Source organism: Furipterus horrens, unplaced genomic scaffold (genome assembly GCF_987537825.1).
Source record: "Furipterus horrens unplaced genomic scaffold, mFurHor1.1.pri manual_scaffold_10, whole genome shotgun sequence".
Classification (NCBI taxonomy): domain Eukaryota; kingdom Metazoa; phylum Chordata; class Mammalia; order Chiroptera; family Furipteridae; genus Furipterus; species Furipterus horrens.
Window position 1 is genome coordinate 91,657,632 of NW_028327180.1, and position 144,179 is coordinate 91,801,810.

The following is a 144,179-nucleotide window of genomic DNA, read 5'->3' on the forward strand; positions in this document are numbered from 1 at the left end:
AAAGTTCAATCTTAAACCAGCAGTGGAAGAAGCCAAGAAGAAACCCAATATGTCTTGCAGAATCTACAAAGGCTCTAAAATTGGCACCATTAGGTCCTTTGGGAACAGACGTGGAAGTGAAATTAAAAACAAAAGGATTGTTTGAAAGATTGTTAAAGAAGCAGTTAAAGAATCTGGAAAATCAGTTACAGCCCTGATCCCTCCCCTACCCCATACAGCCAATGTGTACATCATCTGCGCCCCAAAGAGAAAGAGGGGCTGATTCTCCAGAGGAAACAAGATGGATTTTCTCTCTACATAGAAGAGCAAAAGGCATAGGGAAGGAGGGAGCTATTATATGGAGAAAGGGGGATTTTCCATTAGAAATCCCCTCAATGAAAGGATCCATGAAGATCACACTAGAATGGTGCCCACAGCCCAGGGCCCCGCACACACACTCAGGAGCTCCCTGGTGGCTGTTTATTGTCCCACTCTTGAAGGATCACCAACACCAGCAAAAAAGCTTCAAACATGAAAGACAGGGTTTAAAAGAAATAAAGCAACTTGGAGGAAACAGAGGTTTTGCAAGGAAAATAAAGCTTCAAACAAACTCTGCTTTAATCAAAAGATTAGACAAACTATAATATACATAAAATAAGAACAAGGTACTACTAAAAGAAGGAGGAGGAGGAGAAGTGGAGGGGAGAGGAAGGGGGAGAAAGAAAAAAAAACAACAAAAAAGAGCTGTTAGGAACAACAAATAAATATGTATTTACATATACACACGTATGTATATAGATATGTTTATATAGGAACATGTGTATGCTCTAATCAGGCCATACTCAGTGATACAACAATAGGCCTCAGTAATGACTTTCTTTATATAAATATTTGCGGCCCAGGGTTTCCCATTCCTTATGGAGTGACCTTTGAAAACTCCCCCCAATCTGCGCCTTAGAGACCTCGCCCTGCCTCACAACAACCATTTTTCTTCTTGTTGTTAGAAACAGATGGTCGAACAGGCTGTGAGTTATTCTTTCCTACTTAATGCTTTCTTAATTTTAGCAAAGTAATACATACATTCAGGTGTCTTTAAAGTGACAATCTGATGATGGGGTAGAGACTGAGCCACTTGGTTGGGGAGTCCCCAGTGGTCAGCATTTGTGGGTCCTTCTCATCTGGGGAGTAAGCCGAGCTGTAAGTATTCTGAAAGCATTTCAGAACAATAGGGACAGAGGACCTGACCATTTCAGCTGCAGACATTCAACAGCTGGACAAACCTCTCCAGTGCGACCCTCCCATTTTCTACCAGGGCAGACAAGGAGCAATTTCCAGGCCAAGGTGGGTGAGAGAGGTGATTTGGGACTTTCAATGCCCATGACAGGAAAGTTTAACAAACCTCCACTTCTCATCTTTTTGCCATGCGCATTTTTATCTCCGATTCCTAAGCCTTTCCAGACTGAGACATAATTTTTTTCCCTATTGCCCTCACCCACAGCAGACTTTAGCTTCAACTTTCCCTGTTAGCTAATTCAATTTCTACTATTTCATTTGCTTTCCGTTTCCAAAATGTTGTTCACTTCTTTCCTGGATTGTCATTTTCCCTAAAGTCTCTTTAAAAAAATTTTTTTTTAATTCATTTTGGAGGGTTTAGGACAGTGCAAAAATAAATGTGTGTGTTCAATCCTCCACAGTGAACTGGAAGTCTTTATTCAATGTTCTTAAGCTAATGTCCATGTGCCCTTGAAGGACATAATCTGTACATCTGTACTGAAAAAAGAGAAAAATTTATTATGGCCTTAAATCTCTTATTAAAGGACTCTTTATTTAGAAATCATGTGTCTTTGCTTTCCAGAATTTTATAAAACAACAGTGATCCAGATAAGACAACAGTTTTATGAATAGGTGTCACCAAAGGTTTATAATTTGTGCCCTAAGATGAATAATAAAAGCAGCAGATTCACAAACACACACATCCACGTATACATACATACACACACACTGAGCATGGTGCCTTTGTCAAAACTGTAGAAGGTTGGTAGCATCGCTGGAAATCCATCTCCATTTACTTGTCCCTGTCCATCCTCTTTGAGCCACATCAGCTCAGGAACAAAGACTTTCCAGAAAGTTGACGAATCCCACCTTCAGCAAATAGCAGATGCTGTGTGAGTAATATCTGAGAAGGGACTTGGTACTGTCTCAGATAGAAAGGAAATGGAAAAACAAAACCTTCTAATGGGTCCCTGTCTCTTAGTGTCCTTCAATTTTCATTTCAACTGAGATAAGAAAGAATTCAAACAAGACTTTCTCCAGTGAAGCAACTACCCAAAATTAGGGGCAGATTAGAGGGGCTTCCTGGATATTACTTCTGGTGTGTTAATCTTGCTCCTATCAGAATTCTTGGAGTCAGTCCATTACTGTGATATATTATTGATATATTGACCATTAAGTTTTGGAACCTTCTTCCCACTTTGCATCCTGGTTCCTGGTTCTTAATTCTGATCACTAATATCTCAAGTTCACCCATTTCCACCTCAACTGCCTGACTCACACACCTCAGGCTGCCCCTGAATTCTGATAAATCTGCAATCTCACACGGACCCCACATCCAACACCATCAACTCTATTAGCACTGATCTTCTCCCTCCTCTCCTTTTTCTGATTCATAGTTAACAAGTGTTGACTTGTTGCCAGCCATGTCTATGACAGCATCACTGTTGCTCAAAAATCTCGAAGTTCTCCTTAGTCATCATAGATACACCCACTCTACTCAGCCTACAAGCAAAGCCATGCTCAAAACATCCTTACCTACAAATTACCCAAACATAGGATACCACTCCTTCACCAGAATCTTTCCCACCAGGTAGCTTCCTAAATATCACTCTGAGGTGTCTGCTTTATGCCTGTTCACTTCTATACATTCTTAAAGATCACATGTTACATACATAGGAATTGAACAATTAAGTAAACAGATGACAAATGGTTGGAGCCAGACTTATTACTGGAGTGGAAATTTAGAGTTAAGCAAGGGAGAAAGCCAGAACTATGCATGTAGTAATGGAGGAGAGCAGGAGATATCAGTATGAACTCTGTTTAGTCTAACACAGATACAGATGGTTACATATAGAATTTTTTAGATATGTGCATACACATTAATTATCATACACATGTATATTCCTGTGCTTTGTCAGCCATGAAGGTCAAGAAGCAACAACACCCCAGCAGCAATGAGTGCACATATTATCAAGATCTTGTTTTCTAAAACTGTTCTCTAGTAAGGGAACTAGAGCTCCGTTGGGACACAACTGAGTCAAGATGGGGACAGAGATTTTAAAAAGAGAGAGAGACTATGTGTTATTCTTTCTAAGCCTCACTTAATATTTTGAATTGACTTTCATCCTTTATTTTCACACTTTTCTGCTCCTCTCAGTTTTATACTTAATTGTATACTGCCTTACATTGCTATTAACTGTTTATGATTAAATAAAAGACAAAAAGATGACTTTGATGAGAGCAAATGATGCATATAGAGAAGAAAATGGTGACTCAAGCTAGGAATTATACATATTCCCAACAAATAAAACAGAGCAATTGGGACAAAAGTAATTATTAATGTATACTGTTATAGTTATAGTTATATAAGCTTGTTATAAAAGAGGAAGATTACATTTTGGAGTTACGTCATGATTCTATAATGACTTCTCTATTTACAGCTAAAGATTTGGACATCATGAAATCAGAATAGCTTAACTTTGCATTTCCTTTTATTCTTTCTATTGGTTTCAGTAATTGCTAACTAACCCTTCCACCCACTCACCGACAGTCTTCTGGCCCCTAGGGACCTGGATTTATTTATACCATTAAAGTTATGTCATGTGGGTGTTCTGAAGCAAGAAACACCTATCTTAGATTCCAAAACTATGAGAAAAATACCCTCAGGTATGATTGTCATGTATGTCAAAAAGAATATAACTCTGAAAAATATGGGCAAAAAAACAAAAACAAAAAACCAAATAGCTTCTTTCCCCCAGGTCAGGAAAATATGTTTCTGTAATCCATATATAATTGGTTTGAATGTACTCTTTTGAAGCACCACATTATCTAATGATATGGATTATAAAATTTCCTTGGGTCAGTAAGAATGAGTTCGCTATATTTTCCAGGTAAACTCAGTACCTATAGAAGGTCACAGGAGAGTATTTCTAATGCTAAAATATCAATAACTAAAGACATAATCAAAGATAACATTCCTTTGTTGAAGAAAAAATAAGGCCTAAGTATAATATGAACATATTCACACATTCCAGGAAAAGTCGATAGAGACTCAGATCCAGGCACATCATGACAGATATTTTGGTTTACAAGAATAAAGGAAATATCCTAAAAGAACGCAGGCATAAATTTTAAAAATGATTCTATGAATAAAAATTAGGTTGGCCTAAAAGTTAACATTAAAATTATGTTTTGCAGGAAAAATCCAATGACCCAATAATTTGTTATCCAAATCACTTGTCTTAAATGTATAAAAATACAGTCAGGTACACAAGATCTCCAAAAACAAAGACACACAAAATCCTACTTGAAGATACACTCAAGCGAACTGAAAGATAAAATCAGGAATTAAATTGAGAAAGACATGAAATAACATTGACCCCCATACTTCATTTTCACCAAACGTTAGGAATCCAGTTTGATTAAGTGTTACCAACTGCATTCAAGGATGAAACCTGACCCTCTAGTGCCTTGTTCTACTCCTTGTGTGTCTCCTGTTCTTCATTCAGAAAATATATTGCTTCAGCACTCAGAAATGCAGCAAATAATGCAGGGGGAGAAATGCACTGAAATTTTACAGCAATTTATGGCAATCTACAACGAAGAGAACATTAAGCCCTTACATAATTTGCCCAACCTAATGAACTTGTTATCTCCAAAAGAATACAGAAACCACGATTCTAATACCAAGGCTTTTTTAACCTAAATAATAGGAAGGTTAGAAATATAACAGGAGATCACTGATCATCGTCTGAAGCAGAGATCATAGGGCCTAGGGTCCGTCCTCCAAATATGATCTTTACATTTCCACCTGTGCAGGGAAGTTCTATTACCAGAACTATCGAACTTCAGAAACTGGCCACAAGCATTCAGTCTGAAAGCTTGTGTTGTTATTCAACATGAGACTACCCAACATAACTGGAAAGCTTTGTACTATAGAAAATACTTCTCGTTCGTGGGGAAAACGGCATTTGTTTGCAACAGCAGTGTTCCTTCCACTGATTTTAAGGCGGAAAGATGCCACACAGATTATCCAGACAGATGTGTTCACATCATTTCCCAAGCTATTTATCAGAGTTTCATAGCAGGGGAAAATGTGTATTTAAGAAGCAAATTAGGGAGAGCAATGGGGGGCGGGGGGGAATGGGACAACTGTAATACAACAGCAATAAATTTTTAAAAAGAAGCCAATTATTCGTGTGTGGCTATTTTGTTTGGTTCTTTGTGCATACAGATGCACAGCCACATATATAACTCCCGAGATTTCTTCATTTAAAAAAATTGCTCCCTATCTGCAGTGCTTTCTCTTGCCAATCTGAGAAAGCTGTTGCCTGTGCAATGATGCTCATGCCAAGAAGGGCAGGGGTATGTACAGGAGATTGGATGTGACTTGAAACCTCTGAACAGAAGAGAGGCATCCAAGAACCTTCTTGTACTGTTCCCAGGGGCCCTACATGATGTCAGAAGGACCAATAAAGAAAGATTGGAGCTGTTCCAAGGAATGGACTGTTTTAGTAATGAAGACAATTAACCAAGGAAATCTTTTCTGCTCTAAAGCCATGACTTGGAACCCAAACATATTTTAATCTGAAACTTAATGGAAAAAATCACATGATATATCAGAAAGAGTTTAAGCTATAGAATCAGACAAAACTAAATTTAAATCCTAACACTCTACACACTGGTATACAATGTGAACAAGTTATTGAAAGTCTCTGGCCCTCTGTTTGCTCATTGGCAAATTGAGGATATAGAACCTGCCTCACAGAGTGCTTAAGAAGCTTTGAGTTAACATACGTAAACCATATGATTATTCCATAAATAGTATTAATGATATCACCAAACCAAGTTAGAGAAAGGAAGAAATTGAGAGGCTTACTACTTGAAACAAAGAATAATATCAACCAGTAAAAAATGTATTGTAAACTTACTATGTGTCTTTCAAAGTTTGGGTGTCATGGAGTAGTTATGGAGTAGTTGTGGTTTCACCACATTAATCAAATAATAAACTCCTGAGGGTCATGGACTAAACCATGAGCCCTGGAAAAGATGAAAGAAGTAACCTCTGTGGAAAGAGGGCTGAGAAGAGGGAGACAGGAGTAGAGCCTTAAAGAATGAGCAAATGAAAAACAGAGAATGCGAGGGAGGTAGGAGCAATCCGCAGAGGAAAGCTGCTGCTGCTGCTGCATGTGTGTGTGTGTGTGTGTGTGTGTAAGAGAGAGAAAAAGAGACAAGAGAGGAAGAGAGAGTGCCTGTCAAATGAACTCAAAAAGAATCCGGAGGCTTGAGCTAAAAAGAAAATGATAAAGACTTATTCAAGGGTCTTAGAGTTTGCAAACTGTGAACACATCTAAGCAAAAACCCAGAAGTATTCCAAAGAAGAAAGAAAAGGTATAATTTCTTAGTGTTAAGGATACATTCTTGAGAATGATTAGTCCTGCATTCTCTTTTTCTTTTTCTGAAGTTTTTAAATTATAGTTTATTCCCTACAGTTGTATGCAATTCAAAAAACAAATTTACTTTCAAAAACTTTACATGAGTTGTCAACAATTTCCTATCACCCTGCTGCTTACCTAGAAAGCTATATTTCTCACTTGCTGAAACACTATTTCATCTCTTCTCTAGTTTCCTTGGTCATCACACACATCCCCTCTGCTCATTCTCTTTTTTAAATATGTTTTATTGATTACACTATTAAAATTGTACCAATTATCTCCCTAGGGCCCCACCCACCCCATACTTTGTTTTGTCTGGCTTCCTTCACTCGATATTCTTTTTTTTTTTAAGTATATTTTATTGATTATGTTGTTGCAGTAGTCCCAATTTCTTTTCCCTTTGCTCCCCTCTTCCCAGTACCCCCCTTCCCTCCAGCAATCCCACCCCACTTAGTTCATGTCCATGGGTCATGCACATAAGTTCTTTGGTTTCTCCATTTCCTATGCTGTTCTTAACAACCCCCCTGCCTATTCTGTACCTACTTATTTGTACTTATTAATCCCTGCACCTTTCCCCCAATCTTCCCCTTCTCCCTCCCAACTGATAACCATCCAAATGATCTCCATATCTATGATTCTGTTTCTGTTCTGCTTGTTTACTGTTTGTTTTTTAGATTCAATTGTTGATAGTCGTGAATTATTGCCATTTTAATTTCATAGTTTTGATCTTCTTTTTCTTAAATAAGTCCCTTTGACATTTCATAGAATAATGGCTTGGTGATGATGAACTCCTTTAGCTTCACCTTGTCTGGGAAGCACTGCATCTTCCCTTCCATTCCAAATGATAGCTTTGCTGGACAGAGTAATCTAGGCTGTAGGTCCTTGCTTTTCATCATTTTGAATACTTCTTGTCTGCAGAGTTTCTATTGAGAAATCAGCTAACAATCTTAGGGGAACTCCTTTGTAGGTAAGTATCTGCTTTTCTCTTGCTGCTTTTAAGATTCTCTGTGTATCTTTAACCTTTGTATGCCACCGGTGTCCTTCAAACTGCTGCCTTGGTGCTGTATCTCAGAGGGAGAAAATCTGCATAAGTCCTAAGTCCATAGTGGACCCTTGAAGAGGAGATGCCTGAGAACCCTGCCATTTTTTCCGCTTCCCCAATCCCCACTGGTTTTTACAGCCAGAGTTATGGGAACTTATCTTCTTGGCACTGGAGCCCTGGGCTGGGGGCCCTGATGTGAGGCTGGGATCCGTTGCTCACAAGATATCCCTCCCAATTTTTATCCATCACATGTGGGTGTGGGAATGCCCATTATGTGTCTCCATGTCTTCGCATCTCTATATCTCCGACCCTCATACCCACCTGGGTGAATGTGACTTCTTTAATTCCATAGTTGTCAGACTTCCATACAGCTCAATTTTCAGACAGCTCTGGGTGACAGTTGTTTTGTAGTTTAGTTGTAATTTCTGCTGTAGTTGTGTGAGCAGGCAAGCTGTGTTTACCTACACCTCTGTCTTGACCGGAAGTCAGTCCTGCATTCTTAGCACTAAGGTTGGTCCAGGTTGGTTATCTTTCAGAGGTCAGAAAGCCCGGATGATGGATGCCAGTTGGTCGAGAAGACAGGAACCAGGATGCCTGGTCACGTGCAGTGGCCTGGATAGTAGGTGTCAGGTGGACGCATATATTAATCCTTCAGGAGGTAATCAATCAGGTGGTCTGGAAACATGAGTAGGAGGTAATCAGAAGATTATCTGGAAGTCCAGTTGTATATCCAGGCATTGACACAGGACAGGAAAGTTCACAAAAGTTTGAGTTCCTAGGCTAGTTAGAAAGAGAAGAGTATCTTTCCTCATGCCTCTACCTTCATAACGTTAATAATTTCAGCAGCTTGGTTAAAGTGACTCTATTTTTTATATTTCTTATCTTCACTCTTTCCTCAGACCTTATGTTGGGTACCCAACTGAGTGCCATACGGCATTAATTGCCTTACGTAATAATCACATTTAATCATCAAGATATCAAGATGATATCAAGATATCAAGATGATATCTCTGCAAGATATTATCTCTACTTTTATATATCCAAAAACTGAAGTCCCTAGAGGTTAGGACACAATGCATCAGTAACTGAGCCAGCATTTGAACCCAGATCTGCCCAATCCAATGGCGGGGCTTTTTCAACATTGTGATTATCAAAGTAATGAGAAACATGATCAGACTGGAGTGTCCTCTTCCTGCAGAGAAAGGAGTATTTCTATGTTAAGAGGCTTCTGTTTTGTGACAAAGTCTTAAATTTTCTTGAACCCCACGGTTGAAGTAAATGTCCCATTAGCTACTCTAAAGTATAGGAATTCAGCTCTTTTCCCCACATGCAAAATTTGCTTAGCAGATCCAAGAACCCCTAGAGAGACTACTATTCCCTTCACACCCTAAATTCCCTTCTCACCTACCTCCCAACCCCAGTAGATTCTTTCTCTTTCAAGGAGGCTGATTTCCATTGATATTCATTTCAAGTAGGGAAGGTCATGGCTTAGAACATCAGCAACGTATTGTCTAAAGAGCACAGTTTGCATCTTGCTTCCTGAGAGATCTTTAAGGATGCCTTGGCTTAGCTGACTTTTCTTCCCCTCCTGCATCCATCGAGCATCCTCCAGGGAGAAAGTCAATTTCAGATCTTCACACTGCAGAGGCTCTGGGACAGTTGATTGCAGAATGCAGATCAGCCTGTTTCTTCCCTTTTGAGATAAATGGAATCTGGGAAGAGTTTTGAAAGAAAAGTTTTTGAGCAATCCTTAGAGCCTGGATCATGCTTTGATCAGACCAAGAAGTGAGGTTCCACCCTAAAAACCAGCGTGCTCCCATGAGAAAGGGAACTTGAATCCAGCTTGATCCCCATTAAGATGGGTTATTTTACTTCCCAGATCCCCTTCAAGCTTTGCATTTGGCGTGTAAGCATTCTCAGTTTGTTTAGTCATTAAATAGTTCTCTACAAAAGCTCCTCCATGGAGGGAGGTTTGTTCTTAAAACAGTGTGTATAAGAAATGAATTACTCTGCAGTTTCCTGAGAAATCTGGAAGCATTTGAGGTATTCTTAATTACTCAGACACAAGTATCAAAGCATGCAGTGGCTCCACAGACCCTTTTCTAGTCTCTCACTCTAAGTCTCTTTTGTGCAATGTCTATATTTTACATAAAATTGTCTGGAGGAAAAAAAGGCTTTGCTTTAGGGAGCCGATGTCTCTGCTGTGACGACTGGGGAGGGTCTTGAATATTCATGCATAATCCTTTTTTAAATCACATGGAGTGAATATCACTTCTTTATCCTTTCCCCAACGTTTTCCCACTCTGACTAGAATAAGTCAGAATTTTGGGCTGGGCACCAACCAGATTACATAATTTGTGGATTTCAATGTTTAATGCATGGCCCAGTTTGAAGCTTACAGGAGCTCTTCCCTGAGTGAAATACTGGGGAGGTGGGAAGCTCTTCTGACCAGCAGCTCCACCCAGGCACTGAGTGCATGAAGACAATCCAAGAGGGGAACTACCAAAAGCCATAAGCCAAAGACTCCAGAACAAGACTAAGCCTCTAGCCTTGAAAAAACTAGGCTATGTATTGACACACATGCCAGGCCTCTGGCCAACGCTTTGCATGCATTCCCCCATTTAATCTTTGTAACTATGAGAGAGGCATCATTATCATCCATAAATGAGGAGCTTAAACATGAAGAGGTCGCACAGTAAGAAGTGGTGGAGTCAGGGTCTTCCCCAGTCTGACCTCAGAAAGTGCATTTTTTAGCCACTGTGCAATCTCATGGCTTTCAGTTATTTTTTACGCTGTAGGTTCCATAAGATCCGAACTTGGTCCATCTCATTCATTGGCATATCTCTGAAATGCTCGAACAGCGTCTGGCATATAGTAGGTGTCTAATAAATGTTTACTTATTTAATTAAATAACAAAAACATGAGTAAATGAAATTCCCAAGCTAGCTCATTCCCCTTCATCTTCAGATTTATCGGGCACAGAAAACAGGGTACTCCCAAGTTCATGACACATATGAGCAAGTCAACAGTCCTTGCCCAGCTGCTTCTCTGATGTGGACCCGGCCAATGGGCACATAAGATGGAACTATCCCCTGCCCCCACCCCCATGGATAATTTTTCTTCTCTTTCTATAATCCTGATTAGCTTCCAATGTGCAATTTCCGAACACAATTCTTTTCCAGCTTTATCCACACTCATCCACAGTCTCGCAGCGTGAGGTCCACGGGACTCCTGCTTCAGAACCACTCAGGGTGTCTGCTGGACTCCACGGGCCTGGTTCAGACCTCCTGCCTCAGCATCTCAGGGCCCAGGGATGTGGATGTGGAACCAGCTTCCCGCGTGATCACTGTACAGACTTGTGTTTGGCAAGCAATGCCACACTCACATCTCTCCCCCCACGAAGGAGGAAATCTCTCGGAGAGGAACCCCTTTCCCTCCATGCTGACCCACTTCCTCTTCCCTGATGTCTGCAGTTCCTCTCCTGCTGTGTCCCTCAGACTCTGCTCAGCTCCCCTCAGTTAATCCTCTGGCTGAACGGTGTGCCTGACTCGCCTACAGCTTCCTGCCTGCGTGCTTGCTCTGTGATCTCCTCGGTGCATTCTTGACCTTGAGCAGGACTGTCCCAGCCAGACCTGGCTCAAACTCATAGAACCCCAGGCTTATCCAACTGCTGGGCCCCACTAAGATGGCAAGAATCTGGACATCTGTGAACTCGTCAAGGTCACCTGCATGCCCCTTCTCCCAAACACTGGGATTCAGAAGAAGCATCAGGCTTACAGATGCAGATTCTAGAGCCAGACGGAATCCACTCCTTGGCTTAGCATTTACTACCTACCACCGTGGGCAAGTTACGTTTCTCCTCTGCCCTGAGTTCCTCCATTCACAGTAGTACCTTCCTCATAGGATGGCTGTGAGGGTTAAATAACACGTACAGCACTGGAATATAGCAGGTTCTCAATAGGTGTGAGTTATTGCTGTTCCTGTATTTGAGGTGAAATAAGGTATCATGAACATCCAAGGAGAGCCTTAGAGTGGGAAAAAAGGTGTCCTAAATATGAACCCTAAGAGGAACTCAGTGCAAAAGAGTTCTATCTCCCAGTCTTGCTGAATGTGCTACATAAATAAGGCCAGATTTCATGTATAACAACCTTCTTCTCCCTCAATGTCAGCAGAACATTCTCCCATTCAAATCCTTAAGTGCAGAGCCACACCCCAAAGACAACTGTGTATCTTCTGTTCATAAGAAATATATTTAGATTTTTAATGTCTTTTTGTGACTCTTTGAGTACTAAGAAAAGTTAAGAACCCTGACAAACTGGGCAAAGTGATTAATTTTCCTAGGTCTTGGTTTACCATTAAATGAGAGGGTTGAATTTAAACGACCCAGCTCTAATCTCTGGTAGTGTGTTGGGCTCCTAGGCTTTAACTAACTTCGGCTGCGCCACAGAAAATTAAGCCTCCCAACCTTCACTGCTCCCACTGCCCTGAGAGCAGGGCATGGGCCTTGATTTTTGATCACACGCCAGAAAACGTGGGGAGGAGGGTGTGGGTGCGAGAAGACAGGCAAAGAGACAGGAATGTTAAAATCGGAATGTACCTAAAGTGTTAGTTCCAAGGTGCTCAATTTTTAACAATGTGCTAGAATTTGGAGATTAGCCAAATATATCATATAACGGCAAAGGATTAAAAATAACTTAAATGTGCAGCAACAGAAGCAGGTTAAACAAACTGTAGTAGCATCAGAAATGAAGTGCTATGCAGCCTTGTAAAATATTTGGGCAGGTCTCTGCTTAGTAAGTCCTGTTAAGGAAAGAAGTCCAGGGCATATTGTTATGTGAAAAAAACAAGGTCACATCATAACACCATAAATGTAATCCCTCCCCCACCCCGTTCTCTCTCTCACTCTCTCTCAATTGCTCTCTGTCTCATACACACACTCGTGCGTGCGCACACACACACACACAAACTTACAAGTGCATAGAATACCTATGAACAAATATATTAGAAACCAGCCACTAGAGAAAGGAAGACAGAGGTAGAAAGGAAGACTGGCCTTTTTATGGCTAACCTTTTGAAACTTTAGAATTTTTAACCATATATAAGTACTATCTATTAAAAAGTTAAAAATTATCAAAGAAAAAATGAATTTGTATACATTTAACTTAAATAAAACAAGCATATGCAATTCTGCTGATTTAAATTACAGCAAAAAAAAACTTCGTTATTATAATACCTGGGACTTTCTGCAAGTCAGTACAGGAGAGGGGAGATGGATGGGGATTTACATGAAAACATGACTGGCCACGAACTGATTATTACTGAAGCTGGTGACGGGTACCAATACTTTACACTTCACATAAAGTATGCAGGCGTTCTGTCTACCTCCACAAATGACAAAAAGTTTTCCCAAGAACAGGTATTTTTAAATGGCTTCATTAAGAGTCTATAAATAAGCATGCAGGCAATTTACAGGGCTCTGAAGGAGATTAAGGTACTCACAGAATATGAACTTCGTGAGCACAGACTTAGTAAAGAAGAAAGAACGCTTTTCACTGGGATTGAGCACAAGGACCCCTGGCTCACACGCAGCCCTGAGAGTCAGGCTGGGCTGGGAGGGAGGACCTCACTGAGGCAAACTGTATCTTTGATTCCTTGATCCGGGATCTCATGCGGGAGTTCCAGACACAAGACAGGGAGCACAGAGAGTAGAAAAATATAAACAACCCCACCAGGTGAAATGATGGTGGAAGGATATAGACATTTTACAGAGTGCAGGTTATTTTCACAGGACCTATCCATATGTGAAGTCCCAGTGTCTTATAAGATGCTGTTGTTAAAATATCCACTGCAAGGACAGTTTTATAATGCATGACAGAACCTGCCTTACTGCAGCTACAAAAGAAGGTGGAATTTTCTCTCCTTGTGGCACGAAGACTGCTTGCACCAGCAATTAAAGGAGGCTAATACTGGAATTCCGTTCGTTAGCTCGGGGAGCGAAAGAAGCGTGACTGGAAAGAAGCAAAACTAACATTTGTGGGAGGGCTTGATGAGAGGATGGAAGGGGATCTTTAGCAAATGCGACCATACAACGTTTTGCATTTGGGGGGCCAGGTTTCAAAACATTTCAGAGCCTCTGTGCTCAGTCCCAGGCCCCCTACTCCTGTTCCTTCTCTGTACCCCTTCTGGCAGGATTACATCCATTCCTGGGGCCTTAATTAGCTTCTCTTTGCAGGTGACTCCAGATTATACCTCCAACCTGACCTCTCTTCTAGGTTCCTGACAGGTGTCCTACAACTACTTGCTTGGAATATCCAATTACAAGGCTCACAAGCACCTCAAAGTGAATAGATCTAAAACTGAACTGCCGATTTGGGGTCCCCATAACCTTCCCCTGCCCTCTGTCATTGACATCTGCCTAAATGGCACCATTGTGATCTACGCGGTTTTTCAAACCAAAAAAATCTAAGAGTCAGCCTTGACTTTTCGCTTATCATCAAATCCTTTTCTTTCTTTATTTTTTGTATTTTTTTAAATTTTTTTATTGTTGTTCTATTACAGTTGTCCCACTTCTCCCCCTACCACTCTTCATTGCTTCACCCCACCCCCGCTCCCACGGTCAATCCCCACCCCGCTGTTCATGTCCACGGGTCATTCATACATGACTAGATCCTTGACTAGACCCTACCCCTTCTTTCTCCCCTTCTCCCCCTCCCCCTCCCCTCTGTTCTCCTTACAACCTGTGTCTTGACTCTCTCAGCTTTGCTTCAGCTCCACTGCCACTACCCGAGTCCAGACGATGACCATCACTTGCCTGAGCTATGACAATCAACTTCTAATTGATCTCCTCCTTTTATTCTTGCCCCAATCCAATCCATTCTCCCTACAACGGTCAGCATGATCCTTTTGCAACCATAAAAAAAGAACATTTAAATCCTTTGCTTAAATCCTTTCAGGGCCTTTCCCTTCTATTTACAAAATCATCCAGACTGTTTAATGTGTGTGCAAGAGTTTCCATGCTCAGGTGGCCGCCTGTCTCTCTTCTTTCTAACCTTATTCCACCCCCCTCTCCCTCTCACTAACAACACTCTGGGCACAATAGCTTTACCCAGTTCCTCTAACACCCCAAGTTCTTTCCCACCTCCCAACCTATAAAATCACTAGTCCCACTACTTGTACATCCTTCAGTGCATCCTTTAAAAGACTAGCACCATCTTACTCTCCCAGGCTCAGCTCAGCCGTCACCTTTCCAGACAGGTTTCCTGACACGTCACCTCTAATGAGAACTTCCCTGTTAACATTCCTTTGTGGCTCCTTGTTGTTTTCCCTCATGACATTTGTCTTAAATTTTGTAAGTAGGTCCTTGTTTATTTGTCCTTGTCTAACGCATCCAGCATCCAGAAGACAAAGACTGTAACTAGTTGGTTCTTCATCACACACCAGCACCCAGCAGTGGGCTAGAATGGAGGAGGACTTCTATAATCTGTTCATAAAAATTCTGTTTACAAATGAACTTATAAATTTTAGAACTCTGTAAAGCAAAAAAATACTTGTATCTAATTCCTCAGTGGGAAAAAGAGAAAAATCTTCAACTACTTTTCATGATGATAGCACTTACCTGATATGGAGGGGGAAGGGCAGTCTGGGAGCTGTCCTATGCAGTGCAGATGGTTTTAGTATTATCTCCGGCCTTTGCCCCCCAAATGCCAGTAGCATTAGCCCCCCTCATGTGTGACAACCAAAAATGTCTCCAGCTATTGGCAAACGTCCACTGGTGAGCCAAAGTGCACCCAAATGAGAACCACTGATCTACATGATAAATACTTGAGATGTCATTTAGCCCCTCGTCCCTCAAAATAAAATATTATGTAAGGAAATTAATACATTAAGAGCTTAAGTTGCCGGTTTAAGGTTGCATATAATTAAGAGTAGAAAGAAGAGCAAGATCCAGCAAACACACCTCTGATTTAATGCTAAAGTAGACTCTTGGTTCATAAACACCTGGTTGATCTGCTTTTCTGGATATGAATATATTCAGTTTGAAAGATAACAGTAATTATATTCCCATCAAAATTAACATTAATTAATGTCAATTAACTAGAAAGACGGTTACACTGAATTTATAAAAATTCTTTGAGGCATTTTTTTCCCCCAGTTTTCAGAAAGCCTTATACCAAATGTTTGGTTTCTAACTCACATATGAGCAAGGATTTTACACAAAATTATTTAAAATGATGAACTTATATGTGTCATAGTTAGCTTTTTCCAGTAAAATCTCAGGATCACATAAACATTATAAATTTTAGTTTGTTTTTAACAAATCATACAATGTGTACCCCTACCTGACTTCGATGGGTGCTTAAAACACTCTAAACGTGAATTATATACTCACATTTTATACATCTGCTTGTCTTATCTCTTAATCAAATTCATACATTTTCTGTACCAGATGTAGCTTTGGGTTGTCCTAGAGATAAACCCAAAGTTATGTGGAGAACATAGTAAGGCATTATTAAAGCCACATCAGCAGAGAATGAGAACCCTTGTCATAGAATAATATCTATCTACCACTAATTAGTGTTTGCTGTGACACTGACGGTGTCCTTAGTGCTTTATATGCTGTATGTCACTTAGGCCTTATAATAAAATAGCCCTTTGATGTAGGGACTATTATATCCATTTCAGAGATGAAGTAGACAGAAACTACAGAACCTGTGCCCTCATAGAAAGTCAGGAGTGGGAACCCTGTCCTCTCTTGCTCCAAAGCCCAAATTATTAACAGCTATATAATATGTCCTGACTGGTGGGGCTGAGAATCAGTCCATATTGTATATCTCTTCTGGCCATTCTAGTCACGATACCTGGTCACTGTTTTTTTCTACAAAGTAACTGAGGCTTAAGAGAAACCTCGTCTCTCATCCTAGAGAAGCCACAAACTAGAAGTAATCAGAGTCAAGTAAATTATTCCCACACTTGTCATATACCTTGGATCAAATCAGGTATGACATCTAGGAAGTTGGAAAGGGATTCCATCTACACTTACTGGGCTCCCACAATTCAACCTTTAGATTTAGGCCATGTGGCAGGATGATCACTTGTCCTGATGTGCCCAGGACCTCCCGGCCTGAGCACTAAAAATCCTGCATCCGGGAAACCCTATCTATGAATATGCCTCCTCTCTCCCTTCTACCAAATCTTCCTGATGCCAGCTGCGTTTCTGCACCTTTAAATATTGCCTTTTGTTCATTTTTGGAAGAAACATTAAGACTTTATGATAAGCATTATACCAGGTGCAAAGGGCATCAAGGCAAAAATAAAACAAAAATCTCCCCAGAGGTACTGTCTGCTATGTCATCCTTTCCAACTGATATCCATCCTTTCACACGCCAGCCCAAACTAAGACGTACCACTTGCCATCCTGCTGTGTAAACAGCAGACCCCACCTGCCTGGCTCTTCTTCCTCCAGCTAGTTGTGTCCCATGGCTGTTCCACGTGGGCTAGTCTGTTCACCCACCGACTGAACTCCTCATCCAATGCTAACAAAGGCTCAGTACCTCTTTTCTGGATGTAGCCACCATTTCTTATTCCAGAAGTGAGATGTTCTGGATAACGTTAGGGAATGCGATCATTTTCTTTATAGTGCTGATGATCCTCAACCCTCGATCACTCTGAGAAGAAATGACTGTTAAGTGGTTTCCCACAAATTGATACAGACTCTCCTATGAATAAAAGCAGGATTGACCAAAAGACAGAAAAGAAGGGGAAACTGATGCTAAAAAAAAAAAAAAAAAAGCCAACTAAGAAGGAAGCTGGAAGTGGCCGAAGGCAAAGAACATGTCTCCGAAGAGCTGTCGAGTTATTGGTATGTTTTCTTGAGTTCTGGACCATAAATCCTCAAGTGAAACACTATGAAATGAAATGGTAATCAAAGGACCTCCCTTTTAAAGGATCATTGTGATTTCTCAAAACCTTGTTTTCCCATCCTTAGTGCTTTCATCTCTCTGTCCCTTTGTTCTGTGTTTGTACCCCCTCCCCCCACAAATTTGATATAGTATCTAGGTCGAATATTGAGGCCTTCTCAATACTCCCCATGTCCGCTTTTCATCAAGAATATATTCTGAATATGTTGGTAACAGTTCAGCCACTTATTACTTCAGCTACAGTGAAGAAGCCACTTCATGGTTCAGGACCCCAGTTCCTACGACATGAGTGGGATGATAATAGTCTAATAAAATAACTAACATTTATTGACTTTAGTGTCATGGAAACACAAGTAGGTCTACAGTTGTGAGTATGCAAAACACAGTTTATTTTTGTATTAGTATTTACTGTACAAACAAATATGAACCTACTTTTGCCCACCCCTGCATGTGTGTGTGTGTGTGTGTGTGTGTGTGTATCTCCATCCCTTCACGTTCTGTCTCATAACAGAACACATCTTACAAGTGAGAAAATCATTGAGTAGTCTGGACTGAGTTTATCCTGCCTTAATACATTTCTACCCAGCAATACGATGCTGATTTTCATTGTGGCATATACATACCCCCATTCTTAGTCATGTTCTAGCTGAATGAGTGAGCTACTTTTGACTTAATACAATTGATGAAGCCCACAGTCCAGGCCACAGATATGGTTCGATGGGAGGCATATGACCCAGTGCCAGTCAATGAGAGGGAGGGTGAGTGCCAGAAATCGTGAGTGTCCCAGTGGGGACACTGAAAGGTGTTCCTAACCTGGATCACATGGTGTGAGATATAAAATCATTTTGACCCTGTGAAGAAAGAACTTACAGTTGTCGGGGCCATGTATGAAGCCTCATAACAAAGCCAATGACAGGACCCCGAGTGAGCCTGATGACATTGTTTATAAATTGATCTTTACTCAAGATCAAATCTATTATAAGGAAATAGATTTTCTTTATTGTTTCTAACAGTTTAAATGAAATTTTCTGTCCTGTGCAAATACAAGAAATTTGAACCAGCTTGAGACCAAGGCCTGGCCAATCAGAGCATACCTGTCCCTCAGATTATAGGAATCGGGGTTCAAGGACAGAAAAAGAAGCCAAGGCTGGATTTCCCCAGGACTGTTTAGCCAGTTCTCTTGGAGAAAGATGCTACTTTCCTTCCCCAAGGTTACTAAGCACTCTGTCTTTGCCCTCTGCTAGGAGAGATCCTATCTCAGAAATTAGTCTCTCTTCCTAATCACATTCTTTGAATTATGAAATTCAGCAGTGCCAAATCCAGGTCTGTTATGTTTCTGCTCTTTATAACTGAAAGAATTTTCACAAGCCCCGCTATGCTAATACTTCAGTAAGTTGTTTATTACATGAGAAATCATAATTATCCCAATTTCATAGATGGGAAAACTGTGGTTCAGATAAGAAGTGACTCGTCCAAGGTCACACAGCAAGTAATTAAGAGCTCCTGAACTCAAACCTTTGCTTTTAATAATTGGATTAAGTGGCTTTTGTCAGGCTGCCTTTGCTTCGAGAAATCACCCAGAGAAAAAATCTAAGATTCTATAATGGACTTATTGACAAAAAAGGAGGAAAGAGATTGGAGGGAAGAGAAAACTCCCAGACCAACTTGAGGACCCATAAGAACAAGGGGAAAAAGGGAAGTGTGAGGGAGGGAAAGAGAGAGAGAATAGAGACTTCCAACCACCCCCCAGGGCCAGTATAAATCACCTGTCTGTGTGCTTTCAGGCACTGACTCCACCTTTTCTGAACTTACATTTCAGTTAGGGTGAGTTTACCCATCAACATATTCAGCAGGTTATTTATATCTCCCTGCTTTTCCCCCACCAGGCCAGTCAATATATCATGCTAGCTCCATCAACATTTATTCTGGGATGGATCGAAGTTCATTTTTATTTCCTATGGGAGGGGCTAGGTCCAGGTTAATTTGCATACATCAAAAGTCCAGGCGGGCAGTCCAGCTGCGGCCATGTTCTGACAGCTTTCAGGTGATTTCCTGAGGTTGTTCACAAGTCTCAGGTTCTGATTCAACATCTAAACTCCAGGGGACAAGATGACATGGGGCAGTCTAGGTGGATAATCTCACTGGCATCACTACGAAAAAAATTTCATCAAAGGTTTAACCTGCTAAATTGCTCAACCAAGTTCCTAACAGCTATGATTCTGTTTGTTACTCTCAAACTCAAGTGGTTCAGCATTATTCGTTTTCCTCTAAAACCAAGAGTGGCCACCAGGTGAACATTTACCACCTGCTTTAAAGGAATGTATAATAATACACTGGTGCCCAAGAGCGGGATCAGTAACATTCACATTCCACCGCCTGTAAACAAAGAGCAGGCAGCAGAAGGATGTCAAATGCAAGCACCCCCTAGTGTTCATTTCAACTGCTGCTGGTGGTGGTGGTGGTGGTGATAGAATCTTGAAAACAGACATTTAACCCCAAACAGGAAGAATTCCTGCTGGTATGTGGGGGCAGGAGAAACTCAACTAAAGCCCCCAAACAGTAAGTCCATCCCATTCCCTGGTGTATAGTGATGTCACGTTCCATCAGTCTTTCCCTCTTTTTCAGAATGAAGAAAAACCAGAGGAGAGTGTGTTTGGTTACACATTTTCCCTATCCTGCCCAATTATCACTGCTTAGACACTGGCCACTATTTATAGCTGGCCCTTACTTATTCATAACATTCAGATAGAGCCATCTTTTCTGGCTCAAAGAGGAGAGCACAGATTTAGTTTAAGCTATGGGACTCACCTGTGGAAACAGATACTTCCACAGAACTCTAGTGTATCAATCTGCTATTGCTGCTTTAACAACTTACTACCAACGTATTGATTTAAAACAACACAAATTTATTCTCCTAGAGTTTGCAGGTGAGACATCAAAATGAGTCTTCAGGGACTAATACCAAGCTGTTGGGAAGGCTGCTTCCTTCTAAAGGCTCCAGAAGAGAATCTGTTCCTTGCCAGCTTCTAGCAGCTCTGCAGCATGCTTGGCTCCTGGCGGTGTGACTTCATTATCTGCTACCATTGTCACACCACCTTCTGCCACCTTTGGCCTTCCTGCCTCCCTCTTGTAAGGACCGCTATGGCTACTCTTAGGGCCCAGAGGATGATCCAAGATAATCTTCCTATATCAAGATCCTTAGCTTAATCACACCCCCGAAGTTTCTTTGCAACATTTCTACCGCTCACGGGCTCTGGAAACCAGGATGGAGACATCTTTAGGAGGATCATAATTCAGCCTACCACAATAAGGAAGCCTGAACTCCCACCGCACACTTGGATAGAGGGGTAAAATCTAGAACAGAAATTTTTAAATAATCAATCAGCTCAGCAGTTACGAAACCCTAGATATCTTTCTAGATGGCGTGGAGTGGATTTGGATGAAAAACAGCCATTCATCATCATCAACAGGAACAATCTAATTAACAATGTGGTAGAATTAGGGCAGACCCAGGAAAACGAGACTTGGAATAAAAAGAAAAGGGAGTCATATTCCTAGTTCTATCACTTCTCAGCCCTTCCATGAGTTACCAAACCTCTCTAAACCTGTTATACAATCAGTGAGGTGAGCTACTTGGACTCCTCATACTGCTGTTATAAGTATATGGCATAATCCATGGAAAATATAAACACAACACATGCAATGTAGTAAGAAACCTATAAATGTTTATTTTTTGTATAATATTAATGATAATAATAACAGTAATTTCTGATTGTTAAACTTGTGAAATAATTGACTATATTGATGAGGGAGTTTTGAAATATTTTAGAGTTGCTTTTTGTTTTTTTTAAGCAAGACTAGAAAACTATTTTTCTCAAAGACTGTCATAATTTTTAGAAGCAAAAGGGATCATTTTTTGCCTGAGGTCTATCTCTAGAAAACTAAAAGAAATTATCGATCTCCAACTGGTTATGCAACCCTGTGCTCTTTAAAGCAGGAGATTAAAAAGACTAAGATGTGTTCTCCGTCCTCAGGAGCCTCACACTGTAGTTAATGTTGACAAGACATACTTATTTAAACACAGGGCAAAATAAGAGACAGTATCAAGTTCAGCCTAAATTACACAGAATGGCTTATAAATGCAATAAAATCCCAGGAGAAAAACAGATTAGTATGGACTAGAGTAGTCACGCAAGAGAACAGGCATAAACTAGAACTTGAAGAATGAGTAACATTTGGATCGCCAGGAAGAGGGACTATTGTAAGACACAGAAAATTGAATGAGCAGAGAGGAAAAGGCTGGAGGCCAAAGAGAGAGCAATCACTGTAGCCTGACAACAAGTTCATGAACATTTAAAACAAATTAATGTAAGGGCACAGGTGCTGGAAGCAAAAACAATATCTTGGGCAGTGGTTAAAAGCAGGGACTCAGAGTCAGAATGTTTTGGTTTGGATCATGTCTTCACCACTTACTGAAATAAGGTTGGTAGTATCTACCTCGGAGTGTTGCTGCAAGACTGAAGAGGATAAAAAAGGTGAAATACTTAATACCATGCGTGGTACACATTAATAATGCACTAAATGCCGTTTCTACTAGTATGTGTAATAGAAGTGGTAGTCGTGCCTAATTGCAGAATCGTAGATATTCAAACACAAGACAATAGAAATTATTTTATTCAGACCCCCTCGTTGAAGACAAAAGATAATTAACACCTGGAGAGATTCGATGACTTGTTCACTGGCTGACTCAGAATCTACTGTTCTTTCCACCACACCTTTCAGATCCAGCACTCCTACTCCAAAATAACAAGCTGTTGGAGCTCTTGCTAAATTAATGATTATTTAGGAATCCTTTTCAAAGGATTGCTGAGTGTTAGCTGCCTTCAGTAGCAGGGAAGATATGAGAAAGACACATTCTACAAATATAAGTTTTCAACCTGCAGTAACCACTCCACCAAGAGGAGGAAGCTGAACAGGGCCACGATGGGCTGAAACTCATTTGTATGGTCTTCCTCCAGTCAACTTCTCACCCCATCTTTCATGAAAAAAAAGAAAAGAAAAGAAAAATCCACTTCGGTCTCTTGGAGTTTAAACCAAGTGCATTAAAAATCTCTCTCATACATTGGAGGGAGTTTTTAATGCTCTGGAATTAGCCCTAGAAACATATGCAAGAGTAATTTCCCAAAACACTCGGTGTGATTCCTAATAAAAACATTCTAAAATGCTTCTGAGCTGGTCCAGTGCGTAAACATGTTCTTATACTGCCCCCTTCTGGTGGGTGGCCAAGAGACAGCCTGCCCAGGGGAAGAAACGCTCCATCTCTGTGGCCGTGCCCTTGATCCGGCTCTGCTGACAGGCAGCTGGAAATGGTTACGTTCGATGAGTAACCGATAGGGGTTCAAGTGAATACAACCCTGGTGCTCTGGAAGGGCAGAGAGTAGGGACAACATTACTCAGCTGCCTTTGCATCAGGCGGGAGCCCTGAAACTGGGAAGAAACTGAACTTGCTCGTTGGTTTCTGAGAAAGGGTGGCGTGAGCTTTCCTCAGATGCCCAGTTTAGCCAAATTGCAGGAGGATTTCATTAAACACAAGGTAAGCAGCCGGAACAGCCACAGGAGCTTTCTTTCTTGGTAAGACAGGAGAAGGGAAAAGCCAGTGTCTACAATACTGTGGCTAAATAGAGGTCAGTTGGTGGAATGAATCCTGGCCTGATACATCTTTCTTCGTGAAACGTTTAAAAAAAAGAGCTTGAGAGATGATACAGGCAGATACGATTCCTCTTCATCCAGATGAATCTGTTAGTTATAAAATAAACTATGCCACAATGACAACTCAAAAAATATCAGCTTAATCCCCTTAAAAAGTGTATTTCTCCCTCACATAAAATCCACAAGGCCAAGGCTCATTGCCCCTATCACCTCTATGGGAATTGCCTGTTTATTTGTTTGGGTTTCATAGCAGACTATGAGCTGTGTTTGGGTAGGAAATATGTCTGTTTGGTTCCATGTTGGATCCACAACACCTGGCACATAGGTGCTCACGGAATCTTGCAGAGTGAATAAAATAATGAAGAAATAAATGAGTAAATGAAGGAAATGAAAGACCTCTGGGCACCGTTTGGAGGAGCTCTGATTTCTTGCTCCCTCTCTGTGCTTTAGGCACAGACCACCTGGCCCCTGCCCATTACACACTGGGGTGGTGCTCCCCTGTTCTCCGAGGCCCTGGCCGTGGTGTAAGTCGTACGATCTCTTTTAAAGCTTTCCTTGGTGAGACCTTGAGCCAACAAGGGTAAGAAGGACACATTCTTAGCAATCAGGCTTTGTAACGCTCGGATTATTGAGAAGGCGTTGGGTACAGGACACAGCACTCTGGAGCCCTTAGAGACAGGCTGCGTGGGGGGCCACCTGGTCCCAGCACAAAGCAAGACGGGCCAGAAGGGCAGTGGGAGACCCAATGAGATCACAAGGAGAAACAGAGAGGGGAAGGTACTAGTCAGGAGGAAAAGGGAAGAAAATGGCACCATAGGATGTGATTACTCATCAAAACAAAACATCCGTACGCCTTACCAGCAGCAGAGAAGACCCTGAAAGGTCTTGCTACTTCCCTTTTCTTTTTTCCATCTGTGTTTCCATTTCTCACCGACCAAATACTCTTTATACTGTGACTGCCTGTCTTGAACCCCCTTCCCTAAAGATGTTATCATTTCTGCCTGTTTTTTAGCAAAGAACCTTTTAACCTCTATACATTGATGGACTCCAAGTGGGCAGCTCTGGCTTTCCATATTCCTGAAATCAGATGAGGAATCCTTTATGTATTTATTCAAAAACTTACAGATTATTAGTTTGCAACTAAAGCAAGATAGGGGCTCTGTGTGGAATCACAGAAGGTGCTGGGATAGAAAATCTCGGAACCATAAATCTCACAGTTTAATAAGAACTACCCCCAAGTACTACTGAGGTTGTCTGTGTATGAGGTTTGGGAAGAGGAGAAATTCCACAGATCGTAACCTCATTCTTTGGACTCGGAAATAGAGGATTGGCTTGCAATTTGTACTGAAACACAGAGCTATTCACCCCAAAATTTTCCTTCTTCCTGCCCCCACCCCCACCATAACCAAGCATCTCCAAGAGAAAGTGCAGTTCTTACCCCCACCTTGTGGTTGGTTGGTGACAGAAATGCAGTCACTCGGACTTAGATCTGCCTGACCTTTTGCGTACTCACGTTAGGCAACCGGGACTATTTCTGGACCGCAAAATGCTAACTGAAGAGCAGATAGATTATATAGCATGCTTTCTAAGTGGCATGTTGCTATGGTTTCTCACTGAAAGAAGAGCATTCTCTCCATGAGGTTATCTGAAATCTGCAGGATTGCACCAAAATGTTTCTGCAGAGCAACCAGCTGTCCTTGGAACACAACTCCATCTATATGACCAAATCCACTCAGTTTGGTAGGCAACGTGGTATGTTTTTGGAAGAATGTCTTCATTGAATGCAGTACAATGTACAGGTAATTTATAAGACTATAGCCGAGGCCTCTGTTGTTAAGGCACCTTTCCTGTACATTTCATTTATGTCTCTTATGCCGAAAAGTTATTGAATCTGAACCACCTAGGCAGGCAAATGGCCACGTACCACTCCTGTGCTTAGATTTCGTCCAAGGTTTCCCACGGCTCTTAAAATAAAATCCAAATCGTTGCTCTTGGCCAAACCTGAGCTATGTCTCTCCTCGCCTCACCCTACCCTTCTCCCCAATTCACACTCTCCCACACTCAGCTTCCTTTACCTCATCCAAAGCTTCCTACAAAACCCCAAGTGCCTCCCTGCATTAGGGTCTTTGCACGTGGCATTTCTTCTGCATGAAGTGCTCTTGCCCCACAGCGGACCTGCGCGTGTCTTTCAAAATCCTCCAGGTCTCACATTAAATACCACATCCTGGGATGCCCGTCACCCTGGTCTAAACTAAGTTCCCATGTAGACCCTCTGACAGGACTCTGCACTTTAATTCACAGCACACACAGAAACTGGAAATCAATTGTATATTCCTGTGATGGTGTAATATATATATCTCCTCTACTAAAATAAAGCCTTGATGACTTGGGTTATGTATTTTTGGTCTCTGCTGTGTCTCCAGCACTTACCACACCCTTGGTAGAGTTGATGTCGAATGAATGAATCAGCCCACTGACTCCAACCCCCATTTACTTAGTAATTAGGAGAAACTGAATGTCTAGATACTCACTTATCCATTGAGCGAGTATTAAAACTGAGCAAAATTCAAAGAGGTCATGCTCTCAGGTAACTTATGAATCCAGTAAGGGGGGGAAATGACAGGGAAAATAAATAGCCATATACAAATGAAACAGTAATTTTCCTGGAACGTTGCTTGTGGTCTCATGGGACCCTGATGATAATCATGGGTAATTAATGTCCACACAGGGAACACAGTTGTGCTAGACCCACCTCTGAAGGGTCTGCTGAGATAACACAACCAGGCCAGTAGTAGCACCTAGTTCATCACACACCTCCAGCCTGGATGACAGAAGCCCAGGGACTCAGTAAAAAAAAAAGGGGGGGTGGGGGGAGAGCTCACTTCAAAGGGAATTTGTGGGAATTGAGTGCTGTGACATGTGCTGCCTCTCTCTGCTCAAGCCTCGTGAAGGGTCAGCTGGAGGAGACTGGGAAACACACACCCAGAGTGTTGGAGGTGGGGGAGGGGCTCACCCCGAAGGGTAGCTGATCCAGAGGTACCTTGAAAGGACTCCTGCTTCAGGACAGAGGGAATGCTAGGGGTACATGGCCGGTGGACAGGAGGCAGCTGGGTGCGACAGCTCAGGGGGGCTGCCTTTGTTCCTCGTGGGGGACAGAAGCATCCTTACAGGTGCCCCAGGAGAGAAGGAGCCAGAAGGCTCCCCTTGTCATGAAAGAAAGCACAAGCAACCAAATTCACCAGCATAAGGCAAGTAACGGTTTGCCCTTTCTCTGTAAATTCAGGGCACACACTTGCCATGCAAGCACATGCACACACACACAATATACAGACACTCATACACGCTCTGTGCCCAACTCTAGAGGAGCCAGAGCAGCGTACGGAACAAGAGGGTCAGGTGGAGCCAGTGGAACTGAAGAGGGAACCATGGTGCCCTTTCCCGCAGGTGGACCGGAAAGAGAGGGTCAGGCCTGCGGGGAAGTGGCGGATGGAGAGAAACCTCGAAGTGGATGAGACAGTAAAGCTGTGGTTTCGATTGTACTAGAGTTCATATACCTGATCATGAGACTGTTCAAATACCTGAAAATGTGTGAGATTTGCCACCAATATCTTCTGAGTTAGGGGCGGTGATCCAAAGAGTCCGGCTGAAGGCAATGCTTGGAAAATAATGAAGCTGATCCCTGGTTATACTTCCTCAAGTCCAGTCTGTCCAATAAACCAACTACATAAAACAGAAAATAACTTTAGTCAGAGGAGTAAAAATGAAGTGCAATAGGCTATCCAAATTGGCAATCAGCTCAAACCCTTCTCTGCTTAGGAAATGATTTACTAATCAATGTTCAAGGAATAGTAGGAATAATAGAATCATATTTGTACCTATTATGTATGAAAAGTGTATCCATATTTCTCCTTTCTTCAAAAATTATTCATGAAAAAGATAAATTTCTCATCAACTCCCAAGGAAATTGTTCATTCTCTAACTACGGATCATCCAATAATTTTTATGAATGTAAAATGACAATATATTAACTCTCAATATTTTGTCCTAGTCAAAGAAGTTCAATGACAGATGTGTCTCAGTTGATCATAATCACCCTGTGTGGTTGGGAGAGAAAATATACCCCAACTTTTACAGGCAGGGTCTGTGAGACCAAATCAGGGGTCTGCAAATTATAACCCACTACCTGCTTTTTGTATGACCCAGGAGCTAAAATGGTTTTTACATTTTTAATTCATTGAAAGACTCAAAAGGAGAATAACATTTCATGACACATGAAAATAATATGAAATTCAAATTTTACCATTCATAAAATTTTATTGAAACACAGTCAATGCTCATTCATTTACATATTGTTAATATCAGCTTCCATGCTACAAAAATAAGAATGAGGAGCTGTAATGGAGATTATATTGATGGCAAAGCTTAAAATATTTACTATTTTACCACAATATTATTGACTGTATACTCCAAAAGTTTAAATGGCATCTAATTTCATATGCTTAGTTACTGCAGAAAAAATCATACCACCAGTTTGGGGGATACATTATTTCATCATATTTCCTAATAACAACAAATATTGCTAGTGTTTACATGTTTTTATTTTCCCCTTCTTCTGAGCCACCAAGTTTTCTTTTGGAAAACATAAAACTCATAAAACTTTCACTTGGAATGCCCTTCTCCCGTTCCTTGCCTGCCTTAATTCTTACAAATCCTGCAGGGCTCAGGGTCAGTACCACACCCTGAGATACCCATCACCCTAATCTAAACTGAGTTTCCTTTTATACGGGAAAGTGACAGAACCCTGCACTTCCATTTTATAGCACTCATCAGCAGAGCGCTGTGAGCTGGCTGGGACCTTCGCAATCACATAACGCAGGAGCCGGCAAATATTTACTATTGTAAATATTTATAATATTTACACAAAATTATTAAATAAAAAAATTTACCATTGTCCCCTGTAAAGGGATAATAGTAAATATTTCAGGCTTTGCAGGTCATACCATCTCTGTAGCAACCACTCACTTCTGCTACACTAGCAGGAAAGCAGCTAGTATAGACAATACCTAAATGAATGGGCATGACTGTATTCCAATGAAACTTTATTTACACAAACAGGCAACTGGCCAGATTTGGCCAGTGAGCTCCACCTTGGTGAACCCTGATGTAGTCCATACCCTCTATGAATTTTTCACCCCCTGAAACTTAATCACATAACCTGACATAGAACAGATTTACATTTGATACACTTTTTGATAAGTAAATGAATCAAGCAAGCGGAAAGGACAAAAGAGAAGAACACAGGAACACAAGCAATTGTACTTACAACCCTTTCTTTGAAAGTGTTCTAGTTAGGGAGACAAGCCCTACACATGTGAAAATATCCTGTGCTACCAAGCACTGCATGACAAGGCCATCTCAACCCAGAAGAAGGAGACATCGTGGGTAAGGTCAGATTTGAGCTAAGTATAAAAGTTTGTTGCTTGTTTGGGTTTTTTTGTTTTGTTTTGTTTGTTTTGTTTGGGTGGCAGGGGAAGGTTCGCTTTGATCAAATTTGTACAAAGAATCATTACATATGCAGAAACACTCACTAATATATGTATTAACTTTATTGGGGTAACATTGTTTAATAACTTTATATGAGTTCCAAGTGTACAATGCTCTGATACACCATCTGAGTATTGCACCATGTGCTCAGGACTGAAAATCATCATCACCGTGTACTTGACCTTTACCCTCTTCATTCTCCCCCCATCCACTTCTCCTCTGGCAACCACCATTATATTATCTGCGCTATTTTTAAAACATGACATAAGTCTTTTTGTAGAACAAGAAATCCTTGAGCGATACATATAATCATGTTTTAGTTCTAGGATTTGGATGTTTGGTTTTCTTAAGAAATGACATCTTTTAGTTTGAAGCAATAGAATACTCAGAGTAGGAATTCTTTTAGACCACTGATTTTCAAATTTTAAGTGCTCAAGAATCATCTAGGAAGTTAACAGACATTGGATTTGGACTTGTGATCATCTGACTCCAAATCCTGTGCTACGTGTTTTCTCGAAAAGTGTGAGATCCTGGTGAACTGGAATGAGCACCAGGCTGAGATCCAAGAGGTAAATATTCCTGCTTCAGCTTGACACTAAGTGAGTGGGTAGTTTTGACTATGATATTTCCTCTCTTTGGGTTTCCATTTCTTCTTCTACAAAGAGTGGTAATTGGACTACTAGATTAATAATAAAATTGCTTCCAACACCAATACACTGCAATTTAAGAGCAGCCACTTGGCATAAAAAGAGGACTAGAAAGACAATGGGAGCCATCTGGATGTAAGAATGACGAATGGCAAATGCTGTTGGAATGGATAGGCTCAGATTAGCATTTGGTGCCAATGGGGTCACACAGCACACTGCCAGGCTCCTGCAAATTGCCTGCAGCTGCACTGATCTAGGGGCCTTTTAGTGGGCAGAACCCTTACCGAATTGTTCAGAGTATTTGGTCTTGGGTTTCCCAAGGGCCCCTTTAGCCCCATAAAATCAGATGTCTTGTGATTTTGCCAACTTTGCCATTAGAAGGGGGACAAAGTTGGGTGTTTCTTTGCTTGTTTGTTTGAACTCAATTATCACTTCTTTCTGGAGAGAAAGGATGCCTTTGAAAATTCTTTCTTGAGTAGCTGATTATGGAGGATTTTCACATCAGTCAAAAAATGAAAACTATCTAACAAACTATAATGGCAGAAAAATAACTGCAGTATTCTCATAATCCACATGTCTGCTTCCACTTTTATAAACTCGTGCCTCCAATACTCATGCTCCCAGATTTTTGAAGGACTTACACTCTCCTTATTTCTACTCAGTCTTATTTAAGATTACGTACTTAAGAGCCTACAGAAGTCTCATTTTCACTCATTCCATGGCCATATTCTTCTGTTCATCCTTTGTTAACCAAATGTTTCCCAAAGTATGACTCCCAGAGGGAAGGGCTGGGGATGGCAAGTGAGCATTCCATCACAGCATACAGAGCAGAGCAAACTGTTCTAAATCTAATATGATCCATCCCCACTCATAAAAAATTGGAAAACTATCTTCACCACTGGGAATTTTTCCAGTAGCCAAATTTTGTCTCAAAGCCCTGGCATCTGCATCATGTTGTTTGACCCTCTCCCCACATCCCTGGTTCCTTAATCTTTTGAGATACCATCTCAAAAAAAAACACATGCTTATCATGTTCTCAGGAAGAAAAATCGGCTAGATCTATTTCCCTCTCCTTCCAGACCATGCCCAGAGACTTTTTCTTCATACTCTCAATGAGTTCTGTCACTGGCCTGCTGATTTACAGAAAATGGCTTGAAGCTCCATTTGCTGTTACCTGTCATAGTACAAACATATTACACAAATATTAGTGTGGTTCCATATGGCCCAGTCTCACAACAGTGTATTACTCAAAGGAAAAAAAAAAAAAAAAAGTACTTCTGATTCTGACTCTTGAAGTTATTTTTTTAAATATTTATTTAAAAAAAAACACAACTCATCCTATCACATCCCAAAATTTATCTCCCATTTCTACCCCAATTTTCATGTTAACTGCCCAAAATTGCCCTCCCCATTCCTGTATTTTCTAAAAAAAATTTTTTTTAATTATGCAGTTTTCCCATCTTCACAGACATGCCTATTTTCTCATTCCCTTCCCAAACTCCGTTTTATACCAGAACTTTTTTTTTTTTTTGCATATTGTCATTTGCAGAAACTCTGAACACTTTAGAAACAACCTCCTGCCCATCCCTCATTCATTGTTTTTTCTGATTAGTATAATTGGCAAAGGGGGAGGACATAGTGTGGACAGGAACAAAATTTGCTGGTTCAGGTAGTGAGAAAGAAAAATGTCATGAAGTTTTGCCCCTTTTGCAAATAAGTTAAAATTCTGAATGAATGCAAACAAGTGAACTGCAGCTGAATCCTGCAGTGACAATTGTCATCTCTGGAGTTCTTAGGACTTAAAAGAAATAACATGCCAGAAACAAATTAAAGGGTGCTTTTTTTTTTTTTTTTACATAATAAAAGACATGATTGAAAAGGGGTTTCACTTGAGAACTATATCTAAAAAGTGACAGCTGTGAATTTATTTAAAAGCAACAACAACTATTAAAGGGTACCAAAAACAGCTATCTGCCACAAATGCAAAAGAAGCTTATGAAGAGTGCGCTTGTAGCTCTAGGCATTATGCAGGCAAGAGAATAAAACAGAGCCCGGTACAAAGAAATTCGGTCCAACTGAAAACCGACACCAGAACGCATATGCAAAAGAGCTCCTGAACTCGGTTAAGCTTCACTGATTGCCAGCAACAGAAAAATATCCTGACTAACTTAATCAAAATAGAACATTATTATAAAAACATAATGGAATGCACAGAGTGAAGAAGAAGGTTTAAATGTGGCCATTTCTCTCCCCTGCTTTAAACCATAATTAAGATGGTTAATGTTACATATATATATATTGTGCATGTCGCGGCCCATTTCTGCCTCTCCAGCAGTTTATTTCAGCTCTCTCTCCCTTACTCTCTAAATTCTACTCACACTGACCACCTCAGTTTCTCTTCCACCGTTGTCCTCTAGCCACAGGACCTTTGCACCCCTCCTTCGACTAGTTCTCATCTACTCATCCTGCAGATGAAATGCCAAGCTTCACTTTTCAGGTGAGTTTGAGGATGGGTACATACATTAAAATCAAAATAAAACAACAAACCAAGATTATGAATTTCATCAGGAAATGAAGAAGCTTGTGGAAACAAATAATTATTGTGTACCACATGACTAATGCATGAATAATGGTTACAGACATCAGTTATATTGCTGAACACTAAATTTTCTAACCAAAATTATGATAAAACTGCATTGAATGGAAGAGGGGTCAGGACAGTGATTCATTATATAAGTGAGGGGAGGGGAAGAAGGGAAGGTGAAACAGAGCTAAACCTTCATCTTCCAAAGCAGAAAAGTCACCAAAAAGTGCCTAAAACTGAAAAATCAAGATACAACACTCAAAGCCTGTTAATCAGGATCTTGGAGACAGATACCGAAAGAAATAGAAGAGTTCGAAGTATTTGCCTCTGGAGAACTGGGCACAGGGGGAAACAGGAAATAGGGAGGTGATGTCTGTCTTTAAAATAAATCTTGAGATATTATTTCATTCCTAATGCCAAATATACATATAACTTTAATTTTTAAATGACAGTATTTTAAAAAAGCAGTAAATGGGCCAATGGGAAATTAAAATAGGATTAAAATGATGAAGACAAGAATGAGGCTAATGTATGTTGCAAAACCATGTGCATCTCCTAGAAATTCATCATCTCTAATAATGTACTTTTTGAAAGACCTTTTAGCCAAAAACCTTTTCTCAAAAACATATAAATCTCCATGATTGCAATTAGCACCTTCCTTGTGTCTAAAAAAAGTCCTTTCATTTTAAACTGTTTATTAGTGAGCTACAAGTAGACTTTCCAGAAACGGTAGGTCACCAGGACAGGATTGTCTAAAAGAATTCCTTCTCCAAAATGCATCATGAACGCTAGTGACATTTTTTTCAAGATGAAAAACGATGTTTGATGGCCTGTGTATGTTGTAAGGCAATTATTTTCATATGGAAGATAATAATAAGGTCGTGTTCTGTAGCACAGAATCTATAAGTTTGAGAATTAGGAGAACTGAGCTTCGGACCTTGTAGTCATTAGCCACATGTGGTCCTAGGTGTCTGCATGTATTGAAACATCGAAATACTCTGTCAGTGCAAAATATACAAGTGGCTACTAGAAGACTTTCTATTACATCTGTGGTTTGCATTACTTCTGTTGGACAATGCTGTTCTCATCTTAGCTCTTGCATTTAGTGGTGGTGTGGTAATGTTACGGCAAGTCACGGCCCTTCACTGGGCTTCAACTTCTTAAGTGTAAAAATGAGGGCATTAGATAGACAGATGTCCTCTAAGGCCACCAAGGAATTGTAGACCTGGAAACCCAGCAGACAGCTCCTGCAGATGGCTCACCCCGCCGTGCTGAACTTCCCTCCATGCCACCTTCAGCCCCTTCCAGACCTTTACCAAACACGGCCCTCGCCAGTCATGAATAGCCTGCGTGAAATGCTTTATGGTTATTTCATTACATCCTAATCCCTGCGTGATGAAATCAGTATCATTACCCTGTTTCCCAAAAAGGAAACCTGAAGAGGTTAGGTGGCATGGGACAGCCCCGGAGCCAGGCTTTGGAGGACCTCTGATCCACACGCCTCTGCATCCCACGCCTGAGTCAGTGTGCTCTGCTCCCCTTTACGGCAACCAAACTGTTTTTCCTTTGGAAACTACACAATAGCCCCAGCTTTTTGAGTCAGCACAACTCTCCTGTGTTGTTTCCATCCCTGGATCCCCAGCAACTGAAAAGGACAGTTAAGGGACATGATGTACCACAATATTGCAAGCTTCCATGTCCCGTGGTTTAGAATGATATTGCGCTCGAAGGTGGAATGGCTGGGCCCTTAAGAATAAATATCCCCCAAAATATACACATGCCTATTACCCACTCCAGATGAGTAACTCTGAACAGTTATTCCAACACTGTTGTCTTCATTTTCTTTGAAAATCACTTTTTATAAATTTTTTGGAGGCTATGATATGTTCCTTTGTGTGTGGCACAAATTTTTTCCTTTTGCTTATGTGTTGTTTTTGTTGTGCCAGAGAACAAAATATCAAAAGGAATAAGAGCCACCCTGAAGAGACTGCTAGTGGCCTAAAATAAATGGGATAATTTGAGCATCAAAAATAATAATAATAATAATAATAGTATCTCATTGATAGATAGCAAACATTTGAAAAGCCATACTGTAAAAACAATTCATTTATCGTCCTTGGAATTCGCCATCTCACCAACCCATACTATAAAAATTGGCAAAGGGAATAAATCAACCATTTAGCTCAACTTTCCCCCTGTAAATTCTGTTTTAGGAAAGCCAGTAGTTACTGAGAAAAAAAAAAAAAAGTCTTTTACTGAACATTTCTAGCTAATAAATGCAGAAAGAATGATAAAACTAGAGAATCACCATTTTGTAACCGCTAATAAAATAATGGGTTAGGGCAACGATCATCAATGCTAAGATCACTGTTGAAGAACTTCACAAGGAAGAAATCAGGGCGACACCATCTGGAAGTGGGACCTTCGAAATTATGTACTTCCTCATGTGTTGCAATAAAAAATAAAAACTGTTTGTTCTAAAAAGGAAGGAAAAGAAGGAGGAAGAGGAGGAGGACAACCTGAATCTAAGCAAAGCTTCCCGTGCTAACCTCCCACTACTGACAGGAAATGTAGAAGCTAGAGAAAAAGTTAAAACTCCAGAAAAAAACAATCCGCAGACATTCTGCAGAAATATTAACATGGTTTATTCAATAAGTAGATAGCATTCTTTAACAACATTTTAAAAAGAGAGACTACTATGGATTGAAAGAGTACAAAAAGCAAATGTAATGTGCACACTTTATTTGGACCCTGATTCAAACAAACTGACTAAAAAAAAGCAACACTTCTGAAATAATTTTTTAAAAAACTGAATATGGACTGGATATTAGATAAGAAATTGTAAATTTTTTTAGGTGGATAATGCATTGTGATTGTGCTAAAAAGATGCCCTTATATATTAGAGATGCAAAATAAACTAGTAACTCAAAATAGATAACATAATATTTGGGATTTGCTTTAAAGGATGAAATATACCAGCAAAAACATGACAGCCACCACAGTAGTATAAGTAATAGGACACGCGATAAAATAAGGCTAACAGAATGTTTATTATATGGAAAGTGGACGACAGGTACATGAGGACCCGTTACTGTTTTCTCTACTTCTGTATATAATAATATACGGAAATAATATTATTATTTCTATAATAAAAATAATGTAAGCTCCAACAAATTAGTAAACAAGTCTCATGAATGAAGTATTGATTGAAATGTGTTTTCGCTGCACACAGTTTGCCACCACCATAAGAGGAGGTTCTCTGTGTTTTTCTGAAGCCAAGTCCCAAAGAGGAGAACAGGGTTTTAGTCACCATTCTGGGTGACCTGGGACAACTGGGCCTCCACTCATCTCACTTTCCTTATCGGCAACTAAGGAATGACTTGATTACCAAGCTCTTTTCCAGCAATATTCTAGAACTGTTCTGCTCTACAATAGAATAATTGGATAAGAAACTGGCTTTTTAATACAATAACAATTACTTAATTATATAAATATTTATTTTTTACGTAATTTTTAAAAGATAGCTTCATTACCTATAATAGCTATATTTAATATTTGACCACAGTGATTATACCAGGTCAGATATATTTAAATAAATCAATTCAATGAACAATAAACTGATTTCCTTTGTACTTTTCCAATAAAAGGAAAACTTAGCCCATGGATGGTGTGGCTCAGTGGTTTGAGCACAGGCCAGTGAACCAAAAGGTCACCGGTTTGATTCCTGGTCAGGGCACATGCCTGGGTTATGGGCCAGGTCCCCATTTGGGGGCATGCGAGAGGCAACTGATCAATATATCTCTCACACATTGATGTTTCTCTCCCTCCCGTTCTCCCTCCCTTCTCCTCTCCCTAAAAGTAAATAAATAAAATCTTTAAAAAAAAAAAAAAAGAGAGAAACCCTAACCCCTGGAAATTCTTGCCTGCTAATAGTAATCCAGTCTTGATTGTCTGCATGGCTCAGATCACCAGATAATAGCATAACTTACTACAATGAATGGACTGGTTGCCACATCACATGGCCAAGATTCTTCAAAACAGTTATCTGATACTGTATAGACTAAGAGAGAAAAACGTAGGTTTTCTATTTGTCAAACAAGTGTGCTGATGACTTGAAGTTGACCTTGTGGATCAAATATTGCCAATTGAACGAGCCATTATATCCCCACTTTTCATACGCGCGGAGGTGAAGTGAGGCCAGCAGTTTGGGGATCGGAGTTTTCTTTTTATTTCTGTTTTTGCTTCTTCATCCTCAGTCCATTATTTCTTTCACAACTTCATTCTATACTCTTCCTATACACTTTCAATTCCTAGGAACTTTTCTAATTAGGATCAAGCAAATCACTCATTAAGAGTAATGTTTCAATACCTTTCTTTTGATAATTTCACTTAATTGAATTGCTAAAATTGCCACAGGCATAATGTGATGCTTAAACTATTTTTTATAAAGCAGATTTTCCATACCCAATGTCACTCCTCTTACTTAAGCTGATTTTAGAACTCCAAGTCACTGCTTATCAACAAGGGAAGAAATATAACTTGTAATCAGTAAAATAATTAAGTATTTGTATTGGAACATGGTAGACATAATTAACTGCCCTAATTAGGTTTAAATCTCAAATAGTTGAATGATGGCTAATTACCTTAAAAATAAAATTGCAGTTATTTACCTTTATTACTTAGCATGAATTTTTTCTTAATTGCAAATAATAAACCAACCTGTCAATAATTTACATGTTAAAAGGTGTCATATCTCAAAGAGAATAGAATTTGATGCTGCACTTTTGAAGTTTTTGAAAATATATCTGGTTTCTTGCCCTGCCTTAGGAAGACAGAAATCACACTCAGATTTAGTATTTTGAGAGTTTATGCAATTACCCTTTGTTTCATCTTTCTAAGTCCTTCCAAGGTAAAATTCTCTATTAGCTGGTAAAGTCAGAGCTCTGACTGATTTGTAATAAAGTATTCCTTTTGAATCCCTTCATGAAGTTCATATCAGGCTATAAAATCCCTACTAGATAATTTTGTATTGAAATCTTTGAAATTCCCTTGAAATAAACTTCCAAATACAAGTTATCGTTGTTTTCAAAAGCCCTGTGGGACATAACATGAAATGTTTTGTACTTTAATTGCTAAACCAGAAAAACATATATCTCAACTTCTACTAAACAACCACATGGCATACCTTCAAAGCAGCAGCATGCCATCCCAGCCCAGGTGAGTTATGCCTCTTGGGTTATCCGGCCTGGCTGTGTACAGTGGCCCTTACCTCTGGTAATTTGATGTAGTTCTAGCAATTACTCTCATTTTTATATCAAATGTAAATATTAGCCTTCAAAATGGTCTACACAGTGACAAGTAGATATGGTGGTGGTCTTAAAACAGTTAGAACTTCTTCCAGATGACAATGATCTGCCCCAAGAGTTGGTTTCTTATTTTGAAATACACAACATTGGGGAGCGAAAGAGGGCCCACAGGTGCTCTTTGAGGGCACAGAGTTGAATCCATGTTCTCCATAGAGCAAGGATAAGTGCTCAAGTGCACCCTACGAAATAAAATCAGTTATCGGCACAGTATTACTATGAATTTACACATATTTTAATAGACTTTTTAACTTGTTATTTATTTTTTGTGTGTTTAACTAAGTCTTTTTTAATGTCCCTCTTTTATTTGTCATGATTGTATCTCTTTAGGGCAAAACTGCCTTTCGGTCAATTAGTTATGTGGTAGAAAACGTTGGTGGCAAAATGCTTGCAGCAAGGATGTCTACAACAAAGATGTGAAAATACCGAGAACCATTTACCTCAGTTAAAACAAGAGAGCACTTTTTAAAATGTTAGATCAATAATACACATATATAGATGTGATAGGATAGGGAAAAAAAATAAAAAAAAACATGAAGAAGGATACACAGATAGCTGAAGCTCGAGGAACAATGAACTAACCCAAGTCTTCCTCTTCAGAAAAGAAACTGAAATGCAATGATGTTACACGAATTGCTCCAAGTCACACAGCTGACTCCAGCCAGAGCCTGAGTTACCCTCAGACTTTTTCACAAGTTTCCCAAAGCAGAGACGCATTCAGATGCGCTGCCGTTAGTCAACACAAACAGAGCACGCCTATCATTAAGAGGCCCAATTTCCCCACTCATTAGGATGCACTTACGCATCCCTTTGTTTAAAGACTTCCTGCCCTTTTCTATTCCTCCATTTGAATCACAATCTCAAATTATGGAATAAATGTTTGTTAAGATTTGGAGAAAGAGATGTGGTTAAGAAATGTGATCACACGGTGAGCCCTATGAGTGTCCTTTTGAGGGAACACATCAACAGAGACACACACACTCTAGACTCAGAGAAGGACCCTGGTGATTGATTTAACTCAAAAATGAAAACTACACCCTGGCTGGTGTGGCTCAGTAGACTGAGTGCGAGTCTGAAAGGGTCACCGGTTCGACTCCCAGTCAGGGCACATGCCTAGATTGTGGGCCAGGTCCCCAGTTGGGGACATGCAAGAGGCAACCGCACACCGATGATTCTCTCCCTCTCTTTCTCCACCCCTTCCCCTCTCTCTATAAGTAAATAAATGAATAAATAAATGATTTTTTAATGAAAACTGCATTTTTTTTTTCTTTTGCTGATGAAGGATTGAAATGAGAAAAAAGTCATACCAGGGATCTTTGAAAGTGCTGAGTGACAGCATCTGAAGTTTGTACGGGGATCTCCAAATGCTGCAATCATTCCACTTCTAGAACTGTGACGCAGATTCTCTTTCTGTGAAAGTAATAAAGACCTATCACCTAATTCTGGACTGAAGTTGACTCGCTGTGTAAACAAAGTGCAGCTACTGGTGAATAATTGCCTTGAAGAACGAATAGAGGGAGCCTTCCAGGTTTAGTCCTATAAAGTAGCACCACACAGCACTGTTGTACATATAAGACAAGGCAATGGCTCCTGGGTTAGCGAGCTCTCTTCCGGTTTGGAACTTGACTCTGTTCAACAAGCCTGCAAAGAGGAGCAACTGACAGAGAAGGGAGTTGTTATAGTACCGCGAACGCTCAGGAGACCAGGAATGTGAAGATCTAGGTTGTTTTTTTCCATGGCTGAAACATAATCAAATTCCAAAGTCCCTGGAGAACAGAAAACTTGCCAATACATTCACAAAATAAGATACAAAGGACTGATGGCGCAGCCTGGTCTTCCTTGTTTGTCAACAAAACTGCTCTCAGGCAAAAGCTGGACAGGATGGTTCCACGGCCCTCTTTCACTTACTAGCTAGTCTTAGGCAAGTCACTTAAGCTTTATGAACCTCAGCCCTCTCACCACCTCGAAAAGAAGATGGTGCTAACATTAGCTACTGTTTCTATGAGAACTAAATGCCATAATACCCCTAAAGCATGTAGCAATACGTCTGGCATACGGCAACAGTCCAAGTAATTGACAGCTATTATTTTTATTATGATCTATGGCAATGACGATGTGGCTGAAAAATAGCTTGAAGGGACTCAAGTCAGTTTACATGAGGTGAGAGACAAAGGTAAAGGTAAAAAATTAAAAAGAAAAGAGGCAACATTTTCCTTTCTTTAAGATTTTGCTAAAGGAGGATTCTAGCTTTACAATAGTAGGAAGCCAAGTACCAGTGTGTTTTCCTCATTTTCTTATAAAATTCTATCAGTCCTTGTAAGAATGAACCCTGGGTTCATTCTTAAGTAGACTAGGATTGCCAGATTTAGCAAATAAAAATACTAGACACCCAGTTAAATTTGAATTTTAGGTAAATAATGAATACGTTTAGTATGGGTATCCCATGAAATGCCTGATACATGTCTTTACTTAAAATGTATTTTTTTGTATCTGAAATTTAAATTTAACTGCACATCTTGCTTTTTATCAGGAAACCCTAAAGAACACCTGGGCTCCAGAGATCAGAAGAATCTAGATGGTGTACTTAGAGCAAGCTTCAAAGACTCCAAGTGGAGGCCTAGGGGCCAATGAAGGTATTTAAAGGAAATGAAACCATGATATTTACCTTCCGTGGCTTGAATGGGTTTCTTTTTCTTGCAATCAAAAAGGTTTCGATACCAAAACACTATCTTGTCTGCTTGAGTTTTCCTATCTTAAAAGATGACGAAATAATGTTCATAGGCTCTTGTAAAAACAAAATAAAAACTGAATGTGCAAAAGCTTTGTAAATTTGGGTTTGGGGACTTTCAGGTAAAGATGCCAGCTTGAACACATGGTCTCTCCAGAAACCCTACTAATTAATAGAAGAGAAAAGGTTTTTCTTCATGCATGAATCCCAAAAGAAAGGGAAAACTCAACCCAAAAGGAGAAAGAGAAGACAGAGCAAAAGCAACTCCTTCAAGGTGCCAGACAGCTGAGTAAAGCTGTCTTGGGCCTTCTAGACCAGATGAACTAAATATCATCAAGTAACCTCAGTCAACAACGTGTGGAAAACAACCTCCCAGCTAAGATCTATTCAAATCCTTGACCAACAAAATAATGAGACATCATGAAATATCGAGTGTTTTAAGCGATTCATTTTGGGTCATTTATTACCCAAGACTGGAGCACAGAAGGCAGAAGGGGACTGGTGTCAGTAAGACAGAGGGTGCGATGAAACACAGGTAGAGATCCATTTCTAAGGAAATCCGAGAAGACTTCACAAGGACTCTTAAACTGCTCCAAAGGGATTAAGAGAAAACGGGAAGTATTTCAGGTAGCGTATAGCATAAGCTTAAAGATCTTATCTCTTGCTGAGAGCTGCTGAGAGCCCTAGATACTAACCTGAAGTTCCCCTCAAATTATAGGAAGACACAGAGATGAACCAGCAGTAAAATCCCAGGTATAATTGGAAAGACGAGTAACTCCATTAAAAAATAGTAGCTTCAGTCCTGAAAATAAGATTGTGAGACGTGCATTACTTCCCAAGACCTTTGGAAAAAAACTGCTGCCTGCAGAAAGTTCTCCTTGCCGGTGCAAACAGAGAACCTAAACTTTTAATATCATCATTATTGCTTTTTCCTCGTACGGACTTTATTAGAAAAAGGCTGCATCTGTTGTGACTGACAGAATGCCGATGGAAACCAGCTTAAGTAACAGGACAACGTTATTGACTCAAAACACTTAAAAACTTCAGACATGAATCTGACCTTCTCCAAGAATTCAAATGATAATTTCATTCTCTCTTCCCCTCCGTGTGGTCTGCGCGGTCTCATTCTTTTCTGTCATAACGAGGCTCATCACAAGATGTTGAGGGGGCTGTAACTTTGGCTAGGACCGAGTCATCCCCGTTGAGTAAGCCCAGAGGAAAGTGAGAGCTGCTTTTCTCCAGCCCCGCCCTGCTAGTTTTGTAAATCCCAGGGAAGGTCCGTGATTGGCTCGCTTGTTCACATGCCTACCCTTTGTCCAGCCATTGTTCACCATTTGATAGGATAACATGATTGGCCAGGGCACAAAGTGGCATCCCCGACGGAACCACTGGAAATGAAGAAATAACGTCCCACAAAAGAAAGGGTAACAGTGCAAAAGTGTTGCTGGGCTGATTTAAATATATATATATGCACAGCAAATAGATATAACGACTGACTTTGCAGAATTACAATTTGAACAATAAGTCCTCATACTATTAAGGGCAGCATAATTATTCCCTCCTAATGCATTCTTTCCTTGTCCCACCTCAGTCTAGTCTGATTGGCTCTGGACCCAGAAATCATAATCCTTGCAGACCAAAACAATGTGCACATCACAAAGGAGGCCAATGAACGGACCCAGAGGCATAGCTCTCTTTTTCTGAATTCCTGACATGTGACACAGAGACAAAACACTCAAGCAAGGATGCCTGCCTCTTGAGAATGCAAAATAAAAATATAAACAACAAAAATAATAGGAAGAACGGATAACTTTTCCACTCCTGCACGGTAGATTTTATTTCCAAACTTCTCATTCCCTCTCCAAAACTGCAGTGCAGATTTTGCAAGCATGACGGGTTACATAAGTAGGATTTGTACTCTTCATGCAAACTCTGTAGCCAGCTGTCCATCCTGTTCTATTTCCAGATAGGAAAAAGGATTACTGCACAGCTTCGACCCAATGCTGGATAGATACTGATAAATTCTGACTCTCTCCTTTCAAACTAGGAAGAGGAAAATACATTTGGAAAGCTTGTTTGGCTAGACTCTCTTGATGATGACAATGGCATTTTGATCATGTTATTAGGGCTTTATAATGATATATTCAGTGTGTATATCAGGTTCTACACAGTATATTTGAGGGGTATAGGGTTAATTTCATCCTCCAAAAAGTCATATGTTCAAGTCCTAACCCTCCACCCCTCCCCCATACCTCAGAATGTCACCTGATTTGGAGAAAAGGTCTCTACAGAAGTAATCCACTCAGCATGAGATCGTTAGCATAAGCTCTAATAAAATATGACTGGCATTTTTATACAAAGGGTAAATTTGGAGGCAGACACACACAGGGATAATGCTACGTGACAATGAAGCCCATGAGCAAGGTGATGCTTTGACAAGTTAAGGAGCACCAAAGATTGCCAGAAAACTACCAGAAGCCAGGCTGGAGGCCAGGAACAGACTCTCCCTCACAGATTTGGAAGCAACCAATTCCACCAACGCCTTGATCCTGGGCTCCCAGCCTCCAGAATTGTGAGACTATAAATTTCTGTTGTTTAAGCCATACAGTTTCGGGTCTGGGAAGTCAAACCTAGAAGAATGGAAGACCTTTGGCAGACCAGGCTTAGAAACATCCAAAGAGATCCTGAACAAAAGAAGAGGCCTCTGAAAGAAAAAGGCACTAAAATCAAGTTGCCTTATTCTAGATGCTAACTACAGGCACATCTTGTGAATGAGATGGTATTAGACTCCATCCCAAAATGAATAACCTTAAAAGTGAAATCCACAAAAAGAAAAATCACGTGAGTTCCAGCTTCCGTAGTCTATCTTTACACAGAATTAGGGGAGAAATCTATTTAAAACAACCGTTTAGGACAGCATCATTTCCCTGGCATGATTATCATGTGCTTCACGTTGGCAGGAGGATTTCATTTCCAATGATATTTTCCAATTTTTTTAAAAATCCCTGCTGTTTTCTTTGTAATCCATAATTTTGTATTTTTAATTTTGATAACTCAAGTGTCTCTAAGCAGAAATAAGCTGCATATTCATGAGCCCTGATTTGCTCTAGTGATTATTTCTGAGACTCTATCTGTCAAGCTCCGAGCACTTGAGTCCTTGTTCTTGGGCAATTATATCAGATTGGCTTGGAGCTAAGGGAGTTGGGAGAACTCAGTCTTTCATTTTCTCTTTGAAGGGTTCTGTTGGTCTATTTGAGGTCAACTCTTCTTGCTCCCAAATGGGCCTGATAATTAGTTGCCTTAACACTGGCAGGAGGGATAAAAGTCTACTTAATATGTTAACTAGAGAATTGTTAACTTTTCACCAATCAGCCTTTGGTCATAGAGAGCAAAGGAGAAAAAACCAAAAGGGCAAAAAAGATACATTAAAATGAGCTGAACAAAAAGTTAGGGAAGGTGCCCTGACTGGTGCAGCTCAGTGATACAGCATCGTTCTACAAACCGAGAGGTCACTGGTTCAATTCCCAGTCGGGGCACATGCCTGGGTTGCAGGCCAAGTCCCCAGTTGTGGGGGCATGTGAGGGGCGACCAATTGATGTTTCTCTCCCTCTTTCTCCCTCCCTTTCCCTCTCTCTAAAAATGAGTAAATACAATCTTTTTTAAAAAGTTAGGGAAAGAAAATATATGTATCAACAACGCTTTGTGCATGTGAAAAATATGGATGCAGAAATAAAAAATTAAAATATAGATGACCAAAGGAAAAAATATGTACTAGTAACTAGAAAAATATCTAGAAATCATCCATCTGTCTTAAACTTGGCTTCTCTTAGTTTGGGCTTCTAAAAAACTGAAGTTCGAATATCAGCTCTGCTACTTACTAGCTAGCTGTCGAAGAGCAAAGTTCCTTAACCTCTAGGCTTTGCTTTCTTGGTGAGAACTGACGCCTTCATCTGGGAAAGGACAATCCCACTTCCCTCTAATGGCTTGTCGGGAGACTTAAACGAGATGCAATGAGAGCATATATGCAGGGTGGAGTCTAGCACAAAGTATCGTATCGTATCGGCAGCCGTCCGTCTCGAGAGACGATGGTGTAGCTTCTTAAGAGTCTATCTGCACCGCCGAGAATGGCTGTGCAGTCCGACTCGGGAGTGACACGGTATCTGTCTCCTCCGGTGTTGAATCGACATCTTGCGATGACGCTGGAGTGTCCTCTCCAGTGAAGCTGAAGCTACAGAGCCTGGGCAGGGTGATATGGAGGGTCTGCTGTTGCCCATGCAGCAGACCCCCCCCTCTCTTCGCAGCTGAAGGGTCCAAGGGAAAGACGGAGTCAATACAGCTTGGCTTCAGGTGCGCCGCAGGAGTTGCCGGTGTTGACTACAACGTCAAACCGCCTTAGGGACTCCGGCTCCGGATTTTCTGTCGGGGTTTACTCCCTTAGCCTTTCCCCTGAAGAGGTATGCCGCAAGGCAGCGGAGGTTTTTTGGAGTCAGAGTTTTCCTTCCCTGATGTGCCCTGACTGGAAGATCGAACCAGCGACACTTAGCTCGCAGGCCGACGCTCAATCCACTGAGCCAAACCAGCCAGGACAGCTAGCACAAAGTATATACTCGGTAAATGCTAGTGTCTCGCTCTTCTGGATTTCTCTTTTTTTCCCTCCTGGCCAGATATCTATTTTGCTTTTTAAGACCTCATAGCTCCTGTTAGCAACCATTCCAGACTAGAACAAGCAACCTATGTAGGTAGTACTTCCTAAAAGATAACTCTCTAGAGGTCATCTGCCCATCCGCATGCAATGGTGCTTTCCCCAGGTTAAGTTAAAAGAACACAAACTAGGATTCAAAAGTTGGCTCACCATTTACTAGATAGATGACCGTGGCTTTCCTAACCTTCAGTCTTCTCATCTGTAAAATGGGGATAAAATAACAACACCTACATTGCAGAGTACTTTTTAGAATTATAAAAGATAACATGTATGCAGGGGCCTACCATGGTAGCTGGACAAAGTAGTAGATTAACAAATAACACCTATGGCTGTTATGTCTGTTCTACTCCTCCTACCTCCCCCAGAAAATGCCAGCAAGAAGAAACAGCATATGGAGGGCCTGTGTCCCTCCTTTCTGCAATTCTGTGGCAATAGTTGCGTGGCCATATCATTCAGTTCCAGAAGCAGCTTAAATCAACAGCGAGATTCTGCCCCAAGCCTCCATTTTTCAGATGTCATGGTTGAAGCCCAGAAAACTAAAGTCACCTTCCGAAGGTCACATAACAGAGGAAATCGGAGGTTCTAAAGCCATGAGATCAAAATAATTATGTGTCTTGGGGCAACTGTTCAGCTTCCTAGAATGACTCAAATCTCCGTCTTTAAAATTTCGACCCAATAAATGATTTTTTTCTGCCTGTCAGTCAGTCTGTTTTTATGTGTATGAGAAATTTAATTTGAGATATATTTTACAAGCATACACAAAGTTACATATTTTACTCATTGATTTAGAGAATGAATCTCTACGACGGAAATAACCTTTTTCTATATAAGTTTGAGAGCAAAGACTACGCCTCAATCTTTTGATCCCTAAAAGTACTTAGTACAATGCCTCTTAATCAGTATTTATTAAATAAGTTATGGAGCAATATTTCATTGAGGGAGGGGGGCTTCCCTACTTTTATTTGGCTCCTTCTTCATAGTGCTTATTCATAAAAGACAAGAGTAGCTCTTTTCCCACCGAACCTTCCCACTTGCTGTTCCTCTGCCTGAAACGCTATCCCCGTCTTAGCAATTAGCTGGCTCATTCTTTTCCTTCACTTCCTGTCTTAAGAGCCACTTCCTCACAGAGGACATCCCAGACCATCCTTTATAAACTCCGGTTACTTATTATGTTACCTCCCTGGTAGCTTCTTTAATTGTATCCATCACAAAAAAATAAAAATAAAACAAAAAAAGTATGTCTATCGCAATCGGAATGACCAGATGGTAAGTTTTACATAAGCGATGGGAACACACTGCTTATTTGACTTGTTCTCTGCTATATGCCTAGGGCCTAGCATTGTTCCTGGCAACCAGAAAAGGCTCAACAAATATTCACTGAGAAAATAAGCAAAAGAATGCAAAACAGGGACCCAGATTGACTTTGTGATCTAGTATTAGGATTACACGAACAGACTCCTTTTTGTCTTCTGTCAGAGTTAGAAAATGTGGGCTCAGTGTATTTGGTTCACTTTCCTTTTTATTTTTTTCATCAATTAAATTTATTCCAGGGTGCAAGTTTAGCACATTGACGGATTCTGAAGACTTCACACCCAAACCTGAGGCTTCAGCTTGATCCCAGGTGACTATTAAGGCTCCCCAAATCAAGACTGGTGATTGAATTGGAGAGTTTTGTGTTTCTTTTGAACATTGAGTCCTATCTGTCATCCAGGAGATGAGCACTTTCGCATCAGGGTTTTCCCGTTCGGTTGCAGAGAAAGAGCAGGTCGATTCCCAGTCGGATGATTAAAACGGCATCCCCTCCCCCAGGCCCCAACTCTTTCTACAAGAGTGAATCAGAGCTGGCAGGTCATTACAGAAGTACAGTACCCAGCTGACAATATTGACTGAAAAGCAACTGCCTTGCTTATTTTCTGTTCACTTGATGATGGGGAACAGGCACAAAGAGAGCTTGCTGTCTTAGCTTTTATTTTTTTATTTTTTTTTTTTTTTGCTGTCTTAGCTTTTAGTCGTTCATCCTGTCAGGGCTTCACCACTACCATGTTGGTCATGTAGAGAGAACGGTCAAGCTAAAAATAAAAGCCTGGCCAGGATATTCTGAGACTATCACAAGGGCCTTATCACTCTTACATTTAGTTTCCTCCTTCACATCATATTAATGAGTCATAGGAGAATACACCCCAAATGCCTTATTAAAAATAACTTTTGCTCTATAAAGATTCTTAAAATTTTTATAAATTTTGTTGGTTAAATTATTTGGCTCTATATAGAACATTTAATTTATATCAGCAATCATCACAAATACTCGGGAATTCTTAAGAGGTGAGAATATCACTCTTAAAGAAAGTTCTCAAATTGAATGGAATTTTCTGACTAATACACTTAAGAATGATTAAAATTAACAAAGTATTGTGTTTTGTAATATTTCATTTAAAATTTATTCCATTATGAACTGACAAGGAAAATGGGGACAGACTCATAGATGGAGAGCAGATGACAGCCAGTGGTGGGGGGAGGTGAGGGGGTGCAGGGACTGAGCAAAAAGGAAAAAGGGCTCATGACCATGGACAACAGCGTGGTGATTGCTGGGGGGAGGGACTGTAAGGGGACTAAATGGCAATGGAAAAATTAAATAAAGATTAAATAAAATAAATAAAAAATTTAAAAGTATTCCATTATGATTTTTAGCTTTTTCTTACATTTGAGTCAAAGGAATTTTATCTTATTTTTTTAGACCTCAAAGAGAGCCCTTTAAAAAGCCCATACACCCTAATCTCTTAGTGGATAAATCATCCCTGCATGTGTCTAAAATTCATGCAACAGTCAGATTTAGAACTGACCGCTGTCCATAGATAATCATTCCTCTATAGTAAAACCACTGGTGGATTATCCCGAAATAATGCACAAAATCAAAATGAATAAATAATGTTCGATCTATGGGGTAGAGAAATGAATAGGCTTCTGACTCCCTTCAGAGAAAGACTAAGGGAGATATGTCTGACAGACCTAAACACAGAATCGGTCAAACTGTAGGGAGTCACAATATTTTTACCCCTGTGAGTTTATATTACATAGAGTGGACAGAGCTGCCTAAACCAAATACCCATGATCTTCACTTGGTGGCGGGCATGACTATGTTAAAATGTCTTACCCTGAGTTTACATTTCTTCTGTGTACAACTGTTTAGAAACTTCCTGTGTCCTAGACATCTTTGCAAAAGTTGTTACAACCAGTGGCAAAGAAATAGTTTGCATACTATACATTCTCATATACGCACTGAAAGGGCTTTTAGTCACTGACATTTTTTTGCGAAAGTGTACGCTGGGTGCAAATGAGAAGATAAAATAACCCAGGGCATTATACATCCATGTCTGCATTGCCTCAGAGATCAGGACGAGCATTTGTTGTCATCTGAAATGTTTTAAAATTACATTGGGGATTAGGTAATTTTCCTTTTCAGCTATCCAAGTTTTCTGAAGCTCATCCCTTGAATTGAGTGCATTAATATTAGAGTTTGCAAAATAGCAACCTTAGAAAAAGTGTATGCTCTGACCTTTCCCCTCCCGGAAGTGACATCAGCAGTGACTGCAGTTATCTAATGCCCAATCAGCTTAATGCTAACGATGACAATTAATCTTCATTGAGCATCTGTAATACACCAACACTGTGCTGAGCACTGTACATACGTCGCTTCACTTCACCTCTACAGCCACGCTCGGAGACAGGTATGATCTCCCTTCTACAGATGGGGGAACGGAGGTTCAAAAAGTAAACTATGAAAGTCTCACAGCTGGCAAACCGTGTAATTTGGGGTTCACAGCCAAGCAGTCTGACCCAAAAGGCTACCACTCTTAACCTCTAGGCTACTTCTTTTAAGTGGACAGTTTAAGTCCATTGATTATTAAACATGTACAGACAAAAGTCTACACAATAATGGAATTTATTGTTTACTAGACCAACAATCCTGACATTGCAATGATTAAAACACTACAGCCTGCACTCCCAACAACTAAACTGATTAGTTTTTACTGTCAATTATTCATTATGATTTAATTGGTAGTGAACACTGAAAACTTTTCTAAATATGGGAGGGGGGCGCCCAGGCATCCTCATATCAATGGCATCAGCCTAAAAGATGGATTCTCTAAAATCTGCAGCTTTTAATCTTCAAAGGAAATATTGATTGGCTTTTTTCTTCTCTTTTGAAAAATATATGGAAAGAGAATAAAAGAGTGAGCTACACTGAGAACATGATCAAGGAGGGGAGGATCAAGGAGAAAAGAAGAAAACTCCACTATTCTGTGCTCCTTGACTTTACATTTACAATGATATCTACGGGAATAACTTCACTTGACTTGGGTGATTTGTCAGGGAAATTGATGGTCCTAGAACGGGGCACTGGAAATATCCTTTCCCACTTGCAAAACGCTGCACTGTCTTCTTGAAGCCTTCTTTTTTTGGTCTTTATTAAACACAAGCAAGGGAATGCTCAGAAAAGGTTCGCTGGATCCATCGGAGCTCCTTATTGACCTTTTGTCTCGGCCAGTCAGGCTGCGGTGACACACACCACCAGCAGGTACCTGAGCAACCACTGAGTTCATTTCTCACCATTCTGGAGGCGGGAGGTTCAAGGTCCAGATGCCAACGTGGGCGGGTTCTGGCAAAGGCCCTCTTCCAGGTCACAGACTGCTGACTTCACACTGTGTCCTCACTCATGGGAAGGGGTGAGCTAGCTCTCTGGAGCCTCTTTAATAAAATAAATAATCTCATTCATGAGGGAGGAGCTTTGTGACCTAATCCCACCAACCTCCTCTCTCTCTCTCTCTCTCTCTCTCACACACACACACACACACATACACACGCATGCACGCACACATACACCACCACCAAAATACCCTTTATTTACTTCACAACTGCATGCACACCTCAGCTACTGAAGGGCTTTTATGATTCTAAAATGTATTCCTTTCAACATGTCCCCAGACACTATAAACAATATCAAGTATACAATATGAATAATCTATAGCCCTTATTGGATTTTAAAGGATATTTAGTTAAGAAGATGAAGTGTATTAAAATAAAAAGAGAGAGCTAACTTCTTCTGAGCATTTATATGCCAAGCCTGAGTGATTCCCATTTGTTCTCTCAGTCATCACAAGAGCCTCATGAGCAGGTATTTTTCTTTTTCATTTGCCAGTTGAGGTAACTGCAGCTTAGATACACAGAATACTGCTATTATTACTAGTAGAAATCTACATAAACATAAAGTATTTACTATGACCAAGAATTGTTCTACATAGATCAGCTTATTTACTCTATCTTCCTTTTTTACCAACGAGGAGACAGCAGCATAGAAATGCTAAATAAACTCTCCAAAGTCACCCAACTAGAAGACGGTAGAGCTAGGAGGCAAACCTCAGCACTATGACATCAAGTCCTCTTAATCACTCACAGACTCTGTCTGACCATCCCAAAACCCATGCTCACAACCACTGTGAAATTGAAAATAACGCATAAGGTCCAATGAGGCAAAAGTGTCGATCTTCCGGGTCAGAATATGAATGAAAGAAGAGGACCTAAGGACTATGGTTTATTTCAACAGATAAACTTTTCTTAGAATACTTTCTGATCTTAAGCTAGAAGTTGTACTCACAAATTATAGAGTTCAGCAGAGAAACAAGGCTCCATCCCAGTGCTGTTACACAGCTCGGTTTCCCTTCTGTAACAAAGTGACTATTAGTCTCTGACTACATAAAACGCTTCCCAACTTTGAGTGGTGTGTCCCCTAAGCTCCATGAGAGTGGAAATTAGGTCCATTTTCACTCACCATTTTGTTTAGAAAATTGAGCATACAGACTGGTACATAGTAGTCACTCAATAAATTTTTATTGGCTCTATGCTGAGAGAAAAATATCTGAACAACCAACTTAGGAGTGTTTCTGGAGCTGAGACTAGGACCAGGTGAATGAAACATCCACCTTGAGTGCAAAATTTAGGGGGGATCATAAAACTCTTTTTGCTTCAGGCACAAATATGGGCTCAGGACAATGTTGCAATGAATTCCATCTGTGTGTAAAATTTTGCTATTTTGTTCACATGGGTTATTTTGCATTTATTTTTTTCTGCACCTTGATTACACACATTCTGATTACACTCAAACTCAATGATGAGGCAATATAAGGCAAGAATATAAAGAAACGATTCAGGCTTGGATCCTATTTTTCCGAACTCACTGGAAAGTAACACATGATTTCATCTGTAAACACAAACACAGTACAAAGGAGAAAGTGCTGGATGCTGTGCTGTATAAGAAAATCACACCTAAATCTACGAGCTTTGAAGCAGAAATCAGAGATTTTAATTTCTCAATTCTAATTGAAATGATGTATTTTCTATAATAAATCTAGAACAGGCTAAAATGCCATCTCAGCAAGTAAAACCAATTAAACTTGTAATGTCATTGGCATGCGGAAAACACTTATCTTAAAGTCTTATTATAATTTCTATATTACAAAAGTTGGGGTTGTCTCTAGCTGTAATTTACTGAGATTTTAAAAAAATACTAATTTCAATGAATATTCCTCAAGGGTTTAGTGACGAGGTAAGCAACCCAGGTTCCAAACTCAGTCCTACCTTTCAGCGGGGGAGTCTTGCTAAACCTCTCTGACCCTCAGTTTTCGCCAATGTAAAGGGAGAAGTAGTGATTCGTATTTCATGGGAATGTTGTGAGAATTAAATGAAACAATTTCTACAAAGTGCCTGGCGCATGGTAGTTACCAAGGCAGTGCCCCACGGGTTTAATTAAAGCTTTGGCTCTCTGCCTCCCAGTGAACAAAGCACATTGAGTGTCATAATTAATGGAAGAAATCCAAAAAACAGTATGTCAAAACCACGTGCAAGATAGAAATGAATGAGTTGGCATCCTTACAAAATCTTAGACTCCTTTTTTTCCCTCCTGATCTTTGACTTTTCTGGCTGCTTGAAAAATGGCACAAGGCTGCCATCTAGTGGTTCAGTGAATGAAAACCAAACGTTTTGTATTTAAGAACTAGAACCCTGAATCCTTTCAAAAGCACCTGTAATAAAAAATAATAACGACAATAAAATAAACATTTTTAACACCCTCAATGTGAGACTTTATTGGCATCAAAGTGACAAACAATAAAAGTTTGGAGTAGTTCTTTCTCAATAGGCACACATTGACCATGAAAATAATCAGACCTGGTTACACAAATTTAAGTCACTTACACTTTAAGTTCAACAACAGCATGAATAAGACCTATCTATATTCTTGGCACTCAAATGCCACAGAATCGCTCTTTCTCCATAGACTTCTAGATGACCTTCAAATCCATGTCCTTTTGTGACTTTCCTTAACATATTACTTTTTTTCAACATTCATCTTTCAAACTGTCTAATCTTTACCAATTTTATAATTAGGTGGCTTCAGAGTTTTCAAAAAGAACTCACACTGATAACATCCTGACCATTGTTGGGGGGGCGATATTCCTATACAAGTTTAAGCAGCAATAGTAAGGGAACTAATTAGAACATTCTCTTTTAGTTCTGGCTTAATGCATGCAAAAACAAATCCCACTTTGCAAGAATTTACATGGAAAGCTTGGCTCACATAATCATTAGAGAGTTCACTGTTCTCTTTCAGAACTGGCCCATGTATTGCAGAATATATGTTTGCCTACCTAATGTTATTGAAAGACCTGCCTAAATATCTCCACCAGAGGTGTTCTTTATTATCTGAAGTTCCCCCTTTAACAGTCATTTCTTTAGATTTTGATGTTGCCATTTAAAATTTTGCATATTACCATTGGGAGGTATGAGATTGTATTTTCCAAAAAGAGTCACAGCACTATATCTGGTCTTCCATGCTCTTCCAGAAACTTGCAGCTTTCCACTGAGAACTGGAGCCTATTTTCCCTTCCCTTGCACTGGGCTAGACTACTTGACCAACAGAGAGCAAAAGAAGGAATGTGGTATGACTTCAGAAACTAAAATTCACACAAAACAATATGGCTTCTGCCTGCGCACGCTCCCTACCTATCTGTCTATCAAGTGCTCACCCTTGGAACCTAGCAACCATGCCGTGTGGAAGCCCAGAAGCCATGAGGAAGGTCACGTGTAAATATTGTGGCCACAGCCAGAGCTGGAGCCCTTGACAGCCACACATGTGAGTGAGTGAGTGAGCAACCCTTCAGAGAATTCCGGCTACCAGTCTCCAAGCCATTCTAGCCAACTCAGCTTAACTATATTTAGTCATTGAAGGGAATTATGCTAAGCAAAATGTCAGAGAGAAAGACAAATACCAAAAGTGGGTTTATAGTTGTTCCTATGGAAAAAGACATGCAGGTTATGATTATAATAATACTCATATAAGAATAAATTTTATTTCACATACTCACAACTGTAAACCTACTCTTGCCCACCCCTGTATTTATATATGGAATCGAGAGAACAAAATAAATAAACAAATGAAATAGAAACATATTCATAAATACCAAGAACAGATGGACAATTGTCAGAGGGAAGGGAAGTTGGGGGCTGGGTGGAAAAGGGGAAGGGAATAAGAAGTACAAATTGGTAGTTACAGAATCACAGAGTTATAGATTACAGCATAGGGAATATAGTCAATAATACTGGGGTAAGTATGCATGGGTCCAAGTAGCTATTTGAAATATCGGGGAGACCACTCTGTAAAGTACATGATTTTCTGACCACTGTGCTGTACATCTGAAATGTGCAGAATAATATTGAATATAAACCATAATTGAAAAAAAAATAATATAATTAGTCATTGAGCAGCAGCTCTTTGAAGACCTTATTTCTACAGAAAATAATGTCTAACATTTATTGAACCCTTACATGTGCTCTTTCCAAGTATTAGTGCAAATAATCCTTACAACAGCCTTTGACTTTGATGTCGTACTGCTATTATTTCCCAATCACAGTAGTCTCCCTTATCTGCAGGGGATAAGTCCCAAGACCCCCAATGGGTGCCTAAAATCATGGGTAGTACTGAGTCCTACATATACTATGTTTTTTCCTGTACATAAGTATCTTTGAGAAAGTTTCACTTATAAATTAGGTGCAGTAAGAGGCTAACAATAATAACTAATAATGAAATAGAACAATTAGAATAACACACTGTACTAAAAGTTATGTGAATGTGGTCTCTCTCTCAAAATCTCTTATTGTGCTGTGCCCACCCTTCCCTTGGGAGGATGTGAAAGGATGCAGTGCCGCAGTGCTGAGGTGACCTGGCATTAGGCTACGACCAATGGATCGGGGGTCATCGTGGCAGAAGGATGGACTATCTCCTACCCACAGATGTAACGCCTTTTCCATCTTAAGTAAGCACTTGTCACTCATTATGACCATAACTTTTGCAGTCTGAGGTGTGACGGCAAAACGAGCATTGCTTTTTTTATTTTTTTTTCCTTTCTCACAATTTCCCAAATAAAAACATTCCTTCTTACTGTAGATTTTAGCAACCTCAGCAAACATTTATTTTTTTCATTTCGTTTTAAGTGGAGAACTGTCACCTTTTCACTTAAAGGAAGACTCTTTGGCTTCTCTTCGGCATCTCCAAAGTGCCAGAACTTTGCTCTTACACCTGGGGGCCATGATGAAGCAAACTCAGGGTGAGTTGGTCACGAACTTGGCCACCCCTCCACGGCGGGTCTGATAACTAAGTGACCGACTGCGGGGAGCATCTAGGGCGTGGAGACCCCGGGTGAGGGCAGGACTCCCATCCAGGACGGCGGAGTGGGGCTGCGAGACCTCATCACACCGCTCCGCACAGGGCGCCCCTCAAAACTCCTGAACTGTTTCTTTCTGGGATTTTGCATTTGATATTTTCAGTCCCGAACTGTAACCTCAGAAAGCAAAACCGCTGGTAAGGAGCGAGGACTCAGATACAGAAGTACTGAGTCTGTGAACTAGTAACTAACATCAGAACTGCATAGCCTATCCTTTGCTCTCACGCAACCGCGGCTCGAAGTGGCTAAAAGCTCTTCCACAAGGCCAGCAGCGACCGGACATTTCTTACTTCAAAAACTGTTTCGAGGTTATTTGGCAGTATTGTTTATTACACTCAAGTATTTTAATGCTCATGCACACTGCATTTATCGTTGCATGATGTAAATACGAGGGGGGACCCCCCAAAAACTGGAATTTATTTATAAAAATTACCGTATGTATTTTCCTTACATGTTGAATCTTCGCCACCTTCAAAGTACTCTCCATTTGATGCAATACACCTGTCGAGCCGTTTTCTTCATTGCTTAAAACCGTTTTTGAACACGTCGGTTTTGATGCCTTTTAGTGCTTCCGCCATTTTTCTTTCACTTCTTCCACATCAGCAAAACATTTCCCTTTGAGGACTTTTTTCATCCAGGGAAACAAACAAAAAAAAAAGTTGCTCAGGGCGAGATCAGGTGAATAGGCATGAGGATCATATTGTTTTTGGTCAGGTGTGCTCGTTAATCACCCATCATGAAATGGGAGAACGTGGTGAGTCTTCAAAACAAATTCGCTGAAATTGAATGCAGCCTCTCACTACACCGCCAGCTGGTACACTGATACAGATGGGTTCCGAAAACACTCTGCCTAGTGGTGGAAGCCTGTACTACAAGGGGCCCTCTCTCCAGAGGATAATTCCATTTCTTCTGTATATGTATATTTCCATTAAAAAGAGAAACTTCTATAATCTGCGTTAAAGTGTTGGTTCTATTTGAGCTAAATCTATGCATGGGTGACTTCCAACAAAAACTACATATTTTAAGTCTTGAGCAAATGATGCCTCATTCCATCACGTTTTAACTACATATGGGTACAAAAGATTCATGTCTTTGTTATTCTTACATCAGTTCTGATAGAAAGCTCCTAAACTTGACAAGACAGAATATTTTAAATCAAAATGAGCCCTTTGGATAACTGGAAACTGGATATTATGAATATAAAATCAATGTAGACAATACAAACATTTACAAAGGAGTTCATGATATTTCTTTCCTTCTATTCAAAGATTTTTAAGTAGGCTAAATTTCTGCTCCTGAGTGTTGTTTTCTCCCAGTGTCACCTGTGAGTATTGGACTAGAAGCTTCTATAACAATACAGCTGACCGAATGCAAATTAACTAGTGTCATATGTGGACTTAGATTGTTCCAGTTGGTCAAATGCTTCTTTTTCCCTGCTGGCTCTTTCCTGTCATTATTTAACTCTTTTTTTTAATTTAAAATCAGGTTATATGCAAAATATCCTCATTTCTGCAGAGAATAATAACAGTATCAGAGTTGTTAGAGTACTAAATAACATCATGTGTGTTCCAGCTCAGCACATGGCCTGGCACATGGGAAATAGAACACAAATGCAAAGTTTTTTGTTTTTTGTTTTATTTTTTTTTTAATTGGCTGACCTTGGCTTTGAGCCCTGCGCTTCACAGAATTCATGGCCATTAGACTAAATTCTAGAGAGAGGGAGTACTCTCCCTAATGTCTCCCAGTGTCTTTATATAGCAGTGGTTTACCTGACAGAGTTTTGTTATTCATGGAATATAGTAAAGCTTCAATTAATTGGAAGGGGTTCCTTTATCTGAGGTAGCTAGGATCTCCCAATGGCAAGGTTACATCGTTTTTCTATGTATCCTTTTCCCTGCCTCCCTACCAACACCCAGACTATACATAATTCCATAGATTAATAAAGCCACAAAGGAGCCACTGGCAAGCAGATTTTCTTCAAATGAATACGACAGAGCAGATGCACCAGAGGAGAGTTGGAGAGATGGCAGGTGTCTGTAATAAGTAATTCCAGGAAGGATCACGAGGTAGAGGGGAAGGGCTCAGCTGAGATCCTTTTGATCCTTACTTTTCCAGCTTTCCTCACGGCTGGCCAAGCCTACATCCAAAACTTCTGAACATGTATCAGGGAGCCTGAAGAGAGGGGTGAAGTGGAAAGGCTCCAGTCTCCAGGTTGCAAACATAATCAAAGAGGAATTTCCCTATGAGTCCAGGAGGGTTTAACACACCAACACTGCTAACACCTGCTTGTTTTTGTTTGTTTGGTTTTTTGTTTGTTTGGTTTTAAATCCTCCCCCAAGGACATATTTCTTGATTTTAGAGAGAACGAAAGGGAGAAGGAGCAGGAGAAAAACATCAATGTGAGAGAGAAACATCAATCGGTTGCCTCTGGCAAGTGCCCCAACGGGGAACCAAACCCACAGCTCAGGCATGTGCCCTGACCTGCCACCTTTCAGCTTACTGGATGACACTCTAACCGACTGAGCCACACCTGCTTGTTTTAGTTTTTGTTGCTCAGAGGCATTTCTGCAGTCTACAATGTAAAGATTATGATTAAGTCCTCTTACTGCTACCTGGGATTCTTGCCCAGTCTCAAGGCCATTTTCTTTTGAGCTTTGGTCCTTGCTGCACTTAACTGTTGTTGATGGAAAAGAAAGTAGGAAGATGGCAGTTGAATATATCATCGAGCCTAGAAACTACCCTAGAAATCAGTCATTTGAAAAATCCCTCAGAAAAAATCATTACTAAATCTATACATCTTTAAAAATAAAGTCACGGTTAGTGAAGAGCTCATTTCTTTCCTTTACAAGAGTACATAATTGAGTCTTACATTTGCACATTTTGCTAATTAGGTTTTTTAAATTATTTAAATGATAGTCTATATTCAAACTTTATGGAATAAAAATTACAGCAGGGAGTGAGAGGAAAGAGAAAAGGTAAAGAATATTCATTTGACTTATGTTTAATCAATTTTTCTTCAGTGCTATTGAAACAATTATTTTCATGTATGGAATTTCAGATTTTAATACAAAGTAATAACAAAATCCTGGTGTGAAAGAAAACAATTTTATTACATAAACAATGATATATGATCTAAAGCTTCATGTGAAGATTTCAAGTATAAATAAGGTATAGAAATTAATATATGCCATTTAGATTCTTTTATTAGTGTTAAATAATTCTAGTACTCTGATTCTAGGCTGGGAATAGAAGAATGAATCTGACAATAGAGAAAACACAATCAAATGTATGTTGAAACAAGACATTTCCAGAGAAACGTTAGTAACTTGATGATTTATCAAGTACTGTGTCTGGGCACAGTGCCTATCTCTTTATGTACTTTGCATTATTTAATCCTCTCAGTAATCATATGAATAAAAACTTTTACTTTCCTTTTTTGAGAAAATGATTTTCTAGTCAGTAGCCTGCAATTTGAAAATGTCAGTTAAGCCAGTTTTATTCCAAACTCTATGCATTTATGTTGTCTGCAAGACTACATGGTCCACAAGGACAAAGACCATCCCCGCTGGCACATTTTATGTGCTCAATAGATATTAGTGGACAAGTGCATGTGTGTTTGTGTGCATGTGTGTGTGTATTTCTAATTTTGTTACTAAAAGTCAAAAGGAGAAACACATGTATTTCTAAACTCACAAATTATTGTAATAAGTACTTTTTAAATGTTTTACATTGCCCACTTATATTCAGAAGTTTATTTTCAAGGAGAACCAAGGCCACTTTCCCATGTGCAAGGCCACTTTGTCAAACTGACCTGATTATGTGGCTGACATTTTATTTTGCAGTATTAAACTTTTTCTCCCCAGTTTTCCCATCCCCTTCCCTTTCCCTTTCCTCTTGACAGCTCTGCCCCCATTTCAGGGCTTGGTTCTGTGGCATTGCCCCAGGGAAGCACATGGCAGGGCAAACAGCAGAGATGCCAGCAAGTCTTTCAGATTTGCACTTTTTCAGTGCCCGGTTAGGTACTAACTAGGAAGAGGCCATGAGAACAGAAATATTCAAGTACAATGCATGAAAATTGATAAATGACTCCTTGCTCACCAGTCCTTTTAATGTAGACCTTTCTCATTTGTGACAATTTGGGAGAGAGAGAACGGAAGGAGGGTGTTCAGAGGCTTCAGACTCATTATTTGCCCACTAACCTGGCACAGACTCATTAATTAGACATTAAGTTCATTTACAGTAAGTAAAACGAATAATATTACTTCCCACACAGATCTGTGAACTGAGATTCATAGTCACTACAATTATTTTGTCCATGTCTAGTTGACTGCACGCTTTTCATTTTTAGCCACTGAAAAACTACCAACTTTTCTATTTCCATTAGCTAACCCATCAAATTCAGAAAATCGGTATAAATGTTGCCCCACTCTGCTCTTTGACAAATTATACAAAAAGCAAAATAAGGCAAGGATCAATTGATTTTCAAAACTTACAGAGAAATCTCTGAGTTTTGTAAACTACACCACAAAAAGCCCACCACCTCTCCATCTCTAACGAAAAATCAGGCTTTCCTTCTTCCCCCCCCCACCCCACCCCCCACCTTTTTTTTTTAAATTAGCCACAGTACTTTCAGAAAGAAGGGGCAGAACCGCTCTACTAAACTGCACCGAACAAAAAGTCCCAGTACATTCTGGAATGATAATCGTGGCCAATCCGGCAGGCAGCAGACACCTTACCCGAGCCAGGGTTGGTGGGTGCAGCATTTAGTTCGCCCCCCTCTTCGTTGATGACATTTTGGAAAATTCTCCAATGAGAGGCGCTCACAGGGAAAGGGCGTGGTCTCAAGAGGCGGAGAATTTGACGCCTTCCCTCTTTGGTCCAAAGGGCCATCCATCATATGAACTACACCAATTAGCGGCGATAATGCCCCCCTTTCCCTCGGCAGGAAGGCCCCGCCCTCCAATATATTACTCGGGAGGCCCGTTCACGTCCCTTCGGCTCCGAGCTGACCCGGGGGAGGTTGGTGTCGTCTGAGCGGCACTGCAGAGACCTCCACCCAGGACAGCTCCCCCTCCCCGGGCCTCTCCCCTCTTGCCCGCGAGTCCGCTCGCCTCGTAGGCCTCTCGGATCTGATATCGTGGGCTGAGGCGAGAGCAGGCCCGGGGAGGGTGATTACAGCGAAGGGGCCGCGTTCGCAACCAAGGTGAGCTGGGGCTGCGGGGTGACCTAGGGGGGCGGGTAGGGAGAAGGGTTGGGGGCACGAGGTTGGGGTGAGTCTGGCCTGCCCCCTTTTCCTCACTTAGCTATCCCGCTGCAGTAAGCAACAAGTCCGGGCTAGTCCGGGCTAATCCGAGCCTGGAGGGGCGGGGCCGGATCCCACCTGTCTCCGATCGGAGGGGTCTGAGAGTCCGCAGGCAGGCCGCGTCCCGGGGACCAGCACGGGAGTGAGGGTCGAACCCATACAGTTAATGGCTGCGCACCCGCCCACCCCTTCAGTAGCCCAACTCTAAATATCCGCTGCGTTCCTGGCTTTCAGTTGTGTGGGGAGGGAGCGTGTGTGAGCCCAGGGCTTAATATGTTGCCCGGGACATATAAATGTGCAATATTAATAAGGAATAAAAGTGCAGGTCCCTCTTGCAGGCTAGATCAGCCTCCCGTCTCCTCTATGCGCTCCCATAACATCAATAAAGGTTCGCGATCATTGAGCGCCGTGTGCCCGGCCCTGTGCTAAACTGCATGAATCGTCTTGTTTAGTCTTCACAGCCAAAGAGACAGATATCGTTGCCTCCTTTTACAGACGTAGCAAGAAGTTTATTAATATTATCCAGTGTTGAGTAGGCACCAGCTGTGTGCGCTAAGCTCTATACCTAGGTGACCTCGTGTATGCCACACGTTAGCGAGACCCACTTTACAGATGAGGAGCTAAGGACTAAGAAAAATGATCTAACTTGAACAGTTCGCATTGTTACTATATGGCAGAATACATACTACCATCTAATTTCAAAGTGTGGGTATCCTGTCTTACAATTCATAGTTATCTCTTGACAGTGAATGACTTGACAAGTGTTTCTCGGAAGATTTGCAATTTCTTTAAAACAAGATTAAAAGACCTGGGCTTATTGTCTAGGAATTCATAATTTAGGATGTGACCAACTGTTTGGGGGGAGGGTGGGCATAACAGATGGCACTTTGCTGTGACTTAGATTCACTGGCAGCATTGGGGGAGGGGAAACTTATGTTATCAAGCGCTTGGCACAATACAATGCTGGAAGGGCCTGCTGTTCTTATCCTTTCTGGGCTTTGTTCTATATATAGATGATAGAGATACTCGCCACAACTGACTCTCAGAAACTGCTACACCAGCTGAATGCCCTGTTGGAACAGGAGCAGAAATGTCAGCCAAAGGTCTGCGGCTTGAGACTGATTGAGTCTGCACACGATAATGGCCTCAGGATGACTGCAAGACTGAGGGACTTTGAAGTAAAAGATCTTCTTAGTCTAACTCAGTTCTTTGGTTTTGACACAGAGACATTTTCTCTAGCTGTGAATTTACTGGACAGATTCCTGTCCAAAATGAAGGTATGTTTAAAATCACATTACCCTGAGTATTTCTTAGTTTTGCTTAATGTGTTCTGGAGATTGCTAGTTGGGTTGGTATTCATAAACTTGACCTTTTTATTTTCAGCAGATAGCCCAAACATTATGGAGTTCTGTATACTACAGATTTGATACTCTTCATTATAATCGAGTAATGCATTAGTCATTAGATGTAATATCTGACACTGAAAAATAACCCAGTATCAAATAATTAATTTCAGTCTCCCAGTAGGAGAGTTGGCTATTATTACAAATCTTTCTTAATACATTGCGCATTTTCATTTATTTATATGTACTGCTTTTAAATCTTAAAAATGTGTTAGCAGCAAAATGCTAGATTGTGACCAAGAATGAGAGGGTGGGTGTTTTTTCCCTTTCTTTTAATCCCATCAGTCACTTGGTCAGTGGAGTATATAGCTCTCCACTCAAAAAAAAAAAAAAAAAAAATTCCAATTGTTTTAGCCTTAGACATACTCAAGTCTTGCATGTTTGGCATTTCCAGCCTCTGCTTGCGTACAATAGAGTGTCTTCTGACGGAGAAGCATTTATGTAATTATTTCCTATGTTGGATAAGCAGGATATCAGTGTATCTTTCAGTTAGTTCAGCTGTTACATCTGCCTTCTCTGTGTGCCCGTGATCATTAGGGGACAATGAGATAATCTGACAATTAGAATAAAATTCATCTTTTAGTCCTTGGTACCTAACACAATGTATCCTATAGAAGAGGAACTCAATACCATATTTGTTCAATTAGATGGTTAAAAAATTTGTTCAACAGCATGTGCAGGCATTACCTTTGAATCTGTAAATGTTGCACAGAATAAATAGATCTATTCCCTAAGTATATTACAGTCTTATGTGAGAATGTTTGTACCAATTACTATCCTACAACACAAGGCATAGTAAGAAGAGTAATTACAGCGTGCCTCCAAAGAGGCATGAAGATATTGCTGAAGGAGTTCCAAGAAGAGAACCCAAACACTGGTAAAGGCTTCTTAAAATTTTGAGCTGCAACTTAAAAGAGTGGATGGAATTTTGACTCTCTCACATTGTAGACATTAAGAAAATGATGACGAAATAAAAAAGAGCTTCGTAGGAGGTAGAGCTTTACAGGCAGAGTGAAGGTTATGTGCTATGGTCTTTTAAAACTTTACATGTGTTACTACGAAGGAAACAGCCTGGAAAAACACAACATTCTGGAAAGAAATTGTTGTGCATAAGCTGCAAGGTGTTTCAGTCTTCACCTAGGCCCTTGACCGGCTAACTTATTTGGTGCAGCTAAAACACAGCACTTACACTTAGTTCTATAGTGACTTTTTCCACAGGAAGAGTTTTTATGTACTGAACCCAAACATCATACTACAACTCAGTCTTGTTACTCCTGTATTGGTTCTAAGTGGGATGCATAGGGTTGATTTGCCATAGTTGATCTTGTTAATTCTTTCTGTGAACAAATACGCCTCAAAGATCTATTTTCATAATGGTGAGTGTGAGCTCTAGATTCCCTTTTTTTTTTTTTTTTTTTTTTTAATTGAAATAAAGACATGGGCTTCTTGTCTTTTTAGGTACTGCCCAAGCACCTGGGGTGTGTTGGACTAAGCTGCTTCTACCTGGCTGTAAAATCAGTAGAAGAGGAAAGGAATGTCCCGTTGGCAAGTGACTTGATCCGAATCAGCCAGTACAGGTTTACAGTTTCTGACCTCATGAGAATGGAAAAGATTGTGTTGGAGAAGGTTTGTTGGAAAGTCAAAGCTACTACTGCCTTTCAATTTCTACAACTCTATTATTCACTGATTCAAGAGAACTTACCATTTGAAAGGTATGTGATCTTTGTTTCAAACCAAGGATATTTGGAAATCAGAATGGTATTGTCTAGAATATGCCTAAAATCAATATCCTGGGAAAATTCCTATCAGAAGAGCTGCAGCTCCTTGAATTTCACTTCACTGTCCAGCAAAAGTGAGACTTTCAGTTGTCAATAGCTTCTGGAAGTATGTGAAGGCTAATTCTTGGGACTGAAGGACATTTCAACCTTTATATTACATTTTCCATTTATAGACTAGTTAACTTATAGAACCTAATAGGTAAGCATCTAAAACAGATTTATGGAAAAAGGAACTTCAGTAGATGCAGAAATAGATTAAAATAAAAAGAAACCCTGAATCACTTAAAATTCATGTATGGTATCCTTAAGGAGTTAATGTCCTGAAGGAAGGGGAATTGTTTACTTCAAATAATTTATTTTTTGTATGTATAAACTTAACATTAAAACTGACTTCAATGTTCTTCTAAAAAGTTGTCTTGACTAGATGTAAAATTATTTGCATAACATTAATCTCATTTTTTTAAAGGAGGAACAGCCTTAATTTTGAAAGGTTAGAAGCTCAACTTAAGGCATGCCACTGCAGGATCATATTTTCTAAAGCAAAGGTAAATATTTACGGAAAGAGTAAAGCTATTGCAGCACTGTTTACAATAGCTAAGTGCTGGAAACAACCTAAGTGCCCATCTGTAGATGAGTGGATCAAAAAACTGTGGTACATCTACACAATGGAGTACTATGTAGCAGAAAGAAAGAAGGAACTCCTGCCATTTGCAACAACATGGATGGAACTAGAGAGAATTATGCTTAGTGAAATAAGCCAGGCAAAGAAAGAAAAATACCATATGATATCACCTAATACAGGAAACTAAAGAACAACACAAACAAAGGAACTAAATAGAACAAAGAGCAGAATAGCAGTCAATAGGGGGGAGGGGAGAGGGAGAGAAGGGGGATAAGTAAGGGAAGGGTTTAATTAAAGAGCCTGTATAAAAGACTCATGGACATGGACCACGGGGAGGGATATGATTGTGGGAGAGGGGGTGGGTTGGGTGGGGGAGAGAAATTGGGGGAAAAGGGGACAACTGTAATTGAAAAACCAAAATAAAAAAATTAAAAAAAAGAGTAAAGCTATTTATAAACCTGTTTTTCTAGTCAACGTTTACCTTTAAAATGTATCTCTTTCAGCCTTCTGTGTTGGCTCTGTCCACCATTGCACTGGAGCTCCAAGCACAGAAGTGTGTAGAGTTAATGGAAGACGTGGAATGTCTTCAGAAACATTCCAAGGTATGTCAAGGTCATTCCAGTTAACAGCTGTGGAAGAAGCTAAACAACTTGTACTACCTCCCTTAAGTAAAATGAGATACCATGTGTTTGAAATTTAAGTAGCTTATCTTTAAATGTTTTTGACAAGGAAGACACATTAATGAGATTGCAATTATTACTGTAGTTAAATACTATGGGACTTTTATTTTGAGTGATCATTTCTTTAAATTTATGTACAGATAAATGGCAGAGATTTGACCTTATGGCAAGAGCTCGTATCCAAGTGTTTAACTGAATATTCATCAAACAAGTGTTCCAAGCCAAACGTTCAGAAGTTGAAATGGATTGTTTCTGGGCGAACCGCACGGCAGTTGAAGCACAGTTACTACAGAATAACCCACCTGCCAACAATTCCTGAAACGGTTCCTTAATAGGTAAACTTGGTTCCTAGTTATTCTCCATAAAGAGGAAATTTTCTAATGCTGTAATTTTCTTCTGTTCAAGAATTAAAATCTGAATTACCTTCAAAATAAACAAGATATGGAGTAGGACTAGCAAAGGGGAAAGTGACTTCATTGATCCACAACTAATATTTTAGGGCATTAACGACATTCAAGGTATAACGCCCTACCAGGGAGGGACTGTCCAACCTTTGCTTTGTATATTAGCCTCCTCTTTAATAACCATGAATTTTAAAAGTAGCGCTCAGTCATTTTTAATTGCACGTCATTTTGCTTTATGTAGACTCAAGCTCTGGCTCATTTAAACGAGCCTGAGTAGGGTAACAGGACCACAAGTCTGAACCATAAAGGAACTAATTTGAGGCTGTTAGCATATAAGCAAAATCAGTATGATCTTGGATGTCATATCTAAAGAAAAAATAAGTTATGGCAGATGGTCTTCACATTGGGTGTTTGGAAACCGCCAAGACACACTACAGTTTGTGTCGTTGCTGTAACAGCTGGGAATACTGGCAAGTACTTACATGCCTGATTGTCACTGACGTACATGTTCTTGCCACTAAATTTAACTCACAGTGGGGATTTAACTTTTTCCTACTCAAAACTAATTGTTAACATTTAACACACCTACATGTGAATGATTCTGAATCTTAGAAATAAACAGTAGATCATTTTTAACAGTAATGTTTATGTTTGGCAAATGTCTGATAACTTGATTTTTTGTGTTTTAATAGGATTATTACAGCAACGAGAACTCTTCGGAAGTCACTCTCCACAAGCCTGAAGTATGGGTTCTGTAACGTTATAGTGGATTTAGGTTGCGCATCCTCAAAATGTCACAACTAGAATAGCATTGATGTTCTCAGATTTGGGAAAACTGCCTAATTAACATTACGCTGTAGTGGAAATACACTTAAATTTGAATTCATCTGAGGCATACAAACAAAGCCACAAACAATGTGAAATGTTAATGACAAGTCTGGGAAGGTAGAGTGTGAGTCTTTGTTCCTAACATTGATCTAACTTTCTATTTTGTGTCAGTCTGGTTTAGGTGGTATTAAAAACGGAAACCTACTTAATTTAAATTTTGAATGATGTTTATATCAAAACCAACATTTCACAAATGCACTTTTAAGACATAGTCTGGGTCACTATTTTAACCAGTGAAACTGGCTTCTTAGCACTGGTATGCAAATAACAGATTATCCAGAGATGTGGACTTTATTGCTATATGTAACTTACACTTAAATTTGAGGGCATTTTATATAAAGGAAAACTACACACTTAGTAATTTTGGCATATTAATTTATCTTTAATTTTTTCTAGAAAAATGGTGATTTTTGTGCCCAGAAAAAAGAAAATTCATACAAAATGTGTTTCAATAATTCCATTGATAAAATTAGTTTTATTGCATTAGTGACTCAAAATAAATTAACATCGCTCTGAAAATTTGCTGATTAAACACTCCAGAAGTTTCTACTAAGGACTTTTTATAAAACTGCCATTGCTTCTAATTTAGAATTTTGTTTAAAAAGAAGGGAATATACTTTCAGTAATTTCCCCTATTGTGCAAACAGAAAGTCTTAAGTAAATACGTTTCTTCATAATCATGACATTGCTGAGGTGATGTTCAGGATTTTATAGGTCCATGAATAAAAGGAGATCTAGTGTTAAAAGTGTCATGAATGGCTACTCAGTGCAGTGTGTAGTCTGAGTCCTTCCAGGATGACCATACCCAATTTTGACATCATGTTATGGCTAAATATGTACTGGAAAATAAACCAAAGAACTACAGTGTATCTCATAGTTCTATAAATAATTTCTGTGGGTAACCTGTTTTCCCAAAAGCCTGATACATTTCAATATTTTGATTACATCTGTGTTAGTTTTGAGTTGGCAGAAGTAACCTAACCAACTAGCATTATGTTTTGGTACTAAGGGATATACGTTTTAATAAAGAAATTGAAATGCATTTCTTTGCTGGGTGGTTTTCTGTTTGTTACTCTTCTGATTCAACAAACTATTTTGGCAATGTGCTGGCAGACCACAATAAAAAGCTACCTCTGCCGAGTCTGTTTAAATTTAGCACTAAAGTAAGATGTATGGTAGGAAAAAAACCTCTTTAATTATGGCCATTACTCTAATGATTTTTTAAAATAGGTACATGACAAATATGCTTAATGGGCATTTAAAATGTAATATTTATGCCCCGTGGTTATCATTTAGACTCATCACTGCTAATGGATGTCCTTAGTACACGCCACCGAGACTCAGCCCACCCGAAGTTTTGGTCACACCCTCTTACCTAATTGAACAGCATTCCAGGTGGTGGTTGGTAACAGGTAACTGCCAAGTATTGTGTTAGTTTAGAGCAACTGGTAATTATTACTGAACTGAACAATATATAATTTTGAACCGTTTATGCTTAATTAAACCAACCAAAGTGGACACTGCAGAGGATCACCGGTGAGGAAAAACTTAAGTCTTCGTTCGCACTTGACTCAGATGAGATACCTAAGTGTCATTTTTCAAAAGGGTACCTGAACCTCAACTGTATTTCCATTTATGCAACATACTATCTAAAAAATAGACACTTCTGATCTAATATTTGTGGTTAGCAATGACAGTTTTTCCTATCAGGTGCAATTGTCAGATATTTTATATGAATTCTCTCATATAATCCTCCAAAGTGTATGCATTTAACCCAATTTACAAATGACCTAGAGACAAGAGAAAGTAAGTGATTAGCTCAAGGTTGCAGGAAATCCAGGAAGTTCTGACCAAGAGGCTGTGAACATTACCTTCCAAAACAGAAGGTTAAATTGACTTGTGAAATTGTATTAATTTCCAAACCAAACTGATCATGTTTTATATGTGTGTGTATGTTCTCTGACCATAAACTCGAAACCAGTAACAGATAAAGGGAAAATCTCCAAACGCTTGGAAATTAAAACAACACACTTTACATAGTTCATGTCTATAAGGGGAAGTCCCAAAGGAAATAAAATATTTTGAACTCAATGAAAATGGAAATACCAAAATGTATGGAATACAGCTAAACCAGTGTTTAGAGAATAATGCATAGTAGTGACTGCTTTCATTAAGAAAAACAAAGGTCTCAAATCAATCTAAGCTTCCATTTTAAGAAACTAGAAAAAGAGCAAAATAAAACCAAAGCAAGCAGAAGGGGGAAAAGTCATTAAAATAAGGAGGGGTTAAAAAAACAAACAATGAACTAGAACAAAACGGGTAAAATCATTAAACTAAAACTATGTGAAAAGAGCAATACAACTGATAAATCTCTAGAAAGACACAAAAAAGATAGAAATGACCAATACTAGGAATGAGATACTACTATAAACTGTAAAAACATTAAAAGGACTCTAAGGAAATAGGTAGAAACAACTCCTATGTTGAGTTAGATGAAATGAATCAATTCCTGGAAAGCCATGAACTATCAAAACTTAGCTAAAATAAACTAAAGAACTTGAGTGAGTTCTGCAATTATTTTTAAAAACTGACCCATAGTTTAAAATCTTACTGGCAAACCCCATAAAACATTTAAATTAAGACTTAAATTCTATAGATCTTTTCCAAAAAGTAGGAGAATCACTTCCAATTTATTTTATAAGGCCAGCATTACCCTAATATCAAATCATGATAAAGATAATAGAAAAACAAAACAACAAAACTATGCGCTGGTTCAAAATTTTAGTCAATCAATATAAATCCACCATATTATCAATCTAAAGATCAGACTGTCAGCTGATTTCTCAAAGAAACTTGGCAGGCTAGAAGCGATTAGCAAGAAATATTCAAAGGCATGAAAAGCAGGAACCTACAGCCAAGATTGCTCTAACCAACAAAGCTATCCTTTAGAATGGAAGGGCAAATAAAGACCATCCCAGACAAGAAAAAACTACAGGAGTTCATCATCACCAAACCATTATTATATGAAATGATAAAGGGTTTAAGAAAAAGAAGATCAAAGTTATGAACAATAAAATGACAATACATATCTATGAACAACTGAATTCAGAAAACTAAGCAAACAAGAACAGAGACAGAATCATGGATACAGAGAGCGTTTTGATGGCTGCCAGATGGGAGGAGGGGGTGGGCGTGGGTGAGGAGGTGAGGGGATTAAGAAGTATGAAGAGTGAATAGGTAGTTACGGAATAGCCATGGGGATGCACAGTTTAGGAAATAAAGTGGACAAAGAACTTACATCCGTGACCCAAGGACATGAACAAAGTGTCAGGACTGCCTCGGGGAGTGAGGGGTGCTCGGTGGAGGAGGGCAGAAGGGGAAAACATTGGGACAACTCTAATAGCATAATCAAAATATAGTTTAAAAACATGATTAAGTCAATTGATACAAAAAAATAATTGAGCACATTCAAATCCAGTCATGAGAAAATTGACTAAGTAGGAACAGATGAGAACTTCCTCAACCTGATAATGGGCATCTATAAAAACCTACACTAACACACCCCTTAATGGTGAAAGACTCCATGCTCAAGAAACTAGCATCCACAAGAAAGATGGTCGCTTTCACCACTTTTATTCTAACAAGTACAATGAAGCAAGACATAAACCTATAGACTAGAACAGACAAAATCAACCCGTTTCCATTTATGGTTTATGCAGAAAATCCCAAGGAATAAACAACAAAAACTTCCTACAGCTAATAAATGAGTTTAGCAAGATCACAGGATACAAGGTCAACAAACAAAAACCAAACATATTTCTATGCACTCGCAATGTGCAATTAGAAACCAAAATTCCAAAAAAACAAAAAAAAAAACAATCATTTACGACAGCTCCAGGAAATGAACACTTAAAAATAAATGCAACTAAAGTAGTAAAAGTTCCATAAGCTGAAAACCACAAAACGCTAATGATTGAAATCAAGGAGTCTTAATGGAGAGACATTCCATGTCCATGGATTAGAGGACTTACATGCTTTTCCAATGAAAACCCCAGAACGTTTTGTATAATAGATATGGACTAGCTGATCATAAACTTTATACAGAAAGGCAAAGAAACTTAAAATAGCCAACACTATTCTGAAAAAGAATTAAGTTGCAGGAATCATGCTACCCAATTATGACTTACTAGAAAGCTATAATCATCAAGGCAGCGTGGTATCAGCAAAGGGACAGACACAGAGTTGATGGGGTAGAACGGAGACCAAGGAGACCCATATACATAGCACCTGACCTGACAAAAGAGCAAAAACAATTTCACGGAGGACGGTGAGTCTTCCTCAAACGGTACTGAAACAAATGGCCAACCATATGCAAAACATGAACCTCCACTTATATTTCTCAGCTTATACAAAAAGTTACTTAAAATAGGTCACAAACCTAAATGTAAAACAAAATTATAAACCTTGTAGAAGAAAACATTGGAAAAAAACCCTTACAACCGGGAATTACAGTTATTAGACATTAACACCAAAGACATGCTGAATTAGACTCCCTCAAAATTGAAAGCATTCATGCTTCAAAAGACACCATCAAGAAGACAAAACAACAAACAAACAAAAACCCTACACAAGAGAAAATAATGCAAATCTCATTTCTGATCAGGGACTTGTGTCCAGAATATAAAAAAAACTCTTAAAATTCAATTTAAAAGATAATCCAGTTGTAAAATAGGAAGGATCTGAATAAACATTTCCCCAAGAAGATACAGAAATGGTAAACAAGCAGAAGAAAAGATGTTCAACAATTAGGGAAACGCAAATTGAAACCACAATATGGCAGCACTTCGCATCCCTTGGTGTGGCCAGAATCAAAGTCACATAACAAGTGTTGACAAAGATGTGGAGAAACTGGAACTCCCATACGCTGCCAGTGGGAATGTAAAAAGGGGTTGCCACATTGGAACAATCTAGCAGTTTCTCAAACAATTAAACAGTTTCCACATAACCTGAATTTCGACTCCTACGTAAGAAATGAAAATATACTTGAACATAAAAACTTGTACTTGAATGTTTATAACAGCATTACTCACAATAGTCAAAAGGTAGAAACCTCCCAAATAGCCATCAACTGACAAATGCATAAATGATGTATGGTAGTCACACACAGATTATCTAGCCATATACACAAAAATAAATAAAATAAAGCATTTCACATAACCTCTAAAACATTATTCTACGTGAACAAAGACAGTAAACAAAAGACCACACAGTATGAGTTCATAGATACAAAATGTCCAGAACAGGGAAATCTATGAGATGAAAAGTTGGGGTTGCTTGGGGCAGGATCTGGGCGGAGGGTAACAGCTAGAAGGTACGGGGTTACTTTTGAGGTAAGGAAAATGAAGATTTACTGTGGTGATGGTTAAATGTCCGGCTACACTGAAAACTACTGAATTAAACACTTTAAATGGGTGAAGTGTATAGTTTGTGAATTATATCTCAATAAAACTTTTTTTTAAAAAAGGTTACTGATGATTCCATTTATATGCACTCCTTGAAAAGGCAAATCCAGCATGAAGTAATTTTTGTGATTGAACTGTTCAGTCTCCCAATTTTCGAGGAAACAGCTCTCTCTACATGTTAAAATCCACAAAACCACAAAGTAAATTTTACTGTATGTTGATTCAAAATACAAAATGTTTTAAAATGTCAAAATGAGAAGCCAATCTGAAGAAAAAGCCTCTTTCCCAATGAGAGAGAGAGAGAGAGAGAGAGAGAGAAAGAGAGAGAGCGAGAGAGAGAGAGAGAGAGTGTGTGTGTGTGTGTGTGTGTGTTGGGGGGAGGGGGGATTGAGAGAGAGAGAGAGAGAGAGAGAGAGAGAGAGAGAGTGTGTGTGTGTGTGTTGGGGGGGGCGGGGGGTTAGGGTCCAAGCAGGTGAGAAGGACCATTGCTTGGCATAGGCTATCGGAGCTAAGCAAGAGTGACGAAGACATTCATTCACAAGGACACGGCCTAGAACATGGAACCAAATACATTAAGGATCATAGAATCAGGTTTCTCTGTTGTTGAAAGGAGTTATATAGAAAGAAAACAAAAATGACACCATGAGATTAGAAATGAAAGTAAGTGTGAACTCACGGCTTTCCGTACATATAAATACAGATGTAAATGTATGCAGTGTATACACACTGACAGCAATTGCTCACTAGCACACAGATCTTGACTTCTAAAAACCATTCTCCACTAACGAGAACCAGAATTCCTTGGTAAAATTGCTGATTCCTGGGCTAGGGCAGGAAAAGCATAATAAGCCTGGTATACCTTGTGACAGATTAAGAAATTGCTCAAATAATGATGAGGACGTGCCAAAGGAACACAGAAGCCACCTAGAATGGTTTCTCACTGATCAAGTCTAGAAAAAATTTGAGCATCAAAGTAATGGGAATAATTTTAACTCACTGAATAAAATAGAAAATTATGACTTATAAAAAGATGTAATAAAATGAAAGTTTAATGAGAAACAAGGTAGTAATTTGAAACTACTTTGCACAAAATAATTAACAAATGTAAAAAGAGTAGATTTACAATGGAGAAGACTGGCAGACACCACTTAACCTAAGTAATAACCATCAGAAAAAGAACAAATTAAAATTATTAACTCGTGATAGTACGTAATAAGAATACAAGCATCACTTAACATTCCTGCCAAAGATGCAAAACCTGACTCTAATAATGAAGAAATACCAAAATTCAAAATGAAGAATGCTGTAAAAAAAAAAAAAAAAATTCCCCTGTAATCTTCCAAAGTGCCAACGTTGTAAAAGTCAAGGATAAAATGAGGGCTTGTTCCAGATTTAAGCAGACTGCAGACACGTGACAGCTAAGGGAAAGGCATGACGCTGGCTGCCTCCTTTTGCTATAGAAGACATTACTGGGACAACTGAATTGTAATGGGAGGTCTCACGACTAGATGGTCACAGTGTGTCAGTGCTTGTTTCTTGATTTTAATGGCTCTACTGTAATTATATGTAAGAGCACTTCCTTTCCAGGGAACACACACTAAGATATTCAAAGGTAATTGGGCATGATGCCATCAACTTACACACAAATGGTTCAGGAAAATTAAAGAACAAAACAAAAACCCTGTGTCTTCTAACGTTTCTGTACATTTAAGATTGTTTAAAATTTCTTTTTAAATTAAAAAGGGAGATAAAAAGGATAAAATAAAATTTTAAGACAATTCCTACCTCTATGTCTGGATCATTGAAAACCAGAACATCACTGATTTATAACCACTAACCATAACTCATTTTTTGTCACTAACAATGCACTTGCCCAATAACCATACTCACCGCACCAAAGCTCTTCTGTAGGTTAACTATTTTTTAACTTCTTGACAGAAAAGTGATCTCTCAAGAAATAATATACGAATTCAGAGGTTTTCGTTAACTGTTAAAATAAATTTACTCAGAATATATTTGGGATTTTTTTTCCTTTCCTAAATTTTTTTTCAGTAATATAATTTCTTTGTGTTGACTGTTACTTAGATACAGAGGTACACAATTCCTATTTAGAAAAGTTTATTGGAGATTATTTATGCATCATAGTTATTAAAAGAAAAAAATTTTCCCTGAAGGCAACCTGTCATTTCACACGATGTATAACCTAATGTTTTTGTATTAAAAATATAGATTAAATATGAAACTAGCAAAATGCAGCATTTGAAACTTCATGCTGAGCAAAATAAGTCCAAAAAAAGTTACCATATATCAATAGAATAGTTCTCACAGTATTTAAGATGTTTCCTATGTAAATCATATTTGAACGCAATTAGAACCACATTTAAATATATTTTGCAACTTGTTAACTGTAGGCATCCATGTGTTTCTTCCACCACATAATCTGTTCCTCTGATCGAATTGGCAACATCTGCTCAAGTCCACAGACTGCAGCCAAAAAGCAGCAGTTATTTCTCAAGATTTGAGAAATCTGGTCCACCTTTAGTGTAGTTTCCTGAGATTTCTGCTCCACTGAAGTCAAAACCAGGATTCTAAAAGACATGAAAAAACGTATGATAAAACTTATCAAGGACAACCGTAAGTAACGCAAAAGTGGTTACGAGAGATGAACTGTGTTTCCCTCCCTTTCTCCTTTCCCCTCTCTCTAAAAATTCATTAATTAATTTAAAAAAAAATTTTTTTTAAAGAGATGAACTGGCAAGTGACAAAAAAGGAAATCTAAATGGCCAATAAACTTGTAAATACCAAACTTCACTGTAATCACCAAAATGGAACTTAAAACTATCAGGTATTTTTCAATTTTCAGACTTACAAATATTTAGAAGATCCAAGATATGTATTACAATGTTGTTAAGTGGATGGACAAACACATACTTTAGTATCAGTGAATAAACAGATTTGAAAAGCTAGCATTTTTTAGACCTTACTTTATGCCAGGTAGGGTTCTAAGCGCTACCCATACATTAACGCAGTTAATCCTCACAGCAATCCTATGAGGGAAGCATTACCTCAGGCTTTATCTTTTGGAAGGCATTTCATTTATTCGACAAACATGAATACTGAGTTCCTACTCTTTGGAAGACACCATTAGAGGCACGTGTAACTTAAGAGTGAACAAAAAGACAAAGGGCCCTGCTTCGGTGGAGCTTACACTCTAACAGGAGACAAATAATAAACCATTAAGTTATTTAGTTTAAGAGTCAGCAAACTTTTCTATCAAGAACCAGCTAGTAAATATTTTAGGCTTTGAAGACCAAACAGTCTCGGTCACAGCTACCCAATTCTGTTGTTGCTATTACGAAAGATGATACACAAACAAATGAGCATAGCAGTGTTCCAATGAAACTTTTCTTCAAAAACAGGCAGTGGGCTAGACTTGACCCATGGACCACGTTCACAGGCCCCTATCTAGGGTATTAAACGTTGGTATCTAGTTTGTTAAAAGTTAAGTGCTATAGAAGAAAAAGAAAGCAGGGCAGAACAAGGAAGATGAAGCGTTTACAGTATTTAAACAGGATGATCAACACTCAAAGAATGCTCCCCGGGCAGTGACTTGAAGGCAGTGCAGTTAGGCAAGCTTTGGGAAAAGGGCAGGGCAGTCTAAGAGAACAGAAAAGGAATGGCCTGCGGTGTTTAAGGAACAGCAAAGGCCTGTGTGGCTAGAGAACGAGCCAGGGGCCATGAGCAGGAGAGGCGGTCCAGAGGGTCAGGGAGACCTGGTCTCCTACTATGTGGACAGGTCCTGAGCAGTGATGTAACCGGACTCGCATGTTAAAAGGACCACTCTAACCGCTATGTTGAGAGGGCTGCAGCCTGGCAAGGCAGAAGTGAAGAGAACAGTTAGGCTACTGAAGTGATCTAGACAAGACATTAGAGGCGGTCCGGATCACAGTGGCGGTGGCAGTACCAGCAAGGCTTCAAACAAAACGGATAGGGGGTGGGAGATGCAGGAATGCAGGGTGACTCCCCAATTATATTTGGTCTGAACAACTCGTGTCCATCAACAAAGGTGAGAAGGCTAGAGGCAGAACCAATGTGGGGGGGAAGTTAAGAGCTTCTTGTTGGACGTGTTGAGTTTAATATGCTTGTTAGCCAAGTGGAGGTGCTGAGCAGGCAATCGGGTACATGGGTCCACAATTCGGGAGAAAAGTCTAGGCTAGAGATACACATTTGGAAATCGCTACATAGATGGAAATTATCCATGAAAAGCTTAACGGTGCTTTGGTGCAGTAATTCTTCTCCTAGGTATCTTAAAGGAACGTCTGAATGGTTTTACAGAGATGAAAGCTCGACATTTGTTTGAAACAGCAGACATAATGGGGAAATCTAAAGCTTATCAAATGGGAATAGCTAAATATTCCAATACCTTCAAACTAGAAAACACCCTGAAGCAGATGAAGAAATAAGTTTTATCTATGTGTACTGGTAAGGAAAGAGACCCAAAATATTTAAAAAGAAACATGAACAAGATACAATGTCATTCTCCATTTATGTTAAAAACCAAACAAGGCAATACACTGGTGAGATTCAACAGAGGCGTGGAACGCAGCCGCGGGGATGAAGGAGCCTTTCACTTTTCTGCACTGGGTAAGTCTATATTGATTGAGTTTTTACGAGTTTAGTCATACATTACTGATTTACATCAAATGAATTTAAACTTAGGAATCATAATAAAATTCTCAAGAAAGTTTTTCAAAAAATCAAATCCATACCTAAAAAGGCAAGTCATTTTTCCAATCATTATTTTTTAAAATTCCTCTAAAGAATTTATTATTTTTATAATCTCAAAAGTTCAAGTTTCAAAAAATATCATTTCTACATTTTTAAAATGTTTACACATAGCATACATTTATGACTTACTTCTTTCTGGAATCTCTCTAATGTAAGCTTTCTCTGCATTTGGTCTTGCACCCAAGGATCAGCTGCATATTCAGATTCTAGAAGAGAAGTCCAACAATTTGCTGCATCTCTCTTTGTCTTTGTAAGAACAATACGAACCATTTTTCTATCCTCTAAACAAAGAAAAATCACAATGAAATTTGAGTTATTAAATTATATATACTCAAAAACCATCAGGCAATCTTGACATACAAGTGTTAATACATTTCTATTACTATATCTTCCAAAGCTGCAAAGACAAAGTACCTAATACAAAGTGAAAACATACTAAGTTCCAAGACAAAATTAATTCTTAAAAAGACTCTAAGACTTATAATAGCCTGCGAACCCAGTGTCGCTGGTTTGAGTCCCAGTCAGGGCACGTGACTAGGTTGCCCGTCAGGTCCCCAGTTCGGGGTGCGAGTGAGAGGCAACCACACAGTGATGTTTCTCTCCCGCTCTTTCTCCTTTCCTCTCTCTCTAAAAACAGATAAGCAAACAAACAAACGACTTACAATAGATTACTCTTACCCAAAGTCCACGTTCCCTCATCAGCTATTGTAGAATCAAAGAGTTTGCCCTGAAAAATAAAACATATAAGGTACTAAAAATATAGAAACTTCAGTAATTTTCATAAAGCTTTCATGATTTTAGACTTACCTAATTTCCTACCTAATTCAGATATAATTGGTTAGAATAGGGAGATAAAATTTTATAAGTGCCCGACCCTAAATTTCCTTTTAGCAGGTAAAAGGAAACCTAGTTTACAACGCTTGAAGTATTTACTATGACAGAGAATACCAGGCTCTCTAAAGAAAGATCAGGGCTCCTTAATTTTTAGAAGATGAAGAAATACTACTGATCACTGATTAGCCAAATACAAAATTTACATATTATGCTCAGAACAGTCCTATCAGAAAGGTACTATAATTTTGGGTGAACGTCAGGGACACCGAAGAATTCCCTGCCCGAGATTACGAAACTAGGAAAATGGCAGAGCCAGGTAAGCTACCCAGCAGTCCTCACCGTGCCACCAAACCTCTTAGGCATATCATCTGAGGAAGGAATCTAACTTCAACTTAACTGAATTTCACTATAAAGCTTAACAAGGCAGAAGTGGATCCCAGACCCGAGGGGCGCTGGGGCGAATAAAAAGGGTGTTATTGTCTTCACACGCCTCTTGCCCATCTGCTTAACCACTCCAGAAACATGCACAATTGTTCTGATCTTTATGAGAAAAATCACGTGGCATCACCTCTGAATCCTCATCTCCTTATCCTTGCGCTTGACTTTCTGCTCTGCTTTCCTGTCCCTGTCTGAATAGCTATTATTTTAGTTTTAGGGCGCCTCCCTGCTCGCCCTAGGCTGAGTGCAGGAACCCTGTTTCTCCCGGGACCCAAGGCGGTGCCTGGAAGAGAGCGCACGGAATACACACGCTGGTTTCTTTAGCGATCTAGTTAAGTTCTCGGCTGAAGGCCCGCAGAGGAACAAAAGCAGCAGCTTCATTTGGTTTACATATAAGTTTTTTTTTTTTAATGGGCTCAAATGTCCACGTCAGCTCAGGGCTGGCCTTTGGAGGTGAGGGCTCGGAACAGACCCAAATCAAGCCCATGCGATCGCTCTTTCGGTCAGCCAGAGAAACCCAACGGCCTTCCGACCGTCATCCTGCGGAAACCACGAGCCTTAGTTGGCACTGGGGGACCTGGGGGGTTGGGGGGGCGCAAAGAAGCTGGGCGCAAGCCCCGATCTGCCGCTACCTTGAGGATCTCGCGGCCACCCACCGCCAGCGTCACGTGCCGGCTCTGCAGGTCGCACCGGATATCCTGGGCGCGAGTGCCCGGTGGCACCTGAACTTCAATGAACACCTCCTCCAAGGTCTGGTACCACTGGCCCCACGGCGTCCCGCATGGGACCACCCCACTGCGCTCCTCAAACGGGGCCGACATACTCCAGTTGCCTCCCGGCGGCAGCCGCACTGAGTGAGCGGAGCGCGTGCGCGGAATCTCCACGCTCAGGCCCCGCCCCAGCCTCTCCCCTCGGGTCGCTCAGGCGCAGCAATCAATGTAAGCTGAGCGCTCAGCGTGTTGGACCTTCCCTCTCCATGGCTATTTAGGACACTGCCAGGACCCAATTTGAAATAACTGAAATCCAGAAAATATTACGTCCAAAGAATGGTGGGACAGGGCTGGAACTCACAGCATCTCCCCTCTATGACGCCACAAGCCGACCTCCAAACTTCTCAGCTTTGAGGTGCGCCTGCGCATAGTGCGTAAATTACAACTGAGTAACGCCAGGAGTAATTGGGTACGTCCACTACAGTAAAGGCCTCCTATTAGCTGGCAGCCTAAACGCACAAGCCACCTAATTGGACGCGCCGATAGCTTAATGCGCATGCTCTTTCTGTGCTCCTTTCCTGGATTGGTGTGCCCAGGGTTTTCGCTTTCTAATTGGCTAACGTCGAGGTGGGCGGGGAATGAGCAGGGAGATTTGAATTTGAAGTCAGTCATTCCAAAGTCAGCACCAGGAAGTTGCCGAGGAACGCTGGGACCCTTCGGTTTGGAGACCTGGTCGTCAGCATGTCCTTTCCTAAGGCGCCCCTGAAACGATTCAATGACCCTTCTGGTGCGTACAGGGGAAGGCACTGGGGGACGGGAGTTGCTCTCACGTCCCTTGCCCCTTTCGGTTCCCTCATCAGAGCGAAAGAGGCGATTTTAGGGCTGGCACGGGGCTCGTTCGATTGATTGATTGATTGTTTTTGAAATAGATACTAACCATTTACTACATGCAAAGCATTATTTAGGATCAAGATAGAGCAGTGAGCGAAGCGAAGTCCCTGCCCCGTGGAGCTCTCACTCACTCGGAGAATACAGCCAATAATGCCGTGTAGACACTAAAGCAGAGAGGAGTGAGGGCGAGGGAGCGCTGGTACCTCGGTGACGGTCAAGTGCAGAAGGGCTTCCTGATATCAAACATACAAACAAGCAAGAAACACCTGACCGTGCTTTTTGCCTCAACTTGTAGGTTTGTTTTTGGGTGTTACATTCAGGCACCAGAGAAAGAAGGCTGGTAAAGGCAGTTTGTGGTTGTAAAATTATGGCAGGAGTATAGAAATCACTGTTAATGAATTGAAGGCAGCTAATACTGATGGTGCCCCGGGCACCCTACTATGTCTTTCCATAGATTATTAGTTCTGTGTTAATTTCCCAACACCCTGGAGAGATCATCCTAAATCTTATTTATTATTTTACTGATTTAAAAAAAGACCAGGACATGGGTTGCCTCAGTGTTACACACCAAACTGGCGAATGTGGTGCATGAATCCGGGCCTTCGGCAAATCCCCCCTGTGGTTTTAACCACGGCAGTGCATGAGCACAATAGCCAGGAAGCCTTGCCCGTGCTAAGACACTTGTCATGTCTGCGGGGACTGTGCTAAGGTTTTTCTGCCAGATCTGGTTTATGTTCTCCAACAGCCAAATGAGGAAGGTACTGATACTGCCCTTATTTTACCGATGAGGAAACTGAGGGGTTTTGTAACTATATGGGGTAGCCCGTAAATGGTAGAGCTGAACCATGATTTATCCATTATAACATACACATTTATTGGTTATTTGTTATGTCTTTAATCTCTGTTGGACAACATGGGAATGTTCTTATTCCCTAACTTCTCCCAGTGACTCCACAGAACCTGGCACATAGTCATGTCTATTCACGGGCGGGCAAAGCTGGATCTGAACCCTAATCTGGCTGATTACAAAACCCCGTTCCCTTTGCCACATCCCCAGTGACTTGCTGTGTTTTCTTCACCACGCTGCTAACCTCAATCCTGACCTGAATACTGGAGAGTCTGTCGTGAGGAACACTGTCCCTACCTCTAAGCACTTTGTCTAATGTGGGAAGTGATTAAGTACACTAGTATAAGCCTTTATAAAACTGACAAGTTCTCTGATAGGAACAGTATGCACACGCTCCTCTGGGGGGGGGGGGGTGTTCTAACCTGATTGGAGGATTCAGAGGAAACTGGAAGAGGTGACCCCAGGCTGAGATCCGAAGCATAAGTGAGAGCCAGGCAAAGTGGAAAGTGGACTAGCCATTCAAGGTAGAAGAAATAGAAACTGAAAAAGTTCTGGACGTTTGAAGCATTTACTTAATGTAATGCATAGAATGTTTGCGTACAAGTATTGACCGCCTGTGTTAGCTTCCAGTTATTGTTGATCAAGATTGAAGTTGTTCCAGAAAGCTTGTGTTATCTCCCAGGTTTCCTTCTTTTTTTCGTCCGATTTCCCTCTCCCCGGATTTCTAACAAGCCGTATCTTGTACGATGTAGTACATTTAAGTGTTAGTTGGGAAAAGACCTATAGCATGGAAACAGCCTGTGCCCCTGTCTCACAAGGAGATGGTAGGTACAGGCAGGATTTCAGCCTAGTTCTTTTTCAAGCTAAATACCTGTAACTGTCAAATCTGACTCTTCGGCCTTTAGGGAAGAGTTTTTAAATATGGTTTTAATTGTTCTCAACGTCCCTGATTCTGCTTAGTTATTGTCTACCAGCCCGTCTTTACTGGCCCCTGTCGCCTTTTGAGAGTGTGCTCCGTGATGAACTAGACCACCAGAGTTCAGCCTCACAGTTTCTTTGTTGGTTTGTTTGCTTTGTTTTTTAGATTTTATTTAGTTATTTTTAGAGAGATGGGGAGGGAGGGAGAAAAAAGGGCGAGAAACATCGATGTGCGAGAGAGACATGACCGTTGCCTCTCTTATGCCCCCAACTGGGGACCTGGCCTGCATCCCAGGCGTGTGCCCTGACTGGGAATTGAGCCAGTGACCCTTAGGTTCGCAGGCCGGTGCTCAATCCACTGCGCCACACCAGCCAGGGCTCAGCATCACTTGTTCTGGCTGCTCTGCCAAGTCTAGAACAGTGCTTCTTACACTTTTCCATAAAAGCATCCCTAAGAGCAAAGAGCAAAAGATAACCATCCCTTCATCTCCACTTTCCCCCAAAAGGCATTGCCTGCAATAGTGGTGGCAGTGTTCTCTGAAGTCTCCTTTTTGTTCTAGAATAGAATGTGCTCCCTACTGATGCCCCAACCCCTGTCCCAAATGAGTCAAACAGATGCTCTAAGATGTGCCCTTTAACTTGATTTTGGGGAAACCCCCATCACCCTAGTGTTAACTCCGTGGTGTTAACAGTTGCAGGGTGTGAGAAACCTGAGCTCGCTAACTAAGATGAATGCTTTTTGCTAAGTCTGCCTTTACCTTAAATATCCCAGTGAACTCTACACTTCATTTTAATATTCTCTCCTGATGGGAAACTCACTACCTCTCCTACCCCGTATTGGCCACATTTAGATCTGAAGTCTCCTAGGATTGGAATCTTTATGTCAGTATGTATAAATGATCATCGTTTTAGTTAGATGAATAGAAACTTAATTCCATCCTTGATGTTTTTATGGCCTGCTTAGAATTGAAAGCAATAACTTTGATACTTTTTTATTGTGACCCGGGGTGAGAAATAAATTATATATTTCTGTGTGGGGTATATTTTTATATTTCTACACAAAACTGAAACAAAAGTACCACAAAATAGTGCTTAAATTTGCTACATGTGAGTCACACTTGTATTTTCTATTGCTTCTCTTTAAAAAAAAAAAATGCTGGTGGAGATATAATAATGAGCCTCTATCATCCCATTTGAAAAGCCCTTACGGGACAGGGGGAGTTGCCTTGGAATGGTCAAACTCTTAGCTGTTCCTATTTATGCACGTGATACTCTGGGCTGGAGTAAATAGCTTTTCAGAGAATAGTGCATTGATTCCCAATCAGCTAAAGCTTTGTGCCAATGACGTTTTTATTATTGTCAGTCCTGAGAGCCAGATCTTATATTTGCTATGCATGAGCCCTCTGAAATGCCTTCCGTTTGGGACTCCGGTTACTAACATGAGGTTATACAATATACATTTCTGGGACATGGATATATAGTCTATGGCTTTATAAATCCTCTTATATATTGAGATTAGCCAGGGATTTGAATTGGGTCAAAGAACATAGGGAAGATAATCATATTGTTCCTCCTATCCAGTGGGTACTGTTTTTACATTTAAAACCAAAGCATTTATTAATGGCATTTTTACATTTATATCACTCACTGTACTTCGGCATTGTAGGTAACATTAGGTGAAAGGTTAATGTGTTATGTTTCCTCCAGGTTGTGCACCATCTCCAGGTGCTTATGATGTGAAAACTTCAGAGGTATTGAAAGGACCAGTATCCTTTCAGAAATCACAACGATTTAAAAACCAAAAAGGTAATGGGTCCCAAAATAAAATAATGGTTATATGATCTCAGAAGTTTTAAGGTTATGACTAACTGTAATAAATTTAAAGATGTGATAGTATTTCTAAAAATGTGAAATTACAGCTCTAATAAATTTCTTTTATTTGATGGATTTATAAAAAGGGCAACTACAGAATAATGCTTTTATCATTACACCGTTGTATAACCGGGAAAATTAAGCAAGATGCTCACATTGATATGTAGTTTACCTTTTGGTAATTCCCTTAGCCCTCTGTCAGGAAACGTTAAGAAAGTCAAGGAAATGTTAGATGGTAAAAAGCATTGTGCAACTAATTATTTGAAGATGTACAATCAAGAAAAGAATAACTTTATATTGATTCATGAATAGTTACAATAAGAAATTCTGAAATTGTGTTTTGTCTGTGGTTCAACGTATTGCAGACTCTCAACAAAATTTTACCGTGGACAAGGATACTGCCTTGCCCGCTTCAGCAAGAAAAGTTAAGACTTTGGGATTAAAGGTGAGGCGCTCTTCTGTTCTACCTGGTGTATTAACTGTATCATTGAAAATATTTATGAAAGGTATTATATTTGACTAGAACGGAGTAAGTGTATACATTAAGGTTATAAGTAAACCTGTAAATTAATGAAACATATTATCATGAGGACTCTAGGAAGCTTTACGTTTCTCCCTACACCATTACTAAATATATTGTGCTTAAATGTGCCCCTTGTTCAGAATTACAAAATGCTCTCCCCTTGGTCATTTCTGTATCTAGATAAATTTTATCATACCTAATAAACTTAAAAATTATGTGCTGCTTCGATTTGTTAGTTACCATCATTTGAGTTGTCTTGTTTTTGTTTTGAGGAAAGGGTAAGTCCTGGAAGAGAAAAAAGAAAAAAACATTCTAATGCCTAAAAGATGTTTACTATTCAGAAATGCCAAGGCATGGAGGGAGATTAAATTCGTAGTTGCTTCATGTTACGGCTCGTGCAAGAGCCTATTTATTACTGTTTTCATTTGTTCGTAAAAGCAAGCTGTACTTTCTTACAGAGATACACAAACTGATATTTTATATGAAAAAAGGTTCAGAGTTGGGAAACTGAAGCTATTGGTTGAGCTTAGACTTGTATTTATTTAATTTTAATTAGCATGCATATATGTAAAAACCGTGATTGGAAAACTGAAGTGTTTTCAGAACAACTCGGGCATGCAGATCTACTCTCTCATCTGTACATTTTATAAAATCTCAATTCAAAGAGATATTTCTGATGAAAATTTAGAACCTGAATGGAGATGTGCTCTAAGTGTAAAATACACAGCGAAGTTTGAAGACCTGGAACAAAGACAACAAAAAGGTCTCACTAATAACTTGATCTAATGATGTGTTGAAATAATATTGTTAAATATGGCTCCTAGAAAATTTTAAAGTGAATATATGGCTTGCATTATATTTCTTTTGGGCAGCACGGATACAGACATTCTTTTTGGAAATTAAACTTTTTAAAGAAATAGGTCTGAAATTTTTACTTAATTATAGAATTCAAAAACTCTCTTAAAAAAAAACTAATTAAAAATCAAGTTTCAAGTTTGTTCAAAACCCCAAAATACTAGGCCTTTCTTAATAGAAAATGCCATCAGGTGGTAAATTAATAAACATGAGATTGGTGTGCCCCCTCCCCCCAACTTAGAAACATATGAAACAGATTTAATTTAAGATGTTTAGGCATTTTCTTCCATTTTTAGATGGAAAAGATAGATGTTCTCTTTTTGGTCATTGTTTCAGAAAGGCTTTGGATTATGGCAATGAGTAGATTAGAACAGGAACTGGTACTCTTTCTCTTTTTCTTTATTTCACTGCATTTTTTTCTCCCCTTTTGGATATTTAAGTTTAAGTTGATTTCTCTTTGTAATTTCTTTTCTTTCTAAGATCGAGTAATTAAGCATTCAAAATGTATTGCTGTTTCACATTAGAAGCAGTCAGTAGTCTTATTCATAAAACTCCACCTATTCTTTTCATGCGATTGCTAGAAAAAAGAAAAAAAACTAATCTACTGGAATGAAAACTTAAACCTGAAATATTTTGAGATTTAAAAAGCCTTTTTCTTCATTAGCTAGATAAGTCACCTGAAAAAGTATTAATAGACTCAGAAAAATGTTTCAAATAGACATGAAACGTTTGGAATCCTTCATCTTTTCTGATAACTAAAAATCAAATTCAATTGTGATATTTGTGACACTTAAATTTGATTATCACTGTTCCTTTGAATTTTAAATAGAAGGAATCTCAAAAGAATGATAAAGACTTGAAGAGGCTGGAAAAAGAGGTAAGCAATGCTTTCAACTTCTTGAAAAATAAATGTGCTATGTAATGAAAAGAGAGCTTACATGGAGGGTTAGAGGCAGGGAGTCAGCTGCAGTTTAGAGTCACACTGGCTGGCAAATACACCATCCCGACGCGTGCCTACCGGGTACCCATTCCTTGGCTTGGACACCGTATTTCCGAGCCTGGTTGTCCGTGTGGTGTGCTGGCAAAGCCAAGTAGTTAGCATACTCAGGGACAGGTTCAAGGCAATCCACTTAACGAAATAACGTCAACTAAAAATCGGTATGTTAGCTTAATACAATTACGTGTAGACCAAGTGTTCACATTTACTTTTCCTGTGTGCTACTTCGTATGTTAAGACAATGACTAGCTAGGGAATCAAACGCTTAGTGAACATGAAATCCTAGCAGGTCAGTTGGATTGTGAGGGAGTGATGCCAACCTGACAGCGTTCCTCTGCATCGTAGGTGTATGCCTTCCTCAGGGTCAAATGATTTAGAGCGCGACTGTCCTGTGTTGTAGCTACTCCCCGCTCGTGACTATTTAAATAAAATTACGAACTCAGTTCTTCAGTTGCACTAGTCACGGTTCGAGTGCTCAGTAGCCGCGTGTAATGAGAGGCTACCATGCTGGACAGGGTGTTGCCGCCATGGCAGAAACCCCGCGGAGCGGAGCTGACCTGCAGAACCCACCTACCTGCCTAAGCAGGACTAAGCTGGTCACTCCCAGCTTTGCTTTTCCGGCCCTCTTTTATTCATGTTTCCACTGCTCACTCCTGCCGGTGGACATATTCTTCTGATGTATTAAAACTCCATTGATTACAGTTAAATAATGGCTTAGGACCAAGAATATGTCAAGGGAACTTTGCAAATCTCTGCCCTGGTTGCTCTGATCCTTTCGTATTTATTTTAATAATATTGGCTATCATTTTACTGAGGATACATGCAAGGGATTAATGGGGATAATACGTGAATCTCAGTTAAATCGCAGGTAAGCAGCAGCGCCAGGATTAGAACTGGTCATTTGCGTCAGTTCATCTTTTAGAGTTTTGGCAAATAGCGCTCTTATTTTATTTAAGCCCCAAGTATTTGTTGTCGTTTTTTAAGTTGAATTGTCAGTACTTAAGTGTAAAGTTTTGCTCAAAACAATTTCAGATTTCTGACTTCCGTTGCAAAATCAGATCTGACAACAGGGTTTGCATGTTCCCCTGCTGCGTGACAACCCTCCAGGGCTGTGCAGGGCTGCCCCTTCAGACCCCACATTTGCTCTTCCGTCCTCACCCGGCTCTCTTTGCTTATTGGTACTATCTGCTTAGCCATGTAGGCATTTGAGTTTACAAACCATTTTTGGAGCTTAAGCTTCTTGAGCTGTGAAAAGTGTGACATAGATTACCTCAATGTCCTTTTTTCTACTGTATAAATACTAAGCTATCAATACCAGTTATAAACCAATAATATGAGCATAGAGAATCTCGTGGCGGGGAAAGTAAGAGCTCTTATAGGTAAAGATCTTAAAGGTGAATAAAGAGTTTACACTGGGAAGTTTATGGGCGATTACAATCCTGTGTTCTTGAAATGCCTACAGATTTTTAAGCTTTATCATAAAGTAAATATGATTGTTTAAACAGCTAGTGAAATTAGAATATCTAAGCGCACTGTGTCATAATCAGAGGTTTTCCTGGAACTTCAGTGTAATTCTCAGTAATAGCCGTTAACACTGTCATTGTGTCAGTGAATCATGCAGTCGTCACCTTGTCTCCATCCAGATCCGTGTCCTGGTGCAGGAGCGCGGTGCTCAGGACAAGCGTCTCCAGGACCTGGAAGCTGAGCTGGAGAAGGTGGAAGCAAAGCTAAATGCTGCCGTCAGGGAGAAAACCTCTCTCTCTGCGAGCAACGCCACGTTGGAAAAGCAGCTTACTGAGTTAACCAGGACTAACGAGCTACTGAAATCCAAGGTATTTGAATCACATGACAATACTTACAACTGAGTAAATAACAAACATGTCTTTTCTCGTATACTACTTGTTTGGGAATTTTAGGCTCTAGTTTAGTTTTTTTTTTTCTTTATTAACTGTACCTTAAATATTATGCTATTTCCAGTAGGAATTATTACTGTATCTTTTTTTTTTTTTTTAATGCCTGACACATAAGAAGTTATAGACAAACAAGTTACTTTGTGTTTTAATGTCTGACTCTCACCCTCTTTCAAAGTAACTCCCATAAATAAGGACATGACTCAAAGTTGCAGAATTTACATCTAGAAGTCACTTTAAAGATCTTTCTTTGAAAATAAATAGCAGTAAAATAGCAGGTTTTTATCTCAAATTCTTTTGGGACTCAATAAAGTACAAAAAGAATAAGTGTGTTCAATACATGCAGTATTTTCAATATTAACATACTAATAGGATTTCACATGGTCATCTTGCTTTTTATAGAAGTAGGAGGAGGCTGTGCATCAGTGTGCAGTTTAAGAGACATTTATTCAGGGCCTGTAATGTGCTGGCTCTTGGCTTATAAAAGGACTGAGGGTGCATGGGAAAGAGCCATGGGGGAGCGAACAGATGCCTGGGCCCCCTCCAGGAAGATCCACTTTAGTTGGCCTGGGATGGACCCTGTAAGTCCTCACATATTTCTAAGTAGACCAGGCAATTCAAGATGCATTTTGTTAAGCAAACACCATTTACAAAATCCCCTCCAAGAAGTTTGTTTTAGAGCCTTGCAATGAACATTCCAGCATACAGAGGTAGGTGACCACCCAGAAAGGCACATGAAGGAAAAGGAGGGACAAGAACAGTAGTGGTGTAAAGCAGTAATCCTGGTGTTGGCCAGAGGCTGTGTGCTCTGTCAGAGCGTACTGCAGGCATATCACAGTTCCCAGTAATCGGTAGGGAATCAAAATTTCAGTGATTTGGTATATGACTGCGCAGGAAATATTTCTGAATCTTCTACCTGTTTGTTGTACTTAGTTTTCTGAAGATGGTAACCAGAAGAATCTGAGGACTCTAAGCCTTGAGTTGATGAAACTTAGAAACAGAAGAGAAGCTAAGATGAGGGTGAGTGATGCCTTTGCCAAGTGTGCTGTGTCAGGACCTTCGGATCTGAACGATTCCTTATTTCCTGCAATGTATTTTTGTCGTGCAGAGTGTGATGGCTAAACAACAAGGCACGGAGGACAAACTGCAGGTCACCCAGAAGGACCTCGAAGAGTCTCAGGGGAAAGTAGCGCAGCTGGAGGGGAAACTGTGAGTGCCTGAAGGAAAAGGGAGTATTAAGTGTAACCAGTCCGCATTCACCTTCCCGTAATGCTTAACCCCCTGCCTTCCTCTAATGGCCTTATTTCTTTTCCCACGTGACGGGAGACCTATTCATTCCCAAATATTTTAGGCTGAAAAGACACAGGACTATTATTACTTCTGTACATCTTTTGTATCAATGATGAGGAAAGGCCTCATAATCTTTTGAGTAGCATAATCTTGTGGTAAAACTGACCCAACTGGAGAAGCACTGGTATAGGAGGCTGTGATTAATGCACTGACGGGCAATAAAATGCACAGGTCACAAGTAGTCGTCTGATGACCTTGGACGGGGGTAAGGGCCTGAAGAACCACCACCCAACCACGGCAGAGAACATTGCCACTCCCTCCGAAGGCTCCTTCTGCCTCTTCCTGCTCCTCACCGTGCAATGCCCCAGCCCCGCAACCGCTTTCTGATTCTATCGTCATAATTAGTCTGGCATTTGGGGGGACATTTATCATAGCATGCCTGTGCGTGTAATTTGTTCCTTTTAATTTTTGAGTAGGATTCCATGTGGGAATAAACCTCTCTTTGTTTACTATCCTCCTGTTGATCAATATGTTATATTTCTCTTGAGTAAATATGTAGGAGTGGCGTTCCTGGGTCCCAGTGTAGTGTGTGTATGACATTTTCAGAAACTCAAAGTGGATGAACCATTTCACGTGCCCACTTAACATGTAGTTCCCGTGGTTCCCCATCCTCACGGACATTTCATGCTGTCAGTGTGATTTACCCCCTCTAGTAGCTGTGAACTAGTACCTCATTTTGATTTTAATTTATTGCTCTTAATGTCAATTATATTTTTATTGACCATTCTTGTATATCCCTTTGTAAGGTTCCTATTTAAGTCTTTTGCCCATTTCTTAAACTGAGGCGATTGAAAGTTTAACATGTAACTAATTGTAAATAAGGCCGCCTTGAACCAAGGCTGCATGGCATACGTATGCTATTTTGTATGAGTAGTGGGTGGGGAAACCAGGGAAGCTACTTAAAAAAATTAACTCTCCTATTTACACATATTAAAATGTCAACTTGCGATGTCACATAAATTAATAGCTCAGAGTTTACACCAAGGCATCAGCCTGCCTGATACAACTTACTCTGTATCTGGTACAGAGTAAGTAAGCATCATGTGTGATTATTGTGTTAAGTGATATATACACCTTTTTTTTCCAGGGTTTCAATACAGAAAGAAAAGACTGAAGAAAAATCTGATACAGAAACACTCTTAGAATACATCGAAGAAATAAGGTAATATCAAAAGTAGTTCTAAACTGGCCCTCATTTTGTTGAAGTGTGATGAATATATCGTTTTCATTTCTTTTCAGTTAATTTTCCCCGTGCTTAAATAGATGTGCTCTTCAGAATAATTTGTTTTAATGCAGCTGTGCCTCAGATCAGGTGGAAAAATACAAGCTAGACATCGCCCAGTTAGAAGAAAATTTGAAAGCGAAGAATCATGAAGTTTTAAGCCTTAAGCAGTCTCTTGAGGAAAACATGGTTACCTTGTCTAAACAAGTGACAGATCTGGATGCTAAATGTCAACTACTAGAAAAAGAGAAAGGTATATTCTAGTGTTTACTTTCTTCAGCTAAGTACTACATATAATATTTAAGAAAAGCACTGCTGTGTTTAAAACAACTTTTAAGAATAATTATATAAGCAACAACAAAAAATCCTGTTCAACATATGAGAATTTTAGTTTTTTATAATGTTTGTTCTGTTTATTTTAATGTTTTGCTTATCTTGATATAGATAGATGCAATTGTGCAGAATTTAACTTCTCCACTTGTGGGCATTTAAAACTGGTAGATAAAATAGAACTAGGTTTGGGGGGCTTATTATATAACATATAGAGAAGTGATATAAATTTACACATTTTTCTTTTTCCCTTTGAAAATAATTGATCTCTTTACATGCTATGTATGTGTATGAAATATTATGGGAATCTGCAGTGTCAAAGTTAATATTAGTGTCTGTTTACAGCCTTGTTAACATTTCCCTTTTCTAGAAGACCTCATCAACAGGGACAGAGAACAGGATGAAAATCTGAATTCTGAAATGCGAAACTTAAAAGAGAAGTTAATTCTTGAAAAGCAAGAACATGAAAAGCTACAACAAAAAGAGTTGGAAATTGATTCACTTCTGCAACAAGAGAAGGTAGTTTACTACAGTATAAAATAAAACTAGTATTTATTTTATGTCATACATTTCCCTGTGGTCAGAATCAATCCACCAATTCTATTCTTAGAAATTTATCCTGAGGAAGTAATCATGGTTATGCAGCAGGTTTCACTACAAAGGTGTTCACCACAGTATTATTGATAATGTGAAAATTTACAAGCAACAGATAAAGCAAAATAAGGAAATTCGTTATAAACCTTTTCCCGCACATTCTTGTGGTAGATTACTAAATAGACATTTACAGGTAATCTGTAAAAAAATCATCTAATTACACAAGAAACAAAACTGAGCACTTTTCTAATCTAGATTACATAAAAAAAAAAAAAACATTTTGCATATCAATGAGAAAAAAGATAGTCCACTAAGAAAAAATGGGCAGAAGTAGAAATTCAGATAGTCCATAACAGTTAATAGATGTTCTGCCTTAGTAGTAATCAAAGGAATGGAAATCCTTTTTTCTTTTTTGAACTTATATGATTGGTACAAATTTAAATATTTGATAAAAACCCTTGGTGAGATTTGGGCAATATTATATTATATAAATACTATGTTGTTGGGAAAACTGCAGATCTAGATACACCGACTTGAAAATATCTCAACAATCACTTTTATGGTTTTTTGAGTGATATTTTCATACACAGTATATATCCTTTATATTTTTAAAAGTATATAGATATATAGGAAAAGACCATAAGACATATATTTACTAAAGTGGTGGTTATCTCTGGAATGAGGAAACTAAGGTTGGGGTGGGAAATAGACAAAGGCAATTTTCACTTTATTTATAATGTCAGAATTTTTTACAATGGTGATTTACTTATATTTATCATTTTTTAGTATATGCTTATGTAACTTTAAAATATTTTTATGTAGCCCTAACTGATGTGGCTCCGTGGATTAAGCGCCAGCCTGCAAAACAAAGGATCGCCAGTTCAATTCCTACTCAGGGCACATGCCTGGTTTGTGGGCCGGGTCCCCAGTCAGGGGCACATGAGAGGCAACCACACACTGATGTTCCTCTTTCTCTCTTTCTCCCTCCCTTGCCTTCTCTCTAAAAATAAACTAATAAAATTTTTAATAAAAATTTTTAGGGGACTCCTACAGGCCCACGAGGAGGACTGGGAGTCCCCACTCCCTGTTCCCCACTCCCTGTTCCCCATTCCCTTTGCTCCTTCGGGCCCTTGAGTTGGTCCAGGAGCTGCCTCTCCCTTTCCCCCTTTCCCCCTTTTCCATTGCCTAATCCCCCCAAAATATTTTTTTTAATTTTTTTATATAACACTGAAATAATAATCCTTTTTATATATATCATATTGTTAGAAACAAGGACATAGTGACTCCCAAACCAGTAAAAAGTCATTAGTAACAAAGGGCAAATGTAATTAAAGGGTCCTAAGGGCAAATGTAATTAGAGGGTCTCTGAAAAGGGAGCTGACTGCACTGGCATATCTACAAACCACAGAAGGGGCATTTAGAAAACCGTGTTAGATTGTAACTCCGGAGTAACCAGTCATGGAGAAACGGGGAAGAAGGAGAGGGGAGGGGGAGCTAATTGCCTTAGGGCGGGGAAGCTAATTGCTCTCACTTTAGGGTGGCAATTTTAGGGTGGAGAAGATAATCACTTTAGGGTGGCAATTTCAGGGTGGAAAAGATAATCACTTTAGGGTGGCAATTTCAGGGTGGGGAAGCTAAGACTATAAAACCAGTTCCTTTGCCTACTTGGCGCGCACATTCTCCTGGCTGTGAGGGTGCGCCCGGCTCTGCAGACTCATGAATAAAGGCCTTGCTTTACTGCTCAAGTCCTGTGTCCCAGTTTTTATTGTGAGCGTTTCTCACAATATGACCAAAAAATATGATAAAATCCAGTTGTAGAAAATGACTTTAGTTTTATAAGTATATCTTTGTATGTGTTGCATAGGAACAAAGACTAAAATAACATTCTCACAGTGTTGACAAGTTACAGGATATAATCCCTGACAAAGTAAATATGGTATAATAGTTTTTCAAATTTCCTTGAGGATCTTGAATTTGATATTCTTACTTTATTATCTCTACATTTTTCTGTCCTTAATAAAACTTCAAATTATTAAATTACTTAAACCTTTCAAGTAACTTCCGTGGTTTTCTATTGGATGTAGGAATTATCTTCTAGTCTTCAGCAGCAGCTATGTTCTTTTCAAGAGGAAATGAGGAAAGAAAGGAGTCTCTTAGAGGAAGAATTAAAGCAAGCTCTGGATGAGCTCGATAAATTACAGCAAAAGGAGGGACAAGCTGAAAAGCTGGTCAAACAACTGGAAGAAGAAACAAAAGCCAGAGCTGAAGAGCTGGCACTTCTGGAGGAAATGCTAAAGGGGTTTGTACTAATAGGCCTCAAACTTACATCTGACTTCAGGTTTTACAAAGTATAGGAAAATCCCCCTAATTAGATTTTGATACCGTTCCCCCCAAAGCAGGCATATATAAGAACTTGTTGGTTTTTTTTAATAAAAAATCACTCATCACTAAAAGAAAACAGGAAAGGAATTAATAACAACAGTATCAAACGAGAGATACAGTTCTGAGATATATTACATGTAATTTCATGTCTAGTTCACAGTTCCGGGCTAGAAAATTTTTAGTGATGAAAACGCAAGGATTCAAATAATATAATTATTTGCAATTTGAACTCAAAATCTACCTCGATATTTTAATTTAAGTAAAAGTAGTGGAGGACACATAACATGATGAAAACAATATGGAACTAGAGTAAAAAATAAAAACATGTCTGTCTTTCTACTTCTAATGATACGTTCTTATTTTTTAATGTTTCCTAGTTCTGGTTGTTTTTTCCCATTTTGCTTTTTGATTATTATTTCTGAAGTGTTTCTGCTCCTTCAAAAAAAGGTAATTAAGGATATAACTTACACTATGTAAAATGATGTACATATGCCCCAAAATGGAAATGTGTCTATGCAAAATAATCCACTAAGTTGTTGAATCTTTGAATAACAATTTTACAAGGATTATTGATATGATCAAAATAAATCTGGATAATCCTATGACTCTTTTCAAAAGAACTTTTAAGACAAAGTGTCCCTAACTGTACTTAGTATTTCTCAGGTGTCTACATGCAGAGAATTAAATTTTATTCATTCCAAATGCTTTTTAACTAGTAATTCTTCACATTCTTTAATCTTGGCTGTTCCTGTTAAGATTCTGTTTGAGGGGGTGGGCTGGGTGGGGGAGAGAAATTGGGGGAAAAGGGGACAACTGTAATTGAAAAACCAAAATAAAAAAAAAATAAATAAATAAAAAAAAAAAAAAAAAAAAGATTCTGTTTGAGTCTTTTTATCCTACTTGCTTCCAAAAAAAAATATTTAAACTAACTATATAAATACATGTGACATTAAAAGAGAAATATAGAAATAAGTAAAGGAGGATGAAAACAAAAGTAAAATTAGAACAGGAAGGATAAGGTGAAGCCCTACATAATAAAGGTGCTATTAGATGCAGGCCATAAATTTAGATCTAAGACATGCAGTGGCTAATGTAGACAGGAAGGTGTGGGATCCACCTTTGACATCCACAGTGTCAAAGGTAAATACGCATCTTTGTCTTAGGGCAGTGATTTGTCGTTAGTTTATCTTTTGTTTCTTTTTCTTAGGAAAGAAGCTGAACTCGAGAAAAGTAATGCCACCCACATGCAGGCCACCCTGCTTTTACAGGAAAGGTGTAACAGTGCGGTGCAGAACCTTGGAGATGTTACTGCTCAGTTCGAAAGGTATTTCTACTGGGAGCCTGTACACCTAACTAAGGGCAGGGAGGGGTGTTTGTCTGGGGAAAGCTGTCCACAACACAATCACACAAATAAAATTATGGGTATCACTTGAAATTCCAAATGACCATAAATGGGCATTTAGTGTTACATGGTAGTCTTGGTATAATTTATATAGTAATTTCCCTTTGATTGTAATGTGGCTAATTTGTAGATTTTTATATGAACACTTTGGCATCTCATTTAAGAACTTCTTTCCATCCCAAGAACATACAGATAGTCACCTATTCTTCTAAAAGTTTCAATTTCACTTTTTCACCTAGCACTGATTTCTTTGTGTGTAGTGATAGAGGGGTCAAATTTATTTTTGTTCTTCCGTGTGGATAATGAATTGCCTAGTGCCCATTCATTGGCTAGTACCTTCTTTCCCAGTGATCTGCTCCTTCGTGTGATATATATACGTGCCCATACAGATCACATTTTAATTATAATTTTTATGTCAGAGCAGAAGCATAGATTTTATATAAATTTAAGTGCTATTCTCAATCCTGTAAAGGGATTTATTTCCCTTGCTACTTTGAAAAGTAGTGCCTCGGGAGGTGTTTAGCCCTTCTGTGACTTCACTAACCATCAGTATGCTAAGAGCGTTTAAATTTACTTCTTCAAACCACAGGTCTCCACTCAGCTTTGTACCCGTATATGTAGCCAGCTGCCTACCTGCCATCTCCAAGCCGAGACCTCACTATCCTCCAATAGCAACTACAGCAACCCTTGATCTTCTTTCTCTCTCCTTCTACCTGTAGTCTCTCGTTCTTTTTTATCTCAATCAATGACATCGTCCGAGCTTCTCGCTCCATAAATCTTAGCGTCATCTTTGATCATTTCCTCTCCCTTTCTCCTAATGCCTAACCTATCTCCGGAACTTTATAATTCTGCCTCCAAAAGAGATCTCGCATCTTTCCGTTGCCAGCTCCTTAGCCCAGGCCTTCTTTTTCACTCACCTAGACTGATGATGGTCTTTTCGTTCATCGTCCAACGTTGCCCTGTTGGACCCTCCGCCATCCGTTCTCTGCGTGTCTCCAGAGTCATACACACACTTAGTTGGAGAGCCCCGGGAGCCCCATGGCGCACGGCGGTGAGGACCGGCCTCAATCCTGTCTAGCTCCTGCTCTTATTTATTAAGCTCTAGTTTCATCTTTTTTCTCTTTTCGTTTTTTTTTGCTTTAAAATACGGACGCTTCAGGCACTTGCGTATCATCCTTGCACCGGGGACGTGCTCCTCTTCTCTGCTTCGTTCCCGTCGTAGTGTATGTGCTGCCAAGGCGAGCGCTCTGGTCTCACCCTTGAACGCACTGCGTTCTACCGCCTCTGAGCACCTTTTCCCTGGGGACTCCTTTCCCCCACCTGCCTCGCTGAATCTCCTTTTCCCATCATGTCTCAGCTTAACCGTCAGTTCCTCAGAAAGGCCTTTTCTGAATCACCACCCAAAATGTAGGGTCCCCTGTTTTATCAGCTTAAGGAGCTGTGTAGTTTTTCTTCCCAACACTTTCCACAAATTTAATTATTACTTATTTTTTTCAAATTTTTTTGTAAAAACCTGGAGAGGCATTTTCCTGTCTTCCCCACAAGACCATAAACTCTGACAGAAAGTCCGGGAATTGTATAATTTTTATTTTAGGTTGATTTTTATGTTTGGTAGTTGGTTTTTTCATCTCTCTATGCAAACTTTCTACACATAGTAGGCACTCGATTTTTTTTTTAATGAACAGCACATGCCATATAAGCTCATTAGTACTAATCTCAGAACACTGAATACTTGTGTAAATGCATAAATAGATACTAAGGTTACCTAAAATTTTATAAATTATATATTAATCAGCTCTATATTTGCCATATATACAGTAATTAGAAAAATCCTTTAACTTATTTCCTTATTAATAAGCTATAAAGCGTTAACAGCTAGTGAAATGGAAGATCTTAAGCTGGAGAACTCATCACTTAAGGAAAAAGTGGCCAAGGCTGAGAAAAGCGCAGAGGATGTTCAGCACCAGATATTGGCAACTGAGAGCTCAAATCAAGAATATGCAAGGTATGGCCCTGGCTGGCATGGCTCAGTGGACTGAGCACCGGCCTTCAAACCAAAAGGTCTCTGGTTCGATTCCCTGGCAGGGCGCATGCCTGTGCTACGAGCCAGGTCCCCAGGTGGGGCGCGCGCGAGACAACCAGCTGATGTTTCCCTTGCACATTGCTGTCTCTGTCCCTCTTTCTCCCTCCCCCTCTATCTGAAAATAAGTAAATAAAATCTTTTACAAAAAAAAAGGAAAGAAAAGACTATGCAAGGTATATAATAGAAATAAAATCTGCCCACCCTGTGGCCCTCAAACCATTGAGACAACTTACCGTTGTTGAAAGCCAGCTATTACGTGATGCAGGGAACTGTAGTTGGTTTCATGGCTTGCACTGGGTGATTTCAAACTGCAAATTAAGAATTGATTCAGTAAGCCCTGACCCGTGCGGCTCCGTCGGTCGGGCATTGACCCTCAGACTGAAAGGTTGCCAGTTCACTTTGGATTTGCAGTCAGTGCACATGCCTGGGTTGCAGGTTCGGTCCCTGCTCAGGGTGCATGGGAGTGACAACTGAGCAATGTTCCTCTCTCTCATTGATGTTTCTTTCCCTCTTTCTCCCTCCTTCCCTCTCTCTCTAAAAATAAATAAAATCAATAGAATTTACTCAGTTAAAAAGATAAAATTCTTGAAGAGGTCCTTAAGCTTAAACAAAAATAAAATAAAGGAAAAGAGAAGTAATTAAAGTGGCTGTAAAATGTTTACAGACTCTTCTCTCTCAAACCCAAGGATGCTTTTAGATCTGCAGACCAGATCAGCGCTTAAAGAAGCAGAAATTAAAGAAATCACAGTTTCTTCTTTCCAAAAAATAACTGATTTGGAGAACCAGCTGAAGCAACAACGTGAAGACTTTAAGAGACGGCTGGAAGAAGAAGCAGCGAGGTAACCCCGGTTCAGAACCCGAGCGCCACGCGCCTCTGTTTCGTCTGTCACATGACGTCTTTCGTTTCCCTTACAGAAAGGCTGGGAAGGAAGATTCAGTGGCTGAGTTAACGGAGGAAATGAACAAGTGGCGTCTCCTCTATGAAGAACTATATAATAAAACAAAGCCTTTTCAGGTTGGTCAGTTAGGACTGAACTTGTGTTCGTTTTAGCAATTCACTCTCTTCAGTCACCAGTGACTTGGTTTTTTTGAGACATCATTTTGCTGTGCATTTAGTGCCAAGTTAACTCCCTCTTAAAGAGGGTTTATAAATTTTGTTAAATTATTATGCATACACTTTTAATATAGCCTTTATAGGCAAAAACAAAAAACAAAAAACTTCACAGTAAGAGAGTTAAAGTTAATAGCCTGGAAGGCTCTTTTGATCATTAATCTATGTAAATTTGTGATAATTATTGTGTTGTGATCTTCCTCAGTATATCTCAAGTTAATACATGGATCTTTCAAAAGAAGAGGGATAAATGCTAATTTTGGCACTTCAGTGGATTAGAAATACTGTTGTAATGTGATCCAGTCGATGCAAATGAGGCCGGCTAGCTGAGCTTCTTTTCTTGTTTCTTTTCCTGCTTTTATGGTCCTTAACATGAAAAACACAGTTTTTAATAAACAACCTCATAGAGAATTTATGGAGAGCCAGGAGAACATGTCAACAAAATCTGTTTTTGTTGAACCCTGGCTGCTGTGGCTCAGTGGATTGAGCGTCGGCCTGCGAGCCAAGTGTCGCTGGTTCGATTCCCAGTCAGGGCACATGACCAGGTTGTCCGTCTGGTCCCCAGTTGGGGGTGCGAGTGAGAGGCAACCACACTGTGATGTTTCTCTCCCTCTCTTTCTCCTTTCCCCTCTCTCTAAAAATTAATTAATTGATTGATTGATTGATTTTTTAAATCTGTTTTTGTTCATTTTTAAATTTTCTTTCACTTTTGTTTTCGCTATAATTGATATAGACAAGTAAGATTTAACAGTTTTAAGTTTTAACTTTGTGTGAAAAAACTTTTTCAGCTACAACTGGATGCATTTGAAGCAGAGAAACAGGCTTTGCTGAATGAACACGGGGCAGCTCAAGAACAGCTAAATAAACTCAGAGATTCGTATGCTAAACTATTGGGCCATCAGAATCTAAAGCAAAAAATCAAGCATGTTGTGAAATTGAAAGATGAAAATAGCCAACTGAAATCGGTTTGTAAAATAATACTTAGTCCTATTGAAGATATTGGGTGTTGTTTTTTTTTTTATTCAAGTAAAGTGAAGGACTTTTGTATCAGAAAAGAGTGAGTTTATAGAGGAAAATCCACCTGAGAATTAAGGATTTATTTTAGAATGTTGACCAGATGAATGTCCTCAGGTTTTCTAACGACTTAATTAGTGTATTGAAAATTACTAGAATGATTGGAAGAATTCATAAAGCTGTACACATCTATTTCTGTTTGTCAAGTAGCGAAATCCTTGATGCAAATAAATATAATACTATACTGTAAAGATAAGCAATGTTCAAAAATAATCCTTGATGCAAATAAATATAATACTATACTGTAAAGATAAGCAATGTTCAAAAATAAGCATTTTAAGGTTTTTTTTTTAACTTCTTTATTGAAATACAGGGTCTGCTGCATGGGCAACAGCAGACCCTCCATATCACCCTGCCCAGGCTCTGTAGCTTCAGTGTCATCGCAAGATGTCGATTCAACACGGGAGGAGACAGATACCGTGTCACTCCCGAGTCGGACTGCACAGCCATTCTCGGCGGTGCAGATAGACTCTTAAGAAGCTACACCATCGTCTCTCGAGACGGACGGCTGCCGACGATTGAAATACAATTCACATGCCATTGAAAATGTACAACTCAGTGGTTTTTAGTATATTTACGAACAGGTGCAACCATCACCACTGTCCATTTTAGGACATTTTTATCACCTCAGAATGAAACCCCTTACCCATTAGCTGTTCTCTCTCTATCCTAGCCCTTCCTCTCACCACCAGTCTGCTTTCTGCCTCTATACATTTCCCTGTTCTGGACATTTTTCCTTTTTGGAATCAGATATGGGGTCTTTTGTAACTGTCTTTTTTTTTAGAAAAGTTTTTGTGTGGACATATGTTTCTGTTGCTCTTGGGTCGTATCTAGGAGTGAAATTGCTGGGTCCCGTGGTACCTGCGTTGACTCCTTTGAGGAACTGTCAGACTGTTTTCCAAAGCAGTTAGACCCTTCTGCAGCCCAGCAGCAACGTATGAGCGTTCCCATTTCTTCACAGCAGCACTTGTTACTGCCTGACATTCTGATTCCAGCCATCCGAGTGGATGTAAATACCTCACTGAGGTTTTGACTTGCATCTCTGATGCAGCAGGTAGCTGAGGGCAGGATGAGAAATGTTGATGTCCTGACGGGGAACTGGGGGGAGAGGGAACCCCTGGTTCTTGGCTGCAGGGCTGCAGCAGTCTGGTGTGGAGATTCACCTTCCTGAGCTGCGAGGGGTGGGGGGAGGGAGCAGACTTGTTCAAGTACCACAGACCCTTGCTTTTGACCACATTTTTGTAGATTCGCTTGACTAGATGTTTCTTCCTTGGCTGTTTTGTCTTAGGGCCACTTTTAGAGACTTCAAATGGTTGCCTGTTTTTAATGTTTATTTTCAGTAGGAAGCAGGTCAGTGGAGCCCTCCTTGTGTGTTCCTGCTGGAGGTTGACCTTGGCATCTAAGTTAGAGATGAACTTCTATCAGGAACATATCTTTGTCCCTACAGAGCAGCAAAGAGATTTAAATGACTTATCTCCTTTGTCACAATTGTTCCAGGTCATTTTGTAATTCATAGTAGTGGTTTTTGCCATTTGGTTTGATACCTTAGCAACTTTGGAATTTGTCACTACCATTGGTTACACTTTTCACCATTGTCACCTTAAGTAATTGGTTATTGTCTATATTCTTCTTACATAGGAGGTGTCAAAACTCCGCTCTCAGCTTTCTAAACTGAAGCAAAACGAGAGAAAACTTCAGGGGGAATTGGATAAAGTTCTGGGTATCAAACACTTTGATCCTTCAAAGGCCTTCCTTCATGAAAGTAAAGAAAATTTTGCTCTCAAAACCCCATTAAAGGAAGGTAAGAAATGAATGTATAGAAGCATCACCTTCCTTTGGGGCATTTAGCAAGTTATCCATTTTTGTGAAGTGAAAGTTTGTTGACAGTTTCTGCTCTAAAAGAAATTCCTTCTGCGACTTTTGTGTAAAATGCCTTTTCCCTACGTCCCAATCCCACCTGTCCTCAAGCCCCGTTCAGACTCCATCTTCCTTGAAGCCTCATCTGACTTTCTTGCTCCTGCCAGCCCCACACCAGAACTATTCTCTCTAACACGCCCACCGCATTTTAACCTAAATGTCTGATCTGTCGTTTTGGAGAAGCAGGCGCTGTATTTCTTTCTTGACTGTGAATCTTTGTGTCTTTGACAATAAATCAAAATTAGTCGAGACAGTGAATGAAGAAATAGAAATAAAATTATGCTACAGAATGCAAACATTGCTTCATGTGCCTTACAGAATATTCTAGATGCTTATTTTTAGATTATACTGACTGATGAATTAGTTAGGGTTTAGAATGCTAACCACTCTTTTTAATAATCCCTGCAGGCAATACAAACTGCTGTTGAACTCCTACAGAGTTTCAAGAATCATTCAAGTGAACATCTGAAAAACCAGTTGAAGATTATGTTATTCTTTTCATTGTTACCATTGCTGTTACTGCTCTTGTGTTTATAATGAGTATTTGAAATGTATTTAATATTAACTTCCTAGTTTTTAGGTATCTGAAAGCAAGTTCCACATTTTTATCCATATGTCTTCCGACATTTTATTTTCTACTGTCAGTACCTCCTCCCCGAAGCTCATTTTCCTCACTTCATTCTAAACCTTCTCCTTGGCTTTCCAGCTTTACAATTGGTCCCATCAATCAGCATTCCTTTAAAAATCACTATTGGATTATTATTCTCCCATTCTGAAACCTTAGATGGTTTCATAATTCTAATCCCCAGGTTTTTAGTTTGAACCTGGACAGCATTTCTAATGGAGAGGTTCAATGAGGACCAAACACCTTGGCTTGTCCTCGCCTCTGCTTTGATTCTCCCTGATGATATTCACTCTGTTTTACCCATCAGCCACTCCTCCAGTTCAAGTAAGAAGTAAGGGCTTAATGCCATAGTAATAAATCTCTTTACCTCTTATCAGAGCCACTGAGCTGGTCAATAATTTGCAGACTCTATCCCAGTCCCAATAAATTAAAATCTGTGTTTTGACCTAAAAATCTGCATTTAACACAAACTCTGGAGCTAATTCTTACATACATCAGAAGTCTGAGAACTACTGCTCTTAGGTAACTCTTTTCAGAATGTTTTAATACCACCTGGCATCGGCCTGACTACTAGGTATTCAATTAGTATTTCTGTAATGTGAAATAAGAATCCCACATTAAATCCTTAACCTAATTATTCAACTCATATTATATGAAGTTATATTAATGCTTCTATGTAAGGTGTATTTATTACCTGTGCCCTCCCCTCCCTATCTTGTCACTAGAATTACAGATGGTAGTATACTATGTACAGGGTGGTAATTCTCCACCTAAAATTTCTGATTTACAGTTAGTATATTATAAGACACATTTAAAAAAATATTTATCCACTGGTGGACCAACAGAGATTATTAATATCAGAAAACTTTTCATAATAAATTATTTTATTGGGTGTTAATACATAGTTGAATTTTCAAATATCATTATTTGAATTAATTTCAGAGGAAATAAAGAAATTAGGAAATTTGTATAATAAAATCAAGTTCAAGACTTCTGCTTTTATTCAAGATGGAGTAACAGGTGTCAGATTTATTGATCGTTACCCTACCCTTCCCACACATAAACGCCCCTAAAACTATCAAAAACTGGACAAGGTATACAAAATAATGATCTTTAAGATGCTTGACATGAGACAAGGAAAGACAGCAATTCCTGAGAGATTGGAAAAATCAAGGTGAGCCCTACAATTGTTCCCTATTTACTACCCTGAGAGAATTTTGAAATGATGAGGTAGGGAAGGGGAACCCAGGCAGAGCCCACTCAATCACCTGAGTTAAAAGACAGCTGAGATCAGAGAAAGCCAAAGTGGCTAGAGTTTGCAGGACAGAGTACCAGAAAGAAGAAAACTGCATAGAGAGAGAACTCGGGAGGTCTAGAAAGGGTCCCTCAAGTATTCATTGGTCGTGCCTATAAGGAAACTACTTGAGACCAGGGAAAGAGCTACCCGCCCACCCAACCCCTGCCAAATTAGAAGTAATAGTGCCTGTTCCCACCAGCCAAGTGGAAAAGCCTATGATTTATAAGGTGTTGAGTAGGGTATACAGAAGGATTTAGCCTCAGTATTGGGGAATACAGGTGTGCCTCATTTTATCGCCCTTTGAAGATAATGGCTGTTGGTTGGTTGGTTGGTTTGTTTACAAATGGATGGTTTGCAGCAACCCTGTGTCAAGTCTGTCGGCACCAAAAGATTATGACTTGCTGAAAACTCAGGTGATGGCTAACATTTTTTAGCAATAAAGTATTTTTTAGTTAAGGTATGTACATTTTTAGACAATGCTATCACATACTTAATAAACTACAGTATAGTATGAACATAATTTATATACACTGGGAAGCCAAAAAGTTTGTGTGACTTGCTTTACTGTGATATTCATATTCACTTTATTGCAGTGGCCCGGAACGGAACCCACACTATTCTCCAAGTTATGCCTGTCATTAATTGGCTCTAAAGTGACCACTACTCTAGTCCCACCTAACAAATCTTAAAAGGAAGACTCAAAAGGATCAAACTATTTCTTAGAAACTGAGTTACACCCCAGAACAAAGCTCAAGGATTATAAAATTATAAGATTTATCCCAAAAGGGTAAACTTCAGCCCTGGCTGGTGTGGCTCAGTAGATTGATCGCCAGCCTGCAAACCAAAAGGTTGCCGATTCGATTCCCAGTCAGGGCACATGCCTAGGTTATGGGCCAGGTCCTCATTTCGGGGCATGGGAGAGACAACCACACATTGATGTCTCTCTCCTTCTCTCCCTTTCCCTCTCTCTAAAAATAAATAAGATCCTTTTTTTAAAACGATAAACTTCAGTTTCTATCACCCAATTGAAAGGTTACAACAACACTTGGAGAGAGACAGGAAACACTACCTATATGAAGAAAATAACCCACCCAAAACCAACCTTTACAGAGGTTATAAATAGCAGAGAACAACAAAACAGTTATGCCATATATACCAAGACCTAGTAAAAAGTAACATAAAAGACCCAAATCAAACTTAAAAACGTAAAAATTACTGTATGTGAAACTAAAGTACTCTTGATGGTAATAACAGATTAGGCATCGCAAAAGGGAAGATTAGTAAACCTGAAAATGGCAGTAGGGATTATCCAAGATGAAGCATGTGTGAACAATAACAACTTCACTGCACTAGTCAGCAGGGGAAGTAGACACTGTTGAGTGAGCACGTGTCCTGTGTGGCTGTCACATGCAAAATCACTGAGGAAGAAGAGCAACGACTCTGCATCAAATTTTGCATTAAGCTCGAACATTCCTCTGCGGAAACTATCTGGATGACTCAGAAGGCCACAGCTATGGGCAACTGGTGATTGGCAGCTTCATCACGACAATGTGCCTGCTCATGCATCACATCTCGTGCAGAGTTATTTGGCAAAACATCAAATCACCCAGGTCACTCAGCCCCCCTACAGCCCAGATATGGAGTCCTGCGACTTCTGGCTTTTTCCAAAACTAAAATCACCTTTGAAAGTGAAGAGATTTCTGATCATTGATGAGATCTGTGAAAATATGATGGGGCAGCTGATGGCGATTGGGAGAACTGTGTGAGGTTCCAAGATGCCTACTTTGAAGGAGACTGAGATGTCATTGTCCGATGCACCATGTTTCTTGTACCTTGTATATTCCTCAATAAATGGCTCTAATTTTCATAGTATATGGCTGGATATCTTCCACATAGATCTTGTATATTTCTTTAGAGAATACATACAATGGACAACAGAAATATGAAAAAGATGCTAAACATCACTAATCAGGGAAATGTATATCAAAACCACAATAAGATACCACCTCACATGTATTAGGATGGCTGTTATCAAAAAAACAAAGATGAGTGTTGAGGAAGATGTAGAAAAATTGGAACCCTTATGTATTGCTAGTAGAAATGTAAATGGTGCAGCCACTATGGAAAATAGTATGAAGGTTCTTCAAAAAAACTAAAAATCGAACTACTATAGGCTCCAACAATCCCACTTATGGGTATTTATCCCAAATAATTGAAACGAGGATCTCAAAGAAATCTCTGCACGTCCATGTTCATTGCAGCATTACTCACAACAGCTAAGATGTGGATGAATTGACAAATACACTGTGCTGCTTCCCCACGATGGAACATTACTCAGTACTAAAAAGAATGAGCTGTCAAGCCATAAAAAGACAGAGGAGGGGCTTTAAATGCATATTAGTAAGTGAAATAAGCCAGTCGGACAAGGCTACATACTGTATGATTCCAAGTATATGACACTCTGGAAAAGGCAACACTATGGTTGTCACAGTAGAATGAGCAGCAGAGGAGAAACAAAGGCAGGACCCTCACCAATGCAGTCTAACCGAGAACTTCATACAGAGGCTAAAAGCAGAGGGAGACATGTCTCACCCGCTAACTCAGCAGTCCCGGGCCGGGTCTGATAACAGTGCCGGGTGTTCCAACATCACAAGAAACACTATGTTAGCATGGAAAGAGGAAAGTCCTTGAAATTCTATGTATCCTTTCCACTGTCTGGGAAAGAAAGCCTCTGAAACTGTGCTTTCATCCCAAGGCCAGAAAGGCGGGAGAGGGTCCACGGTGCCCACAGGGAAGAGCCCATGAATAACTCTGGGTAACGCCCCCGACTTTCATTAACTGCCTCCCCTCACTTCTGTGTTTTACAACAAGATGAACAAATAGAGTCTGCAGTAAGGTAAGGATTCAGGCTAAGAGACCCCCACACATACCTTGCTGCCCCCCCACAAGAAAAGCTGGTTCCACCTTTATGTGCCAATCTAAATGTAACTTCTTCACCCCCATCCCACTGACTTTGTATGTGCTCAGAACAAAGGACTCGCTCTCTCCCTTGCCTCTTGGCCTCATGGTGCTCTTGGCTTTCTGGCCGTATGGCCTCTCACCACCCTAGGGTGAGCTTGCCACCCTGGCCTTTGGCCACCCTTGCTTTGGCTCTCCCATTCACTAACAAACTTCACGTGCATACTAATAAGCCCTCTGATCTGTAATTCTTTAGGGTATTGACAAGAAGTACCAGGGTTTCTCCACTAACATGATGACAGTAAAAAGATCCGTAGTCATCAGAGTTTGAGGGCTGGGGTGGGATGAGTAGGAGGAACATAGGGAATTTTTAGTGCAGTGCAAATACTCGGTATGACACCACAGTGATGGATACATGTCATTATGCATTTGTCTAAACCCATAGAATGCCAACTGTGGACTCTGAGTAATAATACTGCGTCTATGAAGATTCATGAACTGTAACGTGTATACCACTTTGTGGGGGGGGATGTTGATAATAGGGGGAGGTTGTGCATACGTGAGGGCAGGATATATTTGGGAAACCTCTGTATTATCACCTCAATTTCTCTGTGAACCTAAAACTGCTCTAAAAAAATCTCGTTTGACTTTAAAAAGTAGGGCTGATTTAGATTTTTTAAAAAACTAACAAAATTTGGGTGGAAAGTATAAGGGTATTTATTAGGTTATTATTTTTTTAAATTTATGTTTGTTTGTTTATTTATTTATTTATTTTCAGAGAGAGGGGAAAGGAGAGAGGGAGAGAAACATCGCTGTGTGGTTGCCTCTCACTTGCACCCCCAACTGGGGACCTGACGTGCAACCTAGTCATGTGCCCTAACTGGGAATCGAACCAGCGACACTTGGCTCACAGGCCGACACTCAATCCACTGAGCCACAGCAGCCAGGGATATTAGGTTATTTTAAAAAACTTTTGTATAAGCTTGAAAGTTTTTATAATAAAGTTGTTATGTTCTCTTACATTAGCTGAAAAGTGATACACGTATAATTTTAGCTCAGACCTCTCAAAGTTCTGACTCATGTACTCCTTCTGATGGCATTACCACATACTTAACTGAAAACTGAAGCAGTTGAAAAGGGACTTCCTCTTGTTTCCTCTGTAAAATGTGCCAACCTGAATACTCATGTACTCATATCCTCTTCCTTTACTCCTTGTAGGTCCTTGTATTATTGTTCAAGATATGGTAATTCCAAGGGGAGGTTTATACTTTCTACTCCATTGATGTCAGGAGAATTGTACATCCCTGTCCTGGTTCCTTATATAGCATGACAGTTAGCTCTTCACGTCTCATGCATTACATGTATTTTCTCCCAGTTTACCTTTTTTCTTTAATTAATTCATTCATTAATTAATTTATAGATAGAAGGAGAGAAACAGCGATGTCAGAGAGAAACATAGATCGGTTGCCTCTTGTACACATCCCAACCTGGGAACATAGGACTGAACCTCCAACCCAGGCATGTGTCTTGACAGGGAATCAAACTGGCAATCATTCGCTTTGTGGGCAGACGCCCAACCCACAGAGCCACACCGGTCAGGGCCTCCCAGCTTATCTTTTGACCTTGTTAATTATTATTGTTGTTGTTATGCAGATATTTACAAAAATCTATGTAGCCTGCTTTGTTGATATTTTCATTTTGGGTTTCTGAATTTCACGATCTGCTTATACAAGGTGACAATGAACCCGGAAAAGCCAGCGTTGGAGCTGCCTGTCACCTACCAAACCGAAAAAGCAGACACAGGGACTGAATCTTTATGGCACTTTATTCAGATGGTCAGCGAACAGCGGGTTTGTACCCTAACAGACAGTCTTCAATTGCATTATAAACGGGCCCTTTTCATAAGGAGAAGAAAGGTGTAGGGAAGGGGGTTGGAATTCAGGGGAAAAGTTAATAAAAGCTGCAGCATTCTTTCATCTGCGCCCTGGGCGGTTGTCGCCCCGCCCTGGAGCACAATGGCTCAGATACCGTCTTGATTGCTTGCAGGCCTCCTGAGGCACAAGGTGGGACTGCTTCTGGTCTCCTGGAGTCAAGGTGGGTCACATCTTCAGTTCCTGAAACAACAGCTTTTTACATACGTTGATTACTAAGCTTATTAGCTATTACCTGAAAGTAAAGTTTTCCCCAACATTTGAGTCTCCCATCAACAAGAGAAAAACTCTGAGATACCCTAAATTACAACAGGCCTGAGACCAAGAGGAAGAGCAAGGAAAGTTAATAGCGGAGGGCCAATACCAACAAGAATACTCACATTCCTGAAAGTTCACTGTGGTGAAACTCGGACTCAAGCAATTCTCTCTGCTCTTATCTAAAAAGAGCAGCGACCCACCAGGCCCTGGGGCATCTCCATTAGGAATGCACTTCCCTGACTGATGGTACTTCTTGCTTACGCACTCTTCACATTCTCCTCTTCCCCCTTTCTTGCGCCCCCTCCCCCCATGGCCAATGTAAATTCTTTCAAAACAACTTAAGTCTGTCTTCCCCAAACTCCTGGTTCAAAAGCGCCCTGTCAACCCCAGGGTGGGGCTGTCTTCTCCATCCAGGCCTGGTGGTTCAGACTGCAGACCCCAGGACCTGGGCGATTTTCTGGCCAGCATGGAGCTCAATAAACCCTGTCCTTTGGGACGACTTTCAGCCTGGAGATTTTTGTCAAACAAAAGCTTCCTCACTCCAAGATTATTCTACAGCCATTTTCCTGTAGTACTTTTGTTCCGCGTTTTAGTTTAAACATTTTAAATCCGTCAAGAGCTTATTTTAGTATAAGTAAATTAGGAGTCGTTAGGGGACTCACTTGAGAGATTCAATATGGCTCCAGCAGCCAAGGCATCTGGGAGATATCTGGAGATACTGTGATGGTTGAACTCTTTGTGACTCATTCTCTGTAGCCTTACACTTGGCTGACTGCCAGGAAAACGAAAATCCCACCCAAAGTTGAACATCATGCCCCCAGGAAGTAGGTTAATGAATGGATAGAGTGTAGTAACTGCTGGATATTATCTTTCAACTTAGTGAGACATTGTTTTCTTGGGATGGCCACCCTACTACCTGCCATCTGGTTTTGCTATTAACCCTTGCTACCAACCCCCTTTAAAAGGGGACCCTGTCCTGGGAGGCATGTGAATTCTTCCCAGCCCCCCACTACTGGGAATAGCTGCTTTGTCCGTGTATGGAAGTTCCTCCTGTTAAAGCTGTTACGAATTTGAATAAGGCCAAGTGTCAGCTCTTTCAGAATCCATCCTGGATCTAGACTTTTGGGGCTTTCCCTCAGCAAGAATCCAGCCTTGGCTTTTTTTTTTTTGTTAATGATTCATTTTTGTTTATTATCTTTATCCCCAAATAAATTGCCATATGCATATTTGAGTCTAGCCAAGATAATCAGCATTAGGTTTGTGCCCGGAAGAAGGGAGGAGCTGGGTGGACCAGTTCAAGGCCTTTATTGAAGGATGTTTAAGTAGGTGGCTGAATCTGAGCAGACTGCAGCACCAAGGACAGGAGTAGGGGGATTTACAAGGGCGTGGAGCAAAACCTCAAGGTCACCCTGCTGGTCGGCTCCAGAGTCCAGGGTATAGGTGTTTGCGAAAGAATAATGTGCCCTGATTCGCGATGGCTGTCAGGAGACTTACTGTGATTGTTTCTGGGAAATGATTAAGGGAAAGGGGAAGGGGCAATGGGACTGTAATTGGTTCTCAGCAGGATACCGGCTATGCCGCAGTCGCCTCTGTTAATGGGAAACCTTGGAGTCGGATGCCTGGCCGATGACACAGACCCTCTTTGTTCCAGCACAGGTGGCAGCTCACGTCCTGCGTGACTGCAGGCCACAGTTTCCGAGAACACAATGACCACTGGCCATAGCCTGTTTTGCAAGGCCTGACTCAGGTGGCAGTTTAAGGGGCAGGCCACAGACAATGTGGGGTCTCTGGCCCGAACAGTTAGTATAATATATAGTACTTTTCATACAAACCCGGGAGGTTAAGAGGAAGATTAGGTTTGGAGAGCAAGGTTATGAATGAATATTAATTTCCTTTTAGTTTCTTGGACCTGTGAGTTTGATATGGCAGAGGAGCGTATAAGTAAAGATTCCTTTGAGGCATCTGGAACAGAGAAACCATAGCTTGAGAGGATTTAGGTCAAAGCCATTCCTGTGGGTGTCACACGCATAGAAATGGGAACAGCTGGGATGGTTGAAGCAGATGTAATTTACAAAGAGAAAGGAGACTGTAAAAGGGAAGAAACAAAACCCTTGGCTCTTGCCCTTGGGGCCTCATAGTAACTTAGAAATCTATTTCTCGAACTTGAAAACTGTATGCATATCCTATCAAGAAAAAAGATTTTGAGTTCCTAGATTCTAATGAGCTCAGAAATTTAAATACTGTCCATTTAGTTCATCTCTCGGTACCAATGCAATGGATAATAATACCACAACTTAGTATCTTGCTACCTAAATGATCCCAGATATGACTATAATTGTTTTAAAATTGACCTATAAATTCCATATAGTAATACAGACAATACATGAAGAGATCGCAGTTGTTTTAGTTTGAGAAGTTTTGATAAACCTATTTAACCCTGTTCCCCACACACCTATCAAGATATAAAACATTTCTATTACCTCAGAAAGTTCATTTATGGCCATCCCTACCGTTCCTCCAAGGAAAGATAATTTCTTTCGCCACAGATTAGTTTCACTGACTTTAGAATTTCACATAAATGGAATCATAGTCTTTGTGTCCAGCTTCTTTCACTCAGCATAATGATTTTCAGATTAATTCATAGAGTTATTTTTTTGCATAACTAAGCGATATTCTACAGTGTGGATATAGCACAATTTGTCTATCCATTTATCTGTTGAAAGATGTTTGGGTTGTTTCCAGTTTTAGTTATTTGAATTAAGCTACAAGTGTTCTTGTGCAAATCTTTAGGGATATATGCTTTGATTTCTCTTGGGTAAGCACCTAGAAATGAAGTTAGTGGGTCATGGGTAGGTATATATTTAACTTTATAATAAACTGCCAAAGAGTCTTCTAAAATATTTGTATTATGTTATACTCCCACTAGCAATGAATGGGCATTTTAGATGTTCAAAATACTTGTTAGTGTACAATGTTATCAGTCTTTTTCATTTCAGCCATGCTATTAGGTATGTAATGGTATCTCAATGCTATTGTGATTTACATTTCTCTGATGTTGAGCATCTTTGTGTTACTGAACTCAAGGGGTGTGCTACTTGGGGTATTCTACTTAAGAGCAAGAGGTGGTTGTTTTTAGGTAGTTTCATTTACTTGTAGTGTGTAAAGGAGATAGCAGATTCACATCCAAAGCCCTGTCTCCCCAAAGGGAGGCTTAGCCATTATTTATATACACTATTTGGTTAATTACATGTTGACGACTTTGCAGTTGGCAAAATCTATCAGGTTTGGCTCTGGTCAAACTCATCTGGTTATATAGCTCAGTCTGCAAAATACTGTGCTATATTTTAACAGTCAGCAAGAATAGCATGTAGTAAGAACCACCCAGGCCTTGAGAACTTTGTGCTATGTACCATTTTTTATGTGATTATTATTAGTCATTCTGTGTCTTCACTTTGTAAAGTAGCTCTTCAAAACTTATGTCCGTTTTTTAAATGATTTTTAAAAATTATTCAATTGTAGGAGCTCTTCATATAGTCTGAATATAAGTTCTTTGCAGATATAGGTAGCAAGACCATTTTCCCAGTCTGTGCTTTTCTTATTCATTTTTAAAATATTATCTTTTGATGAACAGAAATTTTAAATTTTGTTGTATTTTAATTTATCGTTTTTAAAAGCTGTGAGTTCTTCATTACTCATAGACTCTCTGCATGCAATAGAGAGTTTACCACGTGCTATGTACTCTAAGTGGTTAGTATATAAAGAGTTAAGTGATCTTTTTAGGTCTATCTGAATTGCAGTTTTGTTGTTAAATTATTATAGAGCCATAATCCAGAGCAGCGGTTCAAAATATTGAGCATATTAATCATCCTTGAAATAGTTAAAAATAAGCTCACTGGGCTCCACTCCTTGAGAATGATAGTTGCGTTTGTTCCCTGGCGCAGGCAGATTCAGGAACTTAATTACTTAATTACTGATCTAGAACTCCTTAATTCTTGGCCAAATTTAAGGCTCACCCCACAGGGCATTTTCTCAAACAGAGGGTAGGATAGTGTTAATGGAAATGACCTGTTGCATTTTAATTTCTGCCTGCTGTTTGTTACCAGGTGCCTTTTACTGGCCCTTGTAATAGTTAATTTAAAAACACTGGGAAAAGCACTGGAAAACTCTACTGAGTAGATTCTGTCGTAATGAGGCATAACTGAATAAATAAAATATTTCAGAACAGGTCTGCGTGCTTATCAAATGCTGGCTCTTGCTTTTTCTTCTGCAAGAGAAAATTGCAACAAGTCTTCGCAGGAACGTTTTGTGCCTGTTTTCTTTTAAAAATGAATTGGTTCTGCCAATGGTTTTGCTAATACACCCTCACTAGTCTGGCAATTAAACAGGAAACTTCTCATTGGGTATTTTCAAGACTGCCACGGGGAATCAGCTGCCAGTTTACTGCAATGTTGAAAGCTGCACGAGATTCTGGGATTGGCATCAAAATGCTAATTTAAAAGGTCGGGGCGAAGCTGAGAGGCTCACGTTTTCCCTGCCTGCGATCTCTGCCAGAAGAACAAAGACCCAGCGAGAGGAGGCAGAGGCTGAAACTCACCCCAAATCTGTTTTCCTGAGATCATTTTGGAAGCATGCCTGAAATGCCGGAGAACATGGAGCAGGTAAGAGCTAGCGGTTCAGGAAATGAAGCATTCTGGAGTTAGAGTTTCTTTAAATCATCCCGGTGACCGTCTGCCAAACGCGAGAATGAATGAGTGTCATTCAGTTCTTTAAAACCTATAACTTTGGAACATGAAAGAATAAACCAGCTTTAATGATTGACCCTGTATGGCGAACTCAGCGCAGTCTCATGAATTGACAAAAATAAAATGTAGAGCAGACAGCAGTTCGATCTTTCAGATTGAATGCAATGATGTAGGTGAAGATTCTGTACAAAAGAGGATTTTATCTACAGTACGTGCACCAGCCTTTGTCTTGGTGCGAATTGAATCTGCCAAAATAACTTTTAGCTCCACGTTGGTGCCTTTAAATTTATAGACTTAGCCACAGCATGAACTTGGATAATGCCTATATAATGGTGGCGTTTTTATTCACACAGAAACTTTCGTCTTTAAAGAGAATGATTAAAAACCATTCACGCACGTATGCCTCTAGAACTATATACCATATTTTACCTACAAGTATCAAACCAGATTCTAAAATGCAGTAAACTTTGTGTTCCTTATTCTAGACAAGGCTTCTCTGAGAATCGAAATGCTGATTACATGTGCTTGCCCTTAAATCTTCGCATTGAATACTTATTTTTTTCATAAATTGCATCACGTTGCAACAAGAGACTTTTTAAAAAGTTCCATTGTTTAAAAGGGAGAATTAAGAGGTTCTCGAAGCTTCTTCCCCATCCTCACCCCCCTTTTCTTTGTTGTCTGAAGATCTGGCAGTTTTAGGGCTGGGGCAGTGCTCTCAGGGACTTGCTAAATAATGCTAATTATTTAATCAGACAGTCCGGATTAAAGCAGAAATCGGGCGTTCTTCCATTACTGGCCCAAGGACAGGAAGGAGTTCTGGTTGGGGTTGGGTAGGAGGGAAAGGCACGGGACTTTTGAAAAAGACTGATTAGGCTCTAAACCCAAAAAGGATTTTGAAAATCAGGTCTCTTTAGAAAGACCCAAGCAGCAGTCCCGTTGGTGAGGCTCTGTCGAAGGTCTGGGTGTTCTGCGTGTCTGGACAAGCGCACTCGGACTGTCGCATGAGACACTGGCGAACCCTGCGCGGTCTATACTGTTTTTTATTTTGTTCTGTTTTGTTTTTTCTTGAGTTTCACAGGTAATAACGTGATAAGGTGGTTCAGGCTCTTTCCCCTCGGTTCCTTCTTCAACCTTTGATCCTACTTTTTAGCATCCCAGAAAGACAGTTGGGCGCCTGAGGTGGTAATGACTCGAAATGCCAACACTTTTGTTTTTCTTCATTGTCTCTTTCTAAAGCTCTCAAAATACTCTCCTAATGCTCTAGAGATATATGTCTATGGTGATTTCTCCCTCTGGCCTCACCGCCCCTCACCCATGACTTTAAAATGTTTTATCCTACTTTATAAATCACGTGCCTAGTTGATTTTTTTTCCATTTTATTGTTCAGTTACAGTATACATACACTACTATTTCGTATTAGTTTCTGGGGTAACCCAGTTAATTACTATGCATTACATACAGTCTGCAAAGTTAAAATTCTTGGCAACCCAATCCCTAGTCGAGGGAAAAAAGCAGGGGACAAACGTACAAAAAAATAAAAGAGCTCCCCGCCCCCCAAGTAAAACGTGTTCACTGCCTGAGGCCAAGGCCTTTGTTTTGCGTATCCCTTTAAGAGTTGGCGCGTGGGCTGAGAGCTCCCCGAGTGTGCCCGCCCCCTTTCTGGGGCAGGGTCGCAGCTTCGCCAATCAATGGGCGCGGCCTTGGCGGCGGAAGCCGGAAGTGGTGAGCGAAGCTACTCAGACCCGGGGCAGGCGGATCGAGGGCAACAGAGCCGCAGCTCAGTGCGATCCTGAGGTGGAGGAAGTGGCGGGTCCCTACAGCAGCGACGAGAAGACGGCCGGCATGGTGGGGCGGGAGAAGGAGCTCTCCATCCACTTTGCTCCGGGGACCTGCCGGCTGGTGGAGGTGAAGGAACCGTCCTGGGGTCTCGTGGGCACCGGGATGCAAGGCATTGGGTTTCCAGGCGCGCCTCGCCTGAGTCGGAGCCCGGTCGGCTCCCTCAGCGCCACCTTCGGAGCCGAGGGGGGCCAAGGCGGCGCCATCGAGTTTGTTTACCTCGGCGCACAACCTTTAGTGTTTTCCAGCCCCTGCAGCAGGACTTCGGGAGGTTGGGTTTCCCGGAGTCCCCCCTCCCGAGGATGGAGACCGGTCTTTAGAGCTATGTCGGTTTTGATTCTTCATTTCTTAGGCGTCCGATGTTCCTATCCCTGGGTCTTACCCCTTCATGTCTCGTAGCAAGGAGGGGAAAGGTGTTTTTTTCAGAAATAACGCTATTGGAGATTACCGACATCTTCGTTCATACAAGACAGCGGTGGTTATGCCCTGTCCTCTTCGTAAGGAGATTCTTTGGGGCCCCTTTTTACAGCTGAGAAAATTGAGGCTTGCGGGGCATAGCCCTCGTGCAAGTTCATTACATGCGTTGGGAGCCGGGGTTCAAATACAGGTCTCTTGGGGGCTCCGAACCACGGCGATGGGTGCGTACAGGAAGGCCTCTGCCGGGCTGGGGACCGTCGCCCCCGCCCCCCTGCTTCTGTTCTGCCCGAGGCTGCCCGGCGATCGTTCGTCAGCCCGCAGGATGGATCTAGGGCTGGGCTCGGGAAGACGCGTAACGCCCAGACCTCTTATGTCTTACGGATGGGAAAGGATAATGCCAGCGTTTAACGCCTCCACAATGTAGCATATTTAGAGTTTTCACGAAACTTCGCGATTTGGGGCGGGGGGCGACCTCAGGCGAGATGGGCTGTGGACACCTGTGCGGTTCCCGTGTGCCCCGGACAGCGCCGGGGACGGTACCTGTTGTTGGTTTGCGCGTGTGCGTGCGTATCGGACCTGTCCCCGGAGCTGAGTAGACGAATGAAAATAGGGTTCCCTTCGCTGACGGTGCGACAGCCGAAAGCTTGGGACGCGTTTGCTGCTAAAACCTGCAGCGTTAAAGGTCACTCCTGCGCGTGCGGACTGGCTTTAGCTCGCGTCGGAGAAGCGGGCGGGTGGTTGCTGGTACCGATCCGGGCCGGGGCGCGCGCGGGGGTGACGGGCGCTAGGCCGGTGCCCCAGAAGCGCTCGGCGGCGTCTTGGAAAAGTTGCTTCCAGTCCGGGGATGTGTCTCTTCCAAGCTGTCCGTGGAGGGGGGAAGCTTGTGAGGATCGACGAAAGAAGTATTAGGGATTTTTTTTTTTATGCTGCTTTTTCTAGGACATGTTTAGTGCACGTGTGCGTTAAGTGAGAAATCACTGTCGCAGCCCTGTTTTGGGTCATTCCGAAAGAGCTCTTGATCTTTTATTACCTATACGGTTTCGTACTGTTGGATTAGGTAGCATAATAAAAGCGTTCTACATTTCTTTGTAGATGTTTATAATTTTTCAGGCATTTTTGTTGGTCAGTCTGGTCAACTGATGTTACTGAATTCTGTCCATCTAAGAATTTATTCCATAAGAGAAATAAGTGCAGAGCATACCTAAATCGATGTTGGATTAGAATTTACTCATAAAATAATAAAAATTGAGAAAATGGGCTTTCCAGGCGCGCACAGTATTTTCGACTCGAGGTGGTGGTTTGGATCAACGAGAGGCAGGATTTTTTTCCTTCCGTTCTGCATTCCTCGGGGTGCTCAGACAGCCCCGTGTTTCGCAGAACTAAATTTGTAGAGTAATGGTCCAAAGTAATTTTCAGACGAATATGTCTTCTCTTTTAAAAAGAAAAAAACTCAAAATAGTATGTTTTCAAAAGCTTTAGGTAAGAGTTCTGTTTATATATAGAAACATGGAGGAGTTATTTTTGCTTCGTATCTTTTAATTTTAAGAGTGTTGCATATTTTATTTGCCAGCCACCAAATACACTTGCAATCCACATGGAAAAATCTTGTTTTGGCCGCTATCCTGGTGACAGGGTGCTCACTGTGACTCAAGAGAGCCTAAAAATGAGTAAAAGTTACTTAAATGGATAATAACTGAAAGCCAGAGGACCAAGTTCTGGTCTTAACCTTTCCCTTTTATTGTGGGCAACCCCTTTCGCATCTCTAGACTTCAGGTTCTTCACTTTGCAGAAGTATTTTCTTGCCAAAAGTTAAAGAAAATAGTTTGCTGGCCGAAATCCTTATTTTCATAGACCAATTGGCTTTGAGCTAAGTTTCACACCAGAAAGCCTAGATGGATTTTCATTCCACTTTTAAAATGTCTTGAAATCAGTTGAACTAAGGGGGAAAATGTATATCTTTTAAGAATTTACCTTTAAGCAGTTTCCCCTTTCTGCCTCAGGACTGCAAACAATCAAGACGGAATCTGAGCCATTGTACTGCAGGGTGACCACCGCCCAGGGCACAAATGAAAGAATGCGGCAGCTTTTACCTGATTAACTTCTTCCTTGGATTCCAAATGCCTTGCCTACACTTTTCTTCTCCTTATTAAAAGGGTCCATCCATTCATAATGGAATTGAAGATGATCTGTTGGGGTACAAACCTGCCATCTTTTCAGATGGTGGAACTTCTGAATAAAGCGCCCATAAAGATTAAAAAAAAAAATTTATATTGTGTCCATTAGCGCTTTTGTTTCAGGTTCTTCCTCGGATGAGAATACTGATTTTGGTGGCCCTTCCTTCCTTCCTTCCTTCCTTCCTTCCTTCCTTCCTTCCTTCCTTCCTTCCTTCCTCCCTTCCTTCCTCCCTTCCTTCCTTCCTCCCTCCCTCCCTCCCCTCCCTTCCTCCCTCCCCTCCCTTCCTCCCTCCCTCCCTCCCTTCCTTCGTCCCCGCCCCCCCCCCCCCAACCTTTAGTTCTTTTTTAAAAGATTTTATTTATTTCTAGAGAGCAGGGAAAGAGAGGGACAAAAACATCAATGTGTGGTTGCCTCCCCTGCGCCCCCAACGGGGGACCTGGCCTGCAACCCAGGCATGTGCCAGGACTGGGAATTGAACCCAGCAACCCTTTGGTTTACAAATTGGTGCTCAGTCCACTGAGCCACACCAGCCAGGGCTCTTTTTAAAAATGTATAACCTGCTAAATTATTCAGCTGAACTAAGGCAAAAGTCTTTGGTTACTGTATGTGTATTTAGGTTTGACAGCTCAGATTTAGGTGACTAACAAAACTTTGAAATAAAAAGCTTCAAGATGATAAAATTTAATAAAACTTGTTTGTTTGGTTTTTAATAGTAACTGTTGACTTTATTACAAGGTTTTGGAAGGAAACATGTCTTGGTTTTATTTCCTAAATAGTACTTCCTTTTAATTTTAATGTGTAAGGAATTTTTTATTTTTCACAATTGCAGCACATAGTTTAAAATATTATAGTTGGCTTTTTTTTTCTTCTTATCCTCTGTATCTGTATTTATTAATTTAGCTGGCCCATGTAAATTTAGAGTTTTTAAACTTAGAATATTAGTGCCATAAGAATCAAATTTATTATTTCTTTATATAAATTCCTATGGAATGTGAATTCTCTTCACTTGGACCTATCAAAACATGATAAATCAGTGAGATTTGAAAGAAAATTTGGGATTAAAAACTGGAAACCAAGAATGTCAACTTGAGAACATATTGGTGGAATTAGCCCAATATTTCATCAGGCCATAAAATAAGCATAAACTTAACTGGATTTTATAAGATGAAGAACATAATTAAAGTTGCTGTTTATTACTCATTTGGACATCATGATTTTGAGTAGCTAATTCCTTGTAGTATTATCTTAGGTTTTGTTTTGTTTTTGCCTTGGGCAAGATTATTAAAACTTCTTACGTGATGTGGTTACCAATGCAGTTTGATCTTTGTTCTAACTTAAGAATTTGCTAATAGATATGGGACATGAAGAAAACTTCTTGAAGAATTACTGAATGATGATGATGACTAATTTTGTTGAGAGAATATTTTCAAAGTAAATAATTCTTTTTCTTCCCTCTTCACCTTTTAGGAGGATGTTAATGTCCCCAGTAGGCGGGTTCTGATTACCGGCGCCACTGGGCTTCTCGGCAGAGCTGTGTACAAAGAATTTCAGCAGAATAATTGGCATGCTGTTGGCTGTGGCTTTAGAAGAGCAAGACCAAAATTTGAACATGTTAATCTATTGGATTCTAATGCAGTTCATCACATCATTTATGATTTTCAGGTATGGCTTAGTCTGGATGATATAGAAAATGTTCTTGCTCTCAAGAAAGTTACTGTACTTCAGCTCTAACCTATTAGGCAGCAATAGTGCACACTTTTTTTGTTTTTTTTAAACATGTGCAGTTCTTAAAATCATTAGGTTGCCAAGAGACAGAATATGAAGCATTTTATAAAAAGCTTAATGTTTCTGAAGTATTCTAAATACCGCTTTCTATGCAACTATTTTTAAAATATTATCTGTAAACCTTGCAACACTGCAAAGTAGACACTTTTTCTATGTTAGAGATGACAGAGGCTCAGAGAGGGTAAGTATCTTATGGCCGTGGCCACAGTCAGGTTACAGAAGAATTCAGGTTCTGGTAAACTCTAATCAAATTGAGAGTTTACGTTTTTTCTAAAAATATGGACCAAGTGACACCTGCATCAAAATCTTCTGGGAAACTCATTCCTAGGCGTCCGTCCCAGAGATTTTAATTAAGTCGGTCATGGGAGCAGGGCTGCATTTTAAGGAGCACCCAGATTGCGCACAATCAAGCTGGGAAGCAGCAACGATCGTGCTTCCTCAAACAGTTGTGGAGAAGGAGCAAACGTGGTATGTGGGCAGGTTAGCTCTGCCTGCCTGTGTTTTCCCAAACCTTTGCTCTGGCTCAGCTCCTCTGGGGGGCAGCAGGTGCCTCTCCTCTGCAGAGGACCCTCTCCATTCCTCTGTCTTGACATCAACTGATCCTGGAACAGTTTCTCTACTTATCTGTCTTTTCCACTACGTTAGTGAAATCCTTGCTCCTTGCACGGTGCTTAGCATGGAGGTGGTACACTACATGCTCAACTGGGAATCTTAATTGTTATAATAGGTGATTTTCTTTAAACGAATGGTCAAAGATTTGAATTTATGAATTTGATTTGTAATTGATGTTCCTTTCCCTTTAACATAGATTTATTAATGTGTAGGTCGTATTAATCACACAAGTGATAGTTTTTTTTCTCCTGTGAAGCTTATTTTGACTTAGAAATAACAGTTGTTGGGACAACTGTAATTGAAAAACAATAAAATATATGTATGTATATATGCACACACACACTTCGAAAAAAACGTAATACAGTTGTTGACACAGGGGTTTGTCTGGTTTTGCCTAGGGATTACTAAGTTGATCTTTCGTTTTCAGAGCCTACATACATTTTTAAGAAAGTTCGAATCTTGAAAAAGGGAAGCGTGACAAAATACAGTGATTGTTTAGTTAAAAGAATGTTGACCTAACACTTTTGCTGTGAATTAATTTGCTGTTGGAAGGCTCTCGTGCTCTGTTTTATTCTTTTTTTGTGTTAAAAATCAATGTTTAACTTCCAGCCTCATGTCATAGTACATTGTGCAGCAGAGAGAAGGCCAGATGTTGTAGAAAATCAGCCAGATGCTGCTGCTCAGCTTAATGTGGATGCTTCTGGGAATTTAGCAAAGGAAGCAGGTAATGACGAATTCATTAAATCTTAATAAAATATTAAATGATTGCTAAGTGTGTGAAGATTAAAGTTTTTGTAGATTGCTTATAAGATTAATTTCTATATGTGTTGCATAAGCTGTTACAAATTCCAATGAAGAGTAAATGTTATATATTTAATAGATTGTTGTTTTTTTATTGTAGCTGCAATTGGAGCATTTCTAATCTATATTAGCTCAGATTATGTATTTGATGGAACAAATCCTCCTTATAGAGAGGAAGACATACCAAGTCCCCTAAATCTGTATGGCAAAACAAAATTAGAAGGAGAAAAGGCTGTCCTGGAGAACAATCTAGGTAAGACAACAGTCTTCTGCTTGGAGGATTCCTTTCTGTGTTTATGGGGGGTGTGTGTGTGTGTCTGTGTATTTTAAAAAATAGCCAAAGAACAAATAATTAAAGAAATATTAAAGAATGTAGCTAATAAGAAAAAAGAAATAATAATTTTAGAAGTCTTGAAGAATTCGTGAACCCTTCCAGATAGTTTCCAGTATCATCACATATGTAAATATCATTATTTATAGAAAATGAATTAGATAGTACAAATGTTTGTAGTCTAATTCCAAAAAATAAGTCCATATCATTTCTCTTAGGTTGGGGTGTTCTGTTATTTGTGTGGTTTTTCTTCTATGTGTGTTTGTATATACATACATATATATACGCGCATATATATGTGCTGGTTATAAAAAGTATATACCCTCCTTGAAAAAAATTTTTTTAAATTTAAAATTGTAAAGAGTGAAAGTTACAATGCTGCCTCAGAGAGAAGCACCAAATGTAGTTATTATTGAAGCACTTTTTGTGAATGTTTTTAAATGTTTGCATGTTATTTCGTAATCTGTTTCCCCCCCGACATAACTACATTTCAGTACAAATGGAACCGTCACTTGGATGTCATTTTCCTATCAGTTGCCACATAGCACTTGATTTAATGATGCCTTGCGCTAAAACTGCTGCTTTAGACTGTACTGCATCTTTGAGAAGCACCCCCTAGTATAGGTACCACACTAATAGACATTTCGTTTTTCATTTTTTTTTGTATTGTAAAATATCTTGCAGAAGTTATCCTTGAATATATATATGTGGCTGTCCCATAACTTAATTTAAAAAGTGTTTGATTTTCCATTAAAGCGTTAATTATCTAGTTTGTTATTACCCCTCATTAGGGACCAACATAAAATCTAAATACCTCATAATTCTTTAATCAGTGATTTCAGGAATTATGTGGTGAATATTCACATATCCTTTATATAGATTCACCAATTGTTAATGTTTTGCCACATGTATTTTGTACATAGTTTTTTTCTGTACTCATTAAGAATTAGTTGAATTTTACCCTGAAATAATTTCCTGTGTATCTTCTAACAAGGATGTTCTTTACATAATTACAGTGTAGTTCTCACACTCAGGAAATTTAACGTTATTGTAATATCATTTATACTCTGTGTAGGCACTTTCCCGGTTGTCCCAATAATGTCCTTTACTGCACTTATTTTTTAATCTCAGATCCAATCAAGGATTACCCATTGCATTTAGTTGTCATAATCAGTTTTATTTTTAATGATCACAATAATGAAGAAATTATATGTAAAAATAACCCAAACGAGAGGACATTTAAAAACACTCAGTATCACATTTGTTAAATGGGCACCCTTCCAGGTGAGCTCTGTCATTTTGGTCTACTGCACGTTTTTTACGGTATTGTTTCACTCCACATGCTTTTGTCTTACATCAAGACTTAAGAACCAGTCAGCTTTCAGATGTTACCTGCTTTTCTTCACCTGTAGGGGCTGCTGTTTTGCGAATTCCTGTTCTGTATGGAGAAGTTGAAAAGCTTGAAGAAAGTGCTGTGACTATCATGTTCGATAAGGTGCAGTTCAGCAACAAGTCGGCCAACATGGACCACTGGCAGCAGAGGTTCCCCACGCATGTCAAAGACGTGGCCGCTGTGTGTCGCCAGTTAGCCGAGAAGAGAATGCTGGTGAGAGTCCTGTAGGGAGGAAGCTTGTCTCACTTCATCTCAGTAAAAATCCCGATAAGGAGTGAAAGTTAAAGAGCTTTATTCTTATTTTATACTATTTTATTACTCTCAGTTAACAGTTTACATTCAGTGTTTGTATTAGCTTCAGGCGTAGAGCATCGTTGTTAGAAAAATCATGCACTTTACAATGTGATCCCCTTGATCTTTCCAGTACTCAACTGGCACTGCACATAGTTATTAATATTTTGACTATGTTTCCTATGTTGTACTGAATTTATAAAGCGCTCTTTTTCAGACTACAAGGAGACCAAGCAAAGAGTTTACAGGTAGTTGGTTATATTTATGAATAATAAAAATATCATACCTTCATGTTTACGTGTATTTCTCAAATATTACAGACCCCATCTGCCATTCTTCTACTGAAAACTTATATTTTTCAACTAATCTCCGAGTGTATTTTTTTTTTAAATCCTCACCTGAGAATATGTTTTGATTTTAGAGAGAAAGGAAGGGAAAGAGATAGAGAACCATCAATGTGAGAAACATTGATCGGGTTCCTCCCGCATTTGCACTGAACGGGTATTGAACCCTCAACCTTTGGTGCACAGGTTGATGCTCCAGCCAACAGCCACCCCATCCGGGCTCTCCTGAAGTCTTTTAAGGAGTTAATTTGTTTAAGATCTATGTAATATCAAAGAAGAATCTGGATAGGAATTTATAATTTCAGCCACTTTAAAAATAATGTCCGCTGGTCTGAATAGAATTTCTCTGTTATATGATATTCACCAAAGAAAAAAATGTGTTTTGTTTTTTTGTTTTTAGATATTTGAATAGGAACATTTGAAAATGTTGGAGCTAAATAGAATATCCATAAAAAGATTAGAGACTGATTTATTTTAGAATATTCCTAATAGTATGAATATACTTTTTTAATACATAAAATTTATACAGGTGGGTTGGGTGGGGGAGAGAAATTGGGGGAAAAGGGGACAACTGTAATTGAAAAACCAAAAATAAAAATAATTAAAAAAAAATTTGTATATATCTTAAATGGGTATTATAACAATATTTCAGGATGTTATTGGCTAATTGGCTCATCTTGAAAATCGTTCTATTAAGTTTTGTTTTTAGCTTCTTAGGATAATTACAAATACTAATTAAATTGGGTGATGTTTCCAGAAAAATCTGTAATCTCCCTGGCTGGTGTGGCTCACTTGGTTGGCGCATCATCCTGTAAACCATAAGGTCATGAGTTCGATTCCCAGTCAGGGCTCATACCTAGGTTGTGGGTTCAGTCCCTGGTAAAGGCACGTAAGACAGGCAAGCGATCAGTGTTTCTCTTTCTCCCTTCCTTCCCCTCTCTAAAATCAATAAGCGTGTCCTCAGTTGAAGATTGAGAAATAAATCTGCAAATTTTGGGATTCCTGCTGAATAAAATGGAGTCATTTATGTTTTTATTTTTAAAAATTCTCAACGCTAAATTTTAGAACTTGCATTCCATGTTAGCTAGGAATATATGTAGGGCTTGATTTTAGATATCACGTGGACAGAATTTTAGAAAGGAGGGTTGCATTTTAATTCCTGAGCCTTTTAAATTACCTTTCTTATCAAACCTACCACTCCACTCAACTCGAAAAGTTGAACCTATTTTGAAACTTTGTGTCCTTGTCAGGATCCATCCATTAAAGGGACTTTTCACTGGTCTGGCAACGAGCAGATGACGAAGTACGAGATGGCGTGTGCGATCGCGGACGCCTTCAACCTCCCCAGCAGCCACTTACGGCCGGTGAGTACGCGGCGTTTCAGACCTCCCTTTGCGAAGTCCCAGAACCCTCACTGTAGTGTGTGTTGTCCAATGCACTTCTTGCTGCTTTGGAACTATTGGTAACTTGATTTTCCAGTATCGATCACATTGACCTTTGCTTGTATGTTGGCGATTCATATTGTCACTTTTTTCTAAACTGTTGTGTCTAAAGAAGCCCATCAGTATTGGTGATGTTTATAGAAAAAACACTGTCTTGATCGTGGCAGCCTTTTTAAAAAGATCTTTCCAGGGATCAAATCAGATTTCTTGCACTGAGGGCAAAGTGAAGTAGAGAGTATAAAAACCTCAACATACAGCCTTTCATTTAATTTTGATTTTTGTTTTTATTTTTCTTTAAAGATAACTGACAGCCCTGTCTTAGGAGCACAACGTCCAAGAAATGCTCAGCTTGACTGCTCCAAATTGGAGACCCTGGGGATTGGCCAGAGAACGCCTTTTCGAATTGGAATCAAAGAATCGCTCTGGCCTTTCCTCATTGATAAGAGATGGAGACAGACAGTCTTTCACTAGTGTATGTGTTGTCTTTTTTCTTTTTCTTTTTCTTTTTTTATGATAGAGTATGTGGCACTTTTTAAAGACAAAAAGGAAATAGTTTTGTATAAGTGCTCTTTAATTGTGACTTCATGATCTTTCAGGTAAACGATGTTCTTGCACTAGTGAAATTATGTAAAGAAACTAAGGTCAATAATGCCTCGTTTGAAGTAATGATGTTTCTTTTTTTATCATTTTGTTTGTTCTGGCTTAACTTGCTGTTTTGAGTATAGTAGATCATGATTCTTCAATATTTGAGAGCCAGGATGAAACAGGTATACTGTAGACTTCTTTTGGCGGGGGAGGGGGAATGAAATGCATTGTTTATTCCTCTGGCCCCTACAGTTTCGGGGCTCTTGCAACTTGGACCCTTTTCTGTTTTGAAGTGTTAAATAGTATGAAAATCATTTTTCATTGTTTGCTTTGCTTGAGCCCAGATCAAAATGTCTGAAGAAAGAAACTTTATTTTTGCATCTTAAGTAGTTTTTATGCTTGAGATATTTCCACGTGATGTATGTTGGAGCTCCTGCGGCTCGATGCTGCCTGCCTTTGCAGCAGCATATGGTGAACACTTGAGAGACTGTGTCTGTAATTTTTAAATATATATAAAACTGTCTTTTTCACTCCATGTCACTAAACGATATTTCATATGTGTGGTTATACTACTAATAATGGGCCTTGTACGTCTTTTGACCGTTCATAGAATAATAATAAATATGTACTGCTGGCATGGTAATGTTTCGTTCTCTTGTATTTACTGTTTTTTTTTTTTTTTTTTTTTAATGTAAGGACCAACCATTTAAACCAAGTCATTTATTTTGTGGCTTGCATTTTTAAAAATTGCATTCTTATCATGTAATATCTGATGCATACAAGAGAATATAGTTAATCTATTGAGATACAAAATGATAAAAAGGAACACGGGTGAACTCACCACTTGAGACCTAGAATGTTACAGATAATGAATCTTGTGTCAGTCGGCTGTTCTTTAACTAAAACCAGTGTAATCTTGTTACGTATTTACACAGAATGTTCCCTCTGAAGAATGCAGAGCATCTGACTATGTTATCTATACAAGTAACACTCGGGTGAGATTAGCGTCAACAGTCGTCTCGTTGGTCCTTAGGAAGGACGTGAAAAAGGTAGACGGCTTGCGTGACCTGGCTCCTAGAGGTCAGTGCGGACCCGGGTTTCAGATTTTCTGATTTTACTTGTCAGGTATTCTTTCCCTAGAGTATGATCTTATTCTCTCATTGGACAAAAAGTCCTAATTTACTTAGAATTGGGGGTTTTAGAAAAGATCAGATTTGGGTGATTTGGTTAAAGCAGCAATTCCCAGACCATGGTATGTTTTATAAACAGGTAAGTATTAACCAATCAATGTCTGAGCTGTACCCCGGACCCACAGAAATAGAATTTCTGGAATTGATGCTTGCTAATTTAGGTTTATTTTACTTATTTATTTATTTAAATGACTTTATTTACGTTTAGATAGGGGGGTGCAGGGAGAAAGAAGGGGGGACCATCAATGTGTGGTTGCCTGTCACGCACCCCCAACTGGGGACCTGGTCTGCAACCTAGTCATGTGCTCTGACCAGGACTTGAACCGGCTACTCTGGTGCTCAATCCACTGAGCCACATCAGCCAGGGCGCTAATTTAGGTTTAAATGTTGCCAGGTACTTCTAAGGTAGCCAGCCTGGCTCATATATTTGAAACATTCTTTTTTGTTTGTTTGTTTGTTTTTGTTTTGTAAGTTACTTCATTTCATATAGTATAAAATTTAAATTTTCAGAGTTAAAACCTTTCTCATCCTTCTCTAGCCACCGATTTTTTCCAACTGAGGAAGAAACCAGCATCAGTTACTTTCTGGTGTGTTTCTAGACGTCCTCTTCATATGTAAGATGGCAGTCTCACAACATATGTGTATGTATGTGTTTATATTCTCAACCAACCCTTTATTTGCACAAAGAGCAACATACTACACACGTTTCTATACTTTGGTTTTTTTCTCATTTAATATGCCTTGGAATTTTTATATTAGTTTAAGTCCATGTTATTTTTTTATTATTATTCATTTTGAAATTCCACTCTTACAGAACAGAACAGTGCCATAGTAGCATAGAGAATGCCTACATCCCTCTTCCAGATTTTCCAGTTGTCAACATTTAGCCACATTTGTCATTTTCTTTCTCTTGTTATATACACACACAACAGGATATGTTTTTTCCTGAATCATTTAATAGCATGTTGTAGCTATGATGCCAAATCACCCATTTTATAGTATGTAAACTTAATTCTGTTTTCTAAACATAAGAATGCACTTCTACATAACCTTGTAATACAGCCATCAAAATCAAGAAGTTAAAACTGTTGATACAAATAGCCATCCAATCCACAGACCCTATCACATTTCATCAGTTACCCCAGTAATATCATTTGTAAGTCTGTCCAATCCAGGATTACTTGTGGCAGCTGTCGGGCATCACGCTTCAGCCTCAGTCTGGAACAGTTCCTCAGTCTTTGATGATCTTGACATTCTTGACATCTCTCCACATAAGACACCATGAATTCACATCGAAACCCTCAATTCTGGCCTTGCTCCACAGGGTTTATTTTAACTTCCCTCCTTCCGTAATTGTATCTCTTCACTCATTTGTAAACATCGTCAATAAAAATTCTTCGGATCACACCAGGTGCTCCCCTTCTGGTTGCCCCCCTCCTCACCCAGGCCCCCTTGAGCCAGTTGAGCATCCCTGAACCCTGGCCGTGGCTCCGATGTCGGTGACTGGGGGCCAAAGCATATCATGAGCAGCAAACATGGAAGTAGGTTTTAATTCAGGTGTACAGGTGAGTCGAGAGAATTCTGTGACTTGAAGGCAATGTTTTGTAGTGAAAAAAATCAGCTCTGGATTTGAATGTGAGTCAACCCCTTGCTTCTAGCAAGTCATTCTTTGAATTTCAGGTTCTTTTTAGGGTCAGGTGGGCAGAAGACCACCTGTTTCACCAGTCTGTTCTGCAGATGCCTGGAGCACAGATAACTAGCACATGGAGCATTGGACTTGCCAAGCGCCTGTGGGTGGGGCCTTGGGAGAGGGAAGCCGCACTTGGTACTGAAACAGATTCCATAATTAGTGATGGGGGGAGCCATTGTTAGAGCCAAGTTTGCCTTTTATATAATAGGCTATTATATACTAATATCTACATAAGATGCGCAGTTCATCCAGTGGAGACCTAGGCCCCGGATTAGGGTCAGCAGTTTTGCGTTCCTTGCTAGAGTGTGTTCGAGTTCCCACGCAGCTCCCAGGGCCTGTCGTCAGCACTCGGCTTTCACAGGTCCACGTACTCTTCCTGCGTTCAGTGCAGCACCTTCATCCTCAAGCTGCCGTGTCACCCACCCCTCCTCCCAATCCAGAAATTACCTACGTTAGTCTCTCCAAAGGGCGGAAGTCCAGCATTCTGGAGGCGTTGGGGAGGGGACCTGGGAATCTAACTTCATTCATTTCTCTGTGCGCTCCCTTCCCTTTCATCCAAGACTCGGATGTGTACGGTCTGAGCCTTCTTAGGTTCTCGGAGTAAATTACTTGGGTTCTCAGTGCTCCCAGCCACTGGCGACAGTTCAGCCTTTTGGGGTTGGTTACCTCGTTTACCATCAGTCCTCTTTTCTTGCCAGTTTCCCAGATTCTGTTACTGTGGTCTCCGTTCCAGTTTTCTCTATTCTTGTTATTTTGTCTTTTTTAAAAATACATATTTTTCACTGGAGTTTTGGGAGGGAATGGAACTTCGTACATGGATTTTTTTTTTTTTTTTTTAATTTCTTGTTTTTCTATTACTTTGGCCCCACTTTTTCCCCCATTGCTCCTCCCCACTAGCGAGCCCACCCCCTCTCCCACAGTCAGTCCCCACCCCCTTGTCCATGTCCACGGGTCATTTATACATGTTCCTTTACTAAACCTTTCCCTTCCTTAGCTGCTCCTCTCCCTGACACCCTCCGCGTGCCCCCCTCTCCCCCCCACCCCCTGTAACTGTTAGTCTGTTCCTTGCTTACATAGATCTTTATAGGCTTGGGTTATGAATCTTCCTGACTCACTTTATGAGCTGAACACTGTTTCCTTTAGTTTGACATCTTCCAGAGCACTTTTGGTGATCTGGCCAACTTGAATTGCTATTCTTTGCCATTATGCCATTGGGAAAGTTACCTAACTACGACTGGAACATAAGGTCATCATTTAATACAAATGAAGCACCAAATTAACCATTTTATTTTTGGTTATTGCCTGGGTTTCATCTGGAAAAAGTGACATGGTTATTAGGCATGATTCCTACTCTTTGAGTGTCTTTTAGTAAAAGATCTAAATCTTTCTTGAACTCCTGGGGACTTCTTACAGACTGCCAAGGCTAAGCTTTAAAATTGAGAACAATCAATTATCTGATTCTGCCAAGAGCAATTCTTGGGAGATGATTGGGGTCAGCAGGGCATATGTATTAACATTGCTGATCTAAAAGAAAGCTAATAGTGTTTATCCTTCACCTAATGTCCCAATCAGTGTTCTTAAGTTAATACCAGAATTTTTATATTTTTCATTTGTGAGATATAATTTAATTCAGTTTTCACAAGCAGTATTTGAATTTCCTTTGCCCGGGGTGGTGCTGACTAAATATTAAATAAATTAATATTAAATGTCTTATATTTGGACACATAAGGATGATCTAGGTGCCAAAATAGGGTAATTTGTTATAGTGTATTAGTTTTCTACCACCAGTGTAGTGGCTTAAACAATTTGGATGTATGGTCTTACAGCTCAGTCAGTGAAATGTCTGGCACATGAGTCACTGGGCTAACACCAAGCTGTCTCCAGGCTGCATACCTTCCTGGAGGCACTAGGGTAAAATAAATGTCCTGCTCATTTAGGTTGGTAGCATTCGTGGGAACAAGGCCCCCCTTTTCTTGCTGGTTATAAGCTGAGGGCTCTTCCCAACTTCTTCACATCACCACATGCCTTGGTTTGTGGCCTCTTCCTTTCTCTTCAAAGCCAGCTTTAGTGGCTTGAGTCCTCATGTCGAATCTGCCCAGCCCTTCTGTCTCCTCGCTCTGACCACAGCGGGAAAAGCTCCAGTTTCAAGGAAGCATGTGATTAACTTGGGTACCCTAGAGAATTGGATAATCTCCCCTTCTCAAGCTTAGTAATTTTAAATCACATCTACAAAGTCTATTTTTCTATGTAAGGTTTTAGGGTTCAGGTTGTGGACATCTGTGGGTGTGACCATTATCCTGCCTGAAACGTAAATTAGATGCTGCTTGTTCTGTAACTAAAAAATAAAATTTAGAATTGGCAGCTTGAAAACTCAAGGTAAAAATGTTCTAAAATGAATGCGTCCCATTATTTGCTTAAATTCGTTAAATCAGGGTAACAGAAACACAACCAGTCTTGAACAGTTTTCCTTCTCCCCAAATCTAGTTATTTTATTTTTACTTTGTTTAATCTTTGGTTAAGATTTTCATAATAGCAAAGGTTGTGTTCTTTTGTAAATATTGACTGCATCTACCTTCAAGGTGACAGCCATCACAGTGGGACAGAAAAATGAGACTTTTTTTTTTTTTTTTCTCTCTTCGTGCTATTCTCAGACATTGTCGTTTAAATAGTGCCAAATTAAAATGGAGATACTGAGTAGTTTAAGAGGCGGATGTTGCCTTTCTTCGCCATCTCTTACCCAAAAACTTCAGAGTGATCCTGAGACAAGACTGGCACTATTGTCTGCTGTCTTTGTCATGCTCCAAAAAGCAGTTGATTATCTTGGAAGGGCTTCAAAAGCAATTAAGAAAATCCCTTATGTGAAGTTACATTTCAGACAGGACAAATTAGACATGTGGGGAAATGTCCTGATAAAGTACTCAAGAAATAATGAGTCTGTGTACAATTTGTAATTGCGCCTGCAAAAATTTACAACATAAAGGAATCTGTTAACCTGAGACTGGAAGCTCAGAGATGTATTTTTTTTCCCATTACAAATGCAAATGCTTTATGAAATTGAGCCCAGAGCATTTTTAAATGTCCAAAATGTAATTCAAAACATTGTTTATTACATTTCCGTCTGGGCTCTTCAGTGCATCACGAGCTGCTTTGCAAAGGTTGATTTTTAAGCCAGCAGGTCTGTGATGGAAAGGTGGTCTGTGTGGCTCCGCAGGGTGGGGCAGGCAAGTCCTAAAGGCCCCAGTGCCGCAGGAGGAGGATGACGGTGATTGAAAGGACATAGTAGTTAAGTGTCCATGAGATAGTTGCATTCGGTTTCTTCCTTATGAATTAGAAGATAATATGATCTTCGATCTGCATAACCCCATCCTGGTGACCACAGAACAATGCAAGCTCCAACGATGACCATGATGAATTGGTGGGGACAGAAGTCCATGGTTTGAGTGTTGGTGGCTGGGGAATAACCCAGTCACAAATAGGTGTCACGTAGAGTATTTTCATGACAATGCTGAGAAATCCAAATGCAATTCCTTCCCTTACGAACTGCTATTCCCTTCTGAGTAAATGATTTCAACTCTTCCAAACTATCCTCAATAAAATTTACCCTAACTTTTGAAGTATGGGTGTGTCCGTTGTTAATGCCGCGCCCCGCTGTGATAAACATCAGCAAGCGGGAAGTTATTCTCGGGTTATACAATATTTATAGGCCGCTTTTTATTTGGGAAGTGTTTGAAGGTCTCTCAAATATAAACTGTTTCCAAATAACCTTGGGCTCAGTTTTCATCTTGATCCAAATCCCATAGAAGCAAACCAATCATGAGGCCCTCGAAAAAGCCACCAGAAGCCTCAGGCTCAGGACCCAGCTGTGGAGAATGAACTGGCAGGTTCTGTGCTGCCTGGAGCTTGAAGGAGCTGAACCACGTGGGGACTGGTGCCCATTTAAGAATCCGCGTTGGTGCTTTGCTTCCAGAAGCCTTTGCCTGTGCTGAAGAAGGTAAACTAAATCCCTCATAGGAGTTCAAATTGTATAGACTCTGCTGTTCACACAATTCCTTTGGAGATGGGTCAGCGCAGTGATGTCTTCGTTTTAAAGATAGGCAACGACAAGAAAGCCTAGGGAGAACAAACAGGGTGTCCCTATGCGCAGAACACCTCTGGTTTCTAAGTGGGTCTTCATTTTCTGTTCCACTGACGTGGGCCCGTGTTCACTCTTGGTGAGCTTTTCCCCACTCCAGTCCCCCAATACCACCGCAGGTCCATACACCAAAGCCTCGCCATTTCCCTGACCTCGATCGGCCTTCCTCTGATTTACAACTTGATCGCATTCGTTTCTAACGCATCAAAGCGTGTGTGACCTGATGCTCTCCAGAGCCCGCGTTTGATTTGGCAGTAATGCGGAAGTGCATTTCTAGGTGCCTGACTTGGGTATCGCTATGCTCAAAATAACCCTCCTGGGTAGTTACTATTCTGGTGCTCGTTTTATGGATGGAGAAATGGGAGACGTGGTGAAGATGAGCATGTTGTTTGTCTTAGAGCTGAGAAGTGGTAGAGTCAGGATTCACGTGGTCCGGAGTCCTCACTTTTCACCTCCGCTTCTCCCAGGCTCTCAAAGTGTGGGAGGGGCGAGCATCAGCTTCGCGTCTGATAGACCCGGGCCTGAATGCGGATCCTGACATTTCACTAAATGCTTCACTCGGGCATATGGAGTCCCTTCTCTGAGCTTTAGTTTCCTCCATAGTAAAATAGGAACATTTAAAAAATTCCCATAAAAGTTCATGACTACAGCAGGTGCTTAAGAGAATATAAAGTGTTAGCTAACTCCCACACTGTCCCCTCCTCAACTACATAACCTGCAAATGAGATGAGCTGATGTCTGTGTGTTGATGGGGATGTGGTTAATATGTCCCCGTAGGAGTTAACTTGAGGCATCCTGACACTTCAGATTGACAGACTTCGACACTTCAGTCCATCTAAGCAAGGACTGCACCTTCTCTGAGGTTGTACCAAGTCACATGTTCTTGGGGGTGCTTGCTTTTAGTGTGGAACTTTTGTATTTCACTGAACTTGTGCTCATCAACATGAACTTCAGGAAATGTTTTGAATGGAGAAATGGAGCGGAGCAGCAGCCACCTGCCTGCGGGTTTGTATCATCCCACAGAGCCAGTGGGCTGGGCTGGGGCTCTAGGAATGGCAGTGACCCATGGCAGATGCTTCGGCGGCCGGCGGCGTAGTCCCTGGCCACGGGGCCAGCTGTTTCTAACTGCACGCTCCAGAGGGAGGTTCCTCGTCCAAGCTGGACCCTTTCTGGGAACCACACGGGCTGTTAATTTTCCAGTGGCAAATTTAACTGCAGGTGGCTGGCTGTGCGCAAGACTGGATTACAGGATAAGCATGACTAGGTGTACAACTTCCGGGAATGAAATGGAGCAGTTTTATCTTTTCTGTTAGCAAGTGAATGCACAGGCCTTGGCCAAGAATCAGTTACACTTATTTATATGAGATAATAAGAATATGAAAAGGTTGTCATATTCGAGTACTCCTTCAAATAAGCCCTCATATTTTCATCATCAGTTTGGATGACTTTCTCTACCCCTTTGTGTAATTTCCTGTGCACATGGAGAAGAGCAAGAAGAATAAAGAATGATCCTGTCTTAAAGGATCATGAAATATAATTAAGAGCTAAGAATCAAACATAAAAATGTTACACCAACATATTAACATTTTTACAACTATGTATAGCTATTTGCAAACTACCAACTTGAAGGATCTCCCAATGGCCAAATCTGGGGCAACTAGCAATAATAATAATAGAAATTGGTTATGTTCCATAGAGTATATTTGAGTCCACAGTGATACAAATAAATAATTGAATAAACAAACCAGTGAGATGGGACAGTTCTTCCTTAAAGTAGAATTCCAATTAGTAAATAGAGCATGCATGGGGGAAATAAAACCATTTGTCAGACACCACAGTAATAATTGTAGGCAATGATCATTGATGGGTGCTAAAATGAGAGAACAGAAGTATAAGAAAAAGTATACACAGTCTCAAAGTGTCATCTCATAAAATACTTATTTACAAAGGGAAAAAATAACGAGTGGAGAAACGTTGTAGACACTTGTCTTTGTCTTGGCCAAGTCATCAAAATTAACATCATGTCAATGAGCCATGTTGACATGTTCTGATAACGAAGCATCACTTCTGTGGTATTCTTACCCAAAATGCATAACCTCAATTTAAATCATGACAAAACTAGACACTGGTAAAGGTCAAGAAAAATAAGGACTGAGGAACTGTCCCAGATTGGAGGAAACTAAGGAGATAGGAAGCCTGAAAGCAGTGTGAGATCCTGGACCAGAAAGGACAATTGCCAAAATCTGAATCTGGTCTGCAGATTAAAGTATGTTATTATTTACTGATTTTAATAGTTTTATGACAGTCAACAAGTTGTTTATATTTGGGGAAGCTGATTGAAGGGTATATAGAAACTTTTTATAATTCCTTTGGAGAAAGAAAATTATTGTAATTAAGTTATTTTATGTTGGATTTCTCATCTGAAGTAAAAAATGCCCTAATTTAATAAAGTATACTTATTTTCTCATTTTCACAACCCTTTAATGTCAGGCTTATTATCTTCATTTATAGATCGTGAAACTAAGCCTTAGGTAATTTAATTTCCCCAGGATCAACACAGTAAATGACAGAGGCAGGATTTGAACGTATGTCTGCTTGATGCCAAAATCTTAAGTGTATTACAGAAATAATCAACTGGATAAGTAAAGTCCTATTTTAAAATTTAATGTAATTTCAAAAATTACCTTGTTCCAAAGATGGCTTGAGGCAGATTACTTGAGAGTTGGGTACAGTTTGGGGAAATACGGGCTAAATATTAGGAACTGTTCCCGTGCGTGTGTTTTATAAGCATACAGTCGAACTCTTAATTCTGTGGCATAGGAGGGCGTGCCCGCTGGCCTCAGCAATGGACTTCCTCTGAAAAATTAACATTTGACAGACTGATCAAATTAACCAGATAACCGAGGCATTTTTCCAATGGGATATATACTTGGTTTAAACCTTTGATGGATGGTTTTTAAAATACGGGAGTATAAGGAAAATCAAACAGTAGGGCATGTTAAAATACCCATTAACTAAACACCCTGAAAAGGTATAAAATACCTCCAGCTGCCAAAAAACAATTAGGCTGCAAATATGCCTTTGGTTACCTAACCACACATTCCCTGAACATTTAGTTCTAATTAATTTTCTTCATTACACAACAATGCCTCTCCTAATTACACTAGAGAAATTCTATAAACTTACTAGCTATTCAGAGCTTTTATTGAACAAATTATTCTGGTAGGTCCCTATTATAAGCAAATCCTCACTCTAATTTATACATACCTTATCTCGGCAGACACGAGCTACTTAGTAAACCCTTGACAGCCAGGCACACTAATCCTGTATGTGACCATATTCCAAATCAGTGATTTTAGCGTGATGGAACATCAAGGCTGAATAATTTAAAACATACCAAGGTAAAGGTGAGAAGTACAAGCACAAGAACCATGTAGCATCTGAATTCATACACATGTTGCCAAAGCTTGTGATCCCTGGATCAGCAAGAGGCCGGCGCAGAGGAACAAAACTGTGTTGTCGCTGAACTCCTGAGTGCAAAGGCTAGGCAGGGGCTCCAGGAACAGTACAGCACATACGAATACAAAGGACTGAAGAGTAGGCAGAGATCCCAAAGCCATCAATAAATGAGGAAATTGAGGCAGCAACGTGAGCTGAGACTGAAGTAGGGATTCCCCAAGTACGGGACCAGACTGACACAGCACACTTTATCAGAGCTGACTGGTGACATTTGTAAGTTTGGCCGAAGATGGAGTTTGATCCTGGCGAAGCCATTTTGGGTTTCGTTTCCCAGCCACATAAAAGTTTGTGATCCTAATTTCCAGGGGTTTGGAGGATGACGTGGGACAATCAGTACAAATGCATCCTTAGCATGCAGAACTCAAAGCCAGCTGATGATTTTAGCAGCTTCTCTTGCGGTGCCTGAATCGTGCTAATCAATCAACCATTTCAGCCCAAGCCTGAGGATCTGCTTCTGAGTTTGTTTGTTTTTTCCCGAATATGAAATTTTCCTCCAGGTATTAGTTAAAAAATAAGAGTTTTGCTACTCAAAGAGTGGTGTGTGAATCAGCAGCATTGACATCACTTGGGAGACCATAAAGCTCCCCAACCTGCCAAAAACAATTTGCACTTTTAACGAGATCCCCACGTAGCTCGTATGCGCACGGAAGTTTGCATAGCATGAGTGTAGAGTAGTGGTCCTCAAATCTGAGCATGCCTCAGATTCACCCGGAAGGCACTCCATCATCCCCAGAATTTCCAGTTCCCTAGATCTGGGCTGAGGCTGAGAATTTGCATCTCTTAACAAGTAAGTGTCTTAGGATGTCTTCCGGCATAGAGATTCTTCCCTTTCTCAAGGACTGGTGGAGTTTTGGAGATTAAATTGCTGGAGGTTTTGGTAGCCATGAGCTCTGCCAGAGTTACTGTCCATGGCGTGTGGATCTGTGCAGTCTTTCTTGGGCGATTCTGGAAATTCTGCATGTTAGAGCATACAATAAGTCAGTGATTTCCAATGGAGCGAGATTGCTAACAGTACCGGTTCCTGGTCCCCACCCTCAAAACCTCCACCTAAGTTAGTGGGTCCCGGGTGAGGTCCAGAAATCTGCATTTCTGATAAACACTCAGATGATCCTGGGACAGGAGTTCATAGACGCGCTCTGAGAAACGTTGATCTAAGTGCTTAGCGTCTCAGAGGCAGGGCAGACCGTGCCCTCAAGCAGCAGAATTCCAGGCTCTCCCAGAGTGGCAGCCGGCGCGTCTCACCATTGGGCAGCCGAAGCAGGGCCAGGCGGTCAGTCCGCGGGGCCGTCTCCTCGCCGGAGGCCCAGGAGAACCTGCGCGTCCTTTCTGAATGACGCTGGCCAGCAGTGAGCGCTCCGCGTGCTGGGCTCTTTAATCTCCCGATCCATTTTACAACTCCGATTAACCAGACGCAGCCATCCGTCCGGTTAACAGGAGGACAAGCTGTTAATTTGTGAATTGAAAAAAAAAGGTGTCAAGGTCTGCAAACAACAAAACTAGCAAGGAACTCTGGAAAAGTGACATTCACTTCAATCTGCAAAGCAGGGTGAGGGGACAGGGGGACAAAAGACGGAAATGCTTTTTGGTGAAGGGAAGTGAATGCAGATTTAGGCAGCTCCAGGTACCCACGTGACTTGCCCCAGGTTGTCTGAATTTAGTAACTTTAGCTGTAAAATAAGATAATAGGACTCAGCTTCATCTCAGGGAAATTAGGAAACCTCGTTGAGCTCAGGTGAGCCAAAGCATTTTGTAAAAAGCAACAAATTTTTTAAAAGTATATTTTATTGATTATGCTATTACAGTTGTCTCAATTTTTTCCCCTTTGCCCCCCTCCACCTGGTACCTCCCTCCCCGCTAGTAACCTCCCCTCGCCACCTTAGTTCAAGTCCATGGGTCATGCATATAAGTTTACTTTACGATTCTTAACGTCCCCCTGTCTATTTTATACCTACCAGTTATGCTTCTTAATCCCTGCACCTTTTCCCCTATCCTCCCTCTTCCCCCTCCCAGCTGATAACCCTCCATATGATCTCCACGTCTATGGTTCTGTTCCTGTTTTAGTTGTTTGCTTTGTTTTTTACATTCATTTATTGATAGTTGTGAGTTTGTCATTCAGAAATATTTTCAATACGTTCTAATACATTTCTTTTACACACACACACACACACACACATATATATATATGGAATCTTTTTTGTGCACACCTGACATGTTATGATTAATGTTTTCTGGCAAGCAGATTGTACACTTTGATTACATGGTAGCTTTACTATTTTATAGTCTTCAGGTATGTCTTTCTTTGGATTCTTAAGTCCATAGTAAAACAGATTGTTCCTCCAACCTGTCGTAAACTTAAGCGTGCATTGGAATGTACCATGAACTGAATGTTTGTGTCCCCCTCAGACTCACACATTAGATCCTTAGCCCCCACTGTGATGGGATTTGGAGGATGGCCTTTGGGAAGTAATTAGGTTTACATTATGTCTTGAGTGTGGGACCTTCCTGATGGGATTAGCGCCCTTCTAAGAAGAGGAGGGAGAGCTTTCTCTTCCTCCCTGCCTCCCTCCCTCTTTCTCTCCCTGTGCGCAAAGCTAGGGAAGGCCTTGTGAACAAACAGCGAGCGTCAGCTGTCTACACACCAGGAAGAGAGCCCTCACCAAGACCTAGATCTGCTGGCCCCTTGAGCTTAGACTTCTCTTGACTCCAGAACCGTGAAAAATGGATGTTTGTTCTGTCAGCCACGCCAGTCCATAGTGTTCTGTTACAGAATCCCTGGAGCGCCTGTTACCAGGAGGATGGCTGAATGCCCCCCCCCCCCCCGGAGTTTCCGAGTCAGCATGGGCCTGAGAATCTGCATTTTCTACAAGGTCACTTTCTGGATTACGCCGTTTGTGGACTGCATTTTGAGAACCATCGCATTAAAACAAAACTTGCCTTATTATAAAACATAAGCTTCCTTTACTTTAAAAAGTTAATATTCTCCGCCTCAAATTCCTACCAGTGGTCTCTAATTTTAAAAGGAATCATATTGCAGATTTAGAGCTGAATCAAGTTAGAAAATATGCACCTAGTGACCTTGGAAGTACTTTTGTAACAACACAGTCCAAGCACAATTTTAATCTTTCCATATCATGAAAAACATTTAAAACCTTCCAGCTACCCAGAAGTTAATGACCAAGCTGGGGAGACCAAATATACCCTGTAAAACACTCTGTGAGTAATTACTGAGCAGAATATAACTGAAAAACAGCATTTCCTAAAGTCCCCAGGTGAGAGCGCTGACACATTCCTAAAAGGAGAAATTGAGAAGTAAATCCCCAATGCTCAGAAAATCTGCGTTATCACTTCACCTTTTTTTTTTTTTTTTTTTACACCTAACTAGAGGCAAACCTCCCAACTTCAGTTCAGCCAGAGATGGTGTAAAACTTGGAGACACTTCCATTGCCCTGTCGGTCCCGTGTCAGATAAGGTTGACAAGCTGTGTGTCAGAGTGCGATCCATGGGCCATCTGCCGCAGAATTGTCTTAGAAGCCTATTCAATGTACACATGAAGAAGGACCAGTGAAAAAGGGTCTGTGGAGTGAGGTCTTGCAAACTTCTCATGGAACCAGCTCACCAGAGAAATACATATTTTTTAAAGATTTTATTTATATATTTTTGGAGAGAGGGGTGGGGATGAAGAAACAGAGGAAGAGGAACAAAATGTGCCTCCCATGCACCCTCAGCTGGGAAGCTGGCCCACAACCCAGGCATGTGCCCTGACTGGGAATCAAACCGGCGACCCTTTGGTTTGCGGGCTGGCGCTCAATCCACTGAACCACACCGGCCAGGGCCAGAGAAATCTTTGTTTAGTTTGGGAGGCCACCTCCAGGAACCTCTCCCCAGCCCCACCCAATGTGGTATTCCCACACTGGCCTAGACAACTCTGTGTGCCAGGCATCCGTGAACCTGTGTCTATAAGGTGTTATTTAGTGTTCATTCTGAGCCTCAGTTTCTGGGCAGATTTAAGGTCCTAGCGGGTACCTGATCCTACCTGGGATAGGAGTCTTCCCTGAGCACAGACACCTGGGACGGACAAATGGGACACAGGAGAGGAAAGACTGAGGGCAGTCGGAAGAACTGCTATTGGTTGGGTCCCAGGAAGCCTGGCGGATGACGTGAACGGGTAGACTTAGTTCATTTTATGAAAGAGCCTGACTTCTAGAAGGAAAGTTGCTTTGATTCACTCATGCTGCCTCTGACGTGTGGATGATGTGTAAATAGAGTCCCGTGGTCCACTTGTGAGTTTCAGTGGGGTACGGTCTTTCTTCTTTAACTCTATTGAGCAGTTTCTAATTATGAATTAATACATTGCCAATGCACACACCTCTAAAAGCAGCAATAAGCACAAAGAAATCTAATTACACTGAATTAATCTAATGATAATTCATGAGTATATATTGGTGTAGGAGTCTCGATTATTAAATAAATGGAACCATGCTGTGCATTTGCTACGTGCCCTGCACACCATTTTCCACCTTAAAATACATTCTATGATCTGATGTTTTAAATGGCTGCGTAGACTCCCAATGTGTTGATATCATCATTGATGATAGGACCTAGTATCCTTTGACAGCTCCCTGCAAGACTTCTCTATTTTATACCAGATGCCTTTTCTAGCTCTTTCCTAAACAATCAAGGGATAATGCTCTGACTATAGTAGTTGTCCCACTGCCCTCCCTCCAGGATTATCTAAGTTCTTATTTTTAATCTTCTGGGGCTTGCTGAAAGCAAATGCAACAAGCCTCGTCCCTTGTAGCTCACTCATGAATTCATCTGCTTGGCAAACATTGAGGACATGGAGGTGACAGATACAAACCCTGCCTCTCATAGGTTTTATCCTGATGGAACCTCTGGGCAACGGACAAATCAAAAGAAACACGTAATTTAATACCAGGTAGTGGCAATCATCACTTAACTCGTCGGCAGCCGTCCGTCTCGAGAGACGATGGTGTAGCTTCTTAAGAGTCTATCTGCACCGCCGAGAATGGCTGTGCAGTCCGACTCGGGAATGACACAGTATCTGTCTCCTCCCCTGTTGAATCGACATCTTGCGATGACGCTGGAGTGTCCTCTCCAGTGAAGCTGAAGCTACAGAGCCTGGGCAGGGTGATATGGAGGGTCTGCTATTGCCCATGCAGCAGACCCCCCCTCTCTTCGCAGCTGAAGGATCCAAGGGAAAGACGGAGTCAATACAGCTTGGCTTCAGGTGCGCCGCAGGAGTTGCCGGTGTTGACTATAACGTCGAACCGCCTTAGGGACTCCGGCTCCGGATTTTCTGTCGGGGTTTACTCCCTTAGCCTTTCCCCTGAAGAGGTATGCCGCAAGGCAGCGGAGGTTAACTATGCCTAGAATTATTACCCTTCATTGGAATGACATGTTATATTATAAACACACCTGTCAGCCAAGTCAGAGTCAAGGGGAGGGGATCAAGGACCTCTCCCCACCAACACGCACACACACTTCTTGCTCGAGTCACCTTTTTATCTACCACCCAAAGAACCGATCTGATGATTATCTTAGTGCATGGTAATTTTAAAATTAGGCAGAGACTGCTAGGCCTCCTCTCTAAAGCAGATCGTTTTATTTATAATGGCCTAGACTTTGGCTTGCTGCCCATTGTTTTTGTGGATTATCTTTTACGGGTGCCTTTTTCCTTTTAAAAAAGAAAATCAATGAAGGCTTTAGATTGGCACAGACAATGTTGGGAGTCTAGTTTCTTTACAAGTTGTATAGAATGCTGTTTATTGCATATTTCTGGGGCCAAGCAAATCAATAAAAGAGGCCAACCGAAGCCTGCCCTTTGGAAGGTACGAGGTCACCGAATGTGTGTTGTGGCAAATGCAGGACTTTTACATCTCAAGAAAAAGGGACAGATTCCAATACTGACTCCTGTGTCGGACAATAGAAGAAGAAAAACCTGTCTGGACAGTTGTTACAGTTCCTCATTGAATTTTCAGCTGTCTGTTCTTAGATGAGCTTCTAATTAACCCAAACCTGGCTCCCAAGAGGTCAATAAAAATCTGACCTTTTTTCAGAAGTAATTTTTAGAGTGACTTTCTGGTCATTTTAGAGAGCACTGAAGCATAAAAGCATTTTGCCTTCCAATGGGAGTTCTTTTCTGTTAGTGTCAAAGATAAAAACTCCATGATCCCTTTTCTGTTTCTAAGCATCAGAACTAAACAACTCAAAGAATTTTCCTATTACTTTTCTGTAATTCAAACCTAAGCAGGCTTACAGGGAACACTAATGAAATCTAGGATTGGCTGGTGTGGACCCAGATGGCTTTTGCATATTTTCATTACACATTTATTTGGTAATCCGAGGAAGGTTATTTTGATTCTCATATAAGCAATCCCCACCCGTGACAGAGGAAAGTCAGAACAAAGGGAACCATCAAGTATTATGAATATTTTATATCAGAGGAAACTATCCTTTTAGCCCTGTCTTTATGGAAAAGGAATTGGGATGTGCAAAGTCCAAAACTTGGTAGGTCTGATCATTCTAGAATCTGTTTCCTTAGCTGTGGCATGATTACGTTTTTGTGGGTTAAAAAAGAAAGGGTGATGGCCTGGTCGGTTTGAGCTGCCATCACAAGGTGTCACACAGACTTGGCGGCTTAGAGGACAGACACTGTTCATGAAGCTGTTCATGAGGCAGGAAGTAGATCAAGGTGCCAAAGCTTTCTTGCTGTGTTCTTACATGGCCTTTTCTCTGTGCATCTGTGAAGAGAACTCTGCTTTCTCTTTCTCGTCTTAAAAGTACACTAGTCCTCTTGGATTAGGGCCCCACCCTGGTGACCTCGTATAAACTTGTGACCTTGTTTATCATCTCAAAGGCCTTGTTTTCAGATGTAGAGACATTATGGGTCAGGGCATCAACATAGGAATTGGGGGGAGGGGGCACTATTCAGTCTAGAGCAGATGGATTGATTCTGTGTGGGAACTTTCTGGAAGAGGTCTTCCCCAGTGTGAAAACCCTTCCAGGTTCTATCATTGAAATGGGTAGTGGGGAGAATGATCACCTGACATGAGACCTTTGAAAAGTACTCACATAGCCTCAGACTTGACCATGCTTGTTGACACCCGTGGTCCCCGTTGGGGATACATCTCAATCTAGACACGTGACACAGGTGCCCAGACTCCAGCCTGGAGACCGTCCACAGGGCAGTATGATCTGCGAGGCTCCCAAAAGTTCTCTTCTGCTAGTTCAGTAAAGGCCACCTTTTGCGTTACCCTTAGCGGTAGTCCCCAACCAAGCTATGCACGTTTCTGAACTCCAGATTTAACGCATATCTAATATCTGACGACCAATTGTGTTAAAGATTTAGGAGCTCTTCCTTGTGCTCTTTAGGAACATGGACAAGGCCACACAATTTTTTAACTGGCCTCACTCTATCTATGTCAAGCTTCTCAGCCGTCATAGGGGAACAACTGTGCTCACTTTGGACATAGGCGCTCTTGCTGTCAGGGAAATGGGACCCGTTTTCCAGTTCAGACTATTTCAGCCTGCAGGTGCAGCACCACGTATTTACTCATATCCCTGCTATTGGCTTTGTAGGTTGTTGCTCCCCCTTTTTGATGTGGTTGTCAGCACAATTGTAGGTTTTACCAGATAAGAACCAGAATGTCTGTTTCTGAGACCCGGATATTTATGGTGGGTATCGAGGAATTTTTTGTTTTTGTTTTTTGACTGCCTGGGAGTTTTCTCTTAGAAGGAGTTCTAAACAATCAGAAAGTTAGCTAAGGGGATGTCAGGACACCTCTAAGGAGCAGAAAGCACATGTCAGCCTCCCCAGTCCTCTGACACTCCAACCTCTTCTGTCTCCTGACCCCTTCCATCAATTCCTTACATATCTTTTTGGGGAGAAAGTAGTGTGGGTCACTTTTTATTTTGGATAAAATTGTAAGTTTTAAAAATACCTGTGCCCTGGCTGGTGTGGCTTAGTGGATTCAGTGCAGGCCTGCGAACCAAAGGGTTGGTGGTTTGATTCCCAGTCAGGGCACATGGCTGGGTTGCAGGTCAGGTTCCCCAGTTGGGGGGTGAGAGAGGCAGCCACACACTGATGTTTCTCTCCCTCTTTTTCCCTTCCTCCCCCTCTCTCTAAAAATAAATAAATAAAATCTTTAAAAAATACATGTAAGTATAACACAAAGAACTTCCTTCTCAAAAGAATTTGTAAGTTCTTTTAGAGCAGTTTTCGGTTCACATGAAGATTAAGGGAAATTTCCCCCGCACAACCAGCTCCCACATATGCACAGCCTCCTCCATTATCAAGCTCCCTCCCCAGAGTGGGATATTGTTACGTTGATAAACCTGTATTGACACATCATAATAACCCAAAGCCCATAGTTTCATTAGGGTTCACTCTTGGTGCTGTACATTCTGTGGGTTGGAACACATGTATAATGACATGTATACATCATTATAGTATCATACGGAGCATTTCCACTGCCCTAAAAATCCTCTGTGCTCTGCCTATCCATCCTGCCTCCCTCCCTCCCTCCCCTGACCCTGGGCAACCACTGATCTTTTCACTGTCTCCATGGTTCTGCGTTTTCTAGAATGTCCTGTAGTTGGAATTATAAAAGTCTGATCATTTTTAAGAGCAGAGCACAAAAAGCTGGCAACTGAGTGAGGCTGGGGTCTTTCAACTGTGGGTTTTACTTGTTAGATTTTTCCCACTTAGGCTGGTTAGATTCTTTTGTTATCTTTTGCACTGAGGGTATAATTTGGGGTGCCCATATCCTGGGCTCAGGTCGGGGAGGAAGGCTGAGGGTCTTAAGTTTGGGTAGATGGACATCCTGTTTTTGGTAGGTGATCCCTGCCATGGCACCCGAATTGCCCACACTGGCCCTGTGCAGAGCCTAACTGCCCATGGCACACTGCCAGCCTCCTGGTCTCTAGTGCCATCCTCACTCACAGTCCTGTTACCGCGCAGCTATACTGTAAACCCAGACCAAGCCCAATAGTTCCAAACCAAGCCCACAAGCCCAATAGTTCCTCATCCCTTATCTTCTCCTTCAGGATCTTCCTCCATATAATAGTCCAGGAATGCATGTGCCATGTTACCCTGGTTCATGGTGTTAGAAATAAGGACATAGTGACTCCCAAACTAGTAAAAAGTCATTAGTAACAAAGGGCAAATGTAATTAAAGGGTCTTAAGGGCAAATGTAATTAGAGGATCTCTGAGAAGGGAGCTGACAGCCTGGCATATCTACAAACCACAGAAGGGGCGTTTAGATAACCCTGTTAGATTGTAACTCCGGAGTAACCAGTCATGGAGAAACGGGGAAGAAGGAGAGGGGAGGGGGAGCTAATTGCGTTAGGGCGGGGAAGCTAATCGCTCTCACTTTAGGGTGGCAATTTTAGGGTGGAGAAGATAATCACTTTAAGGTGGCAATTTCAGGGTGGAAAAGATAATCACTTTAGGATGGCAATTTCAGGGTGGGGAAGCTAAGACTATAAAACCAGTTTCCTTTGTCTACTTGGCGCGCACATTC

The 144,179-nt window shown here is 40.3% G+C and overlaps 4 protein-coding genes and 1 non-coding gene across 7 annotated transcripts; 3 read left to right on the forward strand and 2 right to left on the reverse strand.

Annotated features, from left to right (window-relative positions):
- Positions 1 to 59,673: 59,673 nt before the first annotated feature.
- CCNG1 (cyclin G1) lies at positions 59,674 to 66,192 on the forward strand. Its single transcript, XM_090288543.1, has 7 exons — positions 59,674 to 59,898; positions 61,011 to 61,274; positions 62,859 to 63,112; positions 63,645 to 63,723; positions 64,304 to 64,402; positions 64,621 to 64,815; positions 65,577 to 66,192. The coding sequence occupies exons 2-6, from the start codon at positions 61,011 to 61,013 to the stop codon at positions 64,810 to 64,812; spliced, it is 888 nt and encodes a 295-aa protein (XP_090144669.1). The 5' UTR covers positions 59,674 to 59,898; the 3' UTR covers positions 64,813 to 64,815; positions 65,577 to 66,192.
- Positions 66,193 to 73,395: 7,203 nt separating this feature from the next.
- NUDCD2 (NudC domain containing 2) lies at positions 73,396 to 78,206 on the reverse strand. Of its 2 annotated transcripts, none has more exons than XM_090288547.1 (4): positions 77,927 to 78,206; positions 76,701 to 76,749; positions 76,152 to 76,303; positions 73,396 to 73,822 (listed from the first exon to the last, which is right to left on the reverse strand). In XM_090288547.1, exons 1-4 carry the CDS (start codon positions 78,113 to 78,115, stop codon positions 73,739 to 73,741), a joined length of 474 nt encoding a protein of 157 aa, XP_090144673.1. In that variant the 5' UTR covers positions 78,116 to 78,206; the 3' UTR covers positions 73,396 to 73,738. The 2 variants fall into 2 exon arrangements, with proteins under 2 accessions (XP_090144673.1, XP_090144671.1); XM_090288545.1 differs by having other exon boundaries at positions 76,152 to 76,228; positions 77,927 to 78,174.
- Positions 78,207 to 78,677: 471 nt separating this feature from the next.
- On the forward strand, positions 78,678 to 101,267 carry HMMR (hyaluronan mediated motility receptor). Its single transcript, XM_090288548.1, is given in 18 exon segments — positions 78,678 to 78,791; positions 82,368 to 82,466; positions 82,898 to 82,977; positions 84,740 to 84,787; positions 86,551 to 86,739; positions 87,751 to 87,837; positions 87,926 to 88,026; positions 89,255 to 89,329; positions 89,464 to 89,642; positions 90,090 to 90,238; positions 92,398 to 92,612; positions 93,903 to 94,019; positions 95,956 to 96,102; positions 96,867 to 97,019; positions 97,096 to 97,195; positions 98,080 to 98,256; positions 100,004 to 100,166; positions 100,691 to 101,267. Coding segments are annotated over 18 exon segments (2,178 nt in total). The 5' UTR covers positions 78,678 to 78,745; the 3' UTR covers positions 100,744 to 101,267.
- Positions 95,237 to 95,343, reverse strand: LOC150000969 (U6 spliceosomal RNA). The gene has a single exon (XR_016513783.1). It is a non-coding gene; the product is annotated as a U6 spliceosomal RNA (small nuclear RNA).
- A 10,522-nt stretch (positions 101,268 to 111,789) lies between the features above and the next one.
- MAT2B (methionine adenosyltransferase 2 non-catalytic beta subunit) lies at positions 111,790 to 124,748 on the forward strand. 2 transcript variants are annotated; one of them, XM_090289731.1, is made up of 7 exons: positions 111,790 to 112,009; positions 117,989 to 118,183; positions 119,528 to 119,642; positions 119,820 to 119,972; positions 121,463 to 121,656; positions 123,329 to 123,442; positions 123,821 to 124,748. In XM_090289731.1, the coding sequence occupies exons 1-7, from the start codon at positions 111,980 to 111,982 to the stop codon at positions 123,989 to 123,991; spliced, it is 972 nt and encodes a 323-aa protein (XP_090145857.1). In that variant the 5' UTR covers positions 111,790 to 111,979; the 3' UTR covers positions 123,992 to 124,748. The 2 variants fall into 2 exon arrangements, with proteins under 2 accessions (XP_090145857.1, XP_090145856.1); XM_090289730.1 differs by lacking the exon at positions 111,790 to 112,009 and adding an exon at positions 113,831 to 113,998.
- Positions 124,749 to 144,179: the final 19,431 nt, after the last annotated feature.

What these genes read in the sequence shown, in the direction of transcription:
- MAT2B (XM_090289730.1), top strand. Translation starts at nt 113,936, where the DNA reads ATGGTGGGGCGGGAGAAGGAGCTCTCCATCCACTTTGCTCCGGGGACC. An exon ending in GAATTTAGCAAAGGAAGCAG is followed by an intron (nt 119,643 to 119,819) that starts GTAATGACGAAT and finishes TTTTTATTGTAG; the next exon opens with CTGCAATTGGAGCATTTCTA. An exon ending in CCAGCAGCCACTTACGGCCG is followed by an intron (nt 123,443 to 123,820) that starts GTGAGTACGCGG and finishes TTTTCTTTAAAG; the next exon opens with ATAACTGACAGCCCTGTCTT.
- CCNG1 (XM_090288543.1), top strand. Translation starts at nt 61,011, where the DNA reads ATGATAGAGATACTCGCCACAACTGACTCTCAGAAACTGCTACACCAG. An exon ending in TCATATTTTCTAAAGCAAAG is followed by an intron (nt 63,724 to 64,303) that starts GTAAATATTTAC and finishes TATCTCTTTCAG; the next exon opens with CCTTCTGTGTTGGCTCTGTC. An exon ending in GTCTTCAGAAACATTCCAAG is followed by an intron (nt 64,403 to 64,620) that starts GTATGTCAAGGT and finishes ATTTATGTACAG; the next exon opens with ATAAATGGCAGAGATTTGAC.
- NUDCD2 (XM_090288547.1), bottom strand. Translation starts at nt 78,115, where the DNA reads ATGTCGGCCCCGTTTGAGGAGCGCAGTGGGGTGGTCCCATGCGGGACG. An exon ending in GTGGCCGCGAGATCCTCAAG is followed by an intron (nt 76,750 to 77,926) that starts GTAGCGGCAGAT and finishes TTTATTTTTCAG; the next exon opens with GGCAAACTCTTTGATTCTAC. An exon ending in TAGAGAGATTCCAGAAAGAA is followed by an intron (nt 73,823 to 76,151) that starts GTAAGTCATAAA and finishes CATGTCTTTTAG; the next exon opens with AATCCTGGTTTTGACTTCAG.